At 42.9% G+C, this 144,179-nt stretch overlaps 6 protein-coding genes across 11 annotated transcripts in view; 4 read left to right on the top strand and 2 right to left on the bottom strand.

The window, feature by feature from the left end:
• LOC107389719 (zinc finger protein GLIS2) overlaps positions 1-34,626 on the bottom strand; it is a 54,814-nt gene extending 20,188 nt beyond the window's left edge. Inside the window, exons 1-3 of the mRNA XM_015965991.3 lie at positions 34,253-34,626; positions 4,420-4,604; positions 1,899-2,080 (exon numbers count right to left, since the gene is read on the bottom strand). Coding sequence (XP_015821477.1) covers positions 1,899-2,080; positions 4,420-4,585 — 348 coding nt within the window. The 5' untranslated portion in view covers positions 4,586-4,604; positions 34,253-34,626. The remainder of the gene's footprint in view (positions 1-1,898; positions 2,081-4,419; positions 4,605-34,252) is intronic.
• Positions 34,627-36,461: 1,835 nt separating this feature from the next.
• LOC107389728 (B-cell receptor CD22) lies at positions 36,462-50,513 on the top strand. The gene is made up of 12 exons (XM_015966004.3): positions 36,462-36,588; positions 36,686-36,824; positions 36,916-36,992; positions 37,077-37,373; positions 37,437-37,670; positions 37,749-37,853; positions 37,932-38,144; positions 48,797-49,135; positions 49,217-49,474; positions 49,639-49,732; positions 49,825-49,864; positions 49,951-50,513. The coding sequence occupies exons 3-12, from the start codon at positions 36,938-36,940 to the stop codon at positions 50,038-50,040; spliced, it is 1,725 nt and encodes a 574-aa protein (XP_015821490.1). The 5' UTR covers positions 36,462-36,588; positions 36,686-36,824; positions 36,916-36,937; the 3' UTR covers positions 50,041-50,513.
• Positions 50,514-57,887: 7,374 nt separating this feature from the next.
• akap8l (A kinase (PRKA) anchor protein 8-like) lies at positions 57,888-71,836 on the top strand. Of its 2 annotated transcripts, none has more exons than XM_015966030.3 (13): positions 57,888-58,044; positions 58,705-58,743; positions 59,364-59,583; positions 60,565-61,150; positions 61,820-61,931; positions 62,014-62,060; positions 62,153-62,183; positions 62,308-62,416; positions 62,627-62,768; positions 63,760-63,865; positions 63,950-64,080; positions 68,349-68,444; positions 70,699-71,836. In XM_015966030.3, exons 1-13 carry the CDS (start codon positions 58,020-58,022, stop codon positions 71,164-71,166), a joined length of 2,112 nt encoding a protein of 703 aa, XP_015821516.1. In that variant the 5' UTR covers positions 57,888-58,019; the 3' UTR covers positions 71,167-71,836. The 2 variants fall into 2 exon arrangements, with proteins under 2 accessions (XP_015821516.1, XP_015821505.1); XM_015966019.3 differs by having other exon boundaries at positions 61,817-61,931.
• Positions 71,837-72,398: 562 nt separating this feature from the next.
• LOC107389739 (bromodomain-containing protein 4) lies at positions 72,399-96,354 on the top strand. Of its 5 annotated transcripts, none has more exons than XM_070550069.1 (22): positions 72,399-72,525; positions 74,719-74,843; positions 81,397-81,637; positions 83,545-83,637; positions 86,465-86,602; positions 87,518-87,650; positions 88,376-88,923; positions 89,005-89,376; positions 89,558-89,686; positions 90,839-91,060; positions 91,199-91,422; positions 91,498-91,598; positions 91,698-91,943; positions 92,121-92,216; positions 92,298-92,690; positions 92,869-93,462; positions 93,768-93,874; positions 94,907-95,027; positions 95,308-95,441; positions 95,522-95,712; positions 95,936-96,179; positions 96,269-96,354. In XM_070550069.1, exons 3-22 carry the CDS (start codon positions 81,509-81,511, stop codon positions 96,335-96,337), a joined length of 4,284 nt encoding a protein of 1,427 aa, XP_070406170.1. In that variant the 5' UTR covers positions 72,399-72,525; positions 74,719-74,843; positions 81,397-81,508; the 3' UTR covers positions 96,338-96,354. The 5 variants fall into 5 exon arrangements, with proteins under 5 accessions (XP_070406170.1, XP_015821540.2, XP_070406167.1 ...); XM_015966054.3 differs by having other exon boundaries at positions 92,118-92,216; positions 93,768-93,868; XM_070550066.1 differs by having other exon boundaries at positions 92,118-92,216.
• Positions 96,355-110,717: 14,363 nt separating this feature from the next.
• On the top strand, positions 110,718-138,493 carry LOC107389755 (lysophosphatidic acid receptor 2). The gene is made up of 5 exons (XM_015966094.3): positions 110,718-111,350; positions 124,857-125,334; positions 125,571-126,065; positions 129,730-129,989; positions 136,962-138,493. Exons 2-5 carry the CDS (start codon positions 125,085-125,087, stop codon positions 137,055-137,057), a joined length of 1,101 nt encoding a protein of 366 aa, XP_015821580.1. The 5' UTR covers positions 110,718-111,350; positions 124,857-125,084; the 3' UTR covers positions 137,058-138,493.
• LOC107389764 (nucleolar protein 58) lies at positions 138,333-140,615 on the bottom strand. The gene is made up of 2 exons (XM_054743640.2): positions 139,227-140,615; positions 138,333-138,970 (listed from the first exon to the last, which is right to left on the bottom strand). The coding sequence occupies exon 2, from the start codon at positions 138,957-138,959 to the stop codon at positions 138,498-138,500; it is 462 nt and encodes a 153-aa protein (XP_054599615.1). The 5' UTR covers positions 138,960-138,970; positions 139,227-140,615; the 3' UTR covers positions 138,333-138,497.
• Between the last annotated feature and the right edge of the window lie 3,564 nt (positions 140,616-144,179).

The raw sequence follows: 144,179 nt of genomic DNA, 5'->3' as shown, positions 1-144,179 counted from the left end.
GGTGATTGGCAGGCCTCTGCAGAGCTGCTGAACAGGTGAATCAAGTGTGTTGGATTAGGAAAACAACCAAAACATGCTGGATACCGGCCCTCAGGGAAGGAAGTTTAACTTTCACAAATCAGAGGTAAAGGTTTCACAAATGTTTTAAGGACTCTGCCATTAGTGGAAAATTAGCTAGTCCAGGCTTGATGTGTCCAGGTTGTTGGAGTTTTATAATACGAGCAGATTAAAGACAGTGATTCCCCTAGAAATGTTTCCAGCCGTGGGATGGGGGGTGGTTTCGCTGCCATGTGCCTTATGTGAGGGGAGTGGGGTACATTCGCAGACTCTTTCACATCTGTGAGATCGATGAAGGGTTGATGGCGTTGTACCACGCCAGAAATTGTAGTGCCACGCCTGAGTCTATGTAGGGGAAACACTGAAAGATGCACAGGGAATGAAACATTTGTTGGAGTTGCCACTAAAAGTACTAATAGTATTTTTGTATTTATTTATTTGTCATCCATCTTTTTTCAGCCGTTTATTCAGAGTTGGTTCGTGGGGGCAGCAGCCCAAGCTGAGAGGCCCAGACTTCCCTCTCCCCAGTTACATGGACCAACTCCTCTGAGGGAATACCAAGGCATTCCCTGGCCAGACGAGAGACATAGGGTCTTCTCTTGGTTGGACATGCCTGGAAAACCTCATCAGGGAGGAGTCCAGGAGGCATCCTGAACAGAAGCCTGAGCCATCTCAGCTGGCTCCTCTCAAAGTGGAGGAGCAGCAGGTCTTCTCCAAGCCCTTCTCGGATGACCGAGCTTCTCACCCTATCGCTAAAGGAGAGCACACACACTGCAGAGAAAACTAGATTTGGCTGCTTGTATCCACGATCTCGTTCTTTCGGTCACTACCCAAAGCTCATGACCATAGGTGAGGGTTGGAGCATAGATCAATCGGTAAATCAAGAGCTTTGCTTTCTGGCTCAGCTCTCTCTTCACCACCACAGATCGATACAACGCCCGCATCACTGCAGACGCAGAACCAATCCACCTATCGGTTTCACACTGCATCTTTCTCTCACGTGTGAACAAGACCCTGAGATACTTAAACTCCACTCGAGGCAGGACCTCGTCTCTGATCTGAAGAAGGAATTCCCTTTTCCGATTCAAGACCATGGTCTCAGATTTGGAGGAGCTGATTCTCATCCTAGCCGCTTCACCCTCGGCTGCGAAAAGTAAAAGCTGGAGATTACATTCTGATGTAGCAGACAGGACCACATCATCTGCAAAAAGCAGAACCCTGATACTTAGGCCATTCTTATTTATTTGTACTTTTACTTAATTTTACACTAATATCAACATCCCATTGAAAATATATTCATACACTTTTTGCACATTTTTTAATCCTAAATTTTAAAACTAAATAGAAACAAAATTATGGTTTTTCTAAACTGACAACAAAGCTCATTTAGTAGATATTTCGACAAGAGGAAAAAAGAGATCTCTGACTATAATCTCTGACAAAGTCAGAATAAGCAATCAAGGATTCAATTAAATTACTTTAACCTTTCTTTAATGTGCTTTAAAAGCATTTGTATGTATCTGAAACAACACAACCCCAGCACCTTAATGTTAGATTCTTCTTTAGGCTTTAGCATGAACCTGTCTATACTTGGAAATCTGTGGCAGAGGAGGTTTGCTGCATTTTTGTTGTTAAAATATAACTTCAACCAACCAAGCACTGTGTGCTTTTTATTTTTTACAAGTGTATTTAAAATAAACACATAGTAATAATTTATTGTTTTCAATTGTCTAATTTTAGGGGTGCTTAGATTTTATTTAGGGGTGCTTCAGCACCCCCGAAAATGGACTAAAAACGCCCCTGACAAAAAGTATCCACAGGTACTGGTCAACACTGCTCACCCGAGAAAGGAGGTGTGGTTGAGGGCTGCTGCTGGACTCCAGGGGTGAAGAAGGACAAGGAGAAGAGGGCAAGGATGAAGATGGGGAGAGGGAAGGGGCATGGAGGGAGGGTGGAGATAGGCTGAGGTCCATGGCTGGAGGAGTGAAGCAGGACCCGGGTCGTTCCTGAGAAGACTGGGAATCTGGAACCAAGATAAGAGTTGAAACACATGTTAGGGTGTACATTTTAGTTTGATTGCATTTTTGATCTCAGTTGCTGCACCATCTACATTGTTTTAGCTTTAATGGTCTTTCTGATCTATCTAAAGTGTAACTGTGCTCTTCTCTGACAATGACTTTTGACTTTCTTTATGGAATTTTTACATCTGGTCCTCCAGTTTTGATTTGGTCGGCCCACCCCCGCGTGGCCAGGTTTTGTTCATACCATGGTGTCTGTCATTCACACAGCCTTCTCAGGAACGCAAATGTCTCAGAGCACTTGGACGGCGCAAAAAACGTGCAAAATCCATTGTGTTCTCCTTAAGTTAATAAACAAAGACGGCCATAAACACTGCTGCTTTTGGAGACTCTGACATTAAGCACACAGCTTCTTACTCTCTCACTGAGACTGCTGTGTGCTCCTCATGACAGTCAGTCCTCGCACTGCCACGGCTGGAGTGGTAGGTCCGAGTAGAAGTCAGAGAAGATGTTTAATCAACTACATCCAGACTCATTATGAATCACACATGCAGGAAGCTGCTGCTAGGCTGATTATATCCACCAATCAGAGGCTCCCACTATAGGCAGGTGTGAACCTCAGCCAGCCAATCAGTCGGTAGTGGGTGTTTTGTATTGGCTTCAAAAAAGCAAACCGCCAGAGAGCAGGTCCAAAAAACACGGTCGGCTGAGCATGGAAAACGCACAGATTACACAGATGTGAACACAACTAACTGGTAACACTTTACAATAACAGTCCTTTTATTAACATTACTTAGTGCATTATTAAGCTTTAACAAACTATTAAATAAAGTATCAACAACTGCTTAATATTATTGTTAATATTAAAGAAACGATGTGTAGATTTTACCATTAATCTCCGGAAATATCCACCACAATGTTGTTGAAAATGAATTAAAGGTGTAGTTTACTCATTTATTCAATACAATTGCAATGTTGTCTATTGTAAATCAATGATATATGAGTCATTAAGGAAAAAAGCTATGATGCTCCTGTTCTGAGATGCAAAGGTTAGCTTGTGCAGAGGTGGGCTGAAGTGAGCAGGATTACTCATTATTATTAATGATATGCACACACCTAGCTTCTGATTGGCTAACAGAACACGTTCAGCCATGATTCAAAGTCACTACCACCAAAACACTCTCCACTCCCTCTCCTTGCTGCAAAAAACATTTTTAAAAAGTTTTCCTGTGGAAGGGCGCGAGCCAAGATAGTTGAGACCATGAATGCTAATTCACAGTGTGACATCACAGTGTGAGGATTTTCAAATCCTAGACTTTCACCGTCTATTTTCTATCAGAAGCTAACGCAGGAGATAGGCGTAGGAGTTATCAGCCTCGCCACAGTTCCATGGACCCTCCACTCATTACGCACTCATGTATTTAGCAACAGAACACCACTGGTGTGAGAGGTTCTTCGTTCAACAATACCAGAGAAGTAGAAACAGCCGGCTGTTACCACTTCAACTATGGACAAACTGCCAGGGTCCCAAAAAGGAAAACACCGTTTGAAGTCACGGACAACAAAAGATGTTTGGACCTATAAAACAGCGACTGGTGTTTAGCATAATCTCGTTTCTTCTGGCAATGCGGGTTTCTGGTTCCAGTGGATGCGGATCCAGGAAAGATACCCGAGGGGAGGGTGAGTGTTTTGTGACCCTGTATGTGTTCAAAACTTAGCTTGTTTGCAGATTAGCAATAACAGCTTTAATTAATTAGATTCCCATTACACATAGTGTTGACATTTCCTAACATAAGTGCTGAAGCTAGCAAGTTCTCATTTTCTTTTCTGCTGTTGTATATGTAGCATTTGAGAATATAGTTGTTTAAAGTTGGCAGAAATCTGCTTCGAAGCAGGCTTCATTATTACCTTATCTTAATATTTTCAAAAGAGGAATCTTGCAAAAATACCTGCAGCTGTTACTCATATTTTAATTTAACTCATAATAGGTGTATGTCTAGGACTTTCATCGTGTTGTACCATGGGTTTAAAGAGTTTATAGTATCTGTTTGAGCTGTGGATCACTACATGTCACTGTCACACACCTCTGGTTACAGGCAACACTCAAACCTGCTGACGCTGTGTCTGACGACAGAAAAGAGCAACTGTTCGTTGGATTTTAACTATCGGGTTGTAGGGAAAGTGAGAACAGAGAATCATCTTGTGACAATATTAAATTATCTGCAATGGACTCATTGCTGCACAATGTTATTGCTGTCATGTGTGCATTTGCACCAAGCTTGTTTCTACGTCTGTGGCTCTAAATACAGCATGTTGTTCTAATGTGGCCCTGATTATCAAGTACCTGGTGATGAGGGAGGGGATGGAAAGGTTGTGCACTGCAGCCTCTGTCGTGAAGAGTTCAGAGGGGCATACAAGGAGGCAGAAATAGTCCTCTTTCCCAAAATTACAGAGCCTCGAGTTTGTCCAGAGGGAAGCTTCAAGTCCAATGGCTCGTCCAGCGAAAGCATAGTGGCTGCCTTTTATTTCCTACAGGAGAGAGGACAAAAACAGATTATCCAACTAAATTTATGGCTGTCGTCGTAAAATCCTGTTAAAATGTGGAAAAAAAGATGCATTATGATAAAATACTGCTACTTCATGCAGAAAGAAATAAAAAAACAAGACAAACAACTAGGTTTATTTGGGTTTCACAAAAAAATAAGTCAAACTACACAAATACATCAAAAAGACACATCTCTAAACAAAAGTTTGTTTGTTGACCCAATGTTCAAGCTATCTTTATTTGAGTTATATTCAAAAGCAACACAGTTCCCCACTTTTTGTTGTTTGTCTCTTCGATTTTGAGGGCAAGCCATTAGGGCAGGCTTTCACCTGGAGTGTGAACGTAGCCTTTGTTTCTTTGCTTTTCTGTGGTTAACTCCTGAGGTGCTAAACGGGTGTAATTTGTGATGTTTTGATCTTGTAGATGAGTCAGTCCATGAGTCATTTGATGTGATCCTAAACTGAATGACTCAAGGTCCAGAAATAAGCTTCAAAGATATATTCTCACTGGAGTAACCAGAGTAATTAAACTGCAGGGAAATGTCAAACCTGCAGGAAAATAGCCGGTAGCCGACAAAGTTGACACTTTCAGGCTTTAGGAACTGCCTTGCAAAACCAATGTCATAATCTTTAAACCCGACCTTAACTAACTACATCAACCAGTCATTTTGCTTGGAAGCAAAAAGCCTGTTTCCACTAACAGAACTTGTTCAGGGTATGCGCATGTCTCCATTTTACCGGGTCGGCCCAAAAGGACCATTTTCCAGACCATTTCAGAAACTAACCGAGTACCTGAACTGGTGTATGTACTCAAACACAGCTCGGTAGAGTGGATGAGTGCTACTTGTGGTTAACTCATGCTGACTGATTGTAACTAAAAGGGAAGTTACATTGGCAGACATCACCATGAAAACGGCATTTGTAAAATTGGAATAGTTGTTTGCGATACAATATGGAAGAAAAAAATAGCAGTGTTGATGCTTCTTTAAAATAATCTTTTCTAAACTCCCTAATGCTGAAAAATGCAACGGAAAACCCACAACACCATCATTTTGGCCACTTTATGGTCTCCATCAAAGCGTTGTGAAAAACGGTGTTTATTGAACACCACTTTTAATGTCACACAGCCACAGCTGGATTACATTACGCCACTTTGACGGATTAAAGCTTTTAACGTTATTAAAGTCTGTGAACACATTTTTGGTTCTGATCAGTGACATCACTCACTGCAGGTAAGCTGACGTAAGGGCTGGGGGTAAACGATTACTTTTAAAATGATTATTCTGACGATTCCATGCTGTCGCTCTTTTTTAAAACACAGAAACGGTTCCGTTACCTGTTTTTTCGCTACGTTTCATCTGCGGCTGCAGACTTCCTCAGGCTGAGGAAAAAAACAGGTAACGGAACCGTTTCTGCGTTTTAAAAAGGAACGAGAGCATGTAATTAGAACCAAGACACAGCAAGAACACACCTAAGATATTCTGACGATTATTTTATCGAATAGTCGACTATTCTAATGACAATTTAGATGATTAATCTAACTATTATTTTTCTATTGCACAATTAATAAAAACCAGAAAAACTCAAATGAATTCTTCAAAAAATTGATAAATCGGATTCGGTACTGTAAGAGAATAAACACTATAAGGCCTTCCATTTTGTATAACACTGCTTTTATTGGGTTGCGGTTGGTTATGTTCTGGTGACATGTAGAACTTGGGAGTGCAGGCTGCTGCCTGAGAGGTGGTTGGAGACGGAGTGTCTCCATGCTGCTTTGTTCTGGTCACTTATGTGTGTGAGGCGAGTGGTGTTACGACTCTTCCTGGGGAGTTTCACTCGTGTGCAAAAAAGGAAGGGACAATAACATGTGATTTAAAAGTTAAAATGATGATCAGGTTCATTTACAACAACAAAAAAACATAAACCTTTCCATCCACAGGTTGGGAATAATAAAACTAATTCTGCCTGTGGGGAATTAAAACAAAGTACAAATAAGTAGGGATGTCCTACTGGGCAAAGATTACAGAGTTCTGGACCAAAACAAGGATCTCCAAAGGTCCAAACTCTAAACTGGGTGATTAAACCAAACTCAAGGTGATATTTTAAACTAAATCGAAAACCCACAACACTCTAAATGTAATACAAGGGAGATCTACACCACAAAAAATATTAACTCTAAACTAATAAACCAAAATGTAACAGCTTATCCAAATGCAAGAAGCTGTTAGCGAAGATGCTAACAGTAGCTTTACCAACGTTAAGTTCAAGTTACCAAGTTTAAATAAACCAAAAACACCCAGCAGCAAACAGACCAGCACGGAGGAGAGACTGCTACCACCAAAACAGCTCTCCTAATGTCTGAAAGAAGCTTCTTTATGAAGGGAGAAACGCTCCCGGTGATTTTCTACATCTGCGGTAGAGACGAAGCAGCGCATCTGACCCCGGAAGTTGTTGTCCGTTGCCGGGAGACGAAGGCGGGCAAAACAGGAAAGGAATCTAGTAGCGGACGGACATTGTTCCGGGTCTTCGGTATTTGGCAGAGGTGTTAGTGAAGGCGGAGAAGAGGGTGAACATGAGGAAAAACGCAGATTCCTCCTCTATTTACAAACTCCTGTGGATGCAACAAGTGGACGTGGTGCATCGACTACCGGATCTGATGTCGACTAATTTTTAGAATCGAGCCGTCGACGTCATCGACACTTCGCTACAGCTCTAGCTGGCGTCTTAGCTAAGTCTTGAAAGGGCCAATTCTGCATGGAGACACAACAGCTGAGAGGAACGAACCATCGTATTTCCCCCCTCCTAGACATTTCCTGGAACTCCTACAGTGGAAACATGGCGATCGACCCACCATGAGACTAACCACTCCACCATTGCTCACTGTTCCAACATTATCCAGCAGACTTAAGGATTGACCATGATGCTCCTCCATCATGGCAGCGCTAACTTTAACCACCCACCATTCAATCTTCACAAGAACAACGGGTTGCAACAACCCGACTCAAATATGAAGGCTGAGAATGAAGAATGCTGGGGTTTCTCAGCTAACCTTCAGCCTAAAAGCCATTGTTTCCATTTGACCAAAACTTAAAGAAAGGAAAAAAGAACTTTTCCCTTTCTGTACTTGAAACCTAGCACCCAAAGCCCAAACATGTTCACAGGTATCTGTTTTTACTGGACAGTAGTTTTTAGCATTTGCCTCTAAGAGAGGGACTCTTGAATGGCGCCAGACATGGGTCGAGTGTAGTTTTGTGACATAACTGCAAAACCTCAACTGGCTGTCCCACTGTAAGGCTGGCAGTTCATGATTTACTTCCAAGGGCTAGACTCAAACCAGCAACCTTCCAGCTGCACGTACACCTCTTCAACTCCTAAAACTCGCTGTCACCACTAATTCTTCCGCAATCACTGACACAATCCCCCAAACAAAATATAAGGCAGAGGCTAAACCACAATGAAGTCAGTGTTTAGGTCCCACTGCAGGCTTTCCAGCTACCTCGCCACACTGGTTTCTCATTCCACAGCGACCTCACTGACTTTTCTCATGCACACACACACACACACACACACACACACACACACACACACACACACACACACACACACACACACACACACACACATGTACTTGTCTCTGTATCCTTGAGTAGACCCTGCATTGACTTTCATTCATTTTAGTGACTCCACTATGCCTAACCCATACCCTAACCATAACCAATGCTGTTCTATTCCTAACCTAGCCTAGTGAACTAGACCAAATTCTTGCTTAGCAAAGTTCGGTCTAGGAACGTTCCACTGGAACCTCTGCAGCCCCTAACAGCATTCTGGCTAGCCAATCACAGCTCTCTAGAGGGGTTTCAAACACATAAAGAGCTGTGATTGGTCCATAATGGTGGGCCAATCATAGTGCTCTATCTGCTTAGTGAACAAATCACAGTGCTTTATCCGCTTTGTGGGCCAATCAGGGCACTCTCTATGCCTGGTGGGTGGGATGATGCAACAGAGTGAAACAAGATGGCGACAGCTCATTTGAAACAGCTTTTATATCAATTTTGGACTATTAGAACTTGGGCTTCATTAGAATCAGGAGCAGATAGATGTATTTAAGAGCTTTTTTTTAGAAAAAAATTATTTTTTTTCTCCTTCTTCAACTGCGGGCCGCCTCATTTACCGATGGCTGTTGCGGTGAGTATGTCACATTCATTGTCCAGCAGCAGCATGCGGAGATCATTTGAAAGACAACGGTAGAACCCGCCCCACAACCAAGAGCCGTCAATGGAGCGCTGCCAGACTAAATAATACATGTATTTAGTCTGGCTTGCCAGGCTATTCCTAACCCTGACCTAAACCAAAAGTTAATTCACACTATACCACTAAAACCACGTTTAAAGGTATTTTGCCATTGTGTGGACCGGCAAGATGTCCTCACAATGTTGAAATGGCAACACACTACAATTTTAAAGCTTTAAAGTTTTAAAGTGCACACACACAGACACACACACATAAACACTGCTATTTCTGCAAAGGCATGCTCATATTGATCCATGCAGACCAAGTTCACATCAGCACACATGCAAAGAACTCATAACCTCTGCCAGTTCATCCCCCTCAATGACCTGTGACTCTATAGGGCCTCTTATGGAAACCCCCGTCTTGTTGCACCACAACATGCACACGCTGTCTATTTTATACTCTTGCAATCAAATGCACTTTTGCACGAATAAGTACTTCAAGCATTTAAAAGTTGGCTTTTATGCTTTCACAAGTCATCAAGGTGTTAACAACAGCTGCAAAGGTATTTTAGTCAGTATTTGAGGTGTTTACAGTCAGTAAAACTCTTCTAATAAGTGGAAAACTTCGATAATGCAACATTTGAAACTGATATTTAGTGAAACAGAATAAATCATAAGACAATCTTCTCATTTACTGCAGATTGGCCCAAGCCAACTATTCCTTTTGCATACCAAACGTGTAGTTATGTGTGCGATACGCATTCAATCATGTATGGAAATGTGAGTCTCACACATAGGTACAACACACACTAACACACACTCTTTAGGGAGGTTTTCCTCCTCTCACAGGAAACTTTTGCTTCCACACTGTCGTGGTCTGGCCTCTCTCTCCCTGTTATGTTTTACTCCCTTTTCTCTTCTTTCCTCCTTCTCCCTCCCTCCTTCTTGTGGTTTTCGTCTCTCAGTCCTCCAGCAGAGCATACCTCTCATGTTCCCTGCTCCTCATATTCCTTTCTGAACTTTGCTTTAACTCCCTCCTTTAATTTTTTGCTATTTTTCTCCCTTTTCTGTCCTATCCTTTGAGCTATTCGTGCAGAATCCTGTGTACTTTTCAACAGCATTAATACTTTCTCTAACATACGAGATTGTCAAGTACAGAAGGAGGGAGGTGGGCTCAATGACAGCCCATCACTCCATTAACACTGTCAGCTCTTATTTTTTTAGAGGTTTTTATCCTTTGATCATTTCCAGCTGCACATCCTTTTAAGGTATTACGCAATGCCAATGTAAGAGGGAGGACGACGTTTGTTTTTGTGAGCTGGAGGTACAAGGAGAAAGAGGGTGGCTCTAAAGGCTGAAGTGTGTCAATGAGAACAGCTGGAATTAACTGAAACTGGACACCTGTTTGAAGAGAAGTCGGTTTAAAAAAAAGAAACAATGGTTTGTGTTAAACTGCTTCACTGAAAGCAAGGGAACCCCCAAGGGGTGGCCATGACCACCCCTAGAAAATTGCTGCCCCCTAATATCACTACTACTAATATCACCACTTTTAAATATGCTATGCCACTTTATTAAATCTGGAGTTTCATAAGCAAAGCCAGCTGTGTTCAACCACCGCTGCAGGAGAAAAAAGTTAATCAACCCTCAGCGTTCTCTAATTGTGAGTGTGTTGGACTACTGCTCTGATTCACAGCATCCTGTCTGTGCAAGCATTCATTGTGGTGACCTTCCTTCATGACGTACAACAATCTATATGGTCCAGGGAAACAAGAGTGAAGATTGGGTGTAGACCAAAGTGTTGGACATGAGCTCCCACCCTTTCCTCTCCTCACACTTATTTTCCTATTATTTGTCTCAATATTGCCCTTCCTCCCTCCTTCTCTCTATCTCTATTGCACCTCGACAGTGCTAAATGATGCAACTCTGCAGAGAAAGTCTGCAACCACCACCAGTAGAGCCTGTAGTGTCTCCCACACTGAAACTGGCGTCTTCTCCACTTAAAAAGGGTGCGGCGACGGCTGTCAGGGCCAGAGGAGGAGGGGAGTAACCTCACAAGACTCGAGTTATGTAGGGTTTTTCACAGGGAAATAGTTTCATCCTAGTTCTCAGTACATTGTTACTGTAGAAGAGGTCATAAGCATCCAACTGTACTGTTTCACTACATGGAACAAGTTCATTGAGAACATCCAAACTACTTCTACTAAAACGACATTATGGAAACCATAAACAATTCACCTTAGAAAACGTAGAACATCTGCAAGTTATATGACTCTATTGCAACATGAGCTCAGGAAAAATAAACTCAATGTCACTAAATATGTTGAGTTCAGGAATTTATGTCACAATGAAAACCAACACCAAATGGTGCTTGGGCACAAAGGCATTAATCCAGGGTTAGATTCAGTAGATATAACTCAATGAATTCCCCCTGAGTCAGTCCAATGACCGAAACTGTTTAATTAGGGAATCACTGGCAGTGCGCGGGCCGCCGCATGTCACTCAGAAACCCCCTTCCATTGTTGGTTTTTCCAGATAGAGAGCGAAGGAGAGCAAGAGAGCGAAAGGAAGAGCGAGAGAGAGAGAGAGAGAGAGAGAGAGAGAGAGAGAGAGAGAGAGAGAGAGAGAGAGAGAGAGAGTATGGAGACCAGGTAGCAGAGGTGGCAACGTGTTTACGTCTTAACCACAACTGATCCGGACTAGCCTTAACCTGGCTCCCCCTATACCCCCTCCCAATTAAAGGAGAAGGAATGGGAGAGTGAAGAGAAGTGTAAAGGAGATTGAAATGTTTTGTAGTTTTGGCTATGATTCAAATCGAAGATTATTTTGTTTTATCTATAACCTAATACTGGTACATCTTTTCTATGCATTATGAACCAAGGTTATGGTTAGAGTTGAAGGTCTGGGGTTAGGGATGTGACCCATCTAAGGTTTAAGACATGTTGTCATACATCCTTGGTTAGGGTTAGAGTGAGGTTATGGTAGAGGTTAGATTTTGAGGCCAAGTGCCTTTAATGGATCTAAATTTGAGCTAAACCGATGGTCCTCAGGTCCCTAATTGGGGTTTAGATGTATGGTAACTGCATTACATTCCTTCAAATTAATTTTATACAAATTTCGGACACATCATCAGCAGTGGACCCAGAAATCATCGAGTGTTTCGGCCATAGGGTTAGGGTTAGCCTGAAGCTCTTTGGGGAGAAAGCGTAAGAATTTGATCTCTTCTCCTCTGAACTCCAATTCAGAATCTGTTCTATTTGCTCCAATGCTTCTGAAGAGTCTAATAATACTGATATAATTCAACTGGAGTATTTCATCTCTCAATGTTTAAAACTTTGTCAAGCCAATGAAACCAAACAATGTTATTGCATGTGTTCTTCTTTCCTCTGTATGCTATTAAGCAAAGTAAGATGGCAAAGAAGAGTTTCCTTTGAACAGGAAGGGATCCCCAGCAGAACCAGACTCAGGAAGGGCGGCCGTCAGAGCTGACTGGTTGGGGGCAGGAAGGAGGTACATGAATATGACACAAACAAACTCAAAGGAAGGAAAACATGAGGAAAAGCACACATTTATAGAAATACAAATAATAATTGCACAAATGGTGGTCATAATACCATGTCCTTCAGCAGCCCAGGCCCAGAGAAGCAAAAGTCAACACTCCTGAGGATTTTATTATAGTATTGATGAGTTTAATGCTTAAAATTGGATGTTTATTAACATCAAAGAGCATTATTTTAGAGTTACCATAATAAAAAATGATAATTTAGCCCATCTTTTTGTAATTTGTACTTTAATTAGAAGCTCTGTTGTAATCATATTCCAGTATCCATGTGCACAGGTAGGCTATAAATGCATTTTGCTAATGAATTTCAAACACTGGACAGATTCATCGTTGAACAGTTTTCACAGCTTAAAATATTCAGTTTGTTTATAACAAAGGGCGTCGTCTGCAATCTCATTAGTTATTTTTGAGCTAAACACCAACTCTGTTCATGCCTTTGTGCTGTCACTTTTGCTGAGTAAAGTATGTGATTTCTTTAAAATCTTAAATATTTTGTTACTAATCAAAATACCAATCTGCCAGAAAGCGATAAAGTAAATAAGATGATGATGCATCTTCAGAAAGAGGCTGAGCACATATCTGCTGACAGCAAAAAGTTCAATTGTTACATAGGCTGCACAGTTGAGGAAATATTTAGAATATTAAAGGTTGTTATGTTCAATGGGTTTATCCCTCAAAAGCTAAAGAAAAAATGTACAAGTGAAAGGTTTATTTTATATAAAATCCAGCCAATCAGATAGGTGTTTTAACCACTGATGGTTTAGTGAAAATCTCTACAGAAACCAGTGTGGAAAAGCATCACAACAATACCTACTAGAGAGGAATCAGAATCAGAAGAGTTTTATTACCAAATGGGCGAGAATTACAACATTAGGAAATTGCTGCGGTACTTGGTGCAAGAAAAAAAATGATAAGCAAAGTTAGAATTAAGAATGGTTTCACCTAAAAAGTAGGTATCTTATTTTATTAGAATAATAAGTACCTTGTAAAAGAAATGCAATTTTCTGTGGAACTAGGGAACCAAGTTAAGGGAGCTTACAAAAACTTCATGGTTCATGGTTTCAAAGAACAGATTCTCAGCCATGGTATTTCTAAAAGTATTTTGGGTTCGTTAAAAATTTGTGAGGAAAAAAACAGAGTTGTTATCATCTAGATTGGGTTAGGGTTATGGCTGTCTAGTTTCTTAGAGGAAATGCTGTTATTTCATCATTTCTAAGGAACACGTGATTTTTATAGAAGCTATAGTTTTTGTTGCAGTAAAAGTTGGATATTAATTTATATCCTTTATAGGATACACAAATGCACAAATTAAGCCCATGTCAGGACTTTGCTAAGATGTCAGCATATCATGACTGCTTCGCCAGTGAGCGACTTCATGGATCAGTGCCAAAAAGTGAGTTCTAGGAACAGCTAAGATACTGTGCAGAACCCTCAAGCCCCCACGCCTCTGGTGAAGGACCCGAGCTGGAAGGAGACCACCCGCAGAGGGTGAGATGGGAATTTTCTTAATACATACAGATGTGGACAAAATTGTTGGTACCTTTGAACTTGAATCTGACAAATGTAATAACAATAACACAAATGTAATAATAAATAAAAAATGCTATGAAACAATACCATATTTAGATATTACCATATCTACCCAAAGATATAAATAAAGTTACCTTGACCAGTGAAAGTCAGACATTCCTTTTCAACCATACTTCAACTGAATTTAAGAAAATAAATTCATGGAGCAAACTGCTCCAATTGTCTCAGGTTTGAAGGGCACCTCTTCCACGTCTGACTTTTTCACTGGTTAATTTCATACAGTTTATATTTATTATTATTTTAGTCAGATTCTAGTTATTTCTGTGACCATTGTGGGTTTTTCATTCATTGACTGAAGAGCATCAACAGCTTTGTACATATATGTATGTCATCTTCCTCCACTTATCCGGGTCGCGGGGGCAGCATCCCAACTTGGGAGCGCCAGACCGTCCTCTCCCGGGCCTTCTCTACCAGCTCCTCCGGCAGGACCCCAAGGCGTTCCCGGACTAGATTGGAGATGTAACGTCTCCAATGTGTCCAGGGTCGACCCGGGGGCCTCCTGCCAGCAGGACATGCCCGAAACACCTCCCCGGGGAGGCGTCCAGGAAGCATCCTGACCAGATGCCCAAACCACCTCAACGGGCTTCTTTCGATTCGGAGGAGCAGCGGTTCTACTCCGAGTCCCTCCCGAATGTCCGAGCTCCTCAACCTATCTCTAAGGCTGAGCCCGCCACCCTACGGAGGAAACTCCTTGTATCCACGATCTCGTTCTTTCGGTCATTACCCAAAGCTCATGACCATAGATGAGTATTGGGACGTAGATCGACCGGTAAATCGAGAGCCTGGCTTTCAGGCTCAGCTCCCTCTTCACCACGACAGATCAAATCAGCGTCCGCATCACTGCAGATGCTGAACCAATCCATTTGTCGATCTCCCGATCCCTCCTACCCTCACTCGTGAACAAGATCCCGAGATACTTAAACTCCTCCACTTGAGGTAGGACCTCTCCCCCAACCCGGAGTTGGCAAGCCACCCTTTTCTGGTCAAGAACCATGGTCTCAGATTTGGAGGTGCTGATCCTCATCCCAGCCGCTTCACACTCGGCCGCGAACCTACCCAGCAAGAGCTGAATGTCAGAGCTGGATGAAGCTAGGAGTACAACATCATTCGCAAAAAGCAGAGATGAGATTCTCCTGCCAACAAACTCGATGCACTCCACACCAAGGCTGTGCCTGGAAATTCTGTCCATAAAGGTAATGAACAGAACCAGTGACAAAGGGCAGCCCTGGCGGAGTCCAACCCTCACCGGGAACAGGTCCGACTTACTACCGGCTATGCGGACCAAACTCACGCTCCTCTGGTAAAGGGACTGAATGGCCCTTAACAGAAAGCCACCCACCCTATAGAGCTCTGGACCCCACGTGACTCTCAGTTAGTGGGCGCCATTTTAGCATGCAAAAAAGGTAAACAAACACGGATGTAACCATGAACATCTACGGGATCCGCTTGGCTTTTACTTCGTCTGAGTTTACTTCACACTTTAAAACAGAAGAAATTGTTTTATATAGTCAGAAATTAAATAGACTAAACGTCTCCGACCCTTACCGTGCCCCTGGGATACTTTTTAAAAACGCCAGAAGCTGTCGGAGCGGACTTCTTACCGGCATAACACCGGACCTGGCCGGGGGAACCCCTTGGGATTCCCCCAGCCGGAGGAGCTGGGGAGAAGGTCTGGGACTCTCGACTCTACTGCCCGCTCCGACGCTAGAAGCTGTCAGAGCGGGCTTCTTACCGGCACAACACCGGACCTGACCGGGGAACCCCTTGGGATTTACCCGGAGGAGATGGCTCCGGCGGCTGGGGAGAGGGAAGTCACGCTACTGCCCCCGCAACCCGACTCCGGATACGCGGATGAAAATGGATGGATAGACGGACAAATAACAGATTTACACGTAAGTAGTCTCGGTGAGACAGATAATAGCAATCCAAAGTGCTTTTTATGTGTGATCTAACAATTGATCAACCATTATTTAAAAATTAAATACAGCTTAGCAGGTTAATTGCTGTGATCATAAAACACGTAAACGGCAGCACGCAGAACTCACGAGGCAAAGTTTTAAGTGATGTTTACTTGTTGCTATGAGTAATAAGACAGAAAAAGCCACGCCAAAATAAGTTTAGGAAGCCCACTAAGAATCATAATAAAAGCATTTAAAATAAATACCATACACAGTTGAGGAAATGTTGGTTTAAATACCTGATATGAAGTGGTCGCTGCATAAGCGAAAACCTTTACTCTCGGGATCCCACAGCTTCATTTTCGCCCGGTCACTAAGGCGTTTTATTATAATGATCCAACGTTTGCGGCGCTCCGGATCTTAAGGAATCCTGTAGATGACTCATTCCTTATGTCGTCCATCCTGGGTCACAACAGGAATCTACCATATTTCCCGTTTGATTGAGTTTTCTGACAATAACAAATAGTCCAGCTGCCGGCTTCTGCCTGCCAAATGGCGCCATTTCGATTTGAACTGTTGCATGCTGGGAGAAGTGACGTCAACTCCCGGAGCTCTATACTCCTGGAGCGTCCCCCACAGGGTGCCCCTGGGGACATGGTCATAAGCCTTCTCCAAATCCAAAAAACACATGTGGATTGGTTGGGGAAACTCCCATGCCCCCTCCATCACCCTTGCAAGTGTATAGAGCTGGTCCACAGTTCCACGGCCAGGACGAAAACCACATTGCTCCTCCTCAATCTGAGATTCAACTGTCGATCGGACCCTCCTCTCCAGTACCTTGGAGTAGACCTTTCCAGGGAGGCTGAGGAGTGTGATCCCCCTATAGTTGGAACACACCCTCAGGTCACCCTTCTTAAAGATGGGGACCACCACCCCGGTCTGCCACTCCACAGGAGCTGCCCCCGATGACCACGCAATGTTGCAGAGACGTGTCATCCATGACAGCCCTACAACATCCATAGCCTTGAGATACCCAGGACAAACCTCATCCGCCCCCGGGGCTCCGCCGCTGTGTAGTTGTTTGACTACCTCAGCAACTTCTGCCCCCGAGATTGGACAGTCCATCCCCAGGTCTCCCAGCTCTGGTTCCTCCTCGGAATGCACATAGGTGGGATTGAGGAGCTCCTCAAAGTATTCCTTCCACCGTCCGACTATAGCCTCAGTTGACGTCAGCAGCTCCCCATCCCCACTGTAAACAGTGTGAGCGAGTTGCTGCCTTCCTCTCCTGAGGCGCCGGACAGTTTGCCAGAACCTCTTTGGAGCTGATAGATAGTCTTTCTCCATGGCCTCACCAAACTCCTCCCACGCCCGAGATTTTGCCTCGGCAACTGTCACTGCTGCACCCCGCTTGGCTATCCCGTACCCGTCTGCTGCCTCTGGAGACCCACAGACCAGCCACGCCCTGTAGGCCTCCTTCTTCAGCCTGACGGCTCTCCGAACCTCTGGTGTCCACCAGCGGGTACGGGGGTTGCCACCACGACTGGCACCGGCCACCTTGCGACCACAGCTAGCAACAGCCGCCTCAACAATCGCAGAGTGGAACAAGGCCCACTCGGAGTCAATGTCCCCCACTGCTCTCGGGATGCGGTCAAAGCTCTGCCGGAGGTGGAAGTTGAAGACCGTCTTAACAGGTTCTTCTGCCAGGCATTCCCAGCAGACCCTCACTATGCGTGCGGGTCTGCCAGGTCTACGCGGCATCTTCCCCTGCCATCTGATCCAACTCACCACCAGGTGGTGATCAGTTGACAGCTCCGCTCCTCTCTTCACTCGGGTGTCCAAAACATATGGCCGCAGGTCAGATGATACGACTATAAAGTCTATCATCGACCTGCAACCTAGGCTGCCCTAGTACCAAGTGTACCGATGGGCATCCTTATGTTCAAACATGGTGTTCGTTATGGCCAAACTGAGGCTTGCACAAAAGTCCAATAACGAAACACCACTCGAGTTCAGATCAGGCAGGCCGTTCCTCCCAATCACACCCCTCCAGGTCAAGCTGTCATTGCCCACGTGAGCATTGAAGTCCCCCAGCAGGACTCCAAAAAGGGCGGGTACTCTGAACTGATATTTGGCCCATAAGCACAAACAACAGTCAGGACCCATTTCCCGACCCGAAGGCGCAGGGAAGCTACCCTCTCGTCCTCCGGGGTAAACCCCAACACACAGGCAGAGAGTCTTGGGGCTAACAAAAAGCCAAACCCAGCCCTCCGCCCCTCACCCGGAGCAACTCCAGCAAAGGAGAGTGTCCAACCCCTCTCAAAAACTTGGGTTCCAGAGCCAATGCTATGTGTCGAGGTGAGTCCGACTATGTCCAGCCGGTACCGCTCAACCTCTGCCACAAGCTCCTGCTCCTTCCCCGCCAGCGAGGTGACGTTCCATGTCCCAAAAACCAGTTTTCTTGTCCGGGGATCGGACCGCTAAGGCTCCCGCCTTGGTCTGCCACCCGATCCACATTGCACCGGACCCTTCATGTTCCTCCTGCGGGTGGTGGGTCCACAGTTGGATGAGCCCATGTATCCGGTTCGGGCTGGGCCCGGCCAGGCCCCATGGGCGAAAGCCCGGCCACCAGGCGCTCGCTCACGGGCCCCAACCCCAGGCCTGGCTCCAGGGTGGGACCCCGGTAACCCTCCGGGCCGGGTACTACGACTCTTTGACTTTACCTCCATGAAAGATCCTGTGAACTGTTCTTTGTCTCACCCTTCACCTAAGACCAATTTGCCATGGGAGACCCTACCAGGGGCACAAAGTGCCCCAGACAACATAGCTCCTAGGATCATTAAGGCACTCAAACTCCACCACGATAAGGTGATGGTTCAAGGAAGGAATATATATATATATATATACACACACACACACACACACACACACACACACACACACAGTTTTTGTTTTCACTGATGGAATTTGCATTCCACTGCTAAATTTTCCTGCTGTGTCTCATTATTTGTGTCCATTTGTGCCTTCTTTTCCTTCGTAACCACTATCTATATGCCTTACTGCACTAACAAGCAACAATTTGGCAGCCGGACAAGATAAACATAAAAATCTCTTCTTTCACTCCCTGTAACTCCTTCCCATCAGCAGGGCAGCAGCTCCATTCCCTCCTCCGACCGTTTTATCCAACACTGCTCTACAAGGTGCGAGGCAAATCAGAAAGACGGGAAAATAAGACTAAATCCAAGGATGTTGAAAAAGAATGCAGATATTGTATTTTTACGTGTAGGCTCTTTGTTCTGAAAATCTATAAATATTAATAGAATATGAAAGAAAGAGTTGCAGAGCAGTTTTTATGATAGTCAGGAAAGAAGCATGGCCAACAATGACCAAAATTACATAAATCATTCAAATGTCTAGATGTTTAGTTGGTCAGTGTCTTTGGCCTTACTGTTTGTTTTCTTTTTTTTTCTTTCTTATTATTCTTTTTTTCATTCATTCTGTCATCCAGACCCAGAATACACAAACACATGTGCCTCACATTCCTATGTACAAAGCAGATTCACCCTATTTATTTCCACTGCTCGTGTGTGTGTGTGTGTGTGTGTGTGTGTGTGTGTGTGTGTGTGTGTGTGTGTGTGTGTGTGTGTGTGTGTGTGTGTGTGTGTTTGTGTGTGTGTGTGTGTGTGTGTGTGTGTGTGTGTCTGTAAAGCCAGTAAATAACCAATCCCAGCTGTGTATTGTGAACAGTCCTCATTCCCAGAATAAAAAAACCAGAGAAAAAGGCTCCATCAAACCAGATGGAAAGCTCTCAGCTGATCACTGAATGAATGTTTCTACCATTTTTAAGCATGTTTTGTGTTAAATTACCAGTTATAGATAGCTTCCTGAATGGCCTCCATTCAGAGACATAGAATTTACACCCATTAAGACCAATGAACTAACGATGCTAAGGACTGCTTTAGCCAAGGAACAAAAGGGCCATCTTTATAAAGCCCAAGGTACTAGCTAAGATTGTAGCTACTTCACACATTAAATAAAATGTTTATTTACGATTGTAAACATCTATCATGCTGAGGGTTGGAGGAGTAGGACCCAAAACGCAGATACCCAGAATGACACGAGACAGGAGAGGACTTAAAATTAAACATCGTTATTAAGATGGTGAGTCCAAAAGAAAACCTAGAGAGGCACGAAAGCCAAAAAAAAATCCTAGTAGGGCAGAGCCAAAGAAAGCCTAGTGGGGCACGGAGCCAAAAAACCTGGAGACTGGGGGGGGGGGGGGGGGGGGGGAGGGGGGGCACGCGACACGAACAATGAACCAACCACAGTGAGACACAGACAGGGTTATATACACAGAGGGGAGAAATCAGGGAAACAGGTAGCAGGTGTGTGGGGAGTGTGACCTGAAGGGATCAGGAGAGATTATTTCACTAAATGGGAAAGGAACACATTGTTACAGGAAAAGACTGACTGGAAAAAATAACTATACAGAGAACTAAAGATAAGAGAATTAATAAACCTGAAAACTAGACACCAGAAAAAAACACTAAATCTTCTGCTTGGGGAACTAAAGAGACAGGGACCAAAGAGAGGGGATCTATGGGGAGACTACGTAGACTATCTTGGGTGGGATAACAAGTATAAAGTGACCAGGGGGAAACATGAGAGAAACCTGGAAGGGGCTGGGGACCACAAGGGGCGCAGGACCTGAGGGGACACCTGAAGGGAGAACCTGGAGAGGGCTGCAGACAAGGAGACACATGAGGAGGGATGCAGACAAGGAGACACATGAGGAACACAAGGAGACACATAAGGGGATCCTAGAGGGGGATGGAGAACACAAGGAGACACATGAGGGAGACGCAGGATGCAGACCATGACAACATCACCAACACATAGTGCTCCTGCGTAGTTATTCTTAATATTTCTTCTGAAATAAGAGTTACGGGAAATTTACTGTCACTTACACTAATAGAATTCTGCTTGTTTTGTTTCGCAAATACAATCCAACATCCCAACAGGACAAATAAACAGCAAAAGAGATTTTTAAAGCAGTAAACCAGAACAAGATTGGAAAAGGTTTCAAAGACAAAAACAAACCACACGAGAAAACCCTTAGCGGCTAACCTAAATTTAAGATTGAGAGAAAAACGGAATTTGGGGTAGCCAATATTTATTTGAAAGTCCATTAGTCCTGTAACACCTAACTGATAAAGGTGTAAATTAAATTTTTAAATGTTAACGGCTGTAAAACTCTGCAGATTAGACCTGTTTAAAGTGACAACATCTAGTTTTTACCATTAATCTCTGGAAATATCCATCGAAATGTTGTTGAAAAATATTGGCGGCTTCGTAACATATAACCATAAAAATCTAGACTAAAATACAGGGGAGTGGGTCTAAGTCTCTGGGCGACGCCATTTGACGCAACGTTTCCTTCTACAGGAGCCTGTGAGGACAAAATGCATTTACTGATTTGAAACAAACGATTATAAAACATCCCCCATTCATAAATGTTGTTGTTTTACACTCCCAGGGATTTTTGACCCTAATGGCCCTCCGTTGGTAAAGTCTTACTCAAACACAAAAATATAATAATAATACACACTGTCACTTTAAGGCAGCAGCAGTCCACTTTTCCATTGGTTGCACTTGGACTGGCTGTTGGCCTAGCAGTCCTGTCAATGTGAACTCTGTTTCTGTAAACAGAGGCTGTTCAGAAACTTTACAACAGATAAGAAGATGGTAATTGTTTGTTATTTATACACAGAAACACACTTCATATTTTCCAGTACGTACCTTCAAGTTTGGAAAATTTGTTGCAGTTAAACGTTAATATACATCAGGTCCGTAAAATGCAGAAAAGGGCTATCAGATTAATAACAAATGCAGGATATTTGGATCACACAAATGAACTTTTTATTAAAACATGGACAATGAAGTTCCAGGACTTGGTTAAATACAAAACAGCACAAATAATGTATAAAGTAAGAAATAAATTAATGCCTGATAAAATACAGAAACTGTTCACAGAGAGAGAAGGAGGATATAACCTGAGAGGGACACTAAACTTAAAGATACATAAGTTTAGAACAACATTAAAACAGATGTGTATCACAATAATAGGGGTTAAATTATGGAACAATTTAGAAGAAGAAATCAAAGTAAGTACAAATATAAATGTGTTTAAAATGAATTATAAAAAACATATTCTGAACAAGTATATAGTGGAAAATAGATGATTTATGTGGGTGTCCTTTATTCCAAGGAAAAGTAAAGTGTATCAATTGTAAAAAGATGTTTTTTTTTTGTTTGTTTTTTTCCATATAATTTGGTGGTTTTTTGGTGACTTGTACCATTTTGTTTGTTTTAATGTAGGTTTTGTGTTAGATTTAAGTAAACAAGTAAAAATTACTTGTATAAAGGGGTAGGGATATATAAGTTTCCACTTCAGCCTACTCCTTTTCAAACACAGAAGGGATGATATGTATTTTTTCCGTTTGTGGTACTTTTTAAAAAATTATGTATGTTTTCTTTGTTTGAAATAAACTAAACTAAACTAAAACAAAAGCCATCACCAAAGCAGAAGACATTTGAAAAGCAAACTGATTTGAAACCACAAGTGTTTTTTTTCTTTTGTATTTTTCATAAGACCAAGCTGGCTGTGCAAATAAACACCACCATCTGTCACTTCTTATGACCTGCTAATCATAAGCACTTAATGCCCATCCCCTGATCTGAGTTTGTGTGTGAATCTATTATAATGATGATAAATGTCAGTATCATCTGTTTTAACTATGTCTGAATCAGAACTGTATATTTCAGTGAGATCTACTTGGTTTCTTTTTGTGAAAATGATATTTACTTTTACTCTGACACCTTCTTTAAAATGGCAGTGAGTGCTTTCCCTGGCGATAGGGTGAAGTACATACCTAAATCATTGCAAGCAAGCATTATTTTTGTGTTCAAAGAAGACCTTACCAACGGATGGACATTAGGGTCAAAAATCCCTGGGAGTGCAACCTCCAGCAAAGTAACAAGCACATCAGACCCCCTTTCCTCACTGGCAACGAGTGAAGAGGTAAATGTGTAAAACAACAATTATTATTGGTGAAAGTTTTGTAAAAATTTGTTACAAATCAGTAAATGTGTTTTGTCCTCGTGGTCTTCTGTAGAAGGAAACATGGCATCCAATATGGCGTCACCCAAAGACTTACGCCCGAAACACACCAGACATGAAAGAGCAACAATGCGCCGCGAAGCGCAGTGGAACGACGGGCACTTCTAATTAGCGCCCTTGTTTACCTACACTCTTGGTCACATCAGCTGTGAAGCGCCACGAAGACTTGTGCCGTGCAGCGATCGATTCGGCGTGAGCGCTAATTTTTTCGTGAGCCGCGTCAATTCTGGCAGGAAGTCAAACCAAAACGGAAGAGGCAGGCCGATAAATTTAACAAAATAAAGACATTTTTCTAAATAAAACACCATGATTGATAAATGTGATCATTTCTGTGTATCTAAACAAACTACAGAGACGAAAATGAACAAAGACACACACACACTCCTGCGGAGAAACACAGCGTTTCCATAGTTTTAAATGTAGTTTTTACAGCAAAAGATGGATCTCATAAATGTGAATACAAACATATATGTTTAATTCAAACAATAGTATTGCACACTACCACAAACACTGGTTATTTACTTACCCATTTAGAACAGACCTGGTCTACAAAACAGCAGCAGGATCAGTGCAGTTTCTGATATCAACAAGCAGGGCAAACTGGTTACACACACACCCACAGCAAGGACAAGGGGGTAGGGTGGGGGGATTTGGAAAACAGTAGGCGTGAGCAGAAGCGCCTTAAGTGAACAGTGGAGCAACGGGCAGCGCACAAATTTCGTGAGCAATTCACTTCACGGTGCCTCGCAGCTGGTGTGTTCCAGGCGTTAGACCCGCTCCTTTTAGAACAGATCTTTATGGTTATATTTTGTGAAACTGCCAATATTTTTCAACAACTGGGCATTCATTTATAACATTTTGATGGATTTTTCCAGAGAATAATGGTAAAAACTACACATTGTCACTTTAATGTAATCGCAGTAAAAAAGAGATAAAAATCAGAAAGAGGCACACTTTCTGGCATCACACTCTTCTTTTGCGGCACTAGATCTTCTTTTACATCTCAAACTTTGAGAAGACCTCTTTTATCCCTGTCTTTAAGGCCCTTTTCTCTCCCTTGTCGCTCACTCCAGGTCTTTTTTCGTTGAAGCCAGCATTTTATTTTTCCTCCTTCCCTTAACACGAATCCAAGAGAAAGAGACAGAGAGAGAGAGAGAGAGAGAGAGAGAGAGAGAGAGAGAGAGAGAGAGAGAGGAATAATGGGAAGCAGGGGAGAGGCAAATATGAAAGGGGTGGGTGGGAGAGATGGGGGGTGTCAAGTTGGGGTTTCAGGAATTTGGTCTGTGTTTGGTTTGGAAGTGAAAGCCTCGGCGTTTGGCTCTCGGGAGGATAATGGAAAAGAGAGGGAGAAGAAACTGAGGTCTATGGGTGTGTGTGTGTGTGTGTGTGTGCGTGCGTGCGTTCGTGCGTGCGTGCGTGCGTGCGTGTGTGTGTGTGTGTGTGTCCTTACAGGTGGTCATCACTAAGTGATGGGGCGGGGGCGACTAGGGGAAGGGGGGGTTCATTGAAGTGTGTCGGCAAGTTGGCAGAAAAAGGCATGCGTGCCCCAAGCGTGTTTGTGCAGTGTTTATTCACAGATGTTGGCACGAACGGATGGGAGCTTTTAGCATGTTAGAATGAGAGCAAAGGAGACGCGCAGAGGAGGTGAATAAGACATTCCTGAGACAGAGGGGAGGAGAGGAGGGGGACGCAGGGAGTCAGTGGTTAGTTAGTGGTTTTGAAACTAAGAGGACAAAAATGAATGACTGGTCCAGGGCTGGGCTTGAATTTGTGACCACAGCCAGCCGAGGAAAGGAGAGAAAAACAGACTGAAAGAGGTCTGTAGAAGGGGAGAAACCAAGAAGGGCTCCTCCAACGGGAGGCCTGCTAACTCTGTCCTGGGCCGTGGGGGAAGTAAAAAGGGGAGTAGTGCTTTTATTGCAGGGCTGAACCCATTGAACCCAAAGTGTCCAAAGAGCCGGGAAGGTATGGAAACAACTGAAGGTGGAGGCCATGCAGCGGGGAAGGGGGCGCTTGGCTCTCGGGGAGGTCTCATGGTGGGGGGCTCAATTTCGGGACCACCAAACAGGGTGAAGCAAGAGTGATGGAGGACTGAAGCCTCGTTCAAACCGAAAGGAGAACAGATGCAGTTCGGTCCTGCAGACGGTTTCAGGATGAACCTCCGTTCACACCGACTGCGGTTCGTGTGTAACATCTTCTGACGTCTGCTCCCACAAGAGCACCAAATGATTAGAAACTTAATAAAAGTTTAAAAATGTACCTGCAAAAATGTTAACTATCACTGATATCCTTGTCATTAACAATAAAACAGAAGCAGGCAAAAAATAATGAGAAACAGGCTTTATTTTGAGATGCACATCACTGATCCCCGTCTCACTTCCAGATGTCCTCCGTTCCACGTTCCGTGTGAAAGAGGCTTAAGTTTTATCCCTGAAAAAGGAGCTAAGAGAGGCAGCCTCCATCACAACGAATGCGGAACAGATACTGCCCGGGTTCGGCGTGGCTTCCACATAGACCAAAAATTATAGAGTCCAATCAGAGCATTCACACCGACTGGGCTGCAGAGTTCCGGGAAGTTTCTGTATGGCGTATAATTTTTTACAGACAACTCATGCAAATTTCCATGAAGTTAAAGAAATTCCATGAGCCAGACAGGAAATGAGACATAGAACAGCAAAGTACATCCAGTTTATTTAAAAATAAAACCTGTGTTGCATTATTTTTGCCAGATTTTGTTTTATTTTAAATGACAACGATTTCAGTTAACAATATTTCACATTATTTTTACGGGTATCGTGTCACATTTCTAATCATTTGGTGCTCTTGTGGGAGCAGATTTCTGGAGACGTTCGGCACACAAACCGCAGTTGGTAAAAAAAGACGGTCCATCCGGAAGCCTTACAGAGACCGGACCACATCCACACGTGTGAACAAGGCTTTGGTACCTGAGTAACCTGCACACACAAACCCTGAGGATGAGCAAAAACAAATGATCCTGTGATGTTTTATGAGTCCCACATAACGGTGTTAAACTATGAGGGTGGTCTTGTTCACGAGTGAGAGAAACATGAGATTGACAGGCGGATTGGTGCTGCATCTGCAGTGATGTGAGCTTTAGACCAGTCTGTCGTAGTGAAGAGAGAGCTGAGTTGGAAGGCGAAGCTCTCGATTTACCGGTCGATCTACCTTCCTACCCTCACCTATGGTTATGAGCTTTGGGTAGTGACCAAAAGAACGAGATCACAGATAAAAGTAGCCGAAATGAGTTTTCTCCGCAGGGTGTTTGAGCTCTCCCTTAGAGATAGGGTGAGAAGCGAGATCATCCGGGAGGGGCTTGGAATAGACCCACTGCTCCTCCACATTGAGGGGAGCCAGTTGAGGTGGCTCGGGTATCTGGTTAGGATGCCTCCCTGGTGAGGTTTTAGGGGCCCATCCAACCAGGGGGAGACCTAAAGGAAGACTCGGGACACGCTGGAAGGGCTACAGGTCCTTCTCAAAAAATGAGCATATTGTGATAAAGTTCATTATTGTCTGTAATGTACTAATAAACATTAGACTTTCATATATATTAGATTCATTACACACAACTGAAGTAGTTCAAGCCTTTTATTGTTTCCAATATTGATGATTTTGGCGCACAGCTCATGAAAACCCAAAATTCCTATCTCAAAAAATGTGCATATCATCAAAAGGTTCTCTAAACGAGCTATTAACCTAATCATCTGAATCAACTAATTAACTCTAAACACCTGCAAAAGATTTCTAGGGTTTTAAAAACTCCCAGCATGGTTCATTACTCAAAACCGCAATCATGGGTAAGACTGCCGACCTGACTGCTGTCCAGAAGGCCATCACTGACACCCTCAAGCAAGAGGGTAAGATACAGAATGAAATTTCTGAAGGAATAGGCTGTTCCCAGAGTGCTGTATCAAGGCACCTCAGTGGGAACTCTGTGGGAAGGAAAAAGTGTGGCAGAAAACGCTGCACAATGAGAAGAGGTGACCAGACCCTGAGGAAGATTGTGGAGAAGGACCGATTCCAGACCTTGGGGGACCTGCGGAAGCAGTGGACTGAGTCTGGAGTAGAAACATCCAGAGCCACCGTGTACAGGCGTGTGCAGGAAATGGGCTACAGGTGCCGCATTCCCCAGGTCAAGCCACTTTTGAACCAGAAACAGCGGCAGAAGCGCCTGACCTGGGCTACAGAGAAGCAGCACTGGACTGTTGCTCAGTGGTCCAAAGTACTTTTTTCGGATGAAAGCAAAGTTTGCATGTCATTCGGAAATCAAGTTGCCAGAGTCTGGAGGAAGACTGGGCAGAGGGAAATGCCAAAATGCCTGAAGTCCAGTGACAAGTACCCACAGTCAGCGATGGTCTGGGGTGTCATGTCAGCTGCTGGTGTTGGTCCACTGTGTTTTATCAAGGGCAGGGTCAATGCAGCTAGCTATCAGGAGATTTTGGAGCACTTCATGCTTCCATCTGCTGAAAAGCTTTATGGAGATGAAGATTTCATTTTTCAGCACGACCTGGCACCTGCTCACAGTGCCAAAACCACTGGTAAATGGTTTACTGACCATGGTATTATTGTGCTCAATTGGCCTGCCAACTCTCCTGACCTGAACCCCATAGAGAATCTGTGGGATATTGTGAAGAGAAAGTTGAGAGACGCAAGACCCAACACTCTGGATGAGCTTAAGGCCGCTATCGAAGCATCCTGGGCCTCCATAACACCTCAGCAGTGCCTCAGGCTGATTGCCTCCATGCCACGCCGCATTGACACAGTCATTTCTGCAAAAGGATTCTCGACCAAGTATTGAGTGCATAACTGAACATAATTATTTGAAGGTTGACTATTTTTGTATTAAAAACACTTTTCTTTTATTGGTCGGATGAAATATGCAAATTTTTTGAGATGGGAATTTTGGGTTTTCATGAGCTGTACGCCAAAATCATCAATATTAGAAACAATAAAAGGCTTGAACTACTTCAGTTGTGTGTAATGAATCTAATATATATGAAAGCCTAATATTTATCAGTACATTACAAACAATGATGAACTTTATCACAATATGCTAATTTTTTTAGAAGGACCTGTATGTCTCTCAGCTGGTCTGTGAATGCCTTGGAACTGTGGAGAGGGAAGTCTGGGCCCCTCGGCTTAGGCTGCTGCCCCCGCGACCCAACTCCGAAGAAGTGGAGGAAAATGAATGGAAGGATGGACTATAATGGTGTTAGTTTAAAACTAAATGGGGACATTCCTTCAAGCTATGCTGGGCTTTAATGGCATTCTTGTTTTTACTCTGTCATCATTATCTCTTTCCTCCTTTAGTTCAGTTTTACTCCTTAACACTTCTTTGACTATCACATATTGTTTCCTATACAAATGACTTCTCTCGAGTCTTGTAAATTATTCCAACCCATTCTGTCTTCTGCCAATTTTTCTTCCTGAAATCCTTTCATATACTTCTCCCATTCCAACCTTTTTTCTTTCCTCTGTTTGTTTAACTTTGGTTTTTGGTATCTCTCTTTATTTTTGCCCTCTAACTTATATCATCATCTATTTCCTATCTGTCATTCCTACTTGCTTCCATAGTTTGCCTTACTTGTTTTTCTTTCTTTGCCCTGTTCTGTACAGCATTCTTTCCGACTTTTATTGTTTGCGTGCTTCCTTCAGCCCACATTGCTTGCTACACGTTATTTTCACTTGCACGCACGCACAGAAACAGACAGATCCCATATGTAGGAGCAGCATTCCCATCCTGTAGCAGACAGTGTGGGTGGAAGGCGGCTGCAGGACAGATGCATCAGTGACAGGAGAAACAAAGTTTGGCTTTGGGTCGTTTAAAAAATCCATCCAACTGTTTCTGCCCAGCCTTTAGAGAGCAACATGATGCAACTACTCTGCAACCATACCAAAAAAGACAGAAAGGCTCTGTCCAGACCATGTTGCTACATCTGTAGTTTGGGGATTTTTGTGGTTCTGACGCACCCAGAGGTCATCCCCATCTGCAACCCCTCCCTTTGGAATCCTGTAAGTTTCAGAATTTGGATGTTTTTAGATAAAGGCAAGATGAGGAGACATGATTAGTGTTGAGAGGGATGGAAGGAGTTTGTATTAGTCCAACACGAAGCTCTTGGGTTTTAAACAGCAGTTGGTGGCAGACTAATATCAAAGAGAAAATAGGGTCCAATTATGGATTTTAAAAACATGCAACACCATCCAAACATTGATATAAAAACTTTAGGGTGGTCCAAGTCAAATTTCCTATTAAGGATATTTTTCCTGTCACAGTGAGGGACAGATAGGGACAATAGAAGTTAAATCACCAAGTTCAAAGTAATGGAAACCTAGGTGTTTTTAGCTAAACCGGTTGAAGTTTTGGACCTGGTCTCCTTTAAAGGTGAGGCATCAGTTTACTCATTTGGACTTCATGCCCTGTTCTGATAGTTTAAAGCTTACTGGACCCTTTAAAAGGTAACATTCAACATTCTGACTGGTTAAAAGCCACACAAGTTGAATAAATTTAAGAATATTTTTGAATAAATTTAAGAATATTTGAATGCCTATGTGATAGCTACTTATTTATATCAGAATTGTTTGCTTGAACAATATATCTGGGATAGAAATTACTTGTTTTTGTGTATTCTACCATTTCTTGATAACAGGGGTTTATTAAACTACTACACACAAATGTAGATTTAATAATCAGACAAAAAAATAAAAATACACATGTCTATTATGGTTTTGCATTATTTTAACCATAGATATGTACAAACTTAGTGTTTAAACCAGGTTGTGTAACTTTTACATGCTTAGCTGCTTTACCAAATCTGCAAAACAAGCTGGCTTTAAAACACAAACACAGTCACAGAACCCTCACCCCTCCCGTCGGTCATCATCCCTAGGCCACGCCCCCCTGATATGGGAACCCACATTGCAGTGGCAGTTCTACATGGAATTACTCCCCGGGCGAGGCCCCCCTTGAGCGCCCCCTTGAGCGCCCCCACCACCACCACCACACCACCCTGCCTGCCTGCACGAACACACGCATGTTTTCTACAAACAGGCATGTTTTATTAGAATGACTATTGAACATTCATTTTTCTAAGTTGCATATTAGCGTTCTCAAAAAAATCGATACCTAGATATAAATCGATGCTAAAAGTGGTATCTAAATTAGATAGTCCATCCCTGTGATATCGATATTATGGACTATTATACACAGCCTTCTTCAAGTACATCGAAATGCACGACAGCCAGATGCCGTAAAGCAGCCTCCGCCTCCCAGACAAACAGAAGAAGAAGACGCCGCATGGCTACATTGCAATTTCCCACGCGAGTTGTCTCCGATCCAAGTTTTGTCTGCCAAATAAATAAACAAAAACATAAACAGCGAATTTGGGAGGCGCTTCACAGCCCAACTTAATTAGCATACCAAGTCCGACACGTAGTTGTATATTCACGCTTATGTGCTTACAGGAAAACTCCCGTTTATTGCAACCCGGACTTAATTTCTAGCATGCAGTACGTTTGTTTACTCACGCTGACAACTTTGGTGCTACTTGGATTCCCCGGGGTATTTAGATCCATCGGCGAATCGCCATCAGTGTATATCCATATAACGGCTGCGGACGGGCACCCATGGTGCAGCCTCGAAATAAGACTGCACCAAAACATCTTCATGTCGAAAGGTTTTGTTAGGATTCATTAACGTAATTCCCCCTGTTCGTTTGGAGCGAGTCTGGGATTTCTAGGCATGAACAGACTAGCCGCGGCTAATCTAACCGGAGCTTTTAATGACGTCACTGCCGTGCGCCAATCTGTTTTTATTAAGATTACCGGTAGATGTACCTTTGTCCTACTGTGGAGAAATTCGTTATCTCCCTTTATTGACCAACAGAGTTGTTCAAAAGTACAGAACAAAATATATGGTATTACAGCTTATGACAAAAATGCACCTTAAACATAGTTTAAGCAGCAAAACATCACTCTGCAAATAGTGTATATAAAGTGAGACAATTCATGATTTAAAGTGTTAACTTTCACCAGTTTTTGTATGCACGTTTTAAAAAATGCTGATACTTGAAAGGTTTAAGCACTTTACACACTTAATTCTTAACATCTAATTTTTGCAATATAAATTGAGGAATGTTATTACTATTACAATAAATTGGTGTTTTTAAATAGTATCGAAATCGAGTATCGAGTTTTTTTCCCAGTATCGAATCGAGTTTGAAATTTTAGTATCGTGACAACCCTATTGCACATATTTACATTAATTACTATGAAGTTGTCCGAATGTAAAGCAATATACATTACATACTGTATCAAAATATATAGAATCAAATATACAAAAACAAACATTAACTAAATATTAAGAATATATGAACATAATGTATAATAAATATTCTAAATAGCAAAAATATTTCACACATAACAAACTAAAGATAATCACTACAGCATTGCACTTAGAACAGAAAACACAAACTAAAATTAAAACCTAACCTTGATGCAAAGTCATCAATAATGTCATCATATGAAATCTGCTCCCCTACTGAGTGATTGATACTAATCAAAGCCAGGTTAGTGAGCCGCCCCTGAAACATAGTTGACCTCAGGTATGACTTGATCAAGTTTTGAAAAGCTCCTCTCAGCTTGAGCCACAGTGACTGGCAGAGCAGTCCAAAAGTTGGGGTAGATCTCCAATAGATCTTTATCATGACCCATAATATTTTAGAATTGCCTCTGAAATTGTAATTTAAACTGACATAAAAAAACTGTAGACTACCAAAAATGCCAACTTTTACAGAACAAATCATGTAAAAATAATCAGTGCAGCCATCTGCAATAAATAAACAGCATAGTTAGTGGTGACTGGGCAGTTTTCTTCTGCTTGTAGAGTTGTTTTATTTATTATTATGTGAACATGATCAACATGTGTTTGTTGTTGTTCAGGCAGGCCACAGGCTGCAGCGAGCATTTAACAAATCCTAGTTTGAATCAGTAAAAAACGAAGGATTTTTTTAACCATTTGAATATTTGTTTCAATATTTCAGCCCTATTAGCTCTGTTAGCAATTAGTTGACCGAATTTAACCGTTAAAATCCCAGTTAACTGGTTCAAAAAATTGAAAACATGCATCATGAGAGCTACATACCTTTATCTTTCTCCTCTTTTTTCTTTTTTTTTTTCCTGAATCGGGCACCTGGTGGTTTTAGCCTTTTTATGTTCATTTCTTCTGTTTGGCTCTTGACTCAATAAGTTTCCTTTAGTCAGGACTAAACAATTTGACCTTGATGGGGGGTGACCACAAAATCGTTTTGTTTGTCCTTTTTTTATTCGGCCATTTCACACAATTCAGAAAAACCTGAAAGAATGATAGGCCTGTGTTTATGATATTATGAATGAAATGTGCATTAAATGGAAGAACATCAAGATGTGATTGACTTTAGCCATGTTAATACAGTTGATTCAGCCCCTACCCGCTCATTTCATTTGGGAAAGACCCACAGGTGAATTCCCCCACCGCACCCCTCCCCTTCCTCTTCTTCATACACGGTGCACATGAACGTTCTCAGTCAGCAGGAGCGCCTGTAGCTGCAGGGGGTGCCAACTTGCTGTTTCCAATCCAGACACTGTCATATGACAGATAATAGAAAACCTCGGTGCGGCGCAGATTTCTTTTTTTTTTTTTTACTCAGCGCTTGTGCGCCCCTTTTGTGTCATGAAAAAATGCCACCCCGGGCAACTGCCCTGTCTGCCCGTGCCTAAAACCGCTACTGCCACATTGCCACAATAACCAAGAAAGCGCTAAACACCAGTTTTGAACCAGGTTTGAACATTTTTTGTTGTTCGTGATTTCAAATAGTGTTTTTCTTTTTAGGACTCAGGTAGTTTGTCCTGAAGTTGAAGTGGTAGCAGCCGGCTGTTTCTCCTTCTCTGATTTTATTGAGCCGAGAACATCTCACACCAGCGGTGTTCTGTTGCTAAATACACAAGTGTGTAATGAATGGAGGACCAAGGTAAATGCGGAAGTGAAGCAGTTCGGCAAGACCGACAACCGGAATGTCCAATGGCTGGTTTCGGACCGAGCTGTTTTATTGGCAGAGGTTTTTAGACAAACGCAAGAGTACCACTTCATTTATTTATTGATTTATTTTATCTACACAATATATTTATAGCTAATACCATGTTGAAACGTTGTTTAGAAGCATGACAAAAATGGTTGCTTTAAGACCCCCAAATTGTGCTTTTAGCAAATTTCTGAGCACACATGTAACATTCCAGGATGTACTAGGAGTATCTTTGAAAAAATGCCAGATAGATCCATAGCTTGTGTATTGAGTACACTAGCATCAGAAAGCATGAAAGAGCCATAACTAAACTGGCCAATCAACATCCAGCTCATTTAATATTCATGCCCTGGCAGAGAGGGTGGCATAAACCAGTTATTGTAGTCATTTCCATTGTAGGGCTTTATTACGGGGTATTATTTGACCCTTTATCATGGCTCCTGGCCAATATTGAGCCCCAACAATCTGCTACATAGAGACTCAAAGAACTTTAAATAAAAGTTGTTCTATGACAAGAACAGAGATGACCTGCATGGGAAAAAACTGTGGCAACAATTTAGCTCATGTACTTCTGAAATTGTAAAACTCTTGTGACTTTAATCTAATTTAACCACACAATGGAATGGTATATTTAAACGGCAGCAGCATTTCGTGGAAATGAGCAATAAGGTATTCTAAACAAAGTGTGATGTTGTCAGATGTTGATGCTGTTTTCATGATGCAGATAAATAGATGATGTGAATCATAGTTATTGGAAAGCATTTCAGTCCAAGTTCTTGTGAAAACTTACACCAACAGTACGTAAATTAACCTTAAAATTCTCCTGGTGGTTCTTGAGAAGTTTTGTCTACAAAAACATGCAATGCACAAGCAATATTAAAAAGGGGCCCAGAATAAGACCCTGAGGAACCACTCTAGTGTGATGAGCAATTAAAATCATAGCTGCAGAATCTTTAACTCGTTCGGTGAACATCTGTTTAGTTCATTTAACATTACTTAAATATACTTTCTTAAATAGACCGCTTCTAAAGAACAAAATCCAAAAAAACGACCCTGTGCAACAGAACATCTGTAGTTGTGGTGGTAAAGAATTGTTTGATTTACCTTTGTAGAGCCTGTGGTCCTTTATGACGCCTCCTTCTCTTCTGTAGTCTACCAGAAGATGCTGTCAAAGCCTTCAGCTCAAATTTTACCCAAATCAAGCGAGTTGGTCTAGCTGAGACATCCCAAAATCAGTGAGTTGCTGCCTCTACTGTCTGCAGAATTGAATTAAAAAACCGTCAAACCCTCCTTGGGGAATCGTTCAAAGTTTGTTTAGAAATAATTAGTCGGTTTTCAAATAGAGCATCGAAAACCTTGTCAAAAACAAAAACCGAGGATCAGAGACAGTAGCTGTCTCGCGAGCTGGAGGACACACTGAGGGGGTTTTCCTTCCAAATGCGGAGGCTCTGACGGAGACGCATCGCCCAGTTGCGACGCTGGTCAACTAAACTGAGATCAGCGGAGAGGAGAGAACAGGCTGTGCGAGAGAGGAGGAGGGGGAGGAGGAGACCCTGCCTCCTGATGTGAACCTGGGAGCTGAGGTGAGGTTTACTTTGCCTCATAATTTCTGTAGTTCTACGTTTTTTTTTACCACAAACTCACATAATCAAAACGTTTCTCAGCGATGCTTGGGAAAGCAAAAGACACAAAGTTGAATCCAAATATTAGACGTTTCACCTCTAAAATAAAGAATATTTTATAAAACTATTTTCACGCTTTTATCCTGGATTTAGTCCGAAGTTGCGTTGTCTCCCTCTAGCGGCCATGCGTCAGAACTACAAGCAGCCACTAAATAGGCCCACTCTAAAAATAAGCAACCTTATTATTTTATATAAAGAACGTTTTTAACTTGTGCAATTTAAATGTCACAAATCGTTCTGTTTTTATTCATATGAAATTGATCATTATTGTAAAATGCATCAATATTATTAGGTCATGCTTTCGTTCTTTTTTAAACACAGAAACAGGGGAGAGCGGGCAGTAGAAGGCGACAACGTCCTCTGCTGCCCGCAGATAAACGGAGAAGGAAGTGACGCGCCACCATCAGCGTCAGCCTGAAGAAGCCGGCAGCTGTCGGCGAAACTGTAGCTACAAACAGGTAAACAAAACTGTTTCTGTGTTTAAAAAAGAACGAAAGCATGGATTTACAAAGACACAGCAAGAACACACCTAAGATTATTAGGTCATATTAAGATCATTAGTCTAGTTCATTTCATTCTTTGTGAACATCTGGTCATGACAAATGTGCAGGATCAGATGAGATAATGGTTTATTATGTCATTAGCTAGGAACAATTAGATGAAAGAGTTGAAAAAAGTTATTGATAATACTAAATATTATTTATACACATATAGGCAGCACCACACTTCCCTAAACCAACCCACTCTCACACCAAAGCTCTCAAAGCTGCAGGCGTGTTTGAATAATTTTGTGGCTTTCCTCCTGGAGAGGACAAATAACTCCAAAAATACATTAAATACAATTGAATAACTGAGACTGACACCAGTTCTTCTCTTGAACCTGCAGATAGTCAATCACTTGCATCCTTTTTTTTTTTAAACAGCACCTCCAAAAAATCTAATAAGAAGAAAATAGTCTTTATTATGCTTTAGCTGTTGGGTCAAATGAGTACCCGAGACATTTCCCTGTGATTCTAACTTCAGTATCTCTGGAAGATCTTCATACAATAATGTTCATATCAGAAATGAATTTGCATTAAATGCATTAAATGAACTATATATTAAATTTTTTTATTTGTCTAAACTAAAGCTTTCTAAAATGATTGGTCTAGAAGTTGTGACTAAAATTGTTTGCCTTGTTACCAAAATAAAGGTCAAAAACAGCAAAAAATTATATAAAGTCTGTTTTTTCTTTACATAAAAGAAACAAAAGTAGTTATAATTCTCTTTAATGTGATTAACATTGTGTTCTGTCAAGGTAATTTAAACTTTGAAAAGATTCAGGTGAAGTTTGAGGCATTCTGCATGTTTCAGGTTAATCTGGGATTTGTTTGCTTACATTTAGGGATTCGGTTTGACAGTTTGCTGATTAAAAATCACTTGTTGCTTTGCTTCATGTATTCATGATGCTTGATTTTAGACGTGTTTTGATGGTAGAGCCTCAGTGGGGACGGCTGTGCAACATGTGCAGGAATGAAAGAGAAAACAGTGATTCTCTTCCTCTGAGGGTATTTCTGTGTCAGGTGTGCTTTAGCATCAACATCTAGGTTGAATGTTCTATTTTTGAAATGCATAATTTCATTTGTTGCAGCTGCTCAGTGGGTTTGCACCACCAGCCCCAGATCTCATTTTTATGCTGCAGTGAAAATATTTTAATATCATTTTTACGTAAAAGGAATGTCCACTGTGAGCTGTCAAGAAGTCACAATCAACAAGATTGTGAGTAAAGCCTTAAAAAGATAAAAGTAGTCCGTTTGTTGAGATGCAACCACAGATTTTGTGCGTGAATACGTGACATCACTTTTTTTTCTGACAGATTATCTCACATACATATTTGACTACGGAAGGAAGGAGGATGAATTCTGGTGCGACAGCTGCAGGCAGCTGCATTATTCACCAACTCAAGTCCACACTGTCAGAAGCTTCTCCAACACCTCTGCTGTTCGGTTTGGTTGGTAGGTTACACTCTACATCAGTTACATTTAATATTACTGTTGCTATGGCAATAAAGTAAATCTGCATGTGTGGTTATAATGTATTTATCAGGACCTGAGGTTCTGATGTCACCATGCTGTTGTCAGAAACCACGTTGGTTTTTATGGGTATCTTCCTGTTCTTCTCTGGTAAATGTTGGATTTTTATGGGCGTGATGCTAAATTCATTGTGTTTATTCCTTAAATTAAAACATGTTTCCGCTATTTTTAAAGGGGCTGAGGAGGAAACCACAAAGCACGCCTGTGTCTTTAAGGGTTCATCTGTGAATCTGACCTGTTCTAACTCTGGCAACATGAGCTGGTTCACTATAAACAAAAACAACTCCACCTTTATTCTGAAAGAGCTTCCACAAGACGGAAGGTATGTCTCCTACAATGCAACTCAGAACAGCAACGCCACTCTGACGATCCTAAATGTGACAGAAAGTAATAAAGACTTTTACTGCTGCGGAGAATCCAGTGAAGATCCTAAACTCTGCTGGAGCAGCAAGACCAAGCTACACGTGGCAGGTAGAGCAGCTCATTTCTGCTGCGTGTTTGTGGAGAATGTGCACTAACTGAACATCCTCTCAGATCTGCAGGTGAAGGTGATTCCTGCTGCAGAGGGAGAAAAAGTCACTCTGATATGCAAAACCAGCTGTTCTCCGCCTGAAACGCCTGCACCTTTTGTCTGGTACCAGAACAGGCAGTATGTTTATGACAGCTGGTCTCCCTGGTACCAAGAGCTGGTCAGCAGCGATGACTCTGTCAAATATTCCTGCGCTGCAGAAGGTTATGAGGCTCATAGAGCTCCTGAGGTCTCCGTGGGTGAGTCACATCCCAAAAACCTCCCTCTAACATCTGTCTTTTAAAAGTTGAAGCTTGCTCTGGAGTTCTTGTGTGCAGATTCTGTGACTCGGGATTGTTTCACTGTGACCTACGCCAATGGGAGAATATGCTCTCATGAGCGGAAGTCAGTGGATAAACCCTGCTCCATCACGTATCCCAGAGGTGATGTTTCCACATGAAAACACATCATTCGTGAAAAATGACACTGATGTGGTTCTTCTTTTTATGTTCATTCATCAGAAATACAGGTTTGGAAAAGCCAAGAGGAACATCTGGTCACTTTGACTTGTGGCAACAAGTGCCCCGCTGCTGACCTGCACACCGCCTTTAGGTGGTACTGGAACGGAAAACCTGTCAGTAGCTGTGAGAGTCAGGACCTGACTGTCATCAGCTTCCATTCTCACATGTCCTGTGCCGTAAAAAACCACGAAGATCTACGCTCCAATGAGAAATGTGAGTGTTAATCATTGAGTCTGTGACAAATGCAGCTGAGGACCCCAAAATGTTGTCCTCACCTTTATGAACTCTGTGCAAAAACTATGAGCTCCATTTTAAAAATGTTCAAACCATGGACAGCAGAAGGCTTCAGTGGTCGAGTGTTGAAGTTTTTGTGTGTTTAGCTCAATATTTGTAGGAGATATAATGAGGTAATCACAGGAGTTTGAGAGTGAACAAATTAGAAAATCTGCTCCTTTTTATAATGGAGGCCGATGGCAGCAGAAATGGCATTCATCTCCCTCTGAGGCACATAGCAGATGAACCGTAATATGTACAGCCATAATGAAAACCCTTTGGAAAAGCTGACAACAATTCCTACTTTCCATCCATCCATTCATTTTCTTTCGCTTATCCGGAGTCAGGTTGCGGGGGCAGCAGCCTAAGTCGAGAGAACCTGACTTCCCTCTCCCCAGCCACATGAACCAGCTCCTCTAGGGGAATCCCATGGCGTACCCTGGCCAGGTGAGAGACATAGTCCTGGGTCTCTCTTTAGGCCTCCTCCCGGTTGAACATGCCCAGAAAACTTCACCAGGGAGGCATCCAGGAGGCATCCTAATCAGATGCCCGAGCCACCTCAACTGGCTCCTCTCGATGTGGAGGAGCAGCAGATCTACACTGAGCCCCTCTTGGATGACTCCCAGATACTCTCCCTGAGCAGCCACCTTACTGTGGTGAGGGTTTGAGTGTCCAAATGGTCCTAGGAGCTAAGTTGTCTGAGGCTTTATCCCTCTGGTAGGGTCGCCCATGGCAAACAGGTCCTTGGTGAGGGATCAGACAAAGAGCAGCCAAAAGACTCCTTATGATGAAAAGCATAAATGGAAACCGTGTTCCCTCGCCTGGGCGCGGGTCACCGGGACTCCCCACTGGAGCCAGTCCTGGAGGTGGGGTACGTTGGCGAGCGTCTGGTGGCTGGGATTTCACCCATGGAGCCCAGCCGAGCACAGCTCGAAGACGAAACGTGGGTCCCCCTTCCCATGGTTTCACCACACGTGGGAGAGGCCAAAGGGGTCAGGTGCAGTGTGTGACGGGTGGTAGTTGAGGGCGGGGACCTTGGTGGTCTGATCCTTGGCTACAGAAGCTGGCAATTCCTACTTTTGAGACAAAATTTGTTTCAGTAGCATAAACGCTGTGGGTGACATAAAGTTTTGTTTGCAGAACAGCATTCAAACCGCAGAACTGATCAGTGATCTCAGAAACTAGCAGGGAGTCACTAATTCTCAGTCCATAAGACAGAACCAGATTGTTCTATTTCGTCTAGTCTTAGCCCTTAAGCTAGCTGCTATTGGAAGGATGATCTCAGCATCAGCCAATCATGAAGAGCTTAAATGCATGCCCACCAATGGTGAGCACCCCTGTGGGTATATAAGTGGAGCGACTCCACTGTTCGCCTCCGTTATCTCTTCAAGCCTAGCTTAAGAGCTTCCTTTTAAAGAGCATTTATCCAAGAAGCATTCTACTCACCTACCATGTCCAGGGACGCCAGGACCTGCCCGGCCTGCCAGACGGGCTCCATCTCCAGCGGCGACCTGCATGCCAAGTGTGAGGTCTGTCTCGGTGCTCATCACGCTGGCCTGGCCTTGATCGCCCAGGCCATGTGCCCGTTTTGTGCAGCTCTGCCCGCGGCTGAAAAGATCCGCCGGGTCGAGTACTTCACCCCCGCCGCCGCCGAGGAAATTCTGGTGGCTGACACGTACTCGCTGGACAAGGCCTTACAGTTCTTCAACGTCGGCCAGGAGCCGGCTGGCTTCAACCGACTGGACGATGTCATCGACAGTGAGGAGTACGACGAGGCTGGCTGCCATAGCCCTTCTTCCCTCCTGGACAACACGGAGGTCGACGAGCCTCGCTCAGCGGGTCCTTCTGCTCCAGTGACTTCTCGCTCCTCCCTGCCAGCAGTTAGAGCACTGCTCCAGGAGCTGCCCGCCATCATCTCCGCGGCTGCATTCCGCAAGGGGCTAGCCGTGCCAGAACCGCCTGAAGCAGATGATTTGGCGGGAATTTTCGGGGCAACGCAGACGCGCTGTCCAGACACCATCTGGCCATGCTTCCCCACTGCCATGAGCTGCTGGTCCGCCGCCTTCTCCGAACCTGCTAAGATCAAGGCGCCAATTTCCACATATGCACCCATTACCAAGGTCGAGGGCTTCTCCGACCAAGGCTGGCCTTCCGTTCCTCCACTGGAGCCGGACTTGGCCTCGCTGTTTGGCGCCAAGAACCACCTCGCTGGCCCGCGAGCAGTTCCTGCTTCTAAGCATGACCAGCTGCTGACGCGGCTCACCGACCGCGCACACCAGTGCGCCTTCCAGACCGGCGCTGCAGGAAATAACATCGCCCTTCTTGCCTTTGGCTTTTCCAAAATGGTGGAAGAGCTTGACGCTCCTGACGAGTCAAAAACCATCATTACTAAAACTACTGATGCCATTCTCAATCTGTGCGCTGCTGTACTCACCGGTTCTGCTCGCATTGCTGCCTTGCAGACCCTTATCCAGCGGGCCTTGTGGCTCAAGGCCCTGCCCTCCATTCCTGAACACCTGCACAGGGAGATGCTGGAAGGCCCCATCACCTCTGACGTTCTGTTTGGTCCTCATCTTAGGAGCGTTATCGAGAGGGCTCAGAAGACAGCTGAACTGTCAGCCACGGTGCAAGACCTGGTCCACCCTCGGTCAGCCTCGCACTCCGGCCGTTCCTCCAGATGATGGGACGAACGGCGCGGAAACTTCAGGCGCCCAGCTGCACCACCCGCCCCACGGAGCCGGCCTCCCGCTTCGGCTCCACCTCAGCAGGACCAGAGAGTTGGCGGCCAACGGTTTCGAAAGAGCCAGCAGACACCATCTTGGCAGTCACAGTTGCAGGAACCTTGCCAAAATCAACCACGAAAATGACTCGTTGGGGGGAATGTGTGCTTATGACTGTAATAACTCTGTGAATGAAGTTGGTTTTGAAATAAAACCCAAAAAACGTCACATAGAGAGCACAATCCTACAGTCCTCTGCCGAATCCTCACACATGTTCCCCACACAGCGACACATCTGCATGTTCCCGCAGTCAGTCATATTACACGGCCAGCTGTACGGGTGCGGTCCATTTGCACACCGGCCCCAGCTTCCAGCCAGGCCCAACACATTCCGCTTCCCCCACAACGTTGGGTGGGACGGGATGTCATGACGCTGTCGCGACCACGTGCGGCGACACAGTGCGTGGCTCCATCCGCTGGCACTTTGTCATCCCCGTGCACGGGCCCGGCTCCCACTCGTCCTTTAACTTTGGACTCCACGCTCCGCGGTGCGGATCAGCCTCTTCCAGCTGTTTCACACTCGCCCTTTTGAGCGCAGCCCTCCATGGGTCGCTCCCAGTTCTCTGGTGCGAGCGACGGCGGTAAGGGCGCAAACCCAGTCCTCAAACGTCGTTAACCTGACCTCGAACACGCGTCCGCTGTCGGAACGCGCGCAAGAATGGCGCCGCCTTTGTCTCATGAGCAAATGGATATCGGAGACCATTCATTGCGGTCACACACTCCATTTTCTGTCCGCTCCTCCTCCCTTCAACGGGAACAATCTCAGGCCCTGGAGCTGGAGCTGTGGGAACTTCTGTCCAAGGACGCCATTTCCCAAGTCCCTCGCGGACAAGAGCTCTCAGGCTTCTACTCCCGTAGTACCGAAGAAGTCGGGAGGAATTAGACCAATTCTCGACCTTTCCCTGTTCAACTGCTCCATAGCAGTGATGCGTTTCCGCCTGTTAACCATGAGGCAAGTCCTAGAATACGTGTGCTCTGGGGACTGGTTCACATCAATAGACCTGAAAGACGCATACTTCCACATCCCAGTAATTCCCAAACACCGGAAGTTCCTGCGCTTTTCGTTCAAGGGAGTTCAATACCAGTTCAATCGTCTCCCTTTCGGCTACTCGCTAGCCCCGCGCACCTTCTCCAAATGTCTGGAGACCGCTCTGCAGCCATTGCGCACGGTGGGAATGAGGGTTTTATTTTACCTGGACGATCTGCTCCTATGCGCCCGGTCCAAAGATGAGGCGTCGGAGCAAACCAGGAACTTAATAGAGCATCTGTCAACCCTGGGGTTTTCCATAAACTGGGAAAAGAGCTCTATCCTTCCATCCCAGTCGATTGTGTTTCTCGGGGTGGAGCTGAACGCCTCCCTGATGAGAGCACGTTTGTCTCCGGCAAGAGCGGCAGATCTCACCACGGTGATCTCCCGCGTGCAACCCCGCAAGATCGTGAGAGCCCTGTTAGTCATGAAACTTCTGGGCATGATGGCTGCAGCCCACGCTGTGGTGCCGTTAGGTTTACTGCACACGAGGCGCCTGCAGCGTTGGTTCATCCGCCTCCGGGTACACCCGATATGTCAGAAGAGATGTATGTTGAGGGTTCCCCCTTCAGTGGGCGGGGACTTCGCTCACTGGGAGAATCCCTGCATCCTCTCACACGGGGTCCCCATCTGACGTCCAACGTCATACATATCTGTGTTTACGGATGTGTCACTGTTGGGATGGGGGGGCACGTGCTTGTCCCATACGGTGGCAGATAGCTGGCCCTCCCACACGCACGAGCACATAAATCTGTTGGAGCTTATGACAGTGACGAATGTGATCAGACGCTTCGCTGCCCTTCTCGATGGCCATCATGTCGAAGTTCACACAGACAACCAGGTGGCAGCAGCCTACATAAATCGCCAAGGGGGAGTTCGATCCCTCCCACTATTGTGCGTAGCCACAGATTTCCTGTGTTGGGCACATGTCCACCAGCTGTTCATCAAAGCCACCTACATTCCGGGGGTCCTGAATGTGGCAGCAGACATCCTGTCGAGAGGGGGACCCCGCAACTCCGACTGGTATCTGCATCCCGCACTGATATCACAGATATGGATCAAGTTCGGGGAACCCTCTGTGGATCTGTTTGCGGCTCGCGAAAACGCTCAGTGTCACCTGTGGTTTTCCCTGAGTCCCCGGGACCACCCCCCACTCAGAGCGGACGCCTTCTCCGCCAGTCCCACTGATCCCCCGTCTCCTGGAACGAGTTCGGTCGGAACAGCTCTCGGTAATTCTGGTAGCTCGCAGACGCGTGTCCGCGTCATGGTTTCCAGACCTGCAAGCGCTAGTGTCCGGCTCCCCGTGGAGGCTCCCGTGGAGGGCGGACGCCCTTCTCCAGGCAGATGGGATAATCAAACATCCTCCAGAAATAGGCCAACGGCTGTGGGTCTGGCCGCTGAGTGGTCATGTTTAGAGGCTTCTGGGCTGCCGCATGATGTGGTCGCCATGATTCAGAGTACGCGGGCGCCTTCTACCGAAGCATCTTATGCTGCTAAATGGGCAGCTTTCCAGAAATGGTGCACAGAGAAGAATGTTCAAGCGCTCTCCTGCCAGCTGGCGGATGTCCTATCGTTTCTGCAGATGCTGATGGACAGGGGCCTCGCATTTAGCACTATTAAAACATATGCTGCAGCTATCTCTTCCTGTCACCAGGGTTTTGGAGATAGATCTGTTTTCAATCATTCCCTCACAAAACATTTTCTAAAAGGTGTCAGAAGGAACAGACCTGTGTCCCACCCGCTATTTCCCCAGTGGGGCCTAACGGTGGTTCTGGGCGGCTTGTCTGAAGCCCCATTTGAACCCTTGGACCAGGCCTCACTCAAGTTCCTGTCACTCAAAACTGCCTTGCTGCTGGCACTGGCATCAGTCAAGAGAGTGAGCAACCTAACCGCCCTCTCAGTGGCTCCCGCATGCCTCAGGATCTGGGTAGATGGCGGGTCCGCTGTTTTATGCCCCAACCCAGCCTTTGTGCCCAAAAATATTAATACTTCCTTCAAATCCAGGTCAATTTCATTGGCTGGACTTTTTCCTCCTCCCCATAATTCTGATGAGGAGGCGGCTTCCCAACTTCTCTGCCCGGTGTGCGCGCTCGCACGATATGTGTCACACACTTCAGGGATTCGCCGCTCACAAAGCCTGTTTGTGCACTACAGAGATTCTTCCCTTGGGCAAGCGCTGTCGACCCAGCGTCTTTCACACTGGCTGTGTGACGCCATTTCACTCGCTTACACATCATCAGGGCGGGATCCTCCTGAGACACTCAGGGCTCACTCAGCCAGAGGGATTTCCTCTTCTATGGCGCTCCACAGTGGTGTGTCAATGGAAGACATTTGTCAGGCTGCTTCATGGGCTTCACCCTGTTCCTTTACTCGTTGTTATTTACGAGATATGTCTTCAGGATCCATCACTCGTTCAGTGCTTGGACCTCAGCAGGCTGAGTGAAAGCATTATGGCACCACATCAGCCCTACTTGAATGAATTTCATCCTCTTGTGGATGATATTTTTAGTGGGGGGCCCACTCTTCTCTCTGGCTGCCTCAGCCTTTTAAGCCCGGCTGAGCTGAGCGACCCTCACTAAAAGAAGACATGTTGGGTGTGTCCGTTGGTTGAGCTAACCAGTGTGGCATAAATCCATCCAGCTGCGCATTATTCCAATAGCAGCTAGCTTAAGGGCTAAGACTAGATGAAATAGAACGTTGGTTACGTATTGTAACCCCAGATTCTATGAGTCTAGTCGCAGCCCTTAAGCAAATGGCCCCACTGGTTCTGTAGGACTTAGAGCCATTGGAGGCGAACAGTGGAGTTGCTCCACTTATATACCCACAGGGGTGCCCACCATTGGTGGGCGTACATTTAAGCTCTTCATGATTGGCTGATGCTGAGATCATCCTTCCAATAGCAGCTAGCTTAAGGGCTGCGACTAGGCTCAGAATCTGGGGTTACAATACGTAACCAATGTTTTGCTTTTGTACGTTAGCCGTGAGGTGTGGGGGTGTGTGTGGTTTATTTCACCTCTGTCAATTGTCTGTGGGATGCTGGGGGATGCATGGACTGGTTTGCCTCCGTCTGTTGTTCATGAGAACAGGGAGGGGGGAATCTTTAGCTTAAGATGTTGGAGGTGTGGCGTGAGAGCGTGTGATGAGGATCAGATGTGTGTGTCTCACCCTCAATGCGTGAGAGGTGGAGAGTTGAAGAGTTGGCAGCCCTATTGGCTAAAGAAGGCTAGATGCTAACATTGAGCTAACAATGCTAACGATAAATTAAAAACAAAATACAAATCTCAAACTACTTTAAATATTACAGCAAAATGTATGCATCTACTCATCAACTTTGAGTAACTCATCTTCACTCTCCAATCATTTTTCCTTAAGGACCCCCCTGCCCATATCTACAATGAGACAGAACCCCGGCCCCAACTCCTACACACATTCACACATAAAATGGAATGATTTACAAATTTTATACTGAATTACAGAGTTGTAACTTTTACAGTAAGTTGTCTTATTGGGATATGTTAAATGCAATTTTTACAAATAAAATCTTGCTACCATCACAATGCCAACACAGACAAAATTGCAGGGACACCTTGCAATCTTGTGGGGACCCCAAGCACTTAGAATCTTCTGGTGCTGAACCGTATCTGATAACAGTCATGGAACTCATGGAGCAGGAGTGAGAAAGTCGTCCTCGTCTTCCTCCGCTTATCCGGGTCCAGGTTGCGGGGGCAGCATCCCAACTAGGGAGCTCCAGACCATCCTCTCCCCGGCCATCTCCACCAGCTCCTCCGGCAGGACCCCAAGGCGTTCCCGGACCAGATTGGAGATGTAACCTCTCCAACGAGTCCTGGGTCGACCCAGGGGCCTCCTGCTGGCAGGACATGCCTGAAACACCTCCCCAGGGAGGCGTCCAGGAGGCATCCTGACCAGATGCCCAAACCACCTCAACTGACTCCTTTCGATCTGGAGGAGCAGCGGTTCTACTCCGAATCCCTCCCGAATGTCCGAGCTCCTCACCCTATCTCTAAGGCTGAGCCCGGTCACCCTACAGAGGAAACTCATTTCGGCCGCTTGTATTCGCGATCTCGTTCTTTCGGTCATTACCCAAAGCTCATGAGCATAGGTGAGGATTGGGGCGTAGATCGACCGGTAAATCGAGAGCCTGGCTTTCTGGCTCAGCTCCCTCTTCACCACAACAGATCGGCTCAGCGTCTGCATCACTGCAGACGCTGAACCAATCCGCCTGTCGATCTCCCGATCCCTCCTACCCTCACTCGTGAACAAGACCCCGAGACACTTGAACTCCTCCACTTGAGATAGGACCTCTCTCCCGACCCGGAGTTGGCAAGCCACCCTTTTTCAGTCGAGAACCATGGTCTCAGATTTGGAGGTGCTGATCCTCATCCCAGCCACTTCACACTTGGCCGCGAACCTACCCAGCAAGAGCTGAATGTCAGAGCTGGATGAAGCTAGGAGGACCACATCATCCGCAAAAAGCAGGGACGAGATTCTCCTGCCACCAAACTTGACACACTCCACACCACGGCTGCGTCTAGAAATTCTGTCCATAAAGGTAATGAACAGAACCGGTGTGAAAAAGGGCAGCCCTGGCGGATTCCAACCCTCACCGGAAACAGGCCCGACTTACTACCGGCTATGCGGACCAAACTCACGCTCCTCTGGTAAAGGGACTGAATGACCCTTAACAGAAAGCCACCCACCCCATACTCCTGGAGCGTCCCCCACAGGGTGCCCCTGGGGACACTGTCATAAGCCTTCTCCAAATCAACAAAACACATGTGGATTGGTTGGGCAAACTCCCATGCCCCCTCCATCACCCTTGCGAGGGTATAGAGCTGGTCCACAGTTCCACGGCCAGGACGAAAACCACATTGCTCCTCCTCAATCTGAGATTCAACTATCGATCGGACCCTCCTCTCCAGTACCTTGGAGTAGACCTTTCCAGGGAGGCTGAGGAGTGTGATCCCCCTATAGTTGGAACACACCCTCAGGTCACACTTCTTAAAGATGGGGACCGCCACCCCAGTCTGCCACTCCACAGGAACTGCCCCTGATGACCACGCAATGTTGCAGAGATGTGTCAACCATGACAGCCCTACAACATCCATAGCCTTGAGATACCCAGGACAAATCTCATCCGTCCCCGGGGCTCCGCCGCTGTTTAGTTGTTTGACTACCTCAGCAACTTCTGCCCCTGAGATTGAACAGTCCATCCCCAGGTCTCCCGGCTCTGGTTCCTCCTCGGAATGTGCGTAGGTGGGATCGAGGAGCTCCTCAAAGTATTCCTTCCACTGTCCGACTATAGCCCAGTTGACGTCAGCAGCTCCCCATCCCCAATGTAAACAGTATGAGTGAGTTGCTGTCTTCCTCTCCTGAGGCGCCGGACAGTTTGCCAGAACTCTTTGGAGCCGATAGATAGTCTTTCTCCATGGCCTCACCAAACTCCTCCCACGCCCGAGATTTTGCCTCGGCAACTGACACTGCTGCACCCCGCTTGGCTATCCGGTACCTGTCTGCTTCCTCCGGAGACCCGTAGACCAGCCACGCCCTGTAGGCCTCCTTCTTCAGCCTGATGGCTCCCCGAACCTCTGGTGTCCACCAGCGGGTATGGGGGTTGCCACCACGACTGGCACCGGCCACCTTGCAACCACAGCTAGCAACAGCTGCCTCAACAATCGCAGAATGGAACAAGGCCCACTCGGAGTCAATGTCCCCCACTGCTCTCGGGATGCGGTCAAAGCTCTGACGGAGGTGGGAGTTGAAGACCGTCTTGATAGGTTCTTCTGCCAGGCATTCCCAGCAGACCCTCACTATGCGTTTGGGTCTGCCAGGTCCACGCTGCATCTTCCCCTGCCATCTGATCCAACTCACCACCAGGTGGTGATCAGTTGACCGCTCCTCTCCTCTCTTCACTCGGGTGTCCAAAACATACGGCCGCAGGTCAGATGATACGACTACAAAGTCTATCATCGACCTGCGACCTAGGCTGCCCTGGTACCAAGTGTATCGATGGGCATCCTTATGTTCGAACATGGTGTTCGTTATGGCCAAACTGCGGCTTGCACAGAAGTCCAATAACGAAACACCACTCGAGTTCAGATCAGGCAGGCCGTTCCTCCCAATCACACCCCTCCAGGTCATGCTGTCATTGCCCACGTGAGCATTGAAGTCCCCCAGCAGGACAATGGAGTCCCCTGATGGAGCACTATCTAGCACTCATCCCAGGGACTCAAAAAAGGGTGGGTACTCTGAACTGATATTTGGCCCATAAGCACAAACAACAGTCAGGACCAGTTTCCCGACCCCAAGGCGCAGGGCAGCTACGATCTCATTCCCCGGGGTAAACCCCAACACACAGGCAGAGAGTCTTGGGGCTAACAAAAAGCCTACCACAGCCCTCCGCCTCTCACCCGGAGCAACTCCAGCAAAGGAGAGTGACAACCCCTCTCAAGGACTTGGGTTCCAGAGCCAATGCTATGTGTCAAGGTGAGTCCGACTATATCTAGCCGGTACCGCTCAACCTCTGCCACAAGCTCCAGCTCCTTCCCCGCCAGCGAGGTGACGTTCCATGTCCCAAAAACCAGTTTCGTTGTCCGGGGATCGGATCGCCAATGTTCCCGCCTCGGTCAGCCACCCGATCCACACTGTAAGAAAGTCACCCGTGTATTTTGAAAACGGGCTACAGTACCCAAATTTGATCACAGGATGTCACTCTCACTTCATTATTACATAATGCACCTCTAAATTTTCCTTTTTTTTTTCTTTTAGGCGGCAGCGTAGGCAGCTGCACAACGGTGAATTATAACAGCAGAAGAATCTGTAGGCTGGAAGGCTCTTCAGTCAGCATTCCTGGCTTTTACTCAGACCCAAGCAATTCTAAACTACTTATGTGGTACAAGGTAATAAGAAATGTGGATGAGGCAGGGGCCAGTGCTGTCTTAGCTTATGACCTGGACCATGTGGAGCATATCGACATTGACCATACCACAAACACACTGAAAATTGATGACCTTAAGAAGAACAACTCTGGAGAATACATATTAACCTTCAAAATATGTGACAAATGCAAACTTCCTGATTCCCCTGGAGTGATACTAGAGGTTACAGGTGCGTTCACAAGTCTGAATCACACAGCACCTGCCACAGTCAGTGTAAATTTTCATTTGCATACTTCTAACCATATTTCAGATGTAAAGGTCACCGTGGTTCCCTCAGCAGAGGTGTCAGAAGGTCAAGAGGTCAGGCTGACCTGCACGACTAGCTGCCCTCTGACAGACAGCACGATCTATGTGTGGTACTTTAACAATCAGACTCTGGACCTGCCCAAGAACCAAAACAAGCACATTATTTTCAACCCGGTCAGCAGTCACCATGCAGGATACTACTCATGTGCTGTGACAACTCCCCATTGCGTGAACTCGTCCATAAAGGTTCTCACTGTCAAACGTAAGCAGGATAGGCTGTTAAAGGATGTTTGAGAAAAGGAAATATTGTGTTAAGTGCATTTTTCAGAGCTCAAGTTTGTGACTTAAGAAAGAAACAACATCAAGCAAGTATGTCTTATTTAAAAGTGACACATTTGAACTAAACATCTGGTTTAATCTCCACAGCTGGCGGACAATCAATTACAATACTGAATATATTGAAACTGATCGTCTTATTACTGATCCCTCCAATTGGTTTTAAACTGAACTTGATGATGAGGTAAAAAATATAGAATTTTTCACACTACTTTTGTATTTGGTGTCCTATTTAGACTCAACTATTTTTTTATTTCATTCTATAAAACCCTACAGAAGAAAGACTGAGCAAAGTGGAAATAGAACATCTAAACAGGTGAGTAAAAAATGCAAAATGTAATGTTGCATCTTTCCTGAATGAATATGCGTTTTTGTTTGTTTGTTTGTTTGTTTGTCCTTCAGGTGAATCTGATGCCTGAGACATTCAGACTGAAGGCTAGAAATCCCTCTGCAGAAGCAGAGTCAGATGAGCAACAGGAAGACACCATGTAATTTTTATGCTTGGGTTGGAATTGGTTTCAGCTCATCAAGCGTGATCTAAGTTGTGTCAGGTCTGTTAACAGAGACCACGAGCGCTGCCACAAGCCTCAGTTACTAAGATAAACACTTTTTCAAATAACGATATCTTCTTCCTGCCTTGAGGTTGGATAATGAGTCACCTTATCTGTAGCTGAGAGCTTCCAGCCCATTTTGCTAATAATGTTTTGAAACATTAAAGGTGCTCATGACCAGATATCATGAGATGCAGCTTGCTTTGTAACACATTATTGGAAACTTAAGAGACAAAAATAACATATACCACATCAATTGTTAATATAATATTTTCAAGTTTTTTTCATGTATTTTTGTTATCTGTCTAATTTTAACTGTATAATAAAATAATTAATCCTTTATACTAATGTTTGTAAATCTCAAGCTTCTGTAATCAAAATGATCAATTTGAATAAAGAATTTGATTAATGTCATTTTAATGCTTCCTAACTTCCACTCTACTTAGTACATTCTACATATTTTTATGGAATTACGTAAAATGTATTGTTTTAAAATCCAGTTTATCAGACTGAAACAATTAGATTACTGTGCATCTTTTTGTTTTTAAATTTCTAAAAAAAAAAACAGTCCGAGAAAAATAAATTTACATACTGTTCAATTTGATGTCAAAGATAAACTCAAACAATTTTAAATGAAAAGCTGAAGCGCTTTGTAAGTTTTGTCATTAGCTTTTATATCCATTAAGGTATATTATATTATATTATGTAAATGGCTGCGAGCAGGTGGATTGTCAACGTCACTCATTCAATCGCATATAAGTGGGTGTTAACCCGGATGTGGACGTGGCGTTGGCATTCCACCTGGCTTGGTGTTTTGCAGCAATCAATCAATCAATTTTTATTTCTAAAGCGCTTTTCAAACAAAGTGTGATTCAAAGTGCTTTACAAAATGACCCCAGATTCCCATAACAGATTAAAAACATTTACAAGCATATGCAAGCACACGCACACACAGACTCACACACACACACACAAGTAAAAATTATATTAGGCTGAGTCCAGATGTGCCAAGTATGGTAACGCAAGGATACGCCATCAGAGGAGCCGTCTGCCCCGGCAGCATCAGGTCTTCCACACTAAGTCAGGGCGCTCAGTGGAGGGGGAGCATAGACCCCCACCTATAGAGGGCCCAGGAAGCTACAGTCGACCACCACTCCCGGGGCAGAGGGCCCCCACAGAGGAAACACTGGATTAAAATGAGTAAAAATGTAATAAAAGAGCTAATAAAAATGACTAAAATTAGAAAATAAGTAATAAATAAAATGATATAGACAGTAAAATAATAATTTAATAATAAAACTGTGCTAAAATATAATTATATAGAACATGCAAAGCAAGTAATAAAATATGATCATGTAAAACGAGAAATAAAACTGTAGAAAATATTTAGATAAAAGCTAACCTAAAAAGATGGGTCTTGAGTCTTGACTTAAAAACATGAACGTTCTCTGCGGCCCTGAGGTCCTCTGGCAGCTCGTTCCAGAGGCGAGGGCCAAAACACTGGAAGGACGCCTCGCCGTGAGTTTGTGTCCTGACTTTAGGGATGACCAGGAGACGCCTGCCAGAGGAGCGCAGAGGCCGCGAGGGTTCATATTGTAAAAGCAGTTCTGATAGATAAGAAGGCCCAAGACCGTTAAGACACTTAAAAACCATTAGAAGAACCTTAAAATTGACCAAACTTCCACGTATCATGATGTCATGTCATGATGTCATGCCATGTTGTGATGTCATGTCATGTCGTGATGTAATGTCACGTTGTGATGTCATGTCGTGATGTCATGTCATGTCATGTCGTCATGTCATGTCATGTCATGTTGTGATGTCATGTCGTCATGTCATGATATAATGTTATGTCGTAATGTCATGACATGATGTCATCATGTCATGTCATCATGTCATGTATTAATGTCATGACATGTCATGACGTCATGTCATGCCGTGATGTCATGTCATGTCGTGATGTAATGTCATGTCAGGATGTCATGTCAAGTTGTGATGACATGTCGTGATGTCATGTCATCATGTCATGTTATCATGTCATGATGTCATGATGAAATTATGTCATGTCATGATGTCATGTCATGATGACATGATGTCATGTCATTTTATGTCATGTCATGTCATGATGTCATGTCATATCAAGATGTCATGTTGTGTCATGTCGTCATGATGTTGTGTCATGCCATGTCATGATATCATGATATCATGACGTAATGTCATAATGTCTACTTTTAAGAATAGGCTTAAAATATTTTTATTTGATAGGGCCTATGGTTAAAATCTGGACAAGTGGGGGAGTAGAGAGAGGTGGAGAGTACAGTCGGTAAAGATGGCTCTCCCTTGCCCTGACTCCAACATTCTTCCATCTAAATAGGATAGATCAGTGGTTCCCAAACTTATTTAGCCGCACACCCCCTTCTATGTCCCGACCAAGTCGACGCACCCCCCCCCCCCCCCCCCAGCCCCCACATCGGGGCATGGCTCTATATATATATATATATATCAGATGTCAAGCTAAACAGACAGGGTTAAAAAAATTCCCCATCACTTTCATTTTTTAAATAGTAATTAATAAACTTTCGATACCATTACAATTTCCTTTGATTTCATTTTAAATAAATATTTAGAGTGCCCAGGTAGCACATAAACAATGCAATCTAACGGTTTTCTTAAAGTAGGAACGTTTAACCTGTGCGTCCAGAGCGCTCTCCTTCCTTCTACTCTGCATAAACCTGAGCTGATCACCTACTTGTGCGTAATCAAATGTCTATAGGGGACAAGATATAGCCATGATGTTCACTTTTGCCTCAGACCGACTTATTGCTGTTTTATGGTGTGGCTGAATCTGCGATCCACTGCCACGCTGACTTGAATAACAAATGCTGCAGTAACATGAGTTGTGGTCAGGTTCATGAGGAGTCACTGGCTGGAGCGGACCCGACTCATCCCAGAAGCTAATATCTTAATTTGACCTTGAATGAAAAATAACCTCTTAAAAGTTTTTATCACGTGGAGGCAGCGTTCATTTCTGCCTTCAGTCCGACAGCGCGCCAGAGTTAAAGCAGCGTGTGCGCTTATTGAATCTGTGTGTGTGTGTGTGTGTGTGTGCGCGCGCGCACGCGCGCACGGCACAGCCGCTCAAGTCACCGCGTCTCGCGCTATTTAAACCAATGTTGTAAAATTACTTCTGCCCAGCCCAGATGTGCTCACATGTGCACCCGTGAGTCGTGGTTCAGCCGGAACGTGTCTGACCTCTGACAGACGCACTCTGAACTCCAGATCTTCAGCACGCTGTTAATAGCCTGAATGGGAATCATTTCTTGTTATTTTGTTACATCCACAATGTTCTGTGTGTGAGGTTTACAACGTCAGAACACCTGCATGAGACAGGTGTTAATTACAATCTGCCAGAATGACTCACCACCTTCAGATTTCTCCAACACCGTTAAAAATTATCAAATACGGAACATATCGGCGTGCGCAGGCCAGAGTGCTGAAGCTCGGCGCATTGTTATTATGAAGCTAGGGCACATGCGGAGGACACGCGCGTGCGCAAAAATATACTTGTTTTCAATTACATTTATTGTGCCCACTTACTTTTTCTTTGGCCCACCCACAAATGAGTTTCTACGCTAATGGTGACATATGACAGACTTCTCTGAGCTCCGCAGCCATTACACTTTTCACCTCGCGCACCCCCTAGCGGCAGCTCGCGCACCCCCTGGGGGTGCGCGCACCACACTTTGGGAATCCCTGGGATAGATTATCCTGAGTTATCTCTGTAGTTATGCTGCTATAGGCTTAGACTGCTGGAGCATACACTGACCACTTTTCACACTGCTTTCTTCTACAGTCTGCTCTTTAACTGTATTATTTTCTGCAATTTCAGCTGTTAACTTTATTTTCTCTCCAAGTGTTTTTCTCCCCAGAAGAAGCTACAACGATGTTCTGCTGAGCTGTGGTGGCCTCATGGAGGGGGCCATCGTCTAGCACACTGCTGCTAACCACTTAAAATTTCTCCCTCCCCTGATAATAACTTTTTGCTTTCCTTGACGTTGGATGTGCTACTACTAGTTTACCCGTTTAATTATAGATCCACTAGGATAAATACAATAAAGTTTATCTTTCACCAAAATAGAATATTTACTAAGACATCCCAATATAACTATAGACACATTACTTGTCTTTGTGTGTGTGTGTGTGTGTGTGTGTGTGTGTGTGTGTGCACGTGTGTGTGTGTGTGCTTGTGTGTGTGTGTCTGCTCTGTCTTCTCAATCCCCAGTGAGTCGTGGAGGATGGCTGCTTATACTGAGCCAGGATTCTCTGGAGGTTTCTTCCTGTTAAAACTGAGTTTTCCTCTCCACTGTCGCTTTATGCTTGCTTAGTATGAGGATTGATGTAAAGTCACTGACACTGGTCAGTGACTTGATGCAATTTGCTGGGTTCCTTATATAGGAAACATTATTTCTGATTGGCTTAATGAACTGACCTGAATTGGAATGTTTATTATGTGAAGTGCCTTTAGACGACTCTTGTCGTGATTTGGCGCTATATAAATAAACTTGAATTGAATTGAATATACAGTAATATAACATTTATTATGTAACGGGGCGGGGCCTAGTTATCAGCGCGCCTTGGACCAACCCACCTTGACTCGATGGCCGTGTTCGAGTTGAGCTGCGCCTCGCCTGGAAAACAGATAAGAGTTGACGGAAGAATCAGGGGGAGTGGCTGAAAGCCGGCGTTTAAGTCGGACACAATTTCCTGCATGTTTAGCTCGGGGGTGACGATGGCTGAAGATATCGCGTTAGCGTTCACACTTGTTTAATTTTCAATTTTAATTCTGGTGCCTGTTAGCAGCTGAAACACATCCTCACGTGCTTGTGGATATCATATATTGTATATGGAGACCTGACTGTAATAATAAGTAAAGGTTATCAGCTGTAGGTTTAGTGTGCTCATAGGAATTGTGACAAAAGAACACAAAACACATTTATCTTTATGGCCTAAATTCTTGTCATCATCAACGTAACATGACTTACAGAATACATGTGACCAACTATCATTTCATGTTCTACCACCGGATGTTTGGATCAAAATATGAACCAATCAGATCTTAGATCAGGTGAGAGCCAGGCGTTTCCCGTCATCCTCTAGGTTTTGCAGCCAGTGGAGAGCAACTGCAGTGCCTTGCTCCAAAATCTACGGCCGCCTTGATCTCACGAGGTTATCGTTGCCTACGTATGCATGATGTCAGAGCAAGTCGGCGTCAAGTCGTACACAAATCTAACCGGCATGCACTGCTCGCCGATCATTCACCGCTGGTCTAATCTGCGCAGAACTGTCTCATCTTGAACACAGCCTATAGCCGTGTTGAGCCAGACTTTGGAGCAAGGCGCTGTAGTTGCTCTCCACCGGCTGCAAAACCTAGAGGATGACGGGAAACGCCTGGCTCTCACCTGATCTAAGATCTGATTGGTTCATATTTTGATCCAAACATCCGGTGGTAGAACATGAAATATTAGTTGGTCACATGGTTTTTAGATATTGTCTGGTTTCATTTAAAAAGCACTGAAAGGAAGGTTTTTCATTAGAAAATTTCAACTTATGTATATGAAATTTAGCTAATAATATCAATAAATTAATCAAATAAAATTCAAACCATACAACATTCTCAAAATTTGAAAGCTGTCAAAACCATAAACTTATGTTCCCTGTTCAATATCATGTGATTCTTTGTTAGACTGTTCTGTTTTCCCATAGAAACCCCTGACATTGTGCTTGCTATTTCTTTGTAGTTGTATTATGTGCTTTGCCAATAAAGAGTATTCAAGGAGAAAAAAAATGATAGTTGGTCACATGTATTCTGTAAATCATGTAACGTTGATGATGACAACTATATAGGCCATAAAGAAATGTGTTTTGTGTTCTTTTGACACGTTTCCTATAAGCACACTAAACCTACAGCTGATAACCTTTACTTATAATTACAGTCAGGTCTTCATATACAATATATGATATCCACAAGCACGTGAGGATGTGTTTCAGCCAGTGTTGGGCAAGTTACTTCAAAACTGTAATGCATTATTTATTACTTGTTACCCTCATTTTAAAGTAATTAATTACATTACAATATTACTGATTTTAAAATGTAAGGCATTACACTACTTTTGCATTATTTGAAGTAACTTTCACCAAAACAACTTCAATATGAATCTGGTCATGTGACGCTCAGTGAGCTCATGACATATATGTGGAAAGTGATGTGGTGTCTGAGCTAGGATTGCTGTTAAAACAGTCAGATATAATAACAGTGCTTTAAAATGATTGTTTATTAAATAAAAGCAACAACAATCTGTACTCTCAGCACGCTGCCATCTTATAGGGCCATCTGAGCAGGGAGTGAGGTGCTGGGGGCTCCAAGCCTATATTTGCCTTGGTCCCCAAATGCCTTGATACGGCCCTGGATGTGGGACTGACTTCTGGGGTGATCTGATTCTATCACTAGTATAAATATTAAAATGCTTATGTATATTATTGCTTTTCACTGGTAACAATGTGTATTGGGGATAAATCTACCTTTCAAGCACTTTGTTTTGTTTTCTTGATTTTATGTGAATAATTTCCTGCCCTTTCTCTCTCTAACCTTCCTGCATGCTGCATGTTTTCTCCGTCTTCCAGAAAAACAGTTTCCCAGATTTCCTACTTTCTAACTAATCAGCCAAAGGGATCTACCGAACGCAAAAAAATAAATAAATAAAAAAGCTTCATATGCGCTGCGCTCCAGCAGCAATGAGTTGAAATCACCGGCACACAGATTATGAACTCAGCTGAAAAGTACATGAAGTACCAGAGAACATGGGCTGATATAAACGATCGCAAACGAATTACTTTGTTTTGGTGGAGCGGTTTTGTGAATATAACAGCGGCCGCGCGCAGGACGCAGCTGGAGTATTTGAGCCATTACCGCTGCGTCCTCTCTGCTCATATTGCCCGCAAAGCAAAGTCCATAAATGACGTAATATATGTAGATACTGGATCTTTTCTCAGGCTTCCCGCAATTTGAATTTTTAGGAAACCCGCATCTTGATTCTGGGTTTAAAAATGCGTTGTAATTACAGCATTACTGACAATTGTACCGAGTAAATATTACCATTTTCTTTCCCTGTAATGCCTTACATTACCACATTACAGCAAATGCATTACAGTAGTTAATTACTTTTGTACCGCGTTACTCCCAACACTGGTTTCAGCTGCTAACAGGCACCAGAATTAAAATAAATAATTAAACAAGTATGAACTCTTACGGGATATCTTCAACCATCGTCACCCCCGAGCTACACATGTAGGGAAATCTGTCCGACTTAAACGCCAGGCTTTCAGCCACTCCCCCTGCTGCTTCCGTCTGCTCTCGTCTGTTTTCCAGGCGAGACGCAGCTCAACTCGAACACGGCCAATGTTGTCATGAAAGCTCACCACCTTTCAAACCCCACACCCGGAAGCGCATTTTTAGAAGCATTTTAAAAAGCAATTTGAAAAAAAAAATTATTAGTGTACAATCTACGTACTCATACGCTATTGCAATTACATTTATTTTCTTTTTTTTCGGGACCTGATTTTCTTCCGCTCTAAAATAAACATTTGGACAATATAAATATATCATAATTAACTTTGACAAATGTATGTGATTTTTTTATTAAGAACAAAAAAGGGCTTTTTTGCTTTTGATCTTTACTCGGTTATTTAGTAAAGGAAGTACAAGAAAAACGTACTTCCGTAATTGGGGCGGTTTTGACGACAAGGCTGCTTTCTCGGTAAAACACCCAGCGGGTTATCTTCCAATAGCTTTAGCTGCGCCGTGTCGTGTATTAAGCAGTCGCTTCTTTTAGTGTTCTTTTCTGAGCGGTTTATAGACGTATAATGGACAACAGAGGCTATGGTTCTGGTAAATATATATCCATGTTTTTCGTAAATATATATCCATGTTTTTCGTAACGTTTGACTGTAGCTTTGGTTTCATTTTTAGCATCATGGATGAATGTAGCTACATTAGCTAGTACCTTTGTGCCAACATTTTTGCTGACCAGCCACAGTAGCCAACGTTAGCTCGAAACAAAGATACGAAGTGCAGTCAACGGGGCGTTTCATGTATATTTTTCGCTAATAAATTTGCAAATCTTATTGTAGGTGCTAAAAGAGGTTAGCACAAATCTAGGCCCGTTTGCTAACACGCCGTTCAATGTAATATCGTGGAGAGCAATTGTTCCAGCGGTACGTAGGTTGTATTGAGCTTTTAAAGGTCTCGGTTCTCTACTGAAGTCATTTCTAATTATTTGAAATAGAGACAGTGTAGCTAAAGCCCACGTTTAAAGAGTGGTTGATAAAATGGCCGCCTTAACCAAAGCGCAACCACGTATATTTCCCGTAATTGAATAAATCGTGGCGTTGAAAGTGGTCCACATCACTTGCATGTACAGGTTGATCCTTAGCACGTTTATCATTAGTTTGCTGGTGAAGATGCATTCACTTACTGACGTTTTTGCTGCTAATTAAAAGGTAAGTGTTTCCTTCTACTGATGAATTATTTTTCTTTGTCTCTCTGCAGGTTATTCCAGTTGGGGAGTTGGTGGTTCAGGCAACAGAGGTGAGGAAATGCGTAGCAGAATTGCATGTCATTAATGTTGACTGGGTGCTCCAGATTAAGGAATCTTGACGAAAAATAGCCTTTTGGCTAACTGGTGCGTTTTCAGCAATGCTAATGATCAGAGTCCCAATCTAGTTAATAGTGATGGAGAAACCAAAGCTGTCCAAACCACTGAACAAATATGAAGCAAGTGGTTTGAAATGGTTAAGTGTTGTGAAACATTTGGACCCAACAAAATGAGTGACATCTGCTGGCCGGACTTAAACTTAGCATCAGCATGGCACACAAAAAGCCATTGTGTGTGTGGCAAAAAAAATTATGTCCAAATCTGTCAGTTTCAATCTTTGAAATTCTTAACGTAGTTAGGTTAGTGACCGATCCAGCAAAAAATATTATAAAGCAGCAGCAGACTCGAGATGACTCCTATGTTCCCATTACTTCATTCTAATCATGGGAATGACTATTGCAGACGCCCCCCCCCCCCCCCCCCAGCTCAGTTGTAGCTATTTCCCTGATTTAGACTGATGCGTCAGGCCTTTAAACTGATGCAAAGCCTCATCTCCTTGTGAAAGCCATGTGGGTTGTTTTTGTATTACTTTCTCTTTACTCCACTCTTTTAGGTTCTGGTGGCTATGATATGTATGGAGGAGGTTATAAAGAGTCTGGACTTGGAGGCTATGGAGGAGGAGGAGGTGGTGGCGGTATGAAGCGAGGGCACTCTGGAGGCTCTCTGCTCTCATCCACGGGCACGCACGCAGATGCTGTCATTGCCAAGATCAACCAGCGTCTGGACTTGCTCACTCAGATGGAAGGGGGGTTTAAGGGCCCACGTGGTGACAGGTAATGTTGTTTTCTTTTTTCTGACCAGAAACAATTCCACATCAGCCATTGCCACACCTCCATGTCAGCGAACACATTAAATTCCCCTTGGGTCCGCCCCCCCCCCTTTTTTTTGTTGTTGTTGTTGCTGAGATTGCTCCAGGGAAGTGTTTAGTGTGCCTGCTAAGGTTACTGATATACACATCACCGCTTTTGTGGAGATATTGGAGATTTGATTCTTGTATGGGATGAAAACGTGTGATCTGAGGAAGTGGCGTCCCTTTAGTTTTGTTGCACCTTATCGTTTATTTTGGTGGGTGGGTTTCCTTTAAATCCCAAATGTTCTGTAAAGACACTTCCATGAGTCCATCTTTTACTAAGCTCTCCTTGAACACTGCTTTTGCCTTGTGTTTGTGTTTCCATACTTTGTTTGCCCTCATCCTCCACGTGACCTAACCTGTGTTCTGGCTTTAGGTTCCACAAGCGAGATGAGTTTACAAAGTTTTTAAAACAAACTTGTCTGTGAAAGGATGCATGGTTTATATTCATATATACCAAAAACATCCATATTGATTGAACAAATTGATTTATTTTTAATATAATGCCCCTTTTTGAATGTTTAAAGTCACATTCCAGGATAATTTACTACTTGCACCTGTTCCATGTTCTGCTGGGTCAAGTTCTTGTCTGTTTGAGGTTTTCCAGCCTCTCCTTTAACAAAGGAGTGGCGTATTAGTAATTTGCATTTTCTAAATCTGCAAAACTCTACTGCGTAAAACTAATGTCTGATTGTTAAAAGACCACAAGCATCACAACAAATTGTTTCAGATCATCAATGTTTTGATCTAATGTGGCTTTGAAATAAATGACAAGAAAGTTGGAGAAAGCAAGAAGATGGAGAAGAAGGAAAAGCAGGTGGAGAAATCCAAACCTGGCTGGCCCCCCTGCCTCTCTTGCTCTCTGCTCTTCTTTATAAACCCTCTTCCTCCCTCCCTCCTGCAGGTTTGACCAGTACGAGTCATTCGACTCGCGCAGCTCTGCTCTCTCCTCCCGAGATCTCTACAGATCTGGCGGCGATAGCTATGGTTTTGGGGATGGCCATGGGGACAGCATGCTGTTGAGTCAGCGCGGAGGCTCAGGCTTCGGAGGGGGAATTGGGCTAGGGGGAGGAGGAGGCTTTGACGGCCCATCCTCTTCCTATGGAGTCGCAAAAATGCGACCGAATATGAGAGAGTCCTTCGGCAGTGCCCAGGGAGGAGGCTCTGGAGGTGGAGGATGGGCTGGAGCAGGCCGACGTTCCCCCAGAAGGGGTGGAAGTCCTGGTGGTCGAGGAGCTGGAGGAGGGTTTGGAAGCCGCAGGTCTGACCCCACTTCATTAGGTGGAGGTTTGCGGGGAAGTGGCAGCGGTGGCCTTTCCCACCGTGGAGGTGGTAGAGGCAAGCTCCCATCCCTCCTGTCCAACCGCATGTACCCTGAGAGTGTGGGTTTCCAGGGTTCTTCTCCAGGGCCTCAAGACTTCTCTGGGAGGCATATTGGAGGGGGGCCACGGGGTGGCCGCCAGCGAGGCCGCAAGAGACCCCTCAACAAAGTAAGTACCTCCGGCCAAATAAAACCTCAGACACTGGGCCAGTCTTTAGCCCTTTCTGATTCCCTCAGCTTTTATTTCTGTGACAGCTGATTAGTCAGCATGAAGTACTTGGAGATAATGGTTGCCATGTTTAGCAGTTTGTCACAAAAAACAACACAGTGGACATAAATAATTGCACTTCACATTCCTTCAAGCCTTTGATTACACTGGGCTGAGTTGTGTCATGGAACTGCTGTTTTCTACAGTAAATAAGCCACTTCTTAGTGTCCTTTTTGCTACTGGTCATCAGTTTAGCTCAAGATAATTTCAACTGTTTTTAACCTGCAGTGCAGTGTATGACGAACTGTTGTTGCAGAGGACCACAACAATCGATGAAAATATAATTTTTTCATCAGAAAAAGGAATAAGTACAGTGTTTTGAAATTATGTTCATTGTGCTATGGTTAATTAATCAGAAAATTAATAAATTTTTCTAATTAAGTACGGTGTTTCCCAAAGGTTTAAACAATTATTGATATTTGTGTCAATTCTCAACCTTCGGTTGGGGGAGTAGCTCTGCATTGCAGGTTTAAATTTGGAATAAAAACTTTTTATTTATTTTTTTTTCTTTCACTGAAGTAGGGAAGTTGGGTATTTTGAGTGCAAATGAGGTTTTCTGTAACATAGCAGGTAAAACCACCGCAGAACGTTCAGAAGAAGAGAAAACAGACTCCATCCACAGCTGATGAGCCAGAGTCAAAGATGAATAAGACGGAGGGCGAAGGAGCAGAGGAAACAAAAGGTAGAGAAATGGTTCATTATTGATGTTATTATAACAGAAAACTGTTTATTTATATTTATGCTTCTGTATTCTGTTTTTACAGAAGAACCTAATAAAAATGGTGACGATAAACCAGAGACCGTCTCTGAGGTGCGTCAGATTTAATCAGCATTTCTTTGTGCTAACAAAGTGGCCAATAAGCAAAACATATTTGTGTTCTTCTCTGATTTTCTTTTTAACAGGATGCAAAAGCTGCAGAAGCAGGGAATGATGGTAAGCTTAACTAAAGATCTCCAGTGATAGTATTTTTTTTCTACCATGCAGTTTTCACCAAAACCTCGTTAGCTGAATTTTTTTGAGTCCTATAATATTTGTGTTTTTTTGTGCTGTTAATCAGCTGAAACCAAACAGGAGGAAAAGAAAAAGGCTCAGGGAAAACAGACTCCAAACCAAGGTCAGGAGAAGCCGACAAAAACCAGAAAGAGGAGGGGGGGGTTCCTTGAAAGGTGAGAAAACAAAAACAACCATGAATGATTCAATTGTCCTCCTTACTTCCTTTTCTGCACCGTTCTCTTGTTTGCTGACTATTATCCTCACAAATACGATGCCTAGGTGATTTGCTGGATAAAAGTAACCAGCTATTTTTATTTTCTGCTACAACCATACTCCAGTGATGGGCTTGACATCTGAGGTCCATTGTGTTCTGTTCTTCTCAGGATGATGTTTGCATGCTCTGTTTGCAAGTTTCGGTCATTCTACAAAGAAGACATGGAAGCTCATCTTGAAAGTCGCTTTCACAAAGACCATTTCAAGTTCCTTACCAGCCAGCTGTCCAAGCCCACCACAGACTTCCTGCAGGTGGGTTACACATACACAAGCACGTTCAGACTTCCCCCGGCTGTCCACTGGACGTGAGAGCGTCATAAAACTGCTGTGAAACGTACTTCGCAGCAATTAGCCGTGGTTCTAGAGAAAGGGTTCGCTTCCACCAGCAGATAAGTGTAATGTCCCAGAAGCAAAGGGATGCTATCAGTACATCTCAAGTCTATTTTTTATGCACTGCGCTTCCCTAAAAATGTCAAACCACAGTTTTGATCGGGCCAGACACGAAGTCAAACACAAAAGCACAGTAAAAAATTAAGAAACTTTTAAAAATAAGTCATGTGCGGTTTAAACGTACGTCATTTCCTGTGAAACCCCAGAAGCCGATGTTAACAGAACAGAAAACAGAACCTTTTGAATATGTGCAGCTGTCTTTCTCCTTGCTTGCTATTGTGTGGACTTCTGAAATCATGCGTGGTGTTGCAATTCTCCTAGAATTTTTTTATGTTGGACCAGCGGCTTGAAACACTTTCACTCCTGCTTCGCTGCAGGATTGCTCTCGGTTGAAAAGAACCTCGCGGGTAAAACGCCGCTATTTTATTACACACCGTTTTCACGCCCAGCGGAAAGCTGGGGTTAAACTCTTTCAAAAACATGGTTTTGCTTCATTTCTTGAAAAGTTGCACAATATTTGCCTGTGTCAGACCTTTGGACCTTTCTGGTGTAGGACATGAATGATTGAGAAGACGCTAAATTAAAATACATGATTTGCTGCCTTTTTTTTCTTTTTTTTTTTTACAATAACATTCATAAAAGTACATGTGGTAAAACGAGCACTGAGCAAAATGTGAGAACTTTTACTTGTATACATACAAAAATAGTGTACTTGTTGCTACTTGGTTTAGGAAATTAAAGCATTGCATCAGAAATACAATCCTAAAAAAACACACCAGCCATACCTTAAATTGTTATTTGAAAAGTTGGACTAAATATTAACATAACTAAAACAATTCTTTTGTTTTCACAGGAGTATTTGCAGAACAAGTTTAAGAAGACCGCAGAGAGGATTGGCTACTTGGAAAACCACAGCGCTGCCATCTGCCAGACGTACAAAGACATGGACCTCACCAGGGGTAAGCATCCACAACCACAGCTTCACGTGGATTTTCACTGACACAGATGTGATCCCTGACTGTGGATATTCTCTTTATTGTTAGAGTTTGGCATGGAGCACTTCATGAGGAAGGTGGATGCAGCTTATTGTGCCGCGTGTGACATTTACATTCCCATGCAGCCCCACCTGATTCAGAAACACGTCAAATCTTCTGATCACAACTACAACAGGAAGGTATGGAATAGCGTTCCTGATTTACTGTTCTTTAGGTTTGGGCATCGAGCACCAATTGGAACCGGTTCCAACTGTTCATTTTTCCCAGAATTGTTCAAAGTTTTTTATTTTGATGCCTAGTTTAGATTCCTAGAATGCCGACGGAAGAGAATCCGCGGCCGATCTCCGTGAAAAATAAACGTGATCTGCAAATTGTGATCAGCGCTTTTCAGAGCTGATCACATCAGCTGTCTGTGTGCAGCACCGAGTCCCCCCCACCCTCGCGCAGCGGCCAGATATAAACAAACGCTTCTGCCAAACTTTTACTCCGTGATGTAAACTTACTTGTAAAAATACGTCAACATGGTGGATTTAATAGAAGCTTTAAAGAACAAACTCTGGACGGTGTGAGGTGAGTTTGTCTCACTGCAGAAATAAAAACACACACGGAGCGTCAGCAGTCAGACGCAGCCACTCACCAACACTCGTGAGTGTGTGTGTGTGTGTGGGGGGGGGGGCGGGGGCGGCGGCTGAACAATAACCTGTAGAATAATTAAAGTCATCATGCTAGAGAAGCTTTCTCTGTGGTGGACCACACCAGCTTCTGCCACAATAAATAATAATAATAATAAATCACACACAAAGTTGTGAACATTTTAATTTCCTTTCTGAACTATCTCTGTTGAGAGTTTTAGGCCTAGTCCACACGTAGCCGGGGTTTTTTAAAAACGAATATCCGCCCCTCCAAAAACTTGCATCCACACCACCTCGTTTTAAAAAAAACTCTGTCCACCCGTAACCGGATAAATACGTTGTTAAGGACATGCCAGACCTGTAGGCGGCAGTACTTCCCCCGTTCTTAACCTCGTCCTTCGTCTGTGGTCTTCCGCAAGGAGCAGTAATTCCGCTTGCAAAAACAAACAAGCAGAAAGCGCTTGGACAGTTGATGGATCGGGTAGTGACAGAGCGCAGCTCTGAGGGCTTCCATGCTGTCGGCTAGTGTAAACACAGGTCGCACACGTGATGTCAGCATTTTCTGTCGTGGAAAGTGACGTTGCGGACCTTAAAACTCCGGTTTTGTCTGTCCACACGCAGACACCCAAAATGGAGAAAACGCAGATCTTCACTTTGGCCGGAGTTTTTAAAAAGATCCGTTTTCTTGTGAAAAAACTCTGTTTTCGTGTGGATGACAGGCCAAAATGTAGAAAAATATCTACGTTTTGGCAGATCCCCGGCTACGTGTGGACAGGGCCTTAATGTTTAAAATCTATTAGATTGTAACTGACAGCAGCTACATTTAACTTTCACTTTCTGTTCTGACTGAATGCTGCTGCAGCATGGAGGTGTACCGTAATTTCCGGACTATAGAGCGCACCTCAATATAAGCCGCACCAACAAAAAGGTTTTCTACACACACACACCGCACTCGAATACAAGCCGCGGCGCAGCAGCCACATGCAGGTCTCCGGCGCACAGCGCATGTACGGCCATACCATAAGATAATTAGACAGAAAGATGCCACACTGAGGTTTTTCGTTGTTGTTTTAATTCAACAAAATGAATTTTAAACACGGGTGAACGTGCCTGCATGTTTAGAAAAGAAAACGGCACTGATAGCATTCATATTTCTGGATGGTTATAAAATAAAAACAGAACTGTCACGTTATTACCGGTAATTTGCATGTTTAGAAGAAAAGAACAGCGCTGACACAGCATTAATAAGCCCTGGATGATTAGAAAATAAAAACTGCACACAAAACATGCCTGGTTAGTAGGGCTGGGGGTAAACGATTATTTTTAAAACGATTATTCTGACGATTATTTTATTGAATAGTCGACTATTCTATTGACCATTCAGACAATTTATCTAATGATTATTTTTCTATTGCACAGTTAATAAAAACCAAAAAATCTCTAATAAATTCTTCAAAAAAAATTGATAAATCAGTACTGTAAGAGAATAAACACTACAGGCCTTCCATTTTGTATAACACTGCTTTTATTGTGTTGGTTGGTTATGTTCTGGTGACGTGTAGAACTTGGGAGTGCAGGCTGCTGCTTGAGAGGTGGTTGGAGACGGAGAGTCTCCATGCTGCTTTGTTTTGGTCACTTATGTGCGTGAGGCGAGTGGTGTTACGACCCTTCCTGGGGAGTTTGGCTCGTGTGCAAAAAGGAAGGGACAATAACACGGGATTTACAAGTTAAAATGATGATCAGGTTTATTTACAACAACAAAAAAACATAAACCTTTCCATCCACAGGTTGGGAATAATAAAACTAATTCTGCCTGTGGGCAATTAAAACAAATGTACAAATAACTAGGGATGTCCCTCTGGGCAAAGATTACTGGGTTTTGGACCAAAATAAGGATCTCCAAAGGTCCAAACTCTAAACTGGGAGGTTAAACCAAACTCAGGTGATATTTTAAACTAAACCGAAAACCCACAACACTCTAATTGTAATAAAAAGGAGATCTGCACCACAAAAAAGATTAACTCTAAACCAAAATGTAACAGCTTATCCAAACGCAAGAAGCTGTTAGCGAAAATGCTAACAGTAGCTTTACCAACGTTAAGTTCAAGTTAACAAGTTTAAATAAACCAAAAATACCCAGCAGCAAACAGACCAGCACGGAGGAGAGACTGCTACCACAAAAACAGCTCTCCTAATGTCTGAAAGAAGCTCCTTTATGACGGGAGAAACGCTTCCGGTGATTTTCTACATCTGCAATAGAAACGAAGCTGCACATCTGACCTCGGAAGTTGTTGTCCGTTGCCGGGAGACGAAGGCGGGCAAAACAGGAAAGGAATCTAGTAGCGGACGGACATTGTTCCGGGTCTTCGGTATTTGGTGGAGATGTTGGTGAAGGCGGAGAAGAAACACGCAGATTCCTCCTATTTACAAACTCCTGGGGATGCAACAAGTGGGCGTGGTGCGTGAACTACCGGATCTGACGTTGACAAATTTTTTGAATCGAGCCGTCGACGTCATCGAGGCTTCGCTACAGCTCTTCTGGTTAGTAAATAAAACACACTTGCCTACCAGAAGAAGTCATTCGCTCTCATCTTCCTCTTGCGCACTAAAGCCATTAAAGTCCTCTTCTTCAGTGTCGGAGTTGAACAGCCTCAGAAGAGCTTCTTCACATACCTTTTCTGTGGCGATGTCACTGTCGCTGTCCGTGTTGCTGTCATCATCCCCGGGTGAAGCTGGCTTGAATGAGTTCTTCCCGCTGCCGTCTCCAGCTCCGAACCATGGATTCATTCATGCCAAGCTGACGTGCGGCAGCACTGTTTCCCTCCTTTACTGCCAGATCGATGGCCTTCAACTTAAATGCGGCGTCATATGAACTCATACGTGTAGTTACCATGATGAGGGGGTATGGATTTGAAAAAAATTCTTCGTCGTGCCGGCTGCTTGCATGCGCTAAATTAAAATGAGCACTTTCTTCGATTTCCACTTTTGACTTCCACCTGTTTTACTTTCTGCTAAAGCGCCCCCTAGTGGCAGGTGAAGGAAAATCTTCAGTAAAGCCGCACCTCATAAGCCGCATAGTTCAAAGCGTGGGAAAAAAGTAGCGGCTTATAGTCCGGAAAATACGGTAGTTCTCAGTCATCCTGGACGTGATCATCCTGAAAGTTTTAGCTGAAAACAGCTGGACATTTCAAGATATGTTGGAGACATTTAGTCTCTCATCCCAGAGGCTTCTTCCAGACTTTGGTTGTGGTCCAAAACATGTTTTTGTCTAAATGAAGGTGAAGTTATTGTTCATAGAATTAAAATTCATGTTGAAGTTACGATTATTTTATCAAGTAGGACCTGTGGTTAGCTGGCTCATTTAAAACATGTCATGTCTTGAAAGAATCTGAATCGGGAATCGATAGGAACCGGAATCGAAACAAGGAATTGGAATCGTTCAAAATTAAACGATACCCAACCCTACTGTTCTTACACTTGTTAGTGTGGGCATGGAGAAAATAATAAATGCATCAAAAGCAATGCTGGCAATGCCATATTGAATCCCTTTAAACATTTTTTTTGCCAATATGTTTTTTCAAATCATGACTCATTCCAGTCGGCATCTTTGAAATTTATTGAAGGTAACATTTTAAAATTCATTATTCTTGCAAATAAAATAGGTTTATGAGCTCAGTTTGTTGGTAATTTACATGAAAAGTTCTGTACTCACACGCTTTCTACAAATACTCTTTAAAACTTGAGACCACACTTTTTCAATCATTTCATAGATGTTAAGTGTTTGTCACCTGGATCCATCCCTTTCTCTTGCTTAGGGTATGATGGAGCAGTCCAAGCGAGGCAGTCTGTCCGTTGCTCGTAGCATCCTGAACCATAAACTCATTGGCAAGAAGCTGGAGAGCTACCTTAAGGTATGTGCAGTGTCGTGTAATGGTAGCTTTATTTCCTGGGATCTTTAAAGTATATTTCATTGCAACAGATCAAATGAACTCTCTTACGAGTTGTATTTACCTCAGTGGTCTGTGAGAACATTAAACTTGGTTCTAGAAGACTTGTGAGCTAATGGCTCATCTGATTAGGGCCAAGACTTATTACTGTTTTTAAACAGCAGCAAATCTATTTCACAGATCAACATACTACTGTAAGTTATTTACACATATAGACTAGCAAAGAAATCTAGACAAACCCTAGCAGCAGCAAATGGTCTTTTTCTGCAGGCTGCTCTTTTTGAAGGATGATTCAAAGTTTCTAAACTTAGTCATTTTACTTCTCCTTGTCTGATGATGGAAATTTGGTGAGATGAGCAGTTGGAGTCCTCATACGTGTCTTCACACAAAACCTAAAATAACTTTTGCCGCATGTAGGAAATACGTTAAGTACTTTCTTGGCAGGGGGTCAGAAAATGACTCATTGGTCCATAGTCTCCCATTCATTTTGTTGGCAATCATGGACCCATGGACCAGAGGTAGATGGGCATAACTTAAGGCTAGTTTATATTTCTCTGTCTGCATTGGTACATAGATGCGCAACTCCATTATGCGTCATCACAAGGGCTCTGCAACAAGTGCACAAGAACAGACGAAGTAGAGCCCACCTTTTTTTAACTATCCATCAAAAGAGACCGAGACCACAAGCCTGTTAATGGTCAGGATGCTGCTTCCTTCAACTTCGTCAACAGCACCACCATTCCACCTTAAACTAAACCGAGAGCCAAACATTACTAATGTTATTCACGGAGCAGTTTGGAGAACATCTTGCGGTAAAAGTTTGACAATATGAATGTTAACACAGCCGTGACTGAAGGAGTACAAAAATGAGCAGGAAACGTTTTATTCATGTCAGGAAATTACAGGAAACATGACTTTAGAGTTGGTGACTGCTTGTAGAAGTGGAGGACAAATCGTTAAAAAGTCTTTGTAATACATAAACACAGTGTAAATGCATTAGAGACGTACCTGCACTGTTGGCAGGATACCCCAGAAAAGTGCTACGCCCTCTGCTGTCTTGGCGGAGAATTGTTTCACAGCACTGACGCACCAACAAAGTAACAACGGAAGACGTCTGTTAGTATGTGTGCACGTGAGCGCATACCTGCTGAAGTATAAATCAGGCTTTAGGCTCCTTATATAGGATGGCTTGCCAGACCATATGTAGATTACACCAGCGCCAAAATGTAGCACTTTTTCTGGTGCATTCACGCAGCCAACTTCAGCAGAAGTTTGATATCCTGTTGAGATGACCTCTGTGTGGCGTGGTAAGAGAAATTATTCACATGAACTTCTGTAAAATGTTGCACATGATGGGCTCGACACACGGAAGGTAACAAACGACCACAATCGGCAAAAGTCAGCGCTATCGCTTTGAAAACCTGACACACGGGAAGCGACATGCGGCCAGCGGCTAAAGCCAGCCTGTTCCAGGCCGAAAAATGAGTCTTCTGTTGTTTTGATTGGCCGTCAGATTGGAGGGAATTTTGGGTCATTAAAGCTGTTTATTTTTTATTCAGGTTTGCTACCTGATGTATTAATTCTGTCACCATCAATTTCCCACGCTGCTGCCTTTTTGTGAAGATCTGTTTATTCTTTTGTAGAAATGTTGTAAAGCTCTGAGAAATCCGACATGGCAAGTATTACATTTTCCTCCTTGTTTGCCCGGAGATGTACAAAGAAGCATCCTGTCTGCTCATTGGTCAGTCAATAAAACCTCCGCTGATTGGTCCTTGTCCGAGTGACAGCAATGAAAAGTTAAACATTTCTCAACTTTCTGGGATCAAACTGCCGGCTCGCCTGTGCAAGAGACGTGCACGAGCGCAAAATTTCATGTGCACATTTTTCCTGTGTCATATAGCGGGAGGGCAACCTGTGATTATCGCTTCGTCGTGCGTGTCTCATTGAAAAAGAATGGAGAAGAGGTGATGTGGCCTCCCGTGTGTCGAGCTCATTAGACCTGTTTTTTATGGCATCAGTCTGCTTTGGGACTGGATTTATTTGCTGAGCTAAAGGTTGAGGTGATCAAATGGGCTCTCAGACAAATCAAATTGTTAAGTCACTTCTTAGGCTTTAATGTCACAAGACCCTCTGATTTCAGTTAACACCATTGCTTGTGCCTGCTTTTGTTTCAAAATTCAACTGTGTTAACAAAACATTTTACACTTGTTACCGTCAGGGTGAAAACCCATTCACTGGTAACCAGGATGACCAGGATCCAGATGACTCGATGGCGATGGACGTGTCTCTGGATCTGACTGGTGAGAAGGCAACCAGCCAGACGGAGATGACCCAGTCCAACGATGAGCCTGGGCAGGAGGAAGAGGCAGGCAAAAACGTGACAAAGGAGGAAGGAGCAGATACAGCAGTGACAGAAACAGGAGCAGAAGTAGAACAAGGTGGGGCAGCAGCAGATGAAGCAGAAGCAGTAGAAGCTGTGGAAGAGGAGGAAAAGATGGAAGAGGAGCAACAGCTGCAAGAAAACCAGGAAGAACAGGAGAACCAGGAGGCGGAAGAAGGTTATGGAGTTGAAAAAGACGAAGAGGAGGAGGAAGGATACGTGGTATATGATGAGGCTGATGAGGAGGGAGTAAAGGCTGACCAGCAGGAGGAGGGAGCTTTTGCTTTAGAGGAGGATCAAGAATAATTGATGCCCTTTTCTTTAACCTGTTGGTGGCCATCCTCCCTCTTTATTGAGTTTTATTAAACTGCTTGGAAAATTAAGTGTACATACATGCTACTTCATTATTTAAATATGTGCTTATGTCATTTTTTTCCCTTTTTCAGTTAAGCGTGGTCTGATGTTTATTTTTTCATGCTAGGATTACAATAAAAAACAATTTAAAAACTCAGAAGTCACATCAGTTTTTATGCATGATTGTCAACCAAATATTTTTGAGGAAGTTGATTTGTCTGACCTTTCCTTAATTGGATTATTAGTTTCCTATGCTTTCTCTGCTATTAATGGCACACATGTTAGATTAATATTATTGTTTAAATCTTAGAAGGTAAAACCAATATTTCTGAAGATATCTGATTTTCACCCTAAATGTTTTTTGTGGTCTTTGTGATACTTTTTTTTTTAAGATCCTGAATATCAAGTACTATGTTAAAGCACCATTTTCTCCTTGTGACAACGGCAAACATTTGGCATACTGAAGATGAAAACTGGGAAAGACAGCTTTTCCAAAGTGGTTGAAATTTACAACGTGAACTTTTTAAACTTGTAGTTTGAGGCCTGGCTATAAAAATGTATGGAATGTTATGAATAGTCATGTAACAATAGTTTCATTCAAGAAATAAAATGGACAAATAAATCTGTTTTTGTCATCATTCAGATCGATTTAATGATAATTTAAACAGCAAGACAGTACACAAACTTGTTGACAGTTTTTTTTACAGCCCAAATTATGACATCTCTGCGTGTATTTTATAGTTGCAATGTTGCCCTTTTGCAGTTTCAAAAAGGGATGGCCCTTGTTCCGACCTCGTTTCCCACCACATAAAACGGCCATTTAATCCCATTCCACCCAATAGCTTGCAGCTATTTAAACTTTTTTTTGTACAATTTGTTATAAATGTGTGGATGAAATAAAGAATTGACATACACTTATTTTTTTAGCGATTCGTGAAAATAATTTATTAGGACTAGTCAAATTTCTCAATATTTACCTTTTTATTCTTTTTTGTTTTACTTATTTGGCCTCATTTATTTTAATGAGTTTTGCAAAGCCTTTCTGTCGGCAGGCTCTGAAAAGTATTTTATTTGGTTAGTTGTGTTTTAAATGTTTTTTTTTCTGTATTACAACCAGCTTTCATTCCAGCTGGAATTATCAGATATTGCATAATCGCACCCGTAGGAAGAACAGGAGGAGTCGGAGGTGACATTCGGATGACGCACGTTTGGTCTGCCCCTTGCGTCTGACGTAATCGACGTAGAACGGGACTGTTTGTTCTGGATTTGGGGCGAGGAAGGTCTGCGAGCGTTGACAAGCGACTCTACGAGGTAAAAATCGCCTTATAAGTCATTGTTTATATGTTAGTGGTGTATTAAACAAACGCGTACAAGCGTAGGACTCAACTGAAGGGTTTACAGTGGCCCCTGTTGCTGTATTTCACTCGCTGTCAGTGAGCTCTTCGGAAAGCGGAGTGTGAGCTGTGCGCAGGCCTTTCACCGGTTCGGGCACACGGGATATATATTGTTTTACTATTTATTGGAGCGCTGTTTGGTGTTTATGTACACACTCTGTGTTGTATATTACCTCTCTATGTGTTTGTATTTGGGTAACGTTAGTGGCAGTAAGTATTTGTAGCTGTCAGTGTGCACGTTAGCTGCTGGTCGGTATCATGCTAGTAAGTTAGCTGCTAGGCTGTTTGTTTGTAGCCCCGTAGGCCGTATTCGTGACATAAGTTACGCTGTATCGTTAACGTAGTTTACGCATAATGGCGCAGAAGTTCATGTGAAGCGCGGCGTAAGTCACTTCGAGAATATCAGTCGAGTGGAATTTGTATTCTGTAACGCTATTTACGTGCGAAGCTGTCAATTGAGAAGCATACATGTGGGTTGCAGAAACATGTTTAGAGCAAACTCAAGTTTGAATATTACGACTTAACCAAATTGTTCATCTTATATAACAGCAGCTTCTACGTGTTTTGACATGAAATTACTGGTTAATGATAATCATAAAATATTGTCAGACCTTATTTACGTTATAATATAGTAGTCTGATTATTTGGTCCTTTAGTTTTTATTTAATTCAGTTAGGACTCGAGTATTCATAATTTTAGCACACTTTTATTCTAATTATGAAATTTATACTTCAAATTAGGGATGCTCTATATTAGCTTTTGTGCCGACACTGAGCCAATACACAGTGTTTTTAGGTTACTAAATCACATTTCTTCTACCATGCATACTTAAATAAAAAAAAGTGAAACAGAACAACTACTTCTTTTTAAGTTAGTTACAGGAAAAGTGCCATATTTATTTTGTCCCCCAACAACTACTGAATCTCAATCTCCCTAAGCTGTGTGTATCAGTAATGTATTTTTTCTTTTTCTGTTTATTGCAGTTACGTTGATAAAAACATTTATAAAGATCTTCAGATAAGATAAGCAAGCTTTGGAGGAAGATTGCAGTTTTTTGTTTTAGTCATTTGTTAGCTGGCTAGCTACACTTAGCTACATGCTGGGAGAACAATGTACGTCCACTACACAGGGCAAATTTCTACTTACAAATTATGCCAAATAAATTAAAATATCTTAGAAACTTGACTGAACTGAAGAGACTGATGTGTAATATGTATATGTTATGTAAACGTTGTCATTAAAAGACTGAAAACCAATACCAATATTTTCAGATATTAAATTTTAATGCCAATAGCAGCCGATCATATCAAGCATCCATACTACAGACAAAAATTTATAGTATCTTAAATGTATTCTTGATTCGTGGAAAGGGTGTTCGGCCTCCAAACCATCTGTTTTGTGTCTTAAACCTAATACGATTTTTCTGTGCCTACAATTTTTTTTTACTGCTGCTTAACAAGTAAAGTTCAAGACAATAATGCCATAATATAGAACCATATTTATGATGGTTTTTCATGTTAAAGGTCTTGGCAATGTTTTAATCATAAAAATGGGATTTTGGTTTATTTCTACACAAAATGCATCTTTACCTGTTCAACAATTTTCTTATTTTAATGTTTACTATAGAATTGGAACTGGAGTATTTTTGGTTGTTGACTGAAGGCTGATTAAATTCTGTCATATCGATGGTCTCAGTGGAGAAATATCTTATTAACATAGACCCTAGAGATCTGATAGCTCAGTGCCCATCACCAGTGTGTAATACTTTATTTAAGCTTTTCTTTGTAATTGCATTACTTTTATCTGTCCTTCATCCTTTAACTGGATAGTTTTCCCTGTTTTCTATAGACTTCTGAATACTGATCATCTGCTGTAGACTGATTGGACTTAAGTTAGTTTCAAAAGCTGTCCAAAGGCATAAAGATATTTATGTGTTTATTTTGTTATAAGGACAATTCATTTGCACACATTATAGGCTTGACTCTTTATAATGGCTTGACCAGACACCAATCCTTAAAGTATTTAGAAACGGGCTATGTTTGACATGTTGTTGTCACTTTGTTGTTTTTCTTAAAGGTGGGACACTCCACATTCTGCCTCTTTGTTGTAGTTTCCTTGGATCCCTGTTGCATCTCGCTGACAAACTTCCTGTGTTACCTCAGGAAAGTGCCACCTTACTGACTGAGAAATGATCACACTAGTGGATTAAGACCACAGCGGCACAGCATCAAACATGTAAGTTCCTTAAAGATTGGTCCTCTTAGGATCAGCAGTGTATGCACAGACAAAAGTAAGAAAGTTACAGGTGATGGACAGAATTGTTCAACCTGTACTAGATTGACTGAGCTGTTTACGTGCAGAAGCTTGGCTCCTATCGTGTTATCTGGGTACTTCAGCTCAGTTAGAACCAGATTAACTTCAACCAGACTAAAGCCTGATTCATGCTTCTCCGTCTGCGTCAGTGCGGAGACACGCAACATCCTTGCGGGCCTGCTGGAGAGCTCCGCAAGGGCGGACAGTATCAAGCTCTCTTTTCTAAACATCCGTCATTCGAGACAGACAACGCAAGCTTGTGTTTGGTCAGGATGCTGCTGTCGTCTACAGCGCCGCCATTGCGCCCTCACAAACATAAAGAGAGCCGAGGATAACTAGCGGCAGACACAAAGCAGCTTGAAGAATACCTTGCGAAAAAACTCTAAAATATGAACATTTAATTTCCCCGTGACTGGAGGAGTGAAAAGATGCGCAGCAACCATTTTATTTGTGGACGGAAATGACTGGAAATGTGGGTTTAGAGGTGGCGAGCGCATGAAGAGGTGGAGGAGGATGAGACTAATTTGTCTGTGTTAAAAAGTCTCTTATATACAAAAACACAATATAAACACACTATCTTGGACCGATACATGACAGGATACCACAGAACAGCGCTACGCCCTCTGCTTTCCTGCCAGGGAATTGCTTTGCAACACTCTCCAGGAGACGGAGAAGTATGAGGGCGAAACGCTTCCGTCAATCCGTGCATGTCTATCCCTTGCAGAGCTGACGGAGAAGCATGAATCAGGCTTAACGCGTTTACATGCATTTCAAAAACATCCGTTTATTTAAGGCAAAAGTTGAATTTACTGATGCACAGATGAACACAGGGGCCATTAAGGCATCAACATGTATTCTGTTGTATTTGATCAGAACAAAGCCTAATTAACACTTCTCCATCAGCTCGAGTGTGGAGTTGTGCGCATGCATTGAAGGAGATGTTTTCCCTTCAGACTTCTCTGTCACCGTGGGGGTTTTGCAGACCAATTCCCCCAAGGACAACAGAGGGTGTAGCGCTTTTCTGGGGTATCCTGCGACCATTACAGCCACATATCCAGTCCAAGATAGTGTGTTTACTACTGTGTTTACATTATCAAAAGTATTTTAGAGACTATTTAACACTGATAAATTTGTCTCTCATTCTTCTCCACCTCTTCTTGTGATCAGCACCTCTAAATTTCCATCCATAAATTAAATGTTTGCGGCGTATCTTTGTACTGCTTCAGTCACGGCTAAATAAACTTCTATATTTACTGTCTTTTTCCGTGAGGTGTTGTTCAAACTAGGGCCCGACCGATATTGGGGTCATTAACAGTATCGGCTATCGGCCAAAAAGACGGCCGATATTGCGCTACCTATCCAGCAGATGGCGCCAGCTTTATGAACTCAAGTTGTGGGGCTCCACTCCTTTGAACTTTAAACACAAATCATTGTTTTGGAACTTTTTTTATGTATTCTTATTTATGCTTCTTATGTGCAATTATTTCCTGTCCAGGGTGAATAAGTTCACCAAGTTAACTTCCACAGAGTGTTACTTTGTTACAAAGCACTAGGGATGCACTGATCAGGTTTTTTGTTGCCGATCACCGATACCGATATCAAAGAATGCTGATCACCGATCACGTGGATTGGCCAGAAATTTTCTACAACATTATAATGAGTGCTACAAACTACATAATCTGGGAATAAAGGAAATGCTACCTAATCTAAAATGGTCTGTATTAGGGTTGTCACGGTGTGAAAATTTAACCTCACGGTTATTGTGACCAAAATTACCACGGTTTTCGGTATTATCGCGGTATATATTTTTTAAACGTGCTACATTTTCACACAATTAAATAAACCCTGTATGTCAGGAAATATTGTCCTCAGTTTGTGTCTAAATTTTGCCTAAAATGTGTTATTTTGTAATTATGTTGTTTATTTGTTTACATTTTTCCCTTTAGTCTTTAAAATACCAGTATTTGCCAATAACTTCTTATTTTATGTCTGTTTGATATCATCATTTAAAAATATTAGTTCAGATGATACTCAATACTCAAGTAGCCTTCTAATCAGATACTTTTTTACCCTTACTTGAGTAATAAACCCTATATCAGGAAAATATTGTCCTCGGTTTGTGTCCTTCCAGTGAGCTTTGCAGATGTGGGGAAAATGTCATCAGGCAGTAATCATTGTTAAATTCATAATTATTCTCGGAGAGAGACCAACGCTTATCTGCCGCTGGGAGCCCCGTAAGGCATAGCGTCATTTAAACATGGGAGTGTCCGTGACATGGTTTATATGCAGGTAGCGGCGCTGCGGCTGCTTTATATAGCTACTTGGTGCATTCTCCCTCAACCCAAATCCTCGGATCATTAGGGCTGGGGGTAAACCATTATTTTTAAAACGATTATTCTGACGATTATTTTATCGAATAGTCGACTATTCTAATGACTATTTAGAAAATTAATCTAATGATTATTTTTCTATTGCACAATTAACAAAAACCAGAAAACCTCAAATAAATTCCTCAAAAAAAATTGATAAATTCTTACTGTAAGAGAATAAACACTACAGGCCTTCCATTTTGTATAACACTGCGTTTATTGTGTTGGTTGGTTATGTTCTGGTGACGTGTAGAACTTGGGAGTGCAGGCTGCTGCCTGAGAGGTGGTAGAAGATGGAGTGTCTCCATGCTGCTTTGTTTTGGTCACTTAAGCCGGGCGTACACTGTGCGACTTTTTCACTTTTTTGAGCCGATTTTCCACTCGTGCGAGAAGCCACGACATCGGGGCGAGTTTTGCGCCGAGCGGTCGTGTAGTGTACAGGGGGTTACGAGAGGCGATTAACACCACGTGACCAGCCGCCGATCAGCAGTCGTGAGGTCGCAGGGACTTCTGGTGTGTTTAATATTTCGCTCGTCCCTCGTGAGGGTATCGCACTGTTGAAGCGGCGCTGCGAGCAGCTACGATCCAAAAAGTATCAGAACCGCTCACGGCGCATGCGCGCGCAATCCTGCATCAACGCCGGCCGGTCGCTCGCTATTTCCCTAATAACACACACTGTTCGTTTTTGTTTCTACACATTTTTTTTTACTCACAAAGATTGTCAAGAAAGCGTGTTTGTCGTGTTCATGTCAAATTAAACTGATCACAAAACACAGATTTACTCTCTTTATTTCGTTTTCCTCATCCAACCCCCATAAATCCCTGTGTGTCCTCCTGCAGCACTCCCGAAGGACAACAGGCAAGACAAAAAAGTCTGACGTGTTGAGTAAAAACTGATATTTTTAGCACATTTTTAGGGCCGACGTGTTGCTACCAGACGTACAGTGTGAGCAGTCAGGTCGCATGCGAGAACTGGGTCGTACAGTGTGAGCACACGACTCGTGAGATCTGCCCTGCGAGGAAGTCGTACAGTTTGAGCTGAAGCTGAACGCTGCGAGTGAAAAAGTCGCACAGTGTACGCCCGGCTTTATGTGCGTGAGGCGAGTGGTCTTACGGGTTAAACCAAACTCAGGTGATATTTTACACTAAACCGAAAACCCACAACACTCTAAATGTAATAAAAGGGAGATCTACACCACAAAAAAGATGAACTCTAAACCAAAACGTAACAGCTTATCCCAACGCAAGAAGCTGTTAGCGAATATGCTAACAGTAGCTTTACCAACATTAAGTTCAAGTTACCAAGTTTAAATAAACCAAAAACACCCAGCAGCAAACAGACCAGCACGGAGGAGAGACTGCTACCACCAAAACAGCTCTCCTCATGTCTGAAAGAAGCTCCTTTATGAAGGGAGAAGCGCTCCCGGTGATTTTCTACATCTGCGATAGACACGAAGCAGCGCATCTGACCCCGGAAGTTGTTGTCCGTTGCCGGGAGACGAAGGGGCAAAACAGGAAAATAATCTAGTAGTGGACGGACGTTGTTCCGGGTCTTCGGTATTTGGCGGAGATGTTAGTGAAGGCGGAGAAGAGGGCGAACTAGAGGAAGAACAGGCAGATTCCTCCTCTATTTACAAACTCCTGGGGATGCAACAAGTGGGCGCGGTGCGTCGACTTCCGGATCTGACGTCGACAAATTTTTAGAATCGAGCCGTCGACTTCGTCGAGGCTTCGCTACAGCCCTACGGATCATGCATTTTAGCTAAAACGCTAACGTTAACTTGCCTTGCATTGACTGCAGAGTTGTGGGTGATGGTCACGCAGATGTGTCATGAGATTTGAAGCGTTGCTGCCTTTCACAGACACTTTTTCTGCACGTGCTGCAAACAGGATAGCCGTCCGTCTTCTATAAACTCCCTCGGCATTCTTCAAATATCTAAACGATGCCCGTAATTCCGACTTTGTCTTCTTTGAGGGATAAAAAATGTCCTCCTGAGCACTGCTGTCTCCTTTGGCCATTATTTCAGCTTTAGCTTCAAGAAAGTTTTGGTTGTAAACAGCAAAGCGCGTATGTGCCGCCGGTCCTGCAACTTCAGCAGATGATACGGTGGCTGGTAAGGGTCACCGCGCCTACACCACAGCCACGGTAAACCCACCAAGATAATATAGTTTTTTTTTAAACAAGACGGTTATTATTATTGTCAACTTTTTTTTTCTTTTTTACCGGGGTTTACTGCTACACTGGTTACCGTGACAACCCTACCTGATCGGTCTGCTTTGATCTATTTTGAAAATTCCGATCAAAACCGATAGGGGCGCTATCGGCCGATTACGATTAAATGCCGATCCATCGGTGCATCCCTACAAAGCACAAGTATTACATTTTATTTATTGCTGCATTTTTATTATTTTAATATTCTTATAAGGATCTTCTGTCCCTAACTTGTGTGTGTTGTTCGATTCCCCAGAGTTAGCTAAGCCAGAAAAAACATTTTGTAACTAGTTGTTTTAGCATAAAGCAGTGGAAGGGAAGGCTTGCATTCACCTACATAAAAAAAAGCATATCAGTTGGGCCCTAGTTCAAACTGTTCCCTGTCTGCTGCAAAATATTTTTGTTTTTTGATGGGGGAAATGGCAGTGCTGCTGATTAATTTAAAGGAAGCTGCATTCTGACCAATCGCAAGCTTGCGGTTTCCATCACTTTCGACGGATATTTGAAAAGTTGGGCGTGTCTCCGTCAGCTTCTGAAAGTCTGTCAGAGAGCCATTGCACCTACTCAAAATGGTGCTTCGTGTCTCTGTACCGACGCAAGCAGAGAAGTATAAAGTAGGCTCAAGACAGATGCCATTTGATATAAATGCATGAGGATAGTAGGGTTTTGGTTGTTACAGAGCTCAGTGTCAGAAAAAAAAGCCATGAAAGTAAATATAAACTGCGGTGAAACATTCTCTGTAACCTAAAGGTGACATGACACTTCTCTGATTCTTGATCCGTGATTAACCACACTTTACCATAGCCTATAGTGACCACAGGGTGTAAAATCAGCACAATCAGAACAAGCATCACACTTGAGAGAAACTTGCCATACAGTGATGATTATATCATAATTCATCATTAATTTTTGTAGTGATTAAGTCACCCTGGATCTCAGATCAGGTTTTACATTAAATGTGCTTGAGTTGATCTGGAGTCTGTGTTCCTTTGAACACATCAGCGCAGACGTTGTGGCTCTGCTGAGTGAATCTGTAGTATAGACAAAATCCCAATTCCCTGAGCAATTAATGTTCCAAAGATGAAAATTAGCTTTTGTTTGTCTTTAGGAAAGTGAGGGTTGAAGTATTTCTTTTGCCTTGTTTCTTTGTCGCGCTGACATCTGAAGCTAAATATGGGACTGGAACTCAGATGCCACTTACTCACTAGCATTGGCTCTGCTCCAGCCTGGCCGCGTTCGTTCCACACTGCCTTAGGAATGCGGACGTGATTGAGCACATGGATGGTCTCCAATATTAGCGTGAAAATAGATATCAGTGATGTCATGAGCTCATCTCCAAGTACGTGGGCGGGGCAAAAGTGTGTGGAGAAGTCTGCAGTGTCTCCATTATTTAAAAAATAGCGGTCATAGTGGTCTTGCTTTTGCAATGTTTGGCAGCACTCTGTGTGTGTGAGTTAGTTAGTTAGTTAGTTAGAGTTAGTTAGTTAGTTAGTTAAAAATTGAGACAGAGAGAAGCAGCTTCAGTCAGATGCTCGTTAACTTCACAGCGTCCAAAATGAATCTCGCGTGCGGGAAGCCCCTGCAGGCTGATCATATCTGCCGATCGGAGGCTCCCTCTAATGATAGACGTCAATTTGAGTCAGCCAGTCAGTCAGTTCAGCTCCAGGCAGACCTCGTCAGGAAGAAGGCTAAAAGACGTCCGGTTGCGTGCGGGAAAATCCAAGGCTACCCATGTGAGAACACTCCCAACCCAGTCCAGGCCGAGTAGAACCAATGTTAGTGTGTTCATTGAGAATTATTATAAGAACCTCAATTAAAAGTTGCTTGACAGCGTAATTGACTGTAAAGGTTTTCGAGACTTGTGAACTGATGGTTTTTGTGGTCTTCCTTCCAGAGGGTCACGAGACGAGTGTAATGGCCTGAGGGCGGTCCCCCCACTCCAGCCTGCCCCTGCCAGGTCCAATCTGCCCAAACTGTCTGCTCAGTCACTGCAACCCACCACTGCGATGGGAGACGGGCTGGAAGCAGGCAGCAGCCTGAACCCTCCCTTGGCCACACCACCGCTCCCCTTCAACCCTCCACCTCCAGAAACATGGAACCCTTCCAGACCCAAACGGCAAACCAACCAGCTACAGGTAGCCTCGTTGTTATTTTAGTTCATTCTTCACTGAAAGAAATAGTCTCTTTGTTATTTATTCTTCCGTAAATCTTAATGCGGCTCGAACCACCACGTTACATCAAAATGACCAGCTAGATCGGAGGAGATGTGATATTATTTTTCTTTGCAATCTACACCTAGGTGGCACAATAACAAAGGTAAATACGTTTTGGCTAAAAACATACAAGAAGTCACACGCTTCTATCTGCTTGATCCTTGGGTGAATTTTTGTCACTTTATCGGATATGCTCACTTCCTATTTTGCTACAAAGGCAAACAATATTTTTATGTACTTCTCCTACATTTTATAGCAAAACTGTCTGACATGATCTATACACTAAACAAGATCTGGTTAAATAAATCCTAAAACATGTTGAATATTTTTTTGAGTGAAGCAACCACAAACTCGCAAAATCGCTAGCTAGCACATGATTTAATATGCTGTATCTCAATCCTGTTTTAAGATGAAATAAGATTTTATATCCTTATAAGGAATGAGACCGTGGGCCTGTGTATTGACTCTTGTTGCAATTTCCACAACCATGTCCCACACTCAGAAATTTTATATCTTCTTGATCGTTGGATGATTGTGCATGGCAACAACCCTAACCCACAACAAAAACAGTTGCTAGGTAACACGTTACCTAATAAGCTTTATCTCCATATTTCAAGAATAAATGATGAGACTTAATGTCCTCATAAAACATGAGATCTTGGCTATGTTTATTAGCTCTTGTTCAGGTTTACCAGTAGGGGGCGCTAAAGGGTCAAAACCTTTATATCAGCCTTATGGACTGATGGTTTCCTTCAAAAATTGGTACTGGTGTTCATAACCATGGACATGAATATGTAGATGCCCCATTGTGCGCTGGAGAGAGTAACAGCGTCACCGCCATATTAGATGGGTCTCCTCACTCTCCAAATTCAATGCAGAGTGGGCAATTATGCTCGTTTTTGTGCAGCCTACGGTTGCAACAACTAGCGTACTATTGAAAACAGATCACTCGGGATTACTATTGACTTTTCTAGCCTACCTGATGGCATTTTGTTTTTGTTTATTTAGTTCAGGGTTTTCTCCATGGCTTTATAAGCCTGTTGGCCCGCCAGGCTTTGCTTGGTCACCCGCCAGGCTGAGCGTCATGCCCCACCCCGCCCCCTGGCCCTACCATGTCCGCTGACACGAACAGCGCAATGAAACTAGGGCCTCCATCAGCTGATGTGGTGAGAAACAGCAGCGGAACGTGTGCAAACCCCCCCCACCCCGCTGTCATGGAGGAGCGCTGCGGGACGGAGCGTGCGACACAGGCTTAACTCATTTTCTGGGGGAAACCCTGTAGTTAAATTATATTTATATTTTATTTATCGTGCCATAAAATGTGTCTGATTTTGTGAAACAGCTTGATACAATATGTTTTTTAGTTGTGTGAGCACCTTCCTCAGTATAAATTAATGCACTGGGGGCGAAGGGAGACCCATCTAAGATGGTGGCCAGCCACTACGGCAGCTCCAATAGGTGGCGCCAGTTCATGGGACATCTACGTTTATATGTCTGTGTTCATAGCTACACCTTGAAGCCATACTTTGAAGATCATCTAAAAGTAGGCGTGGCTTATAGGAAGCACACATGTTTAAAATAAGACATTCTACCTCTACAGCGGGGCGTGTTCGTGTTCCCTTAAAGCTGCTAACAAACAGAAGTTCCTCTAAATGCATTGCAATAGTTGGCTAAGACTTTCTCCAAGGTTCTGCAGCTTTTCTTGGGGTAAACGTGTGCATCAGTTGGCAGAGCCCTTTTAAGTTTTCTTCAGGAGTTCTCCAATTAATATTTTAACTCAGTATTGTCTCTGGATTGATGGAGTTATTTGTATATTTGTTCTTTTTCAGTACCTGCTTAAAGTGGTGTTGAAGACGTTATGGAAACACCAGTTTGCATGGCCCTTCCAGGCTCCTGTAGATGCAGTCAAACTCAATTTGCCTGTGAGTCACTTGTTTTTGCTTTCACATTCTTGTATATTCAAATGATTTAGTTGACAGCATGTTGTTTACACAATCACAAATGTCAAACTCATTTTATATGCAAACATCACATTCAATAACATATCACCATAAACTTAATTCCACAATCCAAAATTTGGTCCGTAACTTCATTTTATTCTTCTACAACAACAAATTATCTTCTTGGCCTTTAGTTAAAATTCATCACATAAATATAAATATAGCAATTAACTAAAATAATGAAAATCATTTGTTAATATTTATTTAGAAATCTAGAATAAACTTGCATAAATAATTTTACTTTAATGCAAGACAAAGGTTGTGTATCAAACCTGCAAATCTTGCAGGGGTGGGCAGGCTAAGATAAAACAGTGGATCCTGCAACTAAAAACCTTTTCAGATAGACATTCTGGAATATGTGTGGACAATTCAATCCGGCTTTTAACCGGAACTGTGTTTTCAGACACACCACTTTTGTACCGGAACTTGTCCTTTGGGGGGATCTGACTTATGTTAAACATAATTCTGCACACACGAAGATGCATAAGAGACCTGGATGATGAAGCTCAATGGTTAAAGGAATCACTGAAGCGGTGTGAAGCGCTCCGTCGCGCGTCTAGACAGTACCGTAGGAGGCGAGCTGCCATGGTTCGCCGCATGCTACAGGAGCGAGCTATCTAGGTGCGCACAGCGTCCCCTGGCCCCCTCCTCCTCCCTCTCCTCTCTGCCCGGAACTCGACCTCACCAGTCTGAAGCAGCCACCTTGTCCGTAACAAGTCCGGACCTGTTACTAGGGGCTTCGTCCGGTTTAGTTACGGAAAACGTTATCCGGATGTTGGTATTCAGACACAAAGGTCTTACGGACAGAGTCCGGAACATTTCTGTTTTTCATGGCCTGTCTGAAGGGGGCTTCAGATAGCTAATGAAGTATAAAAGAGCATAAAAATAAAGAAAAGATTGAAAAATTTGATGTATTTGTAAATTGAAGGTGTGCTAAAGTCAGTCAGAGGAATTGAAAAGTGAGTATAAACTTAATTAGTAGTTGGTGTATGTATTGTGGAGGAGCTGTCCGGTTTGGACACGAGTATTGTGGGAGCGAGTTGCAATTCAGCAGTTTTAAAAGTCAAGTCATGACAGCTGATCAAAGGGCCGTACAGAACAATTAAATCAGAAAATAAAAAAACATGAGTACAGACAAACAGGAAATAAAACAGTAGCAGCAAAATATAGAGCATTAAAGGAATTTCTCACAGCTAAGAAAACAAAAGAGAAACATTGTGTGAAATATATAGAAGTGTTCAAATTTTGTTTCATAGTCTTGCTGCTTATTTAATTATAGTTTCTGTTTGTGTTGATAGTTTGCTGTGTTTTTGCTTGGTCTAATAAATAAAAAAACATTTTAGTATTTTTTTTCTCAAATTTTACTTATAGTTTCCATATTAAGGCTGAACGATTTTAGGAATAATTTAATTGGGATATTTTTTTTGAAAAACTACTATTTCATGTTTTTATATTTTTGTTTTACTGATTATTTCTGAAAAATATTTGGTTTCTAAAGATCTTTGAATTTTGTCATTTCCAAGCAGCATTTTAGTTGATTTACTCTGCTCACCTCACATGGACTCACACTGGCTAAATAAAGTAAAAAAAAAAAAAAAACTGATAAGTTTTTTCTTGTTAAACAGTTTACAATTAAAGGGTTCAAACATAATACTGGCAAATGTAGCAAAAAAAGAAGGAAATGTTACTGATGGGGCTGGGATGTGAACCTGTGCAAAACTACACACCAACCACTGGACCACCAAGCCTGCTGCGTGACAAAAGTTGCATAAGCCACATATCCTGTGCTGGTCCTGGGAGACGGGTTTCAGAGCAGATACTAGCTACCAGGAGGGGAGCAAGGCGTGATGACGATGTTAAGTTTCCATTAAGGCTTTACAGGATTTTGTAGCTGAGACATGAAAATGAATGAACTCAACCAAAAATGGGTTTGGAGTCTTTTTCATCAGGAAATAACAATATGACATGATAAAAAGCTCTAAAAAGGGGATTTTTCATGATATGGCCCCTTTGAAATTAAACGTGCAGAATTTTTTTTTATCTCGGTTTGTTAAAGTACTGATATAGAAGAAAAATTTAAAAACCCTAGTCCCTATGCAAGACACGAGTAATAGATTTTGGATCAATTTCATATAAATTTTGTAAAATCAGTTAATTAAGCCTAAAATCGATATTCCCCTTGAACCAGAGTGGCCCGTCGGCTCTTTTTGCTGCAAAGACTACAATTCCCATGGTACTTTGCGGCGTCAATGCGTCAGTCGAAGTACCCTTCTTTTCTGTTTACATTCGTTACCGTCTGTTCTAATAGTATTGGCGTCTGCAGCATTACCCTCCTCCGTCTGGGGCAAACAGAAAACACGCATTTTACTCAGCGCTTTGTCAACTTGAAGCCCAGAAATGAAGATTCCAGCAGCTCAGTAACCTGTTTGCGGCCGCGGCGGACATAGAAAGCGCACCAACCGCCAGACGAATTGAATGTCAGTGAAGTAACACACTCGAGTCAGAGTTTGTGGCTGCTGCTGTTTCTATCTGTCCTCCACGACACACGGACCCAGTTCAAGCTGCTCAAATACTCTCATGTTCAGCAGCACATACCTGTGAGAGCAACTGTTGTCTGATGAAGATGAACAGAAACAGAGTCCCACTGATACTGCAACACCCAGCACCAGTAATCGCAGCACATCATAGGTCATTTACATGTTTAACTTCACTCCGATTATTCTGTTGTTGGTCTGTCTTTCTTCACCAGGACTATTATAAGATCATAAGGACTCCAATGGACATGGGCTCAATAAAAAAGCGTCTAGAGAACAACTACTACTGGAATGCCCAGGAGTGTATCCAAGACTTTAACACAATGTTCACAAATTGCTACATCTACAACAAGGTTAGTCACTTTGTGACCTGTACATGCGTTTGCAATCTGCTTAGAAATGTTTCTGAAAATGTGTTTGACAGTAATGGTGTCAAAAAAATTCTGTCAGCATTTGGCTTATTTGCTCTGGGGCACCTTTTGTGACCTTTACACGGGACATTTTCAACCACCAGCAGGGTAGAATAAACAAATTAGACCTACTGAAAGCTTCCCAGTCTGCTGACTTCCAGTTATACTCACTTAGTGTTGGCAAACACATTGTTCAAACTTATTAGTTACATTTTTGTTTAGAAGAAGAAGAACAGATCTTTTCTATAGCGCCTCTCAAGATAAAAATCACGAGGCGCTTCGTTTAGGTAGCCACCGATAATCAGCTCTTTTCTCATGAAATAGTCCTGGAAAGTTGGACATGTAAATATCTCCTTTTTGAATGGAAATGACATCTCAGTACATGAAAGATGTTCTAGTTGTCAAGGAATTTTGTCCACACTGAAGGGCTTCCATCCGTCTGCAGCGCTGTTGGCCACAGCTACCAAATTTCCCAGGTCTCCAAACCAATCTCTTAGAAAGCTCTGAGAAATGTGACTGGACATTTTGAGGCCGCAGGTTTGTCAAATGCAAACCTGAGCTACTGTTTATAAAAGGCTACAGTTTATATTCCATTTATGTAACCTTTCTGTGACTTCACTTTCAGATACTTCCACTTTGTTGGGTTTAACTGGCCTGTATTATCATGGTGTAGCTCTGCGGTACTTCCAGAGGGAATTAATGGGTCTGACTGTAAAAATTGCTGTCTATCTTCACTTTGCTTCCAAATAATTTTGAAGAAATGAAAACTTTTTATTTTATTTATTTGTTTATTTTTAAAGATCTGTCTATTTTCAAAAATTTTTTTAAATAATCACGACTCTGTTCTTGTTTGTTTAGTCGGGGGATGATATAGTCCTGATGGCCGAAGCCTTGGAAAAGCTTTTTCTCCAGAAGATCACCGAGATGCCACAAGAAGAGATAGAGATAGCGGTGGTTACCAAGGGCCGTCGTGGAAGCAGAAGGGAGCCGGGTATGGTTTCTTTTTTACGTAACAGAGATTCTGACATCACATTTGGTGAAACAAGTGTCTGTTGTATTTTAAATGTTTTGCCATGATGGTAGACTTGGCTCTTTATGTTCTGTTAAGAATTTAAGCAAAGATGAGAATGTAAACATATCATCACCAATCTTAATCACGGAGTTTGTAAATACACAAGTTTGTGTGAGGTTTTTTTTTGCTAAGCAGCTGTATAAAAGTTCTATTTAAAGCTTCATGCAGTTGGTACCAAAAGCTGTTGTGGTGGGCGGTGGCATTTGTGTGTTAAAGAGATGCAGGTGTTCCACGTAGGGAGATTTTTTTATTCAGTTCTATATTACAGTTTCTTTTTTTTTATTCAAAGAAACAATATAACTTGTTTGTAGAGCAGAAATTAGCTAACATATTCTGTTTACAAGCTGCTACCTCACTGGCAAAAGGGGTTGCTCACTCTGCTTCTAGGAAAGTTATTGCTTGTTTTTTGTTTTTGTTATTTTAAGCATTTTTTTTTTCAGTTTTACAGAACCCATACCAAATAGTGAGTTGGGTCTATAGCATTTTTAGTACTCCATATCAGTAATTCCCAGCTGTAAGTACTTATACCCGGGTAGGAAGTTTGTAGCATTGATGCGTCCCTAATAATAAGCAAGGGCTTGGCATACTTTTGTTGTTTCCTTTGTGTGCACATTTGGTGCCTAACTTTGTGTCTTCCCTTCCAGCTCTGATCTCTATGTCAGATTCTGGACAAGACTCATCATCTCCTTCAACTACCCCTCACACAAGAGGCTTTTCATCCCCATCAACCACTCCACAGGCTCGTAACACACCAGCCCAGCCCTTAACCCAGCCTTTGATCCAACCTCTAACTCAGCCCATGGTTCAACCCATGGTTCAAACCATGGTCCAGCCCATGGTCCAACCCATGGTCCAGCCCATGGTCCAACCCATGGTCCAGCCCATGGTTCAACCCATGGTCCAGCCCATGGTCCAACCCATGGTTCAGCCCATGGTCCAACCCATGGTCCAGCCCATGGTTCAAACCATGGTCCAACCCATGGTTCAACCTCTGATCCAGTCTCTGATCCAGACTCAGCCCCCACGCGTACCTCCTACACCCACCAACCATGCATCACATCTGGGACCCTCGTTCCCCCTCCCTACCCCTGATGTTCTTGCCCAGGGCATGACATCTGTTCCTCCTCCACCCGTGACACACCCGGGCCTCCACCCTGCCCCCATGCTGCAGAGCTCCCCAGCGCTCATCAAGGTAAGGAGATTTCTGCATTCATTGGAATAAAAGACTTTCAGTTCTCCAATTTCTGACCTTAAATCTGTTGTGTCCCAACAGCAAAAGAAGAGCCAGAAGAGGAAAGCCGATACCACAACCCCCACAGCAAGTGATCAGCTAAGCGAATCGCCTCCTGTATCTGAAGTAACTCGGCCTCGTCGAGACAGCAGTCGCCCATTGAAACAGCCCAAAAAAGACTCCTTACAGCCAGACTCTCAGCATCATCTGGTTGGAGGATTGGAGACGGGAGCGACTGTAGCATCTAAACGTCAGGAACAGTTACGTTTTTGCTCACGCCTTGTTAGAGAGATGTTTTCAAAGAAACACGTGGCGTATGCCTGGCCTTTTTACAAACCTGTCGATACAGAAACTCTTGGCCTACATGACTACCATGACATCATCAAGCACCCCATGGACCTCGGCACCATCAAGGTAATTTCAAGTAATGGATCATTCCAGGCTTTTATCAATACATCTTCATTAATGATGGGAGCAATATATCAGGTTGTTGGATTAAGTTTTACCACTTCTTGTTTTTATTATTGCAACTTGGATGAGTTTCAACTTTACACCAATAAGATTTTGATCACTCCAAATGATTTGTCTTGTTTAGAAAAAGCTGGACAACAGACAGTACAGAGATGCTCAAGAATTTGCAGCAGACATCAGGTTGATGTTCTCAAACTGTTACAAATACAATCCACCGGACCACGACGTTGTTTCCATGGCACATAAATTACAGGTAAACACAGCTGACACAAAGGAAAGCTGATGTAACCAAGAACTTGAATGGGAACATCCAAGCAGGGTTTCACTAATGAGAAAGTAAACTGATCTGGACCAATCATTTATGTACTTTAAGTTTAGGCGAATTTATGCACCATCTGCGATGAACCACGCCCTTTTTACTCCTGGTGGTTTTTTTTTTTTTTTTTTGTGAAAGTGGTCATGCTGCCGCTTACCACATTCTCATCATAACCTCTGTAAGCATCCTCATTAGCTTCAATCTCTTAATTGACATCTGATCCAAACCTCTCCTCCTTCCCTGCTGAGGCGAAGTTTCATCTATTGACCAGTAGTTCAGATGTCCTGCCCCCTAGCAATGCGGTGTAAACGGTACAAGTATAACCGATTTTGGCCTATGATATAGAATTATTTACTACTGGCTAACCGGTTGCGCTTGCTGATGACATCACCGAGGGGCGCGACAGAAGCCATTGAAAACCCCCAGCCTTTGGGTGGAATCTACTGTTGTCTTTCAAACTGTCTCTGCACACAATTGGACAGTGCTAGGACCAATTAGAGCAGCAAACAACGGGATGCACTCACCTCTATGGATGTCAGTCAACAGGGCAGTCAGCCATACACCGTAGGAAAAAAATCTAATTCATCCTTTTTCTAAATAAATGACCCAAGTATCCTCCTGCTCGTGTCTAAAAGAAAACCTCAAGTCTAAATCATTTCTAAGTGGATACCAAAACCGTTTCAAATGAGCTTCGTTTTCCGAGCCGACGACATCTTTGTCGTTTTTGTCTGTTGCGGCTCCGGTGCTAAGCTCGACCAACAAATGTAGAGCACTGTGACTGGCAAGACACAAAACTGCTCAGGCCAGTGGTGGACCTGCTGAGGCCACAATGGAATGTGGCGACCGACCTGCAGAGCAAAGTCCTTTGCTGCTGCAGTGGTTGGTCTACATTTCTAGGCTAGTTGGGCCCACAAGAAGTCTAGACCTCGCATGTGTGATTATATCACCCATCCTCTTTTATTGGACTGATAAATATTCATTGGAAAATTTTTTACATATCACCCAATTTTAATGTAACATTTGGTAGTTGGTGCACAGTTAACTCTTTGTCGAGATCTGTTTGTCCTGATGTCCTTCACATCTCAACAGGATGTATTTGAGATGCGTTTTGCCAAAATGCCCGACGATCCAGAGGAGCCCACTCCTGTTCCCACACTGTCATCGGTCCTCCTCTCTGCACCCTCCGCTCGGCAAGCCCCGCCCCCGCCTGTTGTTTCAGAAGATGACAGCTCTAGTTCTTCTGAGTCCGAGTCTTCGAGAGCAGACTCTGAGCAGGATAGGAAACAGCGATTGGCCGAGTTACAGGAACAGGTTAGAAGGTTTCTCCATCACAGTTAGTGGGTGGGCGGGCCATGCATGAAAGACGTAACTGAATGCTCTAATCAGTGCAGAGATTTGAGAGATGATGATTTTTTAAGACTTCGTTTGTGTGTGATTTTTTTTTTCTAGCTTAAAGCTGTACATGAACAGCTGGCGGCACTCTCCCAGCCTCAGGCCAGCAAACCCAAAAAGAAAGAGCGGGACAAAAAGGAGAAGAAGAAAGAAAAGCACAAGAAGAAGACTGGGACAGACGAATCGGCAGAGACGTCTCCTCTTGCAATACTTCAGACTTCTAAAAAAAGCAAGAGCACCAAGGATCCTGTCATGGCAAAGAAGGACAGGAAGAAACCCAGGTAAGTTTACCTGGCAAAGAAAAAGAGTATTGGTTTTGCTTGAACTGGGGTTAATTAAACATTTCGCCTAAACAGTAAAAAAGAAGGAATTAAAAGCAGCCGCCCAGCTGCGCCTCTTCAGGCAGGTCCCATCCCTCTTGTACCTTCAGCTTCTCTTGAAGCAGAGGACGATGTTGGTACGTACACCCCAGAACACGTTTCATGTCACTTTGCTCCATCTGCCCCTCAAACTGGATGTTCTTTATGAAACACTCTGTTGATGCTTTCCTCTTCAGATTTGAGTCCTGGAAAATTCAAGCCGATGTCCTATGAGGAGAAGCGCCAGCTGAGCCTGGACATAAACAAGTTGCCTGGTGACAAACTGGGCAGGGTTGTGCACATAATCCAAACGCGTGAGCCTTCACTGAAGAACTCAAACCCAGATGAGATTGAGATAGACTTTGAGACACTGAAGCCCTCCACGTTGAGAGAGTTGGAAAAATACGTCTCCAGCTGCCTCAAGAAGAAGAAGAAACCATCAGGTGGGATTTTTGGTCCGAATAGTAGAAGTCAGCGTATCCTTTTGTACTCCTACTGTTGACATGTTGAGACAAGCTGTAAAGGAACATAATGAGACCTTAAAAGGCTGAGTGGTGTCATGGAAATTAGAATAATTCATCATTGGATTAGAAGCTTAATGGGTTTTGTTTTTGCAGCAGAAAAGTCTTTGGAAACAACAACTGTGACGAAGATGAGGACAGGATCCTCATCTTCAGACAGCAGTGACTCCTCTGATAGTGAAGACTCTGATAGTGGTAATGCCCACACCCTAACTAGCAGCTATGGTCGTTGTGTGTTCAGTCACATCATTGACCTCTGCTGTCCTTTGTTTACAGGGCTGGTTCCCAAACAGAAGAAGATCTCCGGCAACAAGGACACGAAAAGACTGCACAACCAGCCCCTCAGTACTGGAGTGGCCCCAGTCACTTCTGCCCCTCCAACCCTTCCTCAGTTGGTCCAGTCTAAAGCACCGTTTGTCCCCCCTCCACCTTCTGTCCCTGCCTCTGTCCCCTCTCTGGACTCGTCTCAGTTAATGACTTCAGGATTTGATCCTCTGGCGAACTTCATGAACTCTCAGTTGATGCAGTCAAACGCAGAGTCCAGTGCTCCCATGACGACTGCTGGTGCTCTGGTGTCCTCCGGCCTGCTCAACTCAAACATGCCCACCAATCAGACACCAACTGACACGCACCCTTTCCTAAACCAGCTTCCCATCATGCCTTCCCCAGGTACGTCAACTAAAAGAGTACTTTCTAGCAGCTCCACCAACTTTGGGACCTTTACTTCTTAAACGGTGTCTTTGTTATTGGTTTTAAACCAGCTGGTGAAACAGAACAGTGCTGTCTGACCTTTAGCTTCAAAAGTAAACAAAAGTCCTTGTGATCTAAGTTTTTTTCCTTTTTGCAGCAGTCCACATTGCTCTCCCCCAACAACCATCAAGACCAAGCAACCGTGCTGCACCGCTTCCACCCAAACATCCACAGCCGCCTCCAACCTCACTCCCCCACCTACCGCCGTCTTCCTCAGCACAGCTCCAACCCACACTTCCCCTCAACCTTCCCCAGCCCGTCCCGCGCCCTCGCGTCCCTTCACCACCATCTCACGGCATCCTTGGTACCCTCTCAGCTCAACCTCCCCAGGCCCTGCTAGAGGATGACGAAGAGCCTACATCCAACAATTCTGAAACCCCGCCACTCAGTCAGGTCCACTCCCTCCTGCAGTCTCTTCAGCCACGGCCCACTACGCTGCCTCTGTCGCTGCCCACCCACTCACCTGGGCAGGTCGCCCCCCAGCTGGTGCCATCAATGCACACCCAGGGGATGACGACAAACACCCCCGCACTGACTCAGAGACACATCCCTGGCCACATGCCGCAATCGTTCCCCCATTCAAACACATCGGCGTCGCTGCAACAGAAGGGGGCGGTCCTGCAGCAGAAGCCGCAGCTACACCAACCGCAGCCATCTCCACGAAGCAAAGCAGAACCGTTCTTACCCACAGGTGAGTCGGTACAGATTTATTCACGCTTTATTTGGGAACTTGTTCAAATGCATCTCATCAGATATTTTTTATACACATCAGACTTGTGTAAGTGCTCTTGTTTCATAGCAATAACTTAAAGGGGGGTAGTGGAAAGGCACTAAAACCAAGTAGCCTTATTGTTTTATAAGCACAATTATTAATAGTGCTCTAACAGTTTGGGTTCAGTGAATTTTTTTTACTTTAACAAAAAATTTTGCCAGAACTTGCCATTAACAGAGCTAAATAGATTTTTGTGCATTTGTAATATGTTCTGATTTTTTTAGGCTCATTGCATGAAAGTTCGTCTCCTCTGACGATGCAGTCTCCTCCGATGCCACAGTTCCACACGATGGGACATCAGTCACCCTCGCAGACAAAGAAGCTAGTGAGTGTACGCAGTGATTGCTGGCAGTAGCCTTCTGTTTGTTTTCTACTCTCAGCTTTAACCCAGCGCCTATCGTTTTCAGGTTTCAGAATGTTTTATTTTGTTAGACGGGCAGCTTTAATGCCTGGAAAGGTCATGGACCAAAGACTCCCAAACTCAATGGATTCACTTCACAAAACACATTAGAAAGAAACATTTTTAAATTAGATTTTTTTCTTTTTAGATATTTTGTTGATGGCAGTCTGTTACAACTATTTTTTCCAATTTCTTTTGTTAAATCTATAACAGGGTATCCGCGGGTCCTTAAAAAGTCTTAAATTTGCTTTCCAAATTTAAGGCCTTGAAAATCCGTAAAAATGACAAATAATCCTTAAATCCAGTTTCCAAAGGTCTTAAATTACCAAAGACCCAATAAACAAGATTATTTTATTTCTATAGAAATTTTTGTGAATTTCTAGTTAGTGTTCAGCATTTTTTGTGTATGATGTTGGCGTAAGCGGAACCGTACACATTCAGTTGGATGTGAAAGGGGGCTATTTTTAGATGAGCACATTAGCTGGTTAAGCTAGTGGGAGCTTGCGCCATGGGGAAGTGCAAGTTTAATGGTAACTGGATGGTTAATCCCACGTTCACGGCATGGTTAGCACCGGTTCCAGGCAATAGCTGGATATTATAGCTTAAATTTAATTTTTAAAATAGCTTAAATTTGGTTAAAGTGGCCTTAAAAAAGGTCTTAAACAGTCTTAAATTTGGCTCCCTTAAACCTGCAGATACCCTGTATAAAAAGCAGCAACAACAACAACCAGATTTCCAGAGTTGTCAGCTTCAAACCTGACGCATAAACATCCAAATGGTCACATGACTTTCAGGTCTTTAATCTTTGTTTCAAGTTTTAAAAGTAAGACATTTTGTTCTCCACATTTTACACACACGCTCATACGTGTTGTAATGGTTGGGTATATGGATAAAAAATGAGTATGAACAGTCCAAGGATAAAAAGTGCATTATTTTTAAAGGCATTGTTGTGTTTTTCTGTAGGAACAGAGGTCCAGCCTCATGGCAATTAAGGAGGAGAAGTCTTCACAGTCTCCAGTTCTCCCTCTATCACCTTTCAGTCCTGCACGCTGTCAAGACACAATTAAACCAGACAACAAACACAGTAAGTGTTGTTTGTGGGGGTGTTGGATGAGCTGATGGGTCGGTTTGTGCTCATCAGTTGCATTTATTGAATATTTACTCATCATGGTCTGAAGAAGCTGAGTTTGAGAATAAACATTTCTATAATATTTATCGTAGACACTTTGCTGACATCACTGTGCAGTGATAGTCTGGAGTTAGCATGCTAAGCTAACAACTTACTAGGCATAAAAAAGTGAATTGTTCAGATAATTTTCTACGATTTCTTTTGAAAAAGAAAAATAATAAATTGTCTCCGTCAGGTTTAGATATGAAGCCACTGGATGGTTGTCGCCCCATTCCTCGTCTCCCAGGCTCCCCAGCGCAACCTTGCTCCCAACAGGACATGAAAATCAAGCAAGAACCCGAAACCCCTATTGCACCCAAGAAAACACAGGTGTGTTCTTGTTTGATGTGAAAAATGAATGTCATCTTCTCTTTTCTAATTTTCAGCTCATAATTTTTTTTTCTTTCCAGGATGTGAAAAAAAAGCCTGTGGGTCCTTGGGCCAGCCTGGTTCATGGGTCCCAGTCGACATCAGCCTCAGCGGCGCGCTCTTCCAGCGGTAGCTTCGAGCTGTTCAAACGTGCTGCAAGGGAGAAGGAGGCAAGGGAGAGAAAGGCCAAAGCTCAGGCGGAGCAAGCCAGGAGAGAGCAGGAAAAATTACGGTGAGTGGGAGTGTTGTAGACGGGTTCTGTACGGGAACGTCGTCACGTAACGGCAACATCTTAGTCATTAAGATGATTAGAGAATCACTCGTGGAACAAAGCAAGAACAAACTTAAGCCTCTAATAATGATGAACATTGACTTTGTTATGATTGGTCTATTTCTTAAGAAGGAGGAGCATTAACAACCATCACAATGCTCACTGACTGTTTGTTTGTTTGTAGCCGTGACGACGACAGCACGATGGAACAGGCTCGTCGAGCACAAGAGGATGCTCGTCGTCGTCAGGAGCAACCGTTGCCACTTGCTCCCACGCCTCCAGCCTCAACGCTACCCACTCACTCCCCACAGCCCCCACCCGCACAGCAACAGGCTCCACCTCCACCCACCTCAGCTGCACAGAATGCACTCGACCAGCAGAGGGAGATGGCGCGTCGCCGCGAGCAGGAGAGGCGGAGGAGAGAGGCGGTATGACCTGAACTGCTAGGGAAAAATGCCGGTTTCTGATCTGTTGGGTCAGCCACTAACTCTTCTCATTATGAATATTTTTTCTGCAGATGGCTGACACTATTGACATCAATTTCCAGAGTGACCTGATGGCGATTTTTGAGGAGAATCTGTTCTGAGTGGAGAACGATGGCAGCAGGAGAGAGAAGGACCTATGATCACACATAAACAAAGTGACAGATTGCATAAACTGGAGCTCTGACACACACACACGGATGCTGCTCACACACCCACTTCACACAGACTTAACCATAACCGTTCCTTTCTCTCAGCGGAAACAGCTGGCTTGTGTCATGTGAATGAGAAAGGATTGAATCAGGCAACCTTCTTTCCCTCCAGCCTCAGATAAAATGTTCCTGAAGCGTTGGTCTCTGATCTCTCGAGACAAAAAAGGCACGCCTTTGAAAAGAGAGGAATTAAAATCCGTGCAGATCAGGATTTAGTTAGACACATCAAGTTAAATCAGCCTTTTCATTGGGATGTAATAAAAAAGTGAACAAATGAACAATTTTTCTCTTTCAGAATCTTTTCATTATTTAAAGTCATCTGAGTTTTTCTCAGAACGCAACGAGAGCGAAACAACATCGCTCTCTCCATCTCTCTTTCTCTCTCTCTCTCTTTCTCTCTCTCTCTTCTCTTCTCTCTCTCTCTCTCTCTCTCTCTCTCTCTCTCTCTCTCTCTCTCTCTCTCTCTCTCTCTCTCTCTCTCTCTCTCTCTGCCCCCCTTTGTGTGCAGTCCTAAATGGAAGAGGTGGAGGCCACTGGAACATTCAGGATTCAAAGGCAGCGGAGAAGGAACGATCCCGTTTCCAAGATCAGATTGTGTCCCTTGCCTTAGAGCTCTGGCCTGTAATCTAATGATCACAACTTACAAATTATACATATATATAAATAGAAGCGTGAAAATAAAAAATATATATATTATATACGACAAAAAGTCATGAAAAAGACAACGGGGAGGGATTTTGATTGTGGGGAGCAAAGCTCACATCTGTGTTCATTTTTGAGCTATGGTTTTAATTTTTTTTTTTTTTTTAGACTTTAATGTAAAGAAAAAAACTTTTTTATGATTCTATTGAGAGGATTGTTTTGTCCGTCTTATTCTCTCGCACATTTTCTGTTTTGTTGTTTTTCTTTCACCCCCTCCCCTCTACTCTATGCCAAAACCAATCTATTGAGTGCTGAAAGTTCGTTCACATTTTTTTACATGTAAAATACGTCTTCTTCTCACTTTATATTAAAGGCTATGTCTTTATTGCTATGAATTCTTTTTGATCCCCTTTTAAATCTGAAGTTATGCAACATTTTGCTCTGTAATAGTTGAAAAAAGCGGTTAAAAATACGTGACGACTAGGTCCTATCATTTTATAACTGTTTGATAAATCTGCACTTACGTGGTTAATTGCTAAACTTGTTTTCATTATTTCTTTTCTTCATGTACATGTTTTTAGTCTTCTTAAATGTCTCGTTGACCACTATCATGTTCACAGCTTCAGCAGTTTGTATAAAAGGCTCTTATTTCTAATTGTCTTTTTATTTTTCAAATGTGTTCATCCTTCATAGTAACCGTTTGGGACTTTCGTGTGCCATTGTGTTTTTCTGAAAATGGGATAGTTTCCCAGCTTCTGTACGTTGGCCTGGAGATCTATGAGTGTTTTCAGTTCTATACATTTTTTATTTAATTTTTTTTTTCATCCCTGTTTGTAATTCTTTTTGCTTTTTGTTTTTTTCCTTCTTGGATTTATTCTACCCAGAACAATGTGTTGGTATGTTGAAGAGTGAGGCATTGAGGTCAATAGATTCATCTTCATGTAATGGAGTACAGCATTTTTTTAAGAAAAGTATTAAAATATTTAAAAATCTTACATTGCTGCTTGTGTTTTTGCTGTTGGACAAATTCCATTGACACAGAACTAGACGCAGATATGGAGGTTCAAGCCTCCGCTGCTGATCCATAAGAATCTTAAACTTTTTCACTACTTTTTACTACATTTAGTACTTTTACTAAACTGTTAAATGTATGGTTAATTTACATTATTGATAATGGAAATCACCTGTTTCTGAAACATCTAGACCAGGGGTATGCAAGTACCACAATCCAGCATGTTTTAATTGTTTCTTTGCTACAGCACATCTAATTCAATGGCTGAATCACCAGCTAATCAAGCTCTGTAGAAGTCTGCAAATAAATCGGGTGTATTGGAGCTGGGAAACAACAAACACATGCTGGATAGCAGCTCTCAAAGGGCAGGATTGCCTACCGTAGTTCTAGACTGCCCTCCTGATCACCGACTTAGTCATTACAAAACTAGGGGTGATAATTTAATGGGTTAATTGTGAGTAATTAATTAGAAAAAAATAACTCATTAAAAATGCCATTGAGCCTGAGCGTCCCCTAATTGGGGGATGAAACAGTTTAGCATCAAAATATATGTGTATGTAGCAATAATTATCAAGCTGCACCTTTGTAAAAACTACAGTGGCTGAGCTACAAGACCATATAAATAACTACTTGCTCCAAACACAACTAAAACTACAATTAAACTATGACAAATCGCTCTTTATTCAATTCAATTCAAAAATACTTTATTAATCCCAGAGGGAAATTGATGGCTGTAGTAGCTCAGAATAATAATAATAATCAAGTCATCAAAGAGTTATTGTATATTACAATGGCTGTTGGCAGGAAGGATCTCCAGTAGCGGTCAGTGTTGCAGTGAAACTGACGAAGCCTCTGACTGAAGACACTCTTCTGTTGTCGGACAGTCTTGTGAAGAGAATGCTCAGGGTTGTCCATCATTTTCTTGATTCTCTGGAGAATCCTTCTTTGCATTATCTCCTCCAGCGGTTCCACAGTCGTCCCCAGAACAGAACCAACCTTTTTATTAGGCTGTTGAGCCTTTTCAGGTCCCTGCTTCTGATGCTACTACCCCAACAGACGATGGCTGGAGAGATTACACTCTCAACAACAGACTTGTAGAAGATGTGCAGCATCTTGCTACAGACATTGAAGGACCTAAGCATCCTCAAGAAGTGCAGTCTGCTGTGTCCCTTCTTGTAAATGGCTTCGCTGTTCTTTCTCCAGTCCAGTCTGTAGTCCAGGTGAACTCCAAGGTATTTGTATTCCTCAACCATCTCCACTTCTTCTCCCATGATGGAAACAGTGTTTGACTCCACCCTGTTTCTTCTGAAGTCTAAAATCATCTCCTTTGTTTTGTTCACGTTCAAGGTCAGATGATTGTTTCCACACCATGCCACAAAGCGCTCCACCAGCTCTCTGTACTCAGCTTCCTGTCCATCTCTGATACACCCAACGACTGCAGAGTCATCTGAGTACTTCTGTAGAAGACAAGTCTCTGATTTGTACTGGAAGTCTGAGGTGTACAGGGTGAAAAGGGATGGTGAGAGTACAGTCCCCTGTGGTGCTCCAATGTTACTGATGAAGAAAAGAGAGGGGGAAAAAATCAATACATTATGTTTTCTAGTTGGTAGAAAACAGGTAAGTAGTAACTTTATCCATATCAATCTTATTACATCAGGAGGGACAAGCATACACAGCATTCATCTTGTAACCCTCAGCAGAACTTCCCCTGAACTCTGCACTACACTTGTTAGCAGTGCTCTGCTGCCACCTAGTGCTCAGTTCAGTACACAACATTTACAATGTTCCATTTCCACCTACAGTAAAACACATTGTTTACACATCGTAAGACATCCCTAAAATTATTACCTTTATAATGAGTCTAAAGTAATCAAATAGACCAGGGCTATTCAATTCTGGGTCTTGAGGGCTGGTATTCAGCAAATATTAGTGGTTTCTCTAAACAACACACTAGGCTCAGTGGTTGAATCACCTGTGCAGCAGCTCATCAGGTCCTACAGAAGCCTGTTAATTACCTGCTGATTGAAATCAGGTGTGTTGAAGCAGGGTTAAAACTCAAACGTACTGGATACCGGCCCTTGAGGCCTGCAATTAAATAGCTCTGAAGTAGACCTTGTTGTTAGAATAGAATAGAAGAATAGAATAGACTTTATTGATCCCAGTGGGGAGATTGACTTGTTACAGCAGCACCAACAAGTGAGAGAATAATTTGAAGAAAAATAATAACAAAGGTACATGAATATATACATAGGCAGTAGTCTAATATTGTAACCTTCGACCACAAAAAAAAAAAAAAAAACCCAAAGACAAAAATGAAAAACGTGGGTTCCAGAACTGTGCAGCGGACACACTACCTAACTCCAGCACAAGTATTGAACACATACTTGATATTGCATTGGTGTTATTGAGTACCAGGATAATTCCAGTACCAGTTAAACTGAGGAGTTATGCACTCTTACAGCAGAGGGGATGAATGACCTATGGTAGCATTCTGTTTTACATCTGGGATGTCTCCGTCTGCCTCTGAAGGAGCTGTCCATGGTCTCCACAGTGGAACACAGGTTTTTTTTTTTAAGATGGAGGTCATTTTCACCAGCATCTTCCTTTAACACATCTCCTCAACTGAATCCAGTAGGCAGCCCAGAACCAAACTAGCTTTGTTAACTAGTTTGTTCAATCTCTTCCTGTCTCGGCCAGAGCTGCCTGCACACCAGCAGACTACAGCACAGTGGATAACAGATCCTCAAAGAAATACAGAAATATATTAGTTTCAAGTGTGGGTCTGTCATCAGTGCTTCACTAACATTATTCCTAATAATCACATTGCCTTGGTGCAAATTGTCTTAAATGATTAAAATGTAATTAATCAAGATTAAATAATAACAAAGCCTCTGATTAATTAGATAACTTTTTTTATTGGGTCCCACCCCTATTAAAAACACATTTTCTTCATCTGCTGCTTTGCAAAGGTGACATTTTCTTTCGGAAATGCTAAAGAAATAAACTGTTGTGGTTTTTCAAAGTGTTAAAATTATTTTCTGCTATTAGATGCTTCAGTTAAAAGGTCAGCATCTTTTGACCAATTTAAACCAGTTAATAGGAAGCAGCAGAAATATTTAAAGATCCCAGGTCTGATGTTCAGACACCACAGCTATTCTATTTATCTGGTATCACACATTTAAATCCTTATCTCATATAAACTGTCTTGAGCAGCTTTACAGGCTGGTGAAACCAGCAGCTGCTCATGCGTCCCTTCTTATTCCAATTTCTGCAATGAGCAAAATTGGGAAAATATGTTCCATTGTAGTTCATGTTTACTTTCAAATGAGCACATTTTGATTTTGCCACAGGATTTAAACAGTTTGATGCAATTCCGAGATCAATGAAAGGTGCAGCTTTAAGATCAAACCAGCTTATCTACTTTCTTTCCCTTTAGCAAAGAATCACACATAAACCACTGAAAAAAAGATATTTGTTAGCTAAGTCAAAGTTTACAGTTCATTAAATGTGAACAGGTGTGTTGTAACGAGCCAAAAGCCAGGGAAACACTGTCCAAAAAGCTGTGTGGTCATGGAGAAGTGAAGTAATCCTGAAACAGGGAAGCACAGCTGAGCATTCCATGACTTTCTCGGTCAGTTTTGCCATCAGCTGTAAAACACATCAGATCTGTTTACTCACTTGTGCAATCAGTAATAATTGTATGTCTATCCTTAACTTTGAGGTTTATTTTGGAAACATTTTTATTATATCTGTAGCCACGGAACATCTTGGAGCACCCAGGATGAGCTGGAGGGTTCTCTAGGGAGAGGAATTTCTAGGGTTTTCCCCTGGATCTGTTGCCTCTGTGACACATGGTGGAAAAAGGATGAAAACATTTTAAAATTGCCAAACATTTGAAGATATTCCTGGCAAACTAAAGGCGATGTGCAGATTTGATCTTGCATTTCTATTAAAGCAATCCACTTCCATCTCCTCCTTGAACCGTCACCTTATCGTGGTGGAGGAGTTTGAGGGCCCTAATGATCTTAGGAGCTATGTTGTCAGGGAGTGCCCCTGTTAGGGTCTCCCATGACAAATTGGTCTTAGGTGAAGGGTGAGACAAAGAACGGTTCACAGGATCTTTCATGGAAGTAAAGTCAAAGAGTCGGAGAGTTGGTTACCGGGGTCCCACCCTGGAGCCAGGCCTGAGGTTGGGGCCCGTGAGCGAGCGCCCGGTGGCCGGGCTCTCACCCATGGGGCCCGGCCGGGCCCAGCCCGAACCGGATACATGGGCTCAGCCAACTGTGGACCCACCACCCGCAGGAGGAACATGAAGGGTCCGGTGCAATGTGGATCGGGTGGCAGACCAAGGCGGGAGCCTTGGCGGTCCGATCCCTGGACAAGAAAACTGGTTTTTGGGACATGGAACGTCACCTTTCTGGTGGGGAAGGAGCAGGAGCTTGTGGCAGAAGTTGAGCGGTACTGGCTAGAAATAGTCGGACTCACCTCGACACATAGCATTGACTCTGGAACCCAAGTCCTTGAGAGGGGTTGGACACTCTCCTTTGCTGGAGTTGCTCCAGGTGAGAGGCGGAGGGCTGGGGTTGGCTTTTTGTTAGCCCCAATACTCTCTGCCTGTGTGTTGGGGTTTACCCCGGGGGATGAGAGGGTAGCTTCCCTGCGCCTTCAGGTCGGGGAACGAGTCCTGACTGTTGTTTGTGCTTATGGGCCAAATATCAGTTCAGAGTACCCACCCTTTTGGAGTCCCTGGGACGAGTGCTAGATAGTGCTCCATCAGGGGACTCCATTGTCCTGCTGGGGGACTTCAATGCTCACGTGGGCAATGGCAGCTTGACCTGGAGGGGTGTGATTGGGAGGAACGTCCCGCCTGATCTGAACTCAAATGGTGTTTCGTTATTGGACTTCTGTGCAAGCCGTAGTTGGCCATAACGACCACCATGTTCGAACATAAGGATGTCCATCGGTACACTTGGTACCAGGGCAGCCTAGGTCGCAGGTCGATGATAGACTTTGTAGTCGTATCATCTGACCTGCGGCCGTATGTTTTGGACACCCGAGTGAAGAGAGGAGCGGAGCTGTCAACTGATCACCACCTGGTGGTGAGTTGGATCAGATGGCAGGGGAAGATGCCGCGTAGACCTGGCAGACCCAAACGCATAGTGAGGGTCTGCTAGGAATGCCTGGCAGAAGAACCTGTTAAGATGGTCTTCAACTCCCACCTCCGGCAGAGATTTGACCGCGTCCCGAGAGCAGTGGGGGACATTGACTCCGAGTGGGCCTTGTTCCACTCTGCGATTGTTGAGGCGGCTGTTGCTAGCTGTGGTCGCAAGGTGGCCAGTGCCAGTCGTGGTGGCAACCCCCGTACCCGCTGGTGGACACCAGAGGTTCGGGGAGCCGTCAGGCTGAAGAAGGAGGCCTACAGGGCGTGACTGGTCTGTGGGTCTCCAGAGGCAGTAGACAGGTACCGGATAGCCAAGCGGGGTGCAGCAGTGGCAGTTGCCGAGGCAAAATCTCGGGTGTGGGAGGAGTTTGGTGAGGCCATGGAGAAAGACTATCGATCGGCTCCAAAGAGGTTCTGGCAAACTGTCCGGCGCCTCGGGAGAGGAAGGCAGCAACTCGCTCACACTGTTTACAGTGGGGATGGGGAGCTGCTGACGTCAACTGAGGCTATAGTCGGACGGTGGAAGGATTACTTTGAGGAGCTCCTCAATCCCACCTATGCGAATTCCGAGGAGGAACCAGAGCTGGGAGACCTGTGGATGGACTATCCAATCTCGGGGGCAGAAGTTGCTGAGGTAGTCAAACAACTACACAGCGGCAGAGCCCCGGGGGCGGATGAGGTTTGTCCTGGGTATCTCAAGGCTATGGATGTTGTAGGGCTGTCACGGTTGACACATCTCTGCAACATTGTGTGGTCATCGGGGACAGCTCCTGTGGAGTAGCAGACCGGGGTGGTGGTCCCCATCTTTAAGAAGGGTGACCTGAGGGTGTGTTCCAACTATAGGGGGATCACACTCCTCAGCCTCCTTGGAAAGGTCTACTCCAAGGTAATGGAGAGGAGGGTCCAATCAATAGTTGAATCTCAGATTGAGGAGGAGCAATGTGGTTTTCGTCCTGGCCGTGGAACTGTGGACCAGCTCTATACACTTGCAAGGGTGATGGAGGGGGCATGGGAGTTTGCCCAACCAATCAAGGTGTTTTGTGGATTTGGAGAAGGCTTATAACCGTGTCCCCAGGGGCACCCTGTGGGGGACGCTCCAGGAATATGGGGTGGGTGGCTTTCTGTTAAGGGCCATTCAGTCCCTTTACCAGAGGAGCGTGAGTTTGGTTCATCCAGCTCTTGCTCCCTTCAGCACTTGCTGGGTAGGTTCGCGGCCGAGTGTGAATCGGCTGGGATGAGGATCAGCACCTCCAAATCTGAGACCATGGTTCTCGACCGGAAAAGGGTGGCTTGCCAACTCCGGGTCGGGGGAGAGGTCCTACCTCAAGTGGAGGAGTTTTAGTATCTTGGGGTCTTGTTCACGTGTGAGGTTAGGAGGGATCGGGAGATCGACAGGCGGATTGGTTCAGCATCTGCAGTGATGCGGACGCTGAGCTGATCTGTCGTGGTGACGAGGGAGCTGAGCCAGAAAGCCAGGCTCTCGATTTACCGGTCGATCTACGTCCCAATCCTCACCTATGGTCATGAGCTTTGGGTAATGACCGAAAGAACGAGATCCCAGATACAAGCGGCTGAAATGAGTTTCCTCCATAGGGTGGATGGGCTCAGCCTTAGAGATAGGGTGAGGTGCTCGGGCATTCAGGAGGGACTCGGAATAGAACCGCTGCTCCTCGGGATCGAAAGGAGCCAGTTGAGGTGGTTTGGGCATCTGGTCAGGATGCCTCCTGGACGCCTCCCCGGCGAGGTGTTTCGGGCATGTCCTGCCGGCAGGAGGCCCCCGGGTCGACCCAGTACATGTTGGAGAGATTACATCTCCAATCTGGTCCGGGAACACCTTGGGGTCCTGCCGAAGGAGCTGGTGGAGAAGGCCGGGGAGAGGACGGTCTGGAGCTCCCTAGTTGGGATGCTGCCCCCGCGACCCGGACCCGGATAAGCGGAGGAAGATGACGACGACGACGACAATCCTCTTCCTTTTCAGAGATGAGATGAACACACACTGCTCCCATCTAATCTGATGCCTTGATCAAAAACACACATTTCAATAGCTTTAACGATGTCACCAAGGACAAAAAAAAGTTATTTGTTTATCGCCCTAATGAAACCAGCTGAGCATCTTACCTGATTCATTAAAACGATGCTTTCTTTCACTTCGTCCTCGATTTGGGCAGGAAGTGTCCATTACAACATAATGGGAGGGGAACCACAAGCAGAGTTTAACGAGCTCCATCTCCATCCCCAGATGAAGCAAGAACCTCTCCCGTGTTCCCCAGAAATCAGTGATGGAAGTAATCACAGGGACATCAAGGCCTTTCCAGGAATCGATGCCAGATGGGTATAAACCAAATCCATGTGTGATTTATGGACACGCAATCACATACAGTAACAATTCAAACATGTTGTGTAAGACCCCACATAGCTCTGTGCAAAAAAGCCACATTTTGACTTGATGACACATTCTGCTGCTTACACGCAACCTGCGCTCATGCTTGGCTTTGCGCTGCACGTGTTTGCCTGTGGAAAAGGATCTGGCTGTCATTTGATTGTTGACTGGGCCTTCTCTCTCTGTCTTCGCTGTTTCGCCACACGTTGGCTAAGAGTGTTTATATCCTGCTCAATAAATCACTCTGGAGCACTTCTGCTTTTCCTTGGCAGTTCAATGGAGATCTACACAGCCTTTCCTCTTCCTTCATCCTGTTCTATTACAGGACTTCCTTTGGTCTGTTTGGACTTATTTAGTAACACAGGATATTGTCCAAAAAACAACACTTGTCCTTCAAGCTTTGTTTTATCATCGTCCCATTGATAAATTCATTAGGAAATACAAGATAGCATACAGTTTTGGGAATGTTTCAGTGTTTTTCTAACGGCTTTAAGTTGTGACATCTGCACAAGCGTAGATTTACCATGACGAAAAGCCCGGTGAAACATTAATGTCAGGCCCAAAGACCATCTGTATTAAGTTAATATATAAAACAAACCAAAGAAAACATGCTGGGAGGTCTGTTGTGTCACGAAGACCCCCCAGGAAAGACATGTTGGCAGACTACTTAACTATGAGTTCCTTATAAATATCTGATCTCTAGAAGATTTAGTTACAAATAAAATAAAAACAGTGTAAATTTGTGACTGCATGAATACTGGTAATTGCTTTGGGTGCCTTAAAAGTGCTAGCCATATAAATCAAATCTAGTATTATTATTATTATAAAAAAACATGTTTAAATGGGCTTTTGAGTACATTCGATGTGTTGTTTTAATTGGATGCTTAAAGTGACTATGTGTAGTTTTTACCATTAGTTTCTGGAAATATCCATCAAAATGTTGTCGAAAATGAATTAAGTGAAGCCCAGTTGTTGAAAACTATGGGCAGTTTTGTAACATATAACTATAAAAAGCAGGTCTAAAATACATAGGAGTGGGTTTAAGTCTCTGGGAGACACCATATTAGATGCCATGTTACCTTTTATGGGAGCCCATGAGGACAAAATGCATTTACTGATTTGTAACAAACGTTTACTAAACTTTTGCCATACTTAAATGTTGTTGTTTTACACTTTTAGCTCTTCACTAGTTGCCATTGATGAAAGGGAGTCTGATGTGCTTGTTTTTTAGCTTAAGTTTGCACTCCCTGTTTTTTTTTTTACCCTAATGGGCATCCGTTGGTAGGGTCTTACTCCAACACAAAAATACTGCTTGCTTGCAACAATTTAGGTATCTACTGACCCCATCACCAGGGAAAATACACACTGTTTCCACATCTTGTGAGTGCATGCTACTGTTGATAACATGTTTTGTTGCACCTTTCTGCTATTTCTCCAACTTTTTAAACTCTAATTTTATTTTTACATATCATTACATTAAAAGGGACATATTACAGAAAACTCACCTTTAGCATCATTTTGTGCTTCCATGTGGGTCTCTACTGTCTCTATAAACACTCCAAACATGTAAAAAATATCCACCCATTTTCTGTCAGAAACTATTTGCCTAAAACAAGTTGTTCAAAAAAATCCCTTATTGTGACATCACAAATGGGGAAAGTAGAAAAGATTCACTTCTCACGTCCAAGAGACAGCCGTTTCTGGAGGAGACGTGGCTCTACACTGGGCCCCTCCCGGGTATCAGAGTTTCTCAGCTTTTTACAACTTGTGCAGTGGGTGGGTGGGCGTGGCTAGTTCCAGCTTGTTTTCTTAAAGTGAAAGTACCCTGAAACTGTCAAGAATAAAACAGCTGAAATTTCGTTATGTGAGAGGGGTTTAGTGCAAAGAACTTCATGAACTTGTTTTGTAGAACTATTATAACTTAAGAAACAACGTCATAATATGGTTCCTCTATAAAATAGTATTTCAAAAGGGATGGGCACATGCCTTTTTATTGTCTCGTACTGTTTTTATATAATATTAAAGTATTGTTTCAATAAAACCCATTTAATATCTTTGAGATGGATCTGATTTTTATTTTAATCCCAACATTGGCATTCACACAACAGCAGCTTAAAGGAATAAGAGTGTAAAATATCTACCTTTACATTTTATCCTGTTTCTTTTGGTCAAGAAGATCACTCTAACCCAAGTTACTGATTACTGATCAGTTGAGGAGGGTAAAAATAATCACTAACTCAAATGAAAATTCTGGTCGGGTCATAATAAGACTTTAAAATGGGACCAATGCCTCCCTGCTTGACACGCAGCATTAAGGGGTTGGGTTGGAGGGTTGAACCACCAAATAGTTCCCGAGCACAGCCACTGCTGCAGCTCACCGCTCCCCATGGGGATGGGTAAAATGCGGAGATGTAATTTCAACTGTGTGTGATAACTAATAGGACTTGAAATCCTTATCTTAACTAATTATATTGAATTATTCAGATTAAAAGCAAAGTATTTTATATGTCTTATGTGCATTTGAGCTATGTTGTGGTTTAGTCAATAGCATGGTTGCTTAGCATCTTGTTCTGTATTCAAACTCCAGCAGGAAGTGATTTTACATGGAGTTTGCATGTTCTCCAAGTACTCCAATTTCCTCCCACAAGCACATCTGTTAAGTTACCAGTTGGCTCTGAATCATTTCAATCAGAAATGTAATTTATTTGTTTTAACAAAAAATATGTTAGTTGAAAATATTAAAAGTGTAGAACACTGAAAATAAACCATTATTTATGATTATAACCAATCACTCTGAGTTTTTCATGCAGGCTGAACATTACAGTCATCTCCTGCATCTGCTTCTGATAGAAAACAGTCTAGGACAGATCTACCTCATACTGTCACTTAACATTCATGAACTCACCCATCTTGGCTCACGACGGGGAAGGCTGTTGTTAGTTTAGCGTCCAGGAAACAGCAGACAACGTGTAAACCAGTAGAAGCTAACTGTTAGCATCAGCAACTCCACCACATGGCAGAACTCCTTCTGGCTTGTATTATTTGTGGAGATAAAACATCAACATTGCAAAGCTAATAGAGTCAGTGTAAGAGTCATGCTGCTGTTAGCCAATCAGAGGCAAGATAACAGCAGCAAATATCAGGAAATAAGAGTCTAAGTGTTGATCAAATCTTTTATTGACATTTCCGATCCGTTTGGAAGACAAACCTTTGCAATCGTTCGATACTCAGTCAATGGAAAGTGCTGCTCTTGGAACAAGGATGTCTGATTTTAATGTTATTGTTCTGTTCTACCATGAAACCACCGAAGGATGAATCAGTCATAATAGTGTTAGTCATAATAATGACAACTGTTGTAGCCTGGAGGCAGCTGTGGTTGACAGCTGGCCTACCACTGCTTTCACTACGATCATTCAAACTCAGCCGTATTAGTAAACAGGAAAAGGTGTTGGTTATATCTGTGGTTTTTATTTTCATAACATCTCTGTCTGCAGCATGATCTTGAATTTATTTTATTTTTTACCTTTGCTCTTGTTCTCCACTCCCCTTTTTTCTGTAACTTCAGATGGGTCCTGTGACAGTTAAGGCCGTAACTCCTAGTGTAATCAGCTCAACCCGGCTACTGGACTGTTACACACAAGATATGTAGGCTTAATACGAGACACGCTCTTCTTGTTGCTGTCAAGCAAGAAAAAAAAGTATGTGTCTGGAATTCGCCCTCTCATTGACGCGATGACCTGGGCTGGAGATCGTGTCACCAACCTTTGAGTTATAGCTGATCCAGACGGGGTTTTATTGCTGAAGGCTGAGGTTTATCTGCTACCAAGCTGTGAAGTCGTGTTTAGATTTGAATGTGTGAATGCCTTCACTCACCGTGTCGCTTTAACAAGAAATGTCATTGTTGTCGTTTTTGACAACTTTTCCATGAATGCTTTTAATTAAAAGGCAACAGTGAGGGTGGAGGTGGACTGGAATACCATCTTTGTTCTGGTTTTGCCGGATCCACAATAGATCTCCATGGTTCCTGCAGGAAGTCAGCAGCCCCCGCGCCCCCCAATGAATTTTCAAAGGCTTGATAGGTCTTTGCTGATAAGCCCTCCTTCAGGCCTGACTCCAGGGCCTTATACTTTGTATCAATACAAGATAACCTTGTTCTTTGTTATTTTTTCTTCTTCTCTTTTATCTTATTTGATTAAATCTCTATCTTCTCACCCAGGACCACTATTATTTACATGATATCAGCAAGAGCTGTTTGCCCCTCCGAGCCCCGACACCCAGGAACTCAAACCCCTCCTTCATGGTTATTCATGAAGATGTTTTATATAGCGCCTCCTCAAGATAAAAATCACAAGGCATTTCAGAAGAACAAAATAAAAATAACAATAATATTTAAAAAATATTAAATACGGAGAAGTAAAAATTGTGATTAAAATGGGAGAAAAGGGAAAGAGAAAAAGAATAAGAATGAGGTAATCAGTGGATCATAAAGGATCATGAATAAATACTGAGTAGCTGAGGAGATTTAAAATCCTTCTGCGTAAAGTAAAAGTCACGAGAACGGAGCTGGTGGACGTCACAGTGTAAAAAGTTGGAACCCACTGGTCAGACCAAACCACCTGGTTGTAAAAACAAAAGCTCTGGATATCCCTGGGTAGGTTTATCTTATTTATAACAATTAACAGTTAAAAATGAGCTAAACTGGGGAAAAAATGCAAATAAATGAATGGAAATGATATCAAAAGGGTCAGAATTCTTATTCTAACAAAGGCCTTGAAATGTTGCATGATGAGATTACACAAATGGCTGACTCACTACTTCTGAACTACTTCTTCCTCACTGGGGTCATGAGGGGCTGGTGCCCAGCTCCAGCACTCACCAGGCCAGATGTGAGGGACACTCTGGACACTGGCCTGTGGAGGAGGAAACTGGATCATCTGCAGAAAAACATGCAGAACGGCTGCAGCTGGAACCTGCAACCTACTCACTGCAAGGCAAAGTGCCCCCACTCAGCCCATGACACAAGCATTTTAACAAACATTTCTCTGATTTTTCACATTAATGAAAAAGCAATGGGTGACATTCAATTCAATTCAATTCAATTCAATTCAAAAATACTTTATTAATCCCAGAGGGAAATTGAGTAGACACATGTGCATCTTTAGGCCTCTGGGTGAAATGGTTTCCCACCTTTGTACTGGGATCCCTCCTTGGCTGCCCTGGCTCTGATCATCCACCTCCCTGCTGTGATCATCGGCCTTTTCTGGTTGAAGCCATCCTTTCCTAGCGAGGCTCTGATTGGCTGGTCCTTCTTCCCATCAGCCGACAGGGGGCGACAGGAGGCGGCTCCACAGACGTGAAGCGCTCCAGCCTAGCTCCCTTGTGGGACAGAGCTGCGCACTGTGCAGATCAGGAGCTCCGCACCGCGGCTGCCGCACCCTTCCCTCAGCGGAACGCTGCGCGCAGGTAACGATCTGCTCAAATTACCGGAAGCGAGATTCCGTTCAGGTGACGGAGGCCGAAACCCACCGCGCTAAAGTTTCAGGGACGTGAAAACTCCCCCCGGGGCAGAGCTTTGATGTGATCCATCCACCTCCTCCACCTTGGGACAAACGCTCGTTTCTTTAAAGTGTTTTATTTTTATTTCTTTCGTCTTTCAAAACTCGATGTTTGTGGAGCGCAAGTGACCCGAGGAGGACTCGACCAAGGACGAGTAAGTAGATCTGTTTTTTCTCTTTGTGAAACAATCAGGTGGAAAACCCGGAATTAAGAAACTTTTCTTTTTAAACTGCAGTTTCATCCCTAAATCCGTCCATGCCCCTTCTGTGTAATGCCCTCATGCTTCCAGACAACTTTACTCTAGTTTCAGCAGAAGAATGTGTTATCTCCTGCAGATAAGACTTTTGTATCGTCCCTTTCCCGGATGCCCCTGTTGCACATTCTCCAATAAAACAACTCACTTTAATAGGATTTTCTTTAGTGGTTCTGTTTTGTAGCAAACAGGTTTAACAGGTTAAATCCACCTTATGATAATGCAATCAGAACAATCCTGCAATAAATTGAAGGATCAATGTTCAGGCGTTGTTGACACACTGCACCTTTTTTACCATCTGTAAATACTACTGCACTGATCATTTTTTGCATGCACACCTGAAAACAAATGTTAGTTATAGTAGAAAAACCAGTGCATTGCTAGTAATATAGATTTTTTTTCAAAATAACAAGCTTGACTGAAACTCACTTGTTGGAAATGAATGAGGAAACTCAGCAAATTATCTAACTTGAGCCAAACTGTGTTTGTTTTTCATAGTTTTGCTCACCCTAAGGGTGTAGGGAATGGATTTATATTCTGAGAACAAGATGCAAATTTCTGTCATTACCATCACACGGTCACCTTGGTCTTTAGTTTTTATTTATTATCAACATGGAACATTTCTAAAACATCTCAGGAAATGTGAAACTCCCCACACTTTCATTTTAAACGGCTTCCTCACCCCCAAAAAGATGAATGAAAAACTCAACTATACCTATTTCTGTTAAATACCTTTAAACATCTTCCCTTATGGCCTGTTGTCAGTCACACATTCTTGCTTTTGGTTTCGATGACCACAGAAGATGATGGAGGGATGAAATTTGTTTGACTGAACGAAAGAAAAGGGCATTTATACAAATCAGAATGTTCCACCATGTGCATGTCACAGGAAAAGCACACCTACATATGACTCCTGTGGTTTGATCAAAGAACTAATCATAATGGGTTGGAAATGTGTTTTCCCCCACCGTCGTGTTAATTGTAACCTGTGTGCTTTTCTTGCCGTTAAACCGCCAAGACTTTTTTTCAGAGGCGAAAGGAGGGAGAAGAGACCTGGGTGTGGCTTTTCTTGTAATGACTGGTTTGCATTCAAACCAGTGTTTACAGATTCAGCTGGGTTTTTTCACATACAAATAACAGACAAGTTACACGTGAAAACACACAATCCTGCTAACATTGTCCAACTAGAGCTGCAAAAAGTCCATAGGGACCTACACACTTGCAGCTTTTGCACATAAAACAAAAAAATTCAACTTTTATGGAAAACAAATCACAAGAAAATACTATGCTGCTGTTTTATTCTGACATAAGTTATCATTTTATATTTATAGATAAAAAATGGGAATGCTTAAATTGCTACATTAGTGCTAGGAATGGGGGAGGGGAGGCAGACGAGGTGTTCTTGGTTAGGAAGGAGGTGGGGAGAAGGGATATTTCCTTTGCAACTACCCTTTGTCCTTTTCCCCCCACAAAGCTCCTTAGGCATGAATGATAACGGGCTAATTAGTGAGTTTAATAGGGTTTGTTAGGTGAGTGTGAGGCTGGCATCAAGCTGTGCTGAAATTTGAGTTGGTTGTTTACATACCACGTCAGGGGGTCCCATTTGCTAGGAGGGTTTTGTTCTTGTCACATGTTCTTTCTGAGGGTTAAAAGTCCATCTCTAAATAAATCCATTTAGGGGGATTCTGCGCAACTTGTGCATTACACGCAACTCTGAGACAAATGTTTACAGATGTTCCAGATGGCTGACTGTTGGCTTTGTGTTTAAGGAAATGCAGCCATTTTTGTCGTTTAATTCTTTGGAGGAAGAACGAGGATATTTCTCATCAAGACAGCTTTAGGTTTGCATTATTTTCCTTGGTTTAGATGGGGCATGTGGGGAAATTATTGAGATCATGAAACAAGCTAGCCTGGTAAACCATAACCTGGCCAAAACCCATTGAAACCATCCAGTCGTACTGCACAATCTATGGTTGTCTTCCAAACTGTCACTGTACACAATTGGACAGCACAAGGACCAATCAGAGCAATGAATAATGTCACGTGTTCATTGCTGCAGAAATCAGTCAACGGGGCAGTCTGCCGTACACCATCAGAGAACAAGCAAATGCATCCATCTGCTCATGTCTCAAAGAGAAGCCCAAGTCTACGTCGTCCAAAGTTGATTCCAAATCTGTTTCTAAAGAGTGCCATTTCTGTATACTGCCATCTTTGTAGTTCGTCTCCATCAAAGTTCTAGTGCTAAGTCTGCTCAAAATCAGTAGCAACAGTAGCAAAAATGTTTTGCTACTGTTGCTACTGTTGGTCAAGATTTCTAGGCTACTCCTAAAGAGCTTGAGGGATTGAAGTCAGATCCCCCGCTGCTACGCCTCCAAGATATCAAGCATTGGTAACCTGAAGCATGGTTAATGCTTGACGCATTTACTTTCCGCTTGCTGATGCGGCTCGCGGATGGAACGCGCTTCACAACTCGCAGCGTTTATGGTTCATGCGGCTTGTCTCTGCGGTGAGCCAATATTCTCCCAAACTGAACGGGGCAGCATGGAGCTCTACGGCATGCATCCAACACTACACCATAGTAGAAGTAAAAATTACTGTTGTTTAATAGCGTCCTCGTCTTTTCCTACAGTGCAAGCTATTTCTCTCCAAGAATTATTAACAACATGTTGATCACGGTGATCTCTGAGAGCTGAATCATACAAATGTCTGTATTTACGAACCTCTGCCATACTAGTTCTTGCCAGTCTGCCATGTTTTTCCGCGTCCGACCGTCCGCGTGGTTAGAAAATTTCCTAGGTGCGCCATGTGGAAGGTTTGGGCTGTGCGGAGGCGCGGTGGGGGGTGGGGGTGGGGGGTGGGGGTTGTTAAAATGACACAGTTTTGCCACGCGGAGCCGTGCGAACCTCACGGACGCGTCAAGCATAAGCCAAGCTTAAGTGGGAACTTGAAACTGAAACAAAACAAATGCTTCCTAGAGGCTACCTGCAGCACAAGGTTTGAAAATAAACACAGGTTGTAACAAACCAATAGCTTCAGAAATACACACATATAGAGTGCACAGCATTAATGAGTACACCATTTTAAAAGTACAAATTGCAGCTCAATGAACAAAAAAACTTATTTCCAGATTTTTCACAAGGCAGCTCCCCAACACCAGCAGCACTCATGCAGCCCCACATTAGGACACTGCCACCACCATGTTTCACTGTTGGCGCCATGCATTTCTCTTTGAAATCCTCACCTTTACGACGCCATACAGTATTGAAACCATTAGTTCCAAAAACGGTGATCTTAGTCTCATCACTGCAGAGTCTAGAGTCCCAGTAGTCTTCATCTCTTTCAGCATGGGCCCTAGCAAATCCTAAGTGTGCTTTTTTGTGCATGGGCTTTAGGAGAGGCTTCCTTCATGGACGATACCCATGCATGCCATTCCTCTGCAGTGTGCACCGTATGGTGTCACGGGAAACGGTCACTCCAGTTTGGCTTTCTACTGCTTTAGCTAACTGCAGTGAAATTGCATGATGTTTTTCTTCAACCGTTCACATCAGAAGATGCTACTGTCGAGATGCTAACTTGGACTTCTGTACTTTTGCTACAGTATTTTGACTAAAAGCTTTGCTGATCTTCTTGTAGCCCTCACCTTTTTTGTGTAAACAAATGATTTCCTTTCTCCGATTTTGTGACATCTCTCTTCCATTTGGAGCCATTGCTCAAATGAAATGGGAAGGGCTTTTCTTTGTTAAGTAATGCCTTTTTATAGTCACCTGTCTCCTGGACACCTCTTAAACAAGTCAGACTCACTTGTGGCTGAATACCTGTTAATTTGAATTTTGTAGTCTTAATTGGTCTTTTGTCTGGTCTTCCCTGGCATGTTGATTTTAATGTTCTTGCTATTCTTACTAATGGAAAGCACGTTGAACTGCCTCTGTATGAAATGTGCTACATAAATAAGTCTGCCTTGCCTTGCTTTTCACGTAAGACTAGAATTGGGGTGTATTCATTTTTGCAACATGGGGCTTGAATTAATTTGTTAGGAAAACCACTTTTGTGTGCAAATTAGCAAATGTTGTCTGCAACCAATGGCCCGCATTTGTGGGATTGTTCTGTAGTTTGGTATTTTTTTAATCATAACTGCCAACTATTTATACTGGAAAATTATGAAGCTTAACTAGGCTGCCCAAACTTCCGCACCCCATTGAATTTTGGTCATGTTTAACATGCTTGGGGTTTTAGCATGAGCAAAACACAACACAAGATGGTTTCTATTTGTGTTAGTTGGTTGAAAGTTTGGTTAAAGGCTTGATAATTATATCAACATTTTTAAATGGTTGCTGGTTGATGCTCTCATTAATTTGCAATGTTGGCATTTTATTTATTTTTTTGTTTTTGTTTTATGCATTTTAGATCATGTTCCTCAAAACTGTCAGTATGAGATGTGGCCAGCTTGAGTGGGGAGTTACGAACATCATGAAGCGTGTCTCCCAAAACATCCCCTCCCAATAGGGGATGTTCCTCATGCATTTACAATTTGCATCAATTAGCAAGTGAGCTGCCTTTGTGGTGAAAGGAAGCTGTAAATTTAAAGTGGCTGCTAGTGTACTGTACTGCCTGAGTTTCATATTCAGACCTCTTCCTCATTCTCATGAACTCAGTCTTGAACTTTTTCTCTTTACCACCGCAAGTTCCGTTGCCTGTTTGCTCCAAAAATGACACCGCACATTGAGTCACTGATGGAAACACATTACTATAGCATGTTAATCCAGCAGAATATGGAGGTCTGTTACACTGCTACAAAATGCACCACCCTCATCTGTGTTTGGTTTGAAGACATAGCCCATCCTCCTCGTCAAACTGTATTTAAACAATGGCATTCTTTTCTTAGTGCTGTATTGGGAATGCAGGACATGAATAATGTGATAAAAGTAGTTTGATTTCAAAGGTTTCACATCCTGTCGCTGCAGCTGCTCATTTTGACAGCTTCAAACCACAATGTCTAGCAGACTGCAGGTGCACATTATTTTGGACTAACAAAAATGTCTACTGTAATTCTTATTTAATTATTTTCTTACTGACTTCATGTCTGACAGAAAGTAGCAATCAGATACTCTTGTGGACAAAACTGTTGGTACCCTTCGGTCAATGAGAGAAAAACCCACAATGGTCACAGAAATAACTTGAATCTGACAAGTAATTAAAAAAAATGCATTCTATGAAATTTGACCAGTGAAAGTCAGACATTGCTTTTCAACTATGGAAATATTTAAAAAACAACTGATTCAACAGGCCTGGACAAAAATGATAGTACCCCTAGAAAAGAGTTGTTTCAGGAGATTAGAAAGAAAATGATAGACGTCGTCGTCGTCGTCTTCCTCCGCTTGTCCGGGTCCGGGTCGCGGGGGCAGCATCCCAATTAGGGAGCTCCAGGCCGTCCTCTCCCCGGCCTTGTCCACCAGCTCCTCCGGCAGGACCCCAAGGCGTTCCCGGACCAGATTGGAGATGTAACCTCTCCAATGTGTCCAGGGTCGACCCGGGGGCCTTCTGCCGGCAGGACATGCCCGAAACACCTCTCCGGGGAGGCGTCCAGGAGGCATCCTGACCAGATGCCCAAACCACCTCAACTGGCTCCTTTCGATCCGGAGGAGCAGCGGTTCTACTCCGAGTCCCTCCCGAATGTCCGAGCTCCTCACCCTATCTCTAAGGCTGAGCCCGGCCACCCTACGGAGGAAACTCATTTCGGCCGCTTGTATCCGCGATCTCGTTCTTTCGGTCATTACCCAAAGCTCATGACCATAGGTGAGGATTGGGACGTAGATCGACCGGTAAATCGAGAGCCTGGCTTTCTGGCTCAGCTCCCTCTTCCCCACGACAGATCGGCTCAGCGTCCGCATCACTGCAGATGCCGAACCAATCCGCGTGTCGATCTCCCGATCCCTCCTACCCTCACTCGTGAACAAGACCCCGAGATACTTAAACTCCTCCACTTGAGGTAGGACCTCTCCCCCGACCCGGAGTTGGCAAGCCACCCTTTTCTGGTCGAGAACCATGGTCTCAGATTTGGAGGTGCTGATCCTCATCCCAGCCGCTTCACATTCGGCCGCGAACCTACCCAGCAAGAGCTGAAGGTCAGAGCTGGATGAAGCTAGGAGGACCACATCATCCACAAAAAGCAGAGACGAGATTCTCCTGCCACCAAACTCGACACACTCCACACCACGGCTGCGTCTAGAAATTCTGTCCATAAAAGTGATGAACAGAACCGGTGACAAAGGGCAGCCCTGGCGGAGTCCAACCCTCACTGGGAACAGGTCCGACTTACTACCGGCTATGCGGACCAAACTCACGCTCCTCTGGTAAAGGGACTGATGGGCAAGGGAATGATAGACAAGCATGTTAAAGGTAAAGGCTATACGACTATCTCCAAGTAGCTAGATGTTCCTGTGACTACAGTTGCATATATTATTCAGAAGATCCATGAGACTGCAGCTAACCTCTCTAGACGTGGCCGCAGGACGATAATTGATGACAAATCAAAGAGAGTGATATCTGAATAGCAACAAAGAGCCTAGAATAATTTCTAAAGCGATTCTTTCAAGCTCAAGGAACATCCGTGTCTGATTACATCATCGGTCATTGGTTGAGCCAAAGTGGACTACATGGGAAAGGACCAAGGAGGACACCGTTGGTAAAAATAAATCATAAAAAAGCCAAACTGGAATAAGTCAAACCACATTTTAACAAGTTGCAAAGCTTCTGCAAGCGTGTGCTATGGACAGAGGAGACAAAAGTGAAACTTTTTGCCCAGACACATCAGCTCTTCACAGACAAAAAAAATAAAGCATTTGAGAAAGGAACGCTGTCCCTACTGTGAAACATGGAGGAGGCTTTGTTATGTTCTGGGCTGCTTTGCTGCATCTACCACAGGGTGTTATGAGTCTGTGCAGGGTACAATGAAATCTCAAAGACTATCCAGGGATTCTAGAGAGAAATGTGCTGGCCAGTGTCAGAAACAAGGCAATGACCCAACACACACAGCTAATCACACCCAAAGAGGAAAGCATTGGTCTAAAGTGGTCTCCTATGAGCTCTGACCACAAGCCTATTGAACATCTTTGGAAGGACCCATCTGGAAAAGACGCCCTCCAAACCTGAGACAACTGGAGCAGTTTGCTCATGTGGAGTGGGCCAAAATACCTGCCGAGAGGTGCTGAATTTTCATTGACAGTTACAGGAATCGTTTGATTGCAGTGATTGCCACAAGACATTGTACCACAAAATATTAAGTTAGGGGTACCATAATTTTTATCCAGGCCTGTGCCATGAGTTTATTATTTTAAATAATCCCGTTGAAGCATGGTTGACAAGAAATGGCCGACTTTAACTGGTCAAATTTCATAGAACTTTTATTTATTATTACTTTTCCAGATTCAGGTTATTTCTGTGACCTGTTTTTCTTTCACTGACCGAAGGGTACCAACAATTTTGTCCAGGTGTGAATGTCGTATGTTAATGCTATGCAGAGAGTTTATTAAGCTCGGATAAGGGATTGATCATACCCATGAATACATGGAAGAGAACTTGATTTTATTGATTGCACTATTGAACAAAAAAGAATAAAAACACACAACTCTTTACTTGTTAACTCTAAACTGTTTTGTAGTTTAATAGTTAGGTTCTAAAATGCCGTGCTTGAGTTGAAACTAGCCCTCCGTGATATGGCAACAAAAAAAATCACAGTATTTTTTTTCCATATTGTACAATCTTTTATTTTAATCACGATTTGTTAAAGAGGCCACATCATGTAAAAATCCACCTTTTTGGGAGCTAGTTTTTACCATGTGATATAGTAATTTCCTCATGAGAAATATCCCCAACCCGTTTTTACCTGCATTCATGCATTTTCCTGCCTCAGCTTCAATTTGGGCGTTGTAAAGATTTTTCCTGCATCCAGGAGAACGTAGCCCCAATTGAGTCATCAGGCATTTCTCCTCCCCTCTCCCTGAAGCTGAACTGGGCTGAAACCTGGATATTCTGTGGATATTCTGACTAATTACTTCTGTATTGGGGACAAAACATTGCCATACAAACAATGCATCTTGTCTACAAAGATGCACGTGATGGCCAGCTCAGGATATGCGTCTTAGGCGACTATTGTTTTGTAATGGACTCAGTAGTGAAGTGGTTGGAGTGCCAGGCTGGCTTGTTGTTTTGTGCAGCTTTGCCTCCTGGGTGCAGCAGTAACTTTTTTCAGCTACACTTGCCAGTATTACGTTTTCGACACCATATTGTTAAATTGTTTAAAATAGAAGGACTGTGAGTCAATGTGAGGGGAACAGAGTATCAACTAAAACACTGCTTGGAAATTATCTTTAGAGAGAAAATATTTAGCAGAAAATAACCAATAAAACTAAAATATAAAAATATGAAATCTGCCTCAGCTGGCTGAATAAATTACTGACACCGTGAGTCAAATCAACGTCAGCACAGGACAAAACGAGATGAAAGACAGGCGCTTAAACTGCAGTCTCGTCTAAGATGCATTTTGTTGGAGCAAGCATGGGTGGAGCTTCACTGAAACAAACTTTATTTACTGGTATAAATTCAGGCTCAGCAGTGCCATCGGTAATATTTTATCATATATTGTGCCCGCCTTTGCTCTCAAAGGTTAAATAGTATGATCAGGCTCCTTTAAAAATTACCAGTTTAAACCAGCTTTTAATGACAATTTTTTTAACTATTATTATTATTTTTATCAATATTTTTATTATTTGTTAATTTCTTTATTGACCTACAGATGCAAAATGAACTAATTTCCCACTCTGGGGTAATGCAGGTAATTCACACATTATCATAATCTGTGATGCTGCATATAGTTTGTGTATGCTGCAATCGTGCTTTATCTTTAATAACACCAAAGGCGTCCACGGACATTAAAGTTTTATTTAGTCGTAGTCTGCAGTAATTTAATCCATTCTGGGGACGATGGACGTAATTTTCCCTTTAGAAGTGAGGGGGACACGGGGGGGGGGGGGGGTAGCTTTACAGTATGCTCTAATGGGAAACAGGCTTCAACACAAACGGTTGTTTTCCGCTTGGTCCTAGAGCTCAACCAGTGTCAATTTAATATAGCGTAATATTGTTTTTGGATGGTAAAAAGTGCAGGGGTCAAAACTTGACTTTGGAAAAGTGTGTGTGTGTGTGGGGGGGGGGCATGCCCCCCATAAATTACGTCCATGCTGGGGACGAGGAGAGCAGCTGTGTGACGTAAAACGTGGCGTTCAGTGACCAGAAGAATCTCCTGTTTTTTACAGTACCGTTTACAATACAGTTTACAGAGACCACTAAGTGCCATGAATTACTGCATTGAGGAGGGATTTCTGCTGCATACTTTTGGTGCTGGGAGCTTAGAAACAGCGATTAATGTTGGTGGATGCCTTTCTGTGTTATTAAAGATAAGCATTCCTTTAAAGAGTGATTGGGCTTTAATGACCATGTTAGGCTCATATTTGATAAAACATTTAGCTAACCTCTCCTTCCTTACTTGCTACTCAGATTGTTGTTGTTTTTAGGCTTGTGTCCCATCCGCGTGTCCGTTTCTGACTTTTCCTTCCACACAGTCCTGGCCACAGAGGTTCCTTCCCTGTGTGTTTGTGCATGTGTTTGTGTGTGTGTGTGTGTGTGTGTGTGTGTGTGTGTGGTATGCGTGTGTGTGTGTTTGGATTGAGATGAGGTTACATAGCTGGATTGAGTAATTGTGAGGTGTGTCTCAATAGCAGGGAGCTGCTCTGCTGTTTTCATTGTTGAGCGAGTTGAACCGATGGCACTGGGATGCTGTCTCGCTGCTGCTCTGATTTCACGGGAAAATGGAAAATATGTGGACCAGTGTTGCTGCCTCAAAATGCGGCTCGCAGCCTTTAATGGTTTACTGTAAACAGAAGATTAAAGAAGATTGTTGATTGTGTGATGTGCTGTGAAGGTTAAGTTCTGCTCTGAACGTTAGCTGGTTTTGATTGTACAGTCTGTATCTTAACGTATGTTTGGGGGACAAGTGGATATTGACTCCTTTAGGCATGAAAATAGTTCGGTTAGTTTAAAAATGCACAATATTTTGTCATAGTTAGCGTAACATTTTAGTTAAATACAATGTATTATAGTTACCCTATTGTACTGAATTAATTCAAATGCTCTGCAAAATTACAATAAACCCTGGAAGGTGAAGTGACTTACTTTTGCAGTGGTACCTGATGGTGTGTGGGATTTATTAGGATGAATTGAATGTTGGGGAAAGGGAAAAAATGGCAAGGGTTTAAAAAACTTTGACAAAAGTTTTAACCCCAGTAGTCTAAGGAGGGAAAAACGGTCATTTCAGCGACAAGATCATGGGTGGCCACGACTCATTTGATTTAGGCGTGGGGATGTTATCCAGTCTAAGAATTGGTACTGTGGCTCAGAAAGCTTCAAAATGTTTTGCAAGTCTCCAATAATAAAATAGCATTGGAACATCACGGTGTGTTGGATGTAAGTGCAGATCATGCGAGATTTGATAGTCTGGTAAAAGGTTTGTCAATTGGGCAGTGAGAGGACTGGGTCAGTAACTGCCGCGTTTCCGCTATTGGAGTTCCAGGAAAGTTCTGGGAGGAAAAAAATAACACACGCGATGACTTGGTCCTGTCAGCCTCTGTCGATGCGTTTACATGCTCATCAGAAAACCGAACTGTTGCCCTAAGTAGACTGATGCCATTTTTTTAATGCACGTAAGCGCATAAGTCTTGCTGAAGGCGAACTGGTTGTAATTGTGCTGACAATCGTGCTAATCGTTCTTGAAATGGCCTGGAAGATGGTCGTTTCGGATCTGCTCGGTGACGCATACCGAAAAGGTCCGGTAAAATTACCCGGAAGTTCTGATGGTTCTGTTCTGTGGTGAAACGCCAAATCCTGTTTTGTTGTTGCTAACTTGACGCCGTTGCTGACTCAAGTCATGGAATAATTTTCTTCTCTGCCAGAAGAGTAATTCTTCAATAACACAGAGGTTAGGTGTTGACTTGACCTTCAGATGCTCTAAACGTGATTCCGACCTGTGGTTTCTCAGGCAAACTTAGACTCGTGCAGTTTGTTACTGGTGGCTGGGTGCCAGTTAGCACTTTTAGAGGTGAAGTTCTGGCTATTTGTTGAATAGTGTTTCTTTTCATGGCAATCATGTGAGGTTTATGTTTTTTTGTGCGATAAATTATTTAATTTCTTCAATTTTCTTAATTTTCTGTTTAAAGCAACAGTTCACAACTTTTGAAATGGGTTTCTGTGGAAAAGTTAGGGATCATTTATAGCTTGCCTGTTGTTGATGGCTCTTTTAACAACTTTAACACATGGAGTGTCATGAATGTATACGGATACATCAACAATAACTAAACTAGTATGTAAATATCTATGGAAGCAAATATGTACCCTAATTTAAATTAGAATGCACTAGCACTAATATTGTCCCAATTCTAACGCTGTACAGAAATACATTTTCACAATACAACTGCATTTTCTCTCATAAACAAATTGAAAAAGAAATCTTTCAAACAGCTTTTTCTTTTTTTTTCTCCAACATTGCTCATTCCATGAAAACGATTAAGAAATGGTCATTGCTTTTTTGTTGTCTGCCTCCCAAAATGTTTCCCATAAGTCAAATTGAACTGGCAATCCCAATTAGTACGGGAGAGTTATGTTAGTGCTCACCTCACTCTCTTCAGACCAGGTCTCATGAAACTATGCATCCAGTAAGTTGGTGGTGTATAGTTTTGATGCTGGAGCAAGAGGGGACACGCAAGATGGGAGAGAACCCTGGAATGGGGCATTAATCAGAGAAATCTGACATGGCAAAGTCTGACAGAGCTGTTGTAAATGTTCACTCTGTTTCAGTGTTGGCTCCAGTTATGATCAAAAGTAGGAGAATATGCTGATGGCCAGGATTAACCAGTTTGACTATTAACCACGGGGTGAAACGCTGTGGTAAATTCACCTTAAAGATGTCTACCAAAGCAAAAGTGAAACTGAACAAATGCATGCAGCAGAACCAGTGTCAACAACCACCTGGACTGCTCCGTTTCCACCTAGGAAGCGCTTCAAGCCTCCTTTGAGGGGATATTTTAGACCCCCAAAGCTGCTAAAAGAGAAATTCACAATGATGGCTCATCCATCTGCAGAGCTGGCAGAAAAAAAGTTGCAAAACTCCCAACTGATCATCTCTGAGATCATCACACAAACAAATTAGCTCCAGCTGAGTCGGATTACGTTAGTGACTGAAGAGATTTAACAGTAATATTAGAACAATCCAGTGAATGACGGTTCATAGTGTGTTGTTCTACGTTTCCCCTGTATCTGTCAGCAACATGCCTGTACAGCAAGCCATTTTAATATTTAATCAACAACACCTCTATGATTCTTGTTCTACATAGCAGTAATATAATTTATCCTTGTCCAAATAGTATTCTTACTAATGAAATTTGAAAATATATGAACAAGTAAAAATTACACTTAAGTAATAAGTAAAATTCATAAAAACAACTGCACTAGTGGGAATCTAGCATGTTAATTAATGAAGGTGTTTCCATCTTTCATTGCTAACAGTAACAGTTAGACATCTTTGTATTTTTACAGAAACTCACAAAAGGCTATTAGGCAAATATAATTGAAGGTGTGGTTCACTTAAAAACCATTTTTTATGATTATTTCTGAGTTTTTCAGGCAGGTTGAACATGAAAATAGCCTCCTACCCATATCTCCTGCAAAAGCTTCTGAAAACACTAGGATTAGAAAATCCTGACAGATCTACGCCACACTGTCACTTAACATTCATGGACTCGCCCATCTTGACTCACAATGTGGAAGGCTGTTGTTGGTTTAGCATCCAGGAAACGGCAGAGAACGTCTCGATTAGTAGAAGCTAACTGTTAGCATTAGCAACTCCACCACACACCAGAACTCCTCCAGGCTTGTTATTTGTCGAGATAAAGCATCATCGTTGCAAATCAGTAGTAGATTGAATTTTTCGAAACAAAATCTCTGAAAAGGAACAATAGATATTTCAAGTGTTCAAAACGTTTATAGAATGTAATCTTGCCTTTTATCAATAACTTATCGAATGTGTGTGTGTGTGATTTATTTATGTTAATACAGATGTGAAATCGATTCATGTAAAATAATTGTGAATCCGTGATTATTTTTCAGACTATCCTCGTACCACCAAAATTTGTAATCATTGCAACCCCAATGGCCGCATTGACTGCAAAGATTAAGCCTAGTTTTAATGAGTCAGCCAGATAAGATAAGCTCTCATCATTGGATCTCAGTGATATTACCTTATCATTTGAATCTTGTTTGAATTCACTGTGTTTGGTTTCTGACACCCTTTTTATTTCTCTGCAGATTAAAAACCTGGATCTAAAACTGCAAAGAGCTAATTCAGCAAAACACGTCAGATTTGATGCTGGATTACCATTTCCTACCATTTTCCAGCTGATGGCATGCCAATCTCCATCCCATCGAGGCGGACAAGTCTGAATACCGTCTTTCGTTCTTGGACCTGCCCATCAACAAAGCTGCCGTTTTTTGTTTTTTTTGTTGTTTTTTTTTGGATCTAACTGATATCTCAGCATGGCATATCCTGACAAAGATGGATGCTACAGAAACTACTCAGTCAAATTTTTTTATGAGGAGAGTGGCAAAAACATCAGTGACTACTGGCGCAAGCGAGACTATCTGGTTGTCAGTTTGGGTTTGACTGTTTCCTTCATAGTTATTTTTTCCAACCTCTTGGTCATCGCTGCCATTTTTAAAAACAGGCGCTTTCACTATCCCATCTACTACCTGTTAGGTAATCTGGCTGTAGCAGACTTGTTTTCAGGTAAGGTTGGTTTTCTGTTCTTATTCTCCGTAGTGAGAGTCCAGGACAAACCCAGCAAGCTTATCCACCTGTTACTACCTTGTGATAGATTTTAATAAAATTCTTACTGTCAGAAGCATGTTTCATAGTTTTAGCATGTACATCTCATGTTTTCCTAGAATTTCATCCAGCATCATTTATGACTATTTGTCCCACTTTTCAAATTCTTATAAAACTTTCCTGTATTCTCTCCTTAGGTGTCTCCTATCTCTACTTGATGTTTCATACTGGGCCCTGGACCATAAAGCTGACTATAGTCCAGTGGTTTGTGCGTCAGGGTCTGATTGACACCAGCCTCACAGCCTCGGTCCTCAATCTTCTGGCGGTGGCTGTGGAGCGTCACCAGACCATATTCAACATGCAGCTGCACAGCTCAATGAGCATACGCCGGGTTTTCCTTATCATCTTGTTGATCTGGGTGGTGTCCATCGGCATGGGCCTGATTCCCAACATGGGATGGAACTGCCTGTGCAACCTGGAAACATGCTCTACCATGGCACCAATGTACAGCCGCAGCTACCTGATTTTCTGGGCTGTTCTCAACTTGCTGACCTTCTCCATCATGGTGGCCGTCTACATGCGGATCTTTTTCTATGTGCGGCACAAGAACAGGCAGATGTCTCAACACACAAGCCAGAACAGATACAGAGAGACTGTGATGAACCTGATGAAGACCGTTTCAATGATTCTAGGTGAGGGAGAATTACATGCATGCTCCAAATATTTGACCTAATTTTGAGACTTGTATACCAGTCAGTATTTGTGTGAAAATCTGTTCCCAGATCATTTTAAATGGCTAAGCAGGTTGTTTATTCCCAGCATTAGAAGATCATTGGAGATCACTAATCATCTGTGGATGTATGCTAGCAATACCTAGCCTAGTGAACTAGACCAAATTCTTGCTTTGCAAAGTTTGGTCTAGGAACGCTCCACTGGAACCTCCGCAGCCCTTAGCAGCATTTTGGCTGGCCAATCACAGCTCTCTTTAGGGGTTTCAATCCTGCACAAATCACCTTCTGCTTCTCTATTGTCACAGACAGATTACCTAGCACTTCTTTGCTAACTTTGGGGGCTTCCCCACTGTGATAAACCCAAGCCTTTCCTCAGTTCTAATGGAACACCACCCGAACTGTTTAGAGATGCGCCAAGTCGAGCTTCACCGAGTAATGGAAAAAGGCCATTCCTGTATGCCATTTGTCTTCATGATACTGATGGCATATTTTGGGCCATTTTCCCAATGCAGAATAAATATGGGATCAGTGAGATGATTCCCTGGTGGGATGAATACCTAGCTTGTATTTCCTGACCAAATATCAAACCCCCTTGTAGCCTTATTCTGCTGCACTCTTTCATTGGCTCACCAGTCTGTCTGGAGACTTCAGACATTGTACTTCTTCAAAGGTAGCACATTTTGAAGCCGCTTTGAAATATTTGACTGGAAGAGTCATTGATGTTTTCCATTGCAGGTTTTGGTTTGGACTTTGGATTTCCGTATAGTGGAGTAGATGGTCGAAAAACCGACAAAGTGAAGAAAGTTTGAACTAATCTACCTCCGTCAATAAATCTAAACAGATTTTACATTTAGAGAATGCATTGATTTGCAAAGATTTTGTGATAGATTGCCTGATTAAGTTTGACATCTTCATCTTGTCAAACTCCCAAGTAAATGTGCTGGACTTTCTTGGACTGGGTTGTACTACTCCGGTCCTTGAGGACCTCAGTCCACCGTGTTTTAGGTTATTCCCTGCTCAAACACACTTGATTCAATGGTTGAATCGGCCTGTTAATCACCTGCCGATTAAAATAAGGTGTTTGAGCAGGTAAACATCCATCCATCCATTTTCTGAACCTGATTGTTCACATAGGGTCGTGGGGGGGCTGGTGCCTATCTCCAGCGGTCAACGGGCAATCAGGCGGGGTACACCCTGGACAGAGTGCCAGTCCATCGCAGTGCAGGTAAACAACTAAACAGTGCTTGAGGACCGGAGTTCGAGATCCCTGCTCTTGGACTTAATATACCAGGTCTGTGGATGTTTATGTTTATTTCTACCTGGGACATCCGGAGAAGATGTTGCATTTTGTGGCGTCTTAAAATTAATTCATTGAATGTGCCTTGAGGAAAAAAAATTGATTTAACCTGGGCGACATGGCCTAAAATCAATATCACAATATATTGAGTTCACCCCGATAACGATAAATGAACAACAACTACATGTATGCGCAAAAACAAAAGTATCCACTAGTCATGTGACTCGAGGCGGTACCACTTCTTAAAGGGACATGAACGTCGCCAACCGCCACGCATCTTTTCTTTTTTTTTTTTATTCAAATTTGTTAGAAAAATGATATCTGTCAAAGTCAGAAATTTCAATAACGATACGTTTTGTATTCATCGCCCAGTCCTAGTGCCCACTGACTATGGAACGTCGGGTGAGTCAGGCAGTCAAGTTATTGGCAGATCTCACTTTTTATACTGTTTCTGTTTGACTCAGGCAAGGTGGGAAGAGACGGGCTCCAGGTACTTATAAGGAACACAGTTGATTCGCTTGTCAAGTTAGCTCTAAATGTACATAAATAATAGAATAAACAAATGAAGACATTGCTTTAGGAAGACTGCATCTAAAGACTCCCATGGTTTTCCAGTCATTAATGTTTGTAAGCCAGAAATTTTTTCTCTAAGAAATCTGTAAATTAAACAAAATTACCACCTGAGCTCTTAACCAACCAACTCACACAGCTGTTTGCTGGAATTTTAATAATTTACTTGTCAACGTTTTCTCACCACTTCAATAACAACATGTAGACAGCGCAGCAGATGCTCTTGAGGTTGTTCTCTAACTGCAGGTTGTCTTGTTCCTGTCCACGTTCTTGTTCTAGTTTCTAACGTGACAGGAAACCATGAAACCTCACCTGAACTGTTCCAAACACAGCTTTAAACTTCCCACACACTTTGTTCTGTAACTCTTTAACAGCGAGCTGTGATCACTGGTGTAACTGGTTTCTCATGCATAACTATAGTCATTATGTAACACTTATGTATTATTGACAGTATTTAAAAAACAACTTCCATAGATATCACTAGGAACAGGAGAAAAATCTAGACAATTTGCTGCTTGTCTACTTGTTGGACCAGCACTTTTCTTCCTCTTCTAAGCACAGATCCATTTCTGCCACTTTTTTTTAACCTCCCTCTTTATTTTTCTTCTAATCTAACCTCACACTTCTGTTGTTGCCAGCCTCCCTTTGCCTTTTCCTCACACATTATAAACGAAGTTAAATTCCTGAAACTTTTTTCTAAAATGTTGCACGCCTTTGTTCCCTCGGTCAGCAGCCAGGCTTCTTGTCTTTTAAGGAGGTTGAGGGAAGAAGCCTTGAACGTGTCCTGACACGGAGTTGCATACATTTGAGCTGTAACTGAAAACATCTTCAGCTGTGTATGGAGAGCAGAGTGTGTAGGGGTGTGTGTGCGATCCAGTTCTTCCTTATTAGTTCTCGAACTTACAAATGAGTTTTATTTACTTATTTGTTTGTTGTTCAAAGTGAGGACATCTTGACCGTTTCTCAAACTGTAGCTAGAGAACACTTTTTATTGTTTAAATTCAGGTTGTGTCCACTTTATGGGGTTTGAGGAAAGCACGATGGTCTTTAAGTGTTGGAGGGTGTTTTCACATATTTTTACCATTTCTGCACTCAGTTTGTTTGTGTGCGTATATTAGTGCTCAGCTTATTTCAAGTGTGTGCATTCCTGAGATGCCTAATCAAGTGTTATGAAAATAAAACCTGATCAAATAGACTAAACCATTCCACAAGCTAACCGGTTCTGTATGTTTTATGCATCCACTTGAAGGAATTTACAGTTCATTCCTTTTCCTCCATCTCTTTTTAATAGGGATGTGTATTGGTGATTCTTGCAATACGTTACGCATCACGATACAGGGGAGAGGATACGACACATCGCAATATATTGCGATACATTCAGCCAAATGATATTAGCGATTTATTTATTTTGGACTGAATTTATTGTAGGAAAATTCAAACTGATACATAACATGTGTAACGTGAGGTTTCTGAACCATAATAAAGAGATTTACATTTCAATGGTAGAAACAGAATCCATTGCACACTGCTGCCAACTAGCGGACGGCGTTTGAATTACACCAAAAGAAAAGAAAATACACAAATGTTTGCATGTAAATTCTTCCAAAAATTTGATACACGGCTTTTGAATATCGATATGTTGAAGGAAAATATCACAATGTGTTGCCATATTGATATTTCTTACATCCCTACTTTTTAATATTGTTGGTTTTTTAATATTAATTTGGCTTATTTTGTGTCTGTGATCTTCCTGGACAGGGCTGTTTGTCGTCTGCTGGACGCCTGGCCTCGTCGTGCTGCTGCTCGACGGTCTGAATTTTGATAAGATCGTGGTGTTGACACTGGAGAAGTACTGCCTGGTGCTGGCCGAGTGCAACTCTTTTGTCAACCCCATCGTCTACTGCTTCAGGGACTCCGACATGAGGAAGACCTTCGAGAGAGTCCTGTGCTGCCTGTGCAAGAGGGGCAACAATCAGAACGGCAAATCCGAAGCTCCATTTGCCTACACTGAGACAGAGGTACTGTCCAAAAGCAACGGAGCTGAAGACAGCACTCAAACTCAAAAAGCCCTCCCACAATAAAGACTGTTTCATCAGTAAGAAGCCAGGTTACTTTAGCCTGGCAAGCCAGACTAAATAAATGTATTATTTAGTCTGGCCATGCTCCATTGACGGCTCTCGGTTGTGGGGCGGGTTTTACCGTTGTCTTTCAAATGATCTCCGCGTTCCACTGGACAATGAATGTGACATACTCTTGTTTCCCTCTGTTGCATCATCCCACCCACCAGGCATATAGAGTGCCCTGATTGGCCCACAAAGCGGATAAAGCTCTGTGATTTGTTCACTGAGCAGATAGAGCACTATGATTGGCCCACCATTATGGACCAATCACAGCTCTTTATGTGTTTGAAACCCCTCTAGAGAGCTGTGATTGGCTAGCCAGAGTCCTGGTAGGAGCTGCTGAGGTTCCAATGGAGCATGCCTAGACCAAACTTTGCAAAGCAAGAATTTGGTCTAGTTCACTAGGCTAAGGTTACTTAGCTTGAACTTTGGTTATTCGTTGGGTTTAACTGATTTCTTTTTGGCGTTAAATATTTTGTATCCGGATTCAGATTTTTTTTAAAGCAAACTAATCAGGCCGTGTAGGATTTTAGAAAGAGCTCACATTTAATTTAGTTAATCAGAGGGGTTATACTTCTGAAGTGAGCCGTTTGTTTCTTCATAGCATTTCCACAACTTAAGCGTAGCAAAGCTGTCTGGTAACTTGATCCTCCCAGCTCACTCGTAACACCTTGATGGTGTTATATTTTTTATTTTTGAGGATGTTTTTGCAAGGTGATGACATGCATTTTTTTTAAATCACATGTCCTGAAATATTTTGTAGATTTTAGAAAATAACAAAAAAAAAAAAACATTTTCATACCTTTTCATTTTGAGCTAAGTTTTATATTATAGGAATACTTTGTAACTTTTTCATATTTACAAATCATTTTCTTGATCCAGTATGTGCTAAAATCACCCTTTATAGGGTTAATGAAACATCACTTAGACCCCCACCGCCCCCTGTGGCCAGAAAATGGCATTTGCAACTTCAGAGTGTCAGTCTAGTTCCTGTTAAGCCTAGTTAATGCTTCTGCGTCGGTGCAGAGACACGCAACGCCATTATCTGTCCTTGCGATGGCTCTCCAGCAGGCCAGACAGACGGAGTCGAGCCCACGTTTCTAAACATCCATCCAACGAGACGGAGAATGCAAGCTTGTGATTGGTCAGGATGCCGCATTTGTCAACAGCACCGCCATTGCGCCCTCAAAAACATAGAGTGAGTCAAAGATATCTAGCGGCAGACATGGAGCAGCTTGAAGAATACCTCGTGGAGAAACTCTAAAAATATGAACGTTTTATTCCCCCATGACTGGAGTAAAAAGCAAGCATTTTATTTGTGGATTGAAACGTGGGTTTAGAGGTGGCGAGGGCAATGAGGCACAAATTTGTCCCTGTTACAAAAGTATCTGAAACACAACACAATATAAACACACTATCTTGGACCAGATACATGACGGGATACCCCAGAACAGCGCTACGTCCTCTGTTGTTCTGGCGGGGAATTGCTTTGCAACTCTCCCCAGGAGACGGAGAAGTCCGAGAGCAAAATGTCTCCATCGAGGCGTGTGTGTCTCTCCATTGTGGAGCTGACGCAGAGGCATAAACAAGGCTTTGGGCTTAGAAAAAAATTGAGCTTACATACGTGGCATTGCAGTCATGAACACAGCTGATTTGTTTAATTTAGTGATGAATGAACGAGGAAACACTTCAGCTTTTAGATTAAGGCGTTAAAAAGACCAACGCACCACGAGGAGATAAGTTTCATTTTGTTTTGAGCACAGATAATTAATAATGGACTCTAGGGGGCGCTAAAAGCAAGCAAAACTGCCTAGAATCCCTTTAAGTTAAATGGGCAGCTTTAAGTTGAAATACACAGAAATGTTAACTTTATTTGAATTTACAGCAACACAATAAAGCAAAATTTCTAGTTGGTTAAAAAAGTTGTTAGTTAAAAAAGCACATAACCTTAACGTGCCTCAATCATTTCATTCGGATTCTAGCTTTCAGTTTTAGCCTAGCTGTGTGCTTTTGGTTTTATTTGTGAAGCTCAGGGTTTTTTTTTTGTGAAGATTTAGGAACCCTAGATTTTAGGTTTTTTGGGTCAGTGAAAACCTGTTTTGTCTTTAAGTTTTTATTTTTGTTGGTGTAAACTTGTCACCTAGTGGTCTGTGTACATAGGAAGTCTAGATGGGCTTTTTTTTCTGTGGCGCTGTGAGGTTAGCACTCTAGCTGGAAATGCGCACACACACACACACACACACACACACACACACACACACACACACACACACACACACACACACACACACACACACACACACACGGCTTGTTGCTGCAGCTGTTTTTGCTGCTGCTGACATGACTCCATCCAGCGTCTTTGGGCATTTATACAGGGAAGGTTCTAGACCAGGGGTCACCAACCTTTGTGAAGCTGCCAGGTTTATACTCAAAGTGTTGGCATGTGCACAATACTGACCGTTAAACGAGAATAGGGTTGAGTTTAGCTAAACTTGATGTATAATAAATATTTTAAGGCTTTTTTTAACAATATCATTTCCAAATCCACATCATTGCAACCGTAATATAAAAATATATTTTCTCTTTGGGCTTGTCCCTTCAGGTGTCTCCACAGCCAATCATCTGTCTCCATTTAGTCTTATCTTCTGCATCCTCTACCCTCACACCAGCTGCTTCATCTTCTCTTTCCCCCCATCCATACATTTCCTTGTTGGCCTTCCTCAGCCTCCTGGTTGGTGGCTCCAACCTCAGCATCCTTCTACCTTTTAATCATTTTCTGTCCTTTGGACATGTCCAAACCATCTCAGTCTGGCCTTTCTGACTATATCTCCACAACATCTCACATGAGCTGTCTCTGATGTCCTCATTTCTCATCCTGTCCATCGTCATCCCTCCCAAAGAGACCCTCAACATCTTGAGCTCTGCAGCTCATGTCTTGTCCTCGTGGACACTCTCTAAACCAGACAACATGACCAAAGTCCTTAAAGTCCTTTACCTTCTGCACTTCTACCTCCCGTTACATTGTTACATCACCGTTCCACTTGCGTCCATCTTTTTACACACATGGAGTCTGCGTTCATTCCTCTCTTGTCCAGTCTATATCTCCACCTCTTTAGCTTCTCCTACTTGCACCCAGCTCTCACTCTAGATCACCATATCATCTGCAAACATCAAAGTCCGTGGAGACTCTTGTCTAACATCATTTGTCAGTCTGTCCATAACCAAAGCAAACAAGATGGGGCATAAAGCAGATCCATGACACTGACACTGCTGTCTCACTCTAACATACTTCTCTGCCACTCCAGACATCCTCATGCAACCACAACTTCTCTGTCATTACCATGTCGTACAACGTCTAAGGTGCACATCCTTCTGACCTCCTCGATCAGCATCCTTAAAGCAGTCTATAACACACTTTATTGGCACCAAACCATTCTGCTGCTCTAACCCAAGCCTCATTTCCACCACTCTTCATTTTATAACTCGTGTGATTTGTTCCTCTATAGTTCTCACAACTCTGTAAGCCATGTTTTTAATCACAGACTGTGATACAAAAAAGAAGAAGCTTGCAGCAGAAAATGATTGTGCCACTTTTTAAAGCAGGACTGAGGGCAGCCTATAATGCTCCTGAGGACCCCCGTTTTAGACTAACGTTAGAGGGGGGCCAAGCTTGCTGTTAGGATGGCGTTAGCCCACCCTGGATAGCCCCTAGAACCGCCTCTGCATCTATATTTTGGTTACCAATACATGCATTCCTCATGTACTTTGCCACTCACTTGACACTCCTTGCATTTTTTGTGCCATTTTCATGACTCACTGAAATAATCTGTAATAGAAATGTTCCATCTGGAAAGATTATTCTGTCATTAACGAGTGACCTCCTTAAGAAGCCCTTTGTAACATTTTTGCCCTGATAGAAACATTTTCAGACCAGATGCTTTCTGGTGATTAGAGCAGGTCACGCTGCTTGCCACATTTCCTCTGACTAGTTACTCTGGCACGTCTCATACACACACATACCCACACGTGCTGTCTCTCACACTCATGCGCCCTCTCATGCACGCAAACGAGAACAAGAAGAAGTGGTTACGAGCCTCTTATGTTTTTGCACGGGTGTTTTTGAGTGAGAATGCTTTAAAAGGGCAGGCTTTTGGATTTTTGTCTTTTGACATGAGTTTTAAAAGTGAAACTTGATCAGGAAACGGCAGTACAGAAAATCTTTTCTGTGTTTCTATTTGAATTTACTGTCAGGGGCGTGTCCAGGGGGTGGCCTGGGGTAGCACATGCCACCCTTGGAATCTAATTGGCCACCCCAGGTGCCACCACACTAATTTACCTTTAAATAGGCTTTTCATTGTCCACAAAAGGCTGGGGGTAAAACAAAAAAAGCATAACCATCGGTGCCACCCATGCACAAAGTTGTGCCTCACCTGGGCCACCCCATTTTAAAAGATCTTGACACGCCACTGTTTACCGTGATGCTTTTCTTGGCGACAGTAAACCAGTAACAGAAGACCCTTAGCAAGAATGTTGATTAGAATATGCCATTAAATGGGTGACAGTATCATTTAAAAGTTTTGTTTTGTTTTATTTCAAACTAAGCAACATGTCAGTATTTCCTGTCACGTTTTAGTCAAACATTTAGCATTTATTTTTTATTTTTTTGTATTTCGTATCATTTTAAGGGTTATTTTGGGATTTATTCCTGTACGAACAGTATAATAACTGATTAAAATTAATGGACCGTTTGGCTACACGTGTGTTTATTTGTCTGTTTTGTCTGCTTGCTTTAAAGACCAAGTTCACTGAGAAATCAGTTTTTCTTGTTATTTTTTAAATATGATCGGTCACGCTGAGTTTAACATGCAGGCTGAATATTAAAATAGTCTTCTGCCTCTATTTCCTGCATTAGACACTAATAGAAAACAGACAGGAAACGCTTGGATTAGAAAAGCCAGTCAGATCTATATCACACTGAAAATTAGCATTCACCCATCACTGTCCGCTACAGGGGGGAGCTGATGTTGATTTTAGCGCCCAGGAAACAGCAGAAAATGTCCCAGCTGATAGAAGCTAACCTTTAGCATTAGCAACTCCACCACATGGCAGATCTCATTCAGGCTTGTGTTACTTTTGGAGGTAAAACATCGACGTTGCAAAGCAAATGAAGTCAGTGGTACAGTCACGTTGCTGTTAACCAATCAGAGGCGAGCTATCCAATTATCACTAAATAAGACTCCCAATCGTGCCATCTTTTGCTCCTCCCCTTTTCTGGCTCACTTTTACTTCCTGAAACTGAAGTGCCAGAGCCTCTCAAGTCATTAACTCACTAACTGCCAGCTGTTTCCTGATCAGAAAAGCCTTTCGCTGCCAGCGTATTTTTTTTTTAGCATTTTCACTGTTTTTTTAAGAGTCACTACCAAAACAAAGAGGAGACTCACCTTTTACATCAGGAAGAATCAGTGTGTTTCGAGCGTTATCCTTTCTTTCATAATTCGTTGTCGAACTTTGATCGGCAGAAGCTTTTCCGTTTCGCGCCTCACTCTTTTTACAGCAACAGCCCAAAACGATCTCCTAACACGTGGATTTTCTGCTTCCTGATCATGTGACGTGTAGGGATGGGTACCTTTGACATTTGAATCAATCCGGTACTAATTCCCGGTACCTACAAATCGATACCGGTACTTAACGGTACCAATTTTCGATACTTTTGAGTGTTTAATATTTTTAATTCTCTTTTATAATTAAATATATATTTTTCTCAATATATAACCATATTTGATAAATATCACGATAAATAACATACAACTGTTTGTATTTTAACATCGTCTTTGTAGTTTTATAAGCTGATAATTAAACTGAAGCAAACATCTTTACTGTGAACTAAATTTACTGTGTATCTTCATTCCTTTTACCGTCCTTTTTCAATTGATTTTTCCTACTGGAAAGTTAGAATTTCCGAGGAGAAAGCGAACACACCATTAGATGATAACAATGGTGGCGTAGGAAGCTAACATATCAAGCTAACGTTATCTTAAACAGTTTATTTAACTGCTGGAGCAGATTAAAACGATGATGCCTCAAACTTAAATCTTTGTCACTGGTTTCATCTTCACCCAATCACCCATCGCATTTAGTAAAGTGATGCCAAATGTTAGAGCGCATTCATGTTCTTCTAGTCAGAATTTCAGAGTTCCGAGGAGAAAGCGAATGCACCATTAGTGAAGCGGAAGCTAACAAATCAAGCTAACGTTATCTTAAACATTTTATTTACCTACCGATGACGTAACGCTCTTGCGCATGCGCAGCTGTCTAGGCAAGTTCTCGTTATGAAGGACGGGTACCGAAACGAGGCACTGTTTCAAATGAATTGAATCGGTGCTCAGTCGGTACTGTGGAATTCGGTCGGTACCTTAAAAAGTACCGAATTCGGTACCCATCCCTAGTGACGTGTGACATACGCGGATGAAGATCGGCTTTAGAGCTGGGATGTTTCTTCTCAAGGTGCGGGGGTCGTTCCGACACCCACACAGTAAAAAATTGCAAATGGCAGTCAAGGAGTTAATACCAGAGAACACGACAAACAAGTAAACTTGGTCTTTAAGAAAATATGATGTAGACAAAAAAGCTAAATTTACGTTTGCTTGTTTTTTCGCTCATCTAACTTTACTCCCTTTGCCACTGTATTTGAAATACTCTGAATAGCTTTCAGTTTTAGCCTTGCTGTGTGCTTGGGACTTTATTTTGACTAACACAAACTCTCTTTTTTATTTTTATTTTTGTCTTTGCATCCCGCCTGCTCCATACCTCCACTCCCCTTCTACTCATTCCGACTCTCATCTTGGGATTTGTGTCTCCACCACCTTGAAGCACCATACTGTCCGGAAAAAAGGGGACAACAACGGGACTGTTCTCATACGCCGAGATGCGGACAACAACCCAGTAGCGTCAGAGGGCTTCCTGTAAAGTTCAGCTCAAGACCTGAACAAACAGCTGATTGTCGATGAATCAAAGGAGAAACTTCACCAAGCATTCGACCGTTAAACTGACCCACAGCGGCTGTTTTATACAAAAGAAAGTGAAAGGTTCCAGAGGTTTTCTAGAAAAGACAGATTGGATTTTTTTTTTACTCAAATGATCAGCTGATTTTTCCTCAAGGAGACTTAGACGGAGGAAAGACTCCTGGAATTAGCAGACAAGTGTGCAGAAGAAATAAAAATACCAAGAATTGACTAAAGATGAGCCTGCGGTGGCATCAGGTCATGATTATCTTATGAAACTACTCTTAAATTGCTAATTCTACATCCTGGAGCTGTTTTAGCCCATGATCCTAGATCTGTGAGATCAGAAAGGATTTCCATCTGCTTCGTCCTGTTGATTCATGTTTTGAGGTGCAAAAGAAGAGCGAAAAGGCTCCGCCTCCAGATATCTGATTTAACCCTTGTCTTGTTGTTTTATGAGTAGATAAATGTTTGCAAGGATGCAAAAGGCAGCTGAACTTACAAGAACCAGTTGGATTTCTTATTTAAATATGTAAAGAGTCTTAAGTCTTTACAAGCAGCCTATGTTTTGCACGGAGACCTATTCTTTTTGGTTTCTCCCTCCCAAGTTGGTGATTGTTTTAGGATTTTTGTAACCCCATTCGAATTACGTTTTTAATTTTTCTCTAGTTTTATCCTGACTTCTCCAGCTTCCGTGCCAACTTTTTATTAGTTTTTTTTAAATATATATTTTAAATTATTTAACTGAAGTCTTCATAGATTACCGCTCTGATAAAAGCTTTTTTCAAGGTTTCCCTTCATACTCGGCGGTCTGGAGTTTGAACTTTGACCCTTTACTTCCCCGTTCCACTTTTTCAGTAGCTATACAGAAGAAAGTACGTTCACAGCTTCATAAAACAAACATCTGAATAAGCTGCCACAGAAGAAAGCCAAAGAATCACGAGTAAAGTTAATACAACAATCTAACATGTTGCATTAACACACCTGAGGCTTTTTAAAATCATTTTTCTTTTTGCATCAGCTCCTGCTTGTTTTATATTTTTATGACTATTTTATGTGATTCTCAACATTATTGTGCACCATAAACAACAATGAACTATTTTTTTGCTATTTTTGAAAGAAGTGCCCTGTTGGGTTGTGCAGAGTGTTTATTTCTTATTTATTTGCAGCTATGGCATGTTTAGTTTGGCTAGTTACAGAATGTATATTTGTTTGAGATGAACTGTTGCAAAAACACCTGTAAGTTGTGTGATACAAAACTTTATTGATCACAGTTGTTAGCGCAGGCAGTCGGCTCATGTAAAATCGAACAGGTGTAGCTTTAATATTTAATGTCGTCTTATTTCTGAGCAAAACCACTTGATGTAGCTCACAATAATAAAAACTTGATGTACTTTAGAATCTTTTAGTCGTTTGCTTTGATTTCTGTTGCTTTGCTGGGCCTGATGATCAGTTTCAGCTTCTTTAGGGTTGTTTTCCTCTCTGTTTCCTTCAAGTTTACAGCCTCAGGACCCGCCTGTGTTTCAGCACTCGGCTCTTTTTTATTTTCTAGTGAAAGTTTCTTTCTTATCTTCTCCCCGACTCGGCCCAGCCCGTCTCTGTCTTTTTCCTTCTTCCCATCTGAAGCACTCGGAGCCGACTCCTTCCTTAGGAGACCCAGAGAAAGCCCCTTCCGCTTTGCTGCCTTCTTCTTGTCAGATTTTTTCTGTTTGTCCTTCTTCAGGTTGAGTTTTTCCAGGAGGCCCTTCCTCTTGGTTTTCTTCTTTGGTAGCGCCCTCTTCAGCTGCTTGAAGGCTTTGTTCAAAGGTGACTTGTTTTTCTTCTTCCTCTTCCAAATGAAGACCTTTTTTAAGGAGGAACCACCCATAGCTTATGAAGCTGCAGGAGGGAAATGAACACCTTTAACCAAAAGTCAGTTTTATTTTTGTTCTTTGCATCCATTTTCTGCTGTTTAAATGTACTTTTTTCCAGTATTGGGTGAATCATGCATTTAACATATTTTCTATTTAAAGCAGTTGATCAAGTAGTTTCATTCATTACAAATTAAACTAAAAGCAGAGCATCATATGCCTTTAACAACACAGTCCTTGTAAAAACATCTTAAAACTTGTTGCACAGAAAGATGTTTACTCACCTCAGTACTTCATTTAAAGCTGGACCAAAAACGTTCTGCAACGTCTCGGCATAAACCCAAGTCTGACTGCTCCTTTATCGAAACTAGCTGGATCTTCTCAGTATCTGACAGGAAACACCAACCATGTGACGTTTTCACCCGTTTCTTTTATTTCTGTCAGTGTGCACCCCCATGACAAGCTCAGAAAGAAGCAACTGAATGATCAGACTGGTTCGGGGACATTCTTTGGGGCGGCTGGTGTTGTCTCAAAGTCACCAAACGTGTTTGCCTTTTAAATGAATCTGAGCAACCATCTGTTTATTCGTTTCTGATGAGAACTGCTGCAGCAGAATAGCAGGATTTAGCGAGAACACGAGGAATTTATTCATTTTAGTCATTCAGAAAGAGAAAGTGGTTAAACTGTTTTCTGAAATTTCTAAAACACAAAAACTATCATGAAATTTTACTGATTTTTTTTTTATATATAAAAGGAACATGAAAAATGAGCCAATCAGGAAGACCGGGGATGGTTGCAACACTTTTGTTTGAGCAAATGAAGCTAAGTGGTTCTTTGTGGTAGAGGGCTCCATTTATATCATGTGGTACCCATGTTTGTCTGCTACAGAGAGCATGCATTTGGACTTCTACCACATCATCACAGGTTAGAGGTATGTTGTTCCAACCCAACGCAGTACCGGGGTGAGATGGAACACTGCTCGGGGATGGATGTAACAGTTAAATTATTAGGCTTAAAAAGATCCACTCTAATAAATGTACAGAGACACTTTGATTCATGGCCCAAAATGCACAATGCTGACTCTGATCCACTCTTCCTTTGGCTGTGAGTTATCAAAATGCTCCAAGCACACAGTGCAGACATTTTCATCGTCGTCTGACGAGTCTGCCTCTTTAGTGTCGTCAGCTTAGGCCTTATGGTTTTTATTTTCTTCTTCTGCTGGGACACCGCTGGCTGTTTTATGCATCCAATGCCTAGGCATGATGTTGATCTGAGACAAGTGTAAAATGATAACATGGTAGGGGGAATTTGTGACAACTTTTCAGATCTGTTACCCACCCCATGCCAGGTTAAGCTTAGCATTTTTAGCATTTAGCTTCACTTGTGCTAGATACCAAACCAAAGAAGAGAAACTACTGCTTGAGCTGATGCAAGTCAAACAATTGTGCCTATAACACAATGGATATATGCAAAAAAATATTTGTGATGAAAATGTTTACTTTCTTACCAGAAAATGTGTTTTATTGTTCCAGAACAGATCTGTTTTCAGCTTAGAGACGCGTGGCTTTACCAGTGTGGTCAGTTTGCAAGAAGAAGAAGCAAATACCATGGTGATGTAAATAAACGTTTACTTTAAGATATAAATGAGTTAAATAATAGCCACCGAACTATGGGCGTAGCTTTGAGGGGGGGGGGCAAACAACAACAGGCATGAGGACCGGGAGTGTGGGTGGGGGGGGGGGGGGGTCTTTACAGTAAGTATACAAAAACATGTATAGAACTACAGCCTAGAGGCTCTTTTAGACAATGTCAGAAATGCAGAACTGTCAAGTACACAGGTGGCAGAAGCGGCCAATCATATGTTAGCAAGTATCAGCAGAGCCAATAGATGACCTTATGGAGTTTGGGAGGAGACTGTGTTCGTCAGTGAATCGCAGCAGATGGCTGCTCATACTGAGCCAGGCTCTTTTGGAGGTTTTTCCTGTTAAAGGAGAGTTTTCCTCTCCACTGTTGCTACTTGCTGACTCGGTGCAATCTGCTGGCATTTCATATTAAACTTTTAACTGATTGTCATAATGACACTCAATGCACTGGAAAGTAGGTTTATTTGGAATGTTTACTTTGTGAAATGCCTGAGATGTTGTGATTTGGCGCTATAAATAAACTGATTGAGTTGTGATTTAATTGCAACATAATAATTACCAGATTGACACTTTATATTGCATTTTTTTTTGTTTGCAGTTACGCTTCCCATGACCCCGACATGTTTTGAAATCTTTCGCTAAAGAGCCATTTTCAAAATTAAAATTCACATTTCTGACCATGATGTGTCTTGGCCTAAGTCAGCGTTTCTCAATTCCAATCCTCAGGACCACTTGTCTTATATGTTTTCCTGTCTCTGCTTCTACTTAATTTTCATATTTGTATTGCCTCCTTCAGGAGGACGTGGAGTGCTGCAGATACAGATGAATCACTTATTCTTAAATCAGGTGTGAGGCAGTAGGGAAACACGTTTTTCAAAAGGCAACATGGATACAGAGCAGGGGTCCTGGAGACCGGAACTGAGAAACACTGGCCTGAGTCAATGCCTCCCCCGTGTGGCGGAGCAATGGTACTGCTGCAGGGAATCCTCTAATCTAATTCCTACAAAGCTCCCATCCCGGGGGGGTTCTTCCTCTCTGTGGATCTCTAGTGTTTTTGGTTTGTGGTCCCAGATGATGACAAATAAAGATACTGAAGAAGATATTTCTGAATTATGATTTGCAGCTGCGTTCAGGAGGGGTGCAGCGACTTTTTTTTATTATAAAGGAAAATCTACTTGCGTGCGTGGTAAATCATCGCGGTGAAGTTAGCTTAAAGTTGGACGTTGGATATCAGTGGCGTGTCTAGATCTATTAAAATGGGGTGGCCCATGTGAGGCACAACTTTGTGCATGGGTGGCACCAATGGTTATACTTTTTTGTTTTACCCTCAAGCCTTTTGTAGACAATGAAAAGCCTATTTAAAGGTAAATTAGTGTGGTGGCACCTGGGGGTGGTCAATCAGATTCCAAGGGTGGCATGTGCTACCCCAGGCCACTCCCTGGACACGCCCCTGTTGGATATTTGTCAGACATTGGTTCCCCCGGTTAGCGACAACTCTTCATGCCGCGCGCTCCGGCACAGACTGCGGTTAGCTGAGTTCCGTCCGAGGAGTCGCCAATGAGAACGGTGGTTCGTTTAGGGACCATCAACAAATTTGTAGTCCTTTGTAAACGAATACAAAAATAAAAAATAAAAAACTTCCAGAATAAATGCCTACATGACTCAAAATTACGTTTGAGTTTGCTACTAAACTACATTTACAAGACACAACACTTTTAACACATTTCACACAATCTCATCTTTTTTTATTATATATTTTTTTATCTAAAATGATGAGACTTTTTTCAATAGTTTCTGGATAAATCAGTCTGAATACCTAAAACCATTTCTCAATGGTGTTACTTGCCAGACCAATAAGACACAGCAGTTTGTTTTTACTTTTTTCAAGATCTGATCTTTTTTATTAGGATTTTTATCAAAAATTCAGTGATTTCTTTCAATAGCTCTTAGGTGAATTGATTTTAATACACAAGATAATTTCTCAATAATGTTACTAAGCTAGACCAATGAGACACAGCTGTTTTAGCACATTTCACACACTCTAAAAAATAAAGCATTGGTTCAACAAAAAAAAATTTGTTAACGTTTTCCACTAGAATTTTTAAGTTAAACCAACTTCTGGCACAATTACATTAAATCAGCGCAATATTTTTGAGTATGGTGAAGTAGCCTTTTGGCCACTACAAAGCACATTTCTAAATGACATGAACGTAATAATTGTCAACAAGAACACAAGAATTTAAGTTGGTACAACATAATATTCATGTATGTTGAAGTAACTTTTTGGCCACATTTAAACACATTCCTAAGTTACATGAACTTAATAATTGTCACCAAGAATGCAAGAATTTAAGTTGGTCCAATATAATATTTCAGTTATACAGTAGTGTAGTAGCTTTTTGGTCATAAAAAATAAACTTCAAATATTAACTGAATTATGTATGATCCCTGCAGGAGATTCTATAAGGGCATTTTTCTGTTTCTCAGGAGGCTAATTTGCTCCAAAATAGAACCATGATGATTTGGTCGTCTCTTATAACCATGACTACCTTGTGGGAGGGTTCATCCAAGGTGGTGCCTGCCCACAAAGAAGTCAAGGTTCTAAGACATAAGAAAGTTGTTGATCAGACTTTTTACCAAATGAAATTCAGCCTTAACAGGTGCTTTGTCTGCTCTTGTGTCATGACCTTCAGAAAAATAATAGGATGTTGTGTGTATTTTTGTGTGAAGGTGGCTGAGTAAAATCAGCTCACAGCAAGGAGATGCCAAATACCTTCTGAAAGGTTGCTAGGAGTATTCAGGGCAGGGGTGTCAAACTCCAGTCCTCAAAGGGCCGTAATCCCACGTTTTAGCGTTTCCCGGTTTCAACACACCTGATTTTAGTCAGCAGTTGATTAACAGGCTTCTGCAGAGTTTGATGATCTGCTGCACAGGTGAATTATCTGTGTTGGAACAGGGAAAACAATAAAAGATACAGGACACCGGCCCCCGTGAACCAGAATTTGACAACCCTGATGTAGAGGCATGAGGGAGATGTCATAACCTGGCACCTGGACATCAGCTAAGGAACTCATACCCAAACCACCTCAACTGACTCCTTTCAATCCGGAGGAGCAGCGGTTCTACTCCGAGTCCCTCCCGAATGTCCGAGCTCCTCACCCTATCTCTACGGCTGAGCCCGGCCACCCTACGGAGGAAACTCATTTCGGCCGCTTGTATCCGCAATCTCGTTCTTTCGGTCATTACCCAAAGCTCATGACCATAGGTGAGGATTGGGACGTAGATCGACCGGTAAATCAAGAGCCCGGCTTTCTGGCTCAGCTCCCTCTTCACTAGAGCCCTGCACTGAAGACCTAGGCCCTCGGGTCGGCCCGGCCGTCGGGCCGGGCTTCGGGCCAACAACTGTGTAATTACCTCGGACACAGGCCGGGCGCCTTTATTTTTAATCGAATTCATTTAAAAATTTGAAACACTTAAACCAGGGCCAGGGGTCGGCAACCAGTTCCCATCAAAGAGCCATTATAACCCATTTCCCACAGTAAAGAAAACACTGGGAGCCACAGCAGCCGTGGCGTTGTGGGCGGGGCCTACCCT

The sequence above is a fragment of the Nothobranchius furzeri genome, chromosome 4 (genome assembly GCF_043380555.1).
Source record: "Nothobranchius furzeri strain GRZ-AD chromosome 4, NfurGRZ-RIMD1, whole genome shotgun sequence".
NCBI lineage: Eukaryota > Metazoa > Chordata > Actinopteri > Cyprinodontiformes > Nothobranchiidae > Nothobranchius > Nothobranchius furzeri.
The sequence above is the reverse complement of the archived record's forward strand: the minus strand, read 5'-3'. Positions and strand labels throughout refer to the sequence as shown.

Coding starts and splice junctions, on each gene's coding strand:
- LOC107389728 (XM_015966004.3), top strand. CDS start 36,938: ATGCTGTTGTCAGAAACCACGTTGGTTTTTATGGGTATCTTCCTGTTC. Junction 49,136..49,216: donor AGTGATACTAGAGGTTACAG/GTGCGTTCACAA, acceptor ACCATATTTCAG/ATGTAAAGGTCACCGTGGTT. Junction 49,865..49,950: donor GAAATAGAACATCTAAACAG/GTGAGTAAAAAA, acceptor TTTGTCCTTCAG/GTGAATCTGATGCCTGAGAC.
- akap8l (XM_015966019.3), top strand. CDS start 58,020: ATGGACAACAGAGGCTATGGTTCTG. Junction 61,151..61,816: donor GCAAGAGACCCCTCAACAAA/GTAAGTACCTCC, acceptor TCTGTAACATAG/CAGGTAAAACCACCGCAGAA. Junction 61,932..62,013: donor AGGAGCAGAGGAAACAAAAG/GTAGAGAAATGG, acceptor CTGTTTTTACAG/AAGAACCTAATAAAAATGGT.
- LOC107389739 (XM_070550066.1), top strand. CDS start 81,509: ATGGGAGACGGGCTGGAAGCAGGCAGCAGCCTGAACCCTCCCTTGGCC. Junction 86,603..87,517: donor ATTGCTACATCTACAACAAG/GTTAGTCACTTT, acceptor TTGTTTGTTTAG/TCGGGGGATGATATAGTCCT. Junction 91,944..92,117: donor GAAGAAGAAGAAACCATCAG/GTGGGATTTTTG, acceptor TTGTTTTTGCAG/CAGAAAAGTCTTTGGAAACA.
- LOC107389755 (XM_015966094.3), top strand. CDS start 125,085: ATGGCATATCCTGACAAAGATGGATGCTACAGAAACTACTCAGTCAAA. Junction 125,335..125,570: donor TGTAGCAGACTTGTTTTCAG/GTAAGGTTGGTT, acceptor TTCTCTCCTTAG/GTGTCTCCTATCTCTACTTG. Junction 129,990..136,961: donor TTGCCTACACTGAGACAGAG/GTACTGTCCAAA, acceptor ACCACCTTGAAG/CACCATACTGTCCGGAAAAA.
- LOC107389764 (XM_054743640.2), bottom strand. CDS start 138,959: ATGGGTGGTTCCTCCTTAAAAAAGGTCTTCATTTGGAAGAGGAAGAAG.